The sequence below is a fragment of the Eubalaena glacialis genome, chromosome 18, assembly GCF_028564815.1.
Source record: "Eubalaena glacialis isolate mEubGla1 chromosome 18, mEubGla1.1.hap2.+ XY, whole genome shotgun sequence".
Classification (NCBI taxonomy): Eukaryota; Metazoa; Chordata; class Mammalia; order Artiodactyla; family Balaenidae; genus Eubalaena; species Eubalaena glacialis.
In genome coordinates this window covers 59009914-59154092 of record NC_083733.1, presented here as the reverse complement: position 1 = coordinate 59154092, position 144179 = coordinate 59009914, and the positions used below count along the sequence as shown (strand labels likewise).

At 41.4% G+C, this 144179-nt stretch overlaps 4 protein-coding genes and 1 pseudogene across 7 annotated transcripts; all 5 read right to left on the bottom strand.

Annotated features, from left to right (window-relative positions):
• Positions 1–23881: 23881 nt before the first annotated feature.
• Positions 23882–25418, bottom strand: LOC133078613 (recombining binding protein suppressor of hairless-like; annotated as a pseudogene).
• An 8547-nt stretch (positions 25419–33965) lies between these two features.
• ZNF233 (zinc finger protein 233) lies at positions 33966–48655 on the bottom strand. The gene is given in 6 exon segments (XM_061173709.1): positions 33966–34067; positions 34070–35809; positions 37154–37249; positions 37786–37912; positions 40750–40811; positions 48610–48655. Coding segments are annotated over 5 exon segments (2007 nt in total). The 5' UTR covers positions 40765–40811; positions 48610–48655; the 3' UTR covers positions 33966–34038.
• A 2815-nt stretch (positions 48656–51470) lies between these two features.
• On the bottom strand, positions 51471–65545 carry ZNF227 (zinc finger protein 227). Of its 2 annotated transcripts, XM_061173701.1 has the most exons (6): positions 65414–65545; positions 62585–62658; positions 60091–60138; positions 58596–58722; positions 57550–57672; positions 51471–53928 (listed from the first exon to the last, which is right to left on the bottom strand). In XM_061173701.1, exons 3-6 carry the CDS (start codon positions 60103–60105, stop codon positions 51866–51868), a joined length of 2328 nt encoding a protein of 775 aa, XP_061029684.1. In that variant the 5' UTR covers positions 60106–60138; positions 62585–62658; positions 65414–65545; the 3' UTR covers positions 51471–51865. The 2 variants fall into 2 exon arrangements, with proteins under 2 accessions (XP_061029684.1, XP_061029683.1); XM_061173700.1 differs by lacking the exon at positions 65414–65545 and having other exon boundaries at positions 60091–60368; positions 62585–62661.
• Positions 65546–81616: 16071 nt separating this feature from the next.
• On the bottom strand, positions 81617–106328 carry LOC133078607 (zinc finger protein 226-like). 3 transcript variants are annotated; one of them, XM_061173704.1, is made up of 5 exons: positions 106256–106328; positions 90956–91006; positions 88841–88886; positions 87052–87178; positions 81617–83813 (listed from the first exon to the last, which is right to left on the bottom strand). In XM_061173704.1, the coding sequence occupies exons 3-5, from the start codon at positions 88853–88855 to the stop codon at positions 81625–81627; spliced, it is 2331 nt and encodes a 776-aa protein (XP_061029687.1). In that variant the 5' UTR covers positions 88856–88886; positions 90956–91006; positions 106256–106328; the 3' UTR covers positions 81617–81624. The 3 variants fall into 3 exon arrangements, with proteins under 3 accessions (XP_061029687.1, XP_061029685.1, XP_061029686.1); XM_061173702.1 differs by lacking the exon at positions 106256–106328 and adding an exon at positions 91479–91679; XM_061173703.1 differs by lacking the exon at positions 106256–106328 and adding an exon at positions 91479–91679 and having other exon boundaries at positions 87052–87175.
• Positions 99148–141508, bottom strand: LOC133077702 (uncharacterized). Its single transcript, XM_061172475.1, has 13 exons — positions 141051–141508; positions 130953–131115; positions 130794–130866; positions 129536–129582; positions 126813–126939; positions 126128–126223; positions 121935–123746; positions 117739–117972; positions 114284–114451; positions 113982–114113; positions 110061–110155; positions 106256–106382; positions 99148–101446 (listed from the first exon to the last, which is right to left on the bottom strand). The coding sequence occupies exons 4-13, from the start codon at positions 129548–129550 to the stop codon at positions 99579–99581; spliced, it is 4674 nt and encodes a 1557-aa protein (XP_061028458.1). The 5' UTR covers positions 129551–129582; positions 130794–130866; positions 130953–131115; positions 141051–141508; the 3' UTR covers positions 99148–99578.
• Positions 141509–144179: the final 2671 nt, after the last annotated feature.

Below are 144179 nucleotides of genomic sequence, written 5' to 3'. Positions count from 1 at the left end.
CAGACACTTTGGTGGAAAACAATTTGAAATTTATAACAAAAGTAAAAATACTCTTGAGTACTCTTCTCAGCAGTCTTTCCTAGAGAAATGAGAACTTATGCTTATACTAAAACCTGTACATGAATGTTTATACCAGTGTTATTCATAATTTTCAATACCTGGAAATAACCCAAATGCCCTTCAATGGGAGGATGGATTAATAAACTGCAGTACATCCACACAATGGAATACCACTCAGCAATAAAAAGGAACCAACCATTGACATATACAACAACTCTGATGAATGTTAAAGACAGTATCTTAAATGAAAGAACCCAGTCACATGACGTTAAGTACTATATGATTTCACTTATATGGCATTCTCTAAAAAACAATACCAGGCTTCTCTGGTGGTGCAGTGGCTAAGAATCCACCTGCCGATGAACGGGACACAGCTTCGAGCCCTGGTCTGGGAAGATCCCACATGCCGCAGAGCAACAAAGCCCGTGTGCCACAACTACTGAGCCTGCTCTCTAGAGCCTGCAAGCCACAACTACTGAGCCCACGTGCCACAACTACTGAGCCCACGTGCCACAACTACTGAAGCCCGCACGCCTAGAGCCCGTGCTCCACAACAAGAGAAGCCACCGCAATGAGAAGCCCATGCACCGCAACGAAGAGTAGCCCCCACTTGCCTCAACAAGAGAAAGCCTGCGAGCAGCAACGAAGACCCAACACAGCCAAAAATAAATAAATAAAATTAAAAAACAATACCATGGTGATAGAGAGCATATCATTGGTTTTGAGGGGTTATCAATGTGGTGAGGAGTGGCTATAAAGAGATAGCATAAGGAAGTTTTTGGTGTGAAGGAACCGTTTTGTATCCTGCAGTACAATGATGGTTACACAAATCTATACATGTGTTAAAATTCACAGAATTAAACACCAAAGTTAAAAAGGTCATTTTTATTGTATGATAATTTTTAAGTAAACTTTGAAGAAATGAATTGACTATTTGAAGCACAAATAGTTTTTGAAATTTATTACATATGTAGGGTAAAATGTATAATGATGGCACAAAAGACAGAAGGCAGAAACTATAAGTGTACAGTTGTAATGATCTGACATTGTACTTTAAGCAGTATAGTATTGCTTTAAGGTAGATTATAATGTTGTAAACTGTGTATTGTAAAAAGAAGTATAAAAGCAAAACAAAAGGGTAAAACTAATAAGTCAATAATGGAGATAAAATGGAATCATAAAAATACTCAAGCCAACAGAAAACAGGAAAAAAGGAAAGAAGAACACATGAAATATAAAGCAGGTAGGAAGATGCTAGATTTAAATCCAAACATGTAAATAGTCATATTAAGTGTAAAAGGTCTAAACACCTAATTAAAAGGCAAAGATTCTAATATTGTATTTAAAAACAAAGCAAGCCCCAACTGTATGTTGTATACAAAAACCTATTTTAAATATAAAGATACAGGTAGGAAAAATAAAAGAATAGAAAGAGACATGTCATGCAAATGCTAGGCCAAAAAAGCTAGTGTGTCTATATTATTATAAGAGTAGACTTTAGAACAAGAAATATTAACAGGTATAAATAAAGGTATTCCACAATGATAAAGGAGTAACTTTATCAAGAAGACATGACAATTGCAAATTTGTATACATCTAATAAGGGTGTTTCAAAATACATGAAGAAATAAGGACTTAAACATAAGACATGACACCATAAAATTCCTAGAAGAGAACATAGGCAAAACATTCTCTGACATAAATCGTATCAATGTTTTCTTAGGTCAGTCTTCCAAGGCAATAGAAATAAAAACAAAAATAAACAAATGGGACCTAATCAAACTTACAAGCTTTTACATATCAAAGGAAACCATAAAAAAAAAAAGACAACCTATGGAATGGGAGAAAATATTTGCAAATGATGTGACTGACAAGGGCTTACTCTCCAAAAAATATAAACAACTCACACAAGTCAACAACAAAAAAAACAAACAACCCAATCGAAAAATGAGCAGAAGACCTTAATAGACATTTCTCCAAAGAAGACATACAGATGGACAGTAGGCACATGAAAATATGCTCAACATCAGTAATTATTAGAGAAATGCAAATCAAAACTACAATGAGGTACCACCTCACACGGGTCAGAACGGCCATCACTAAAAAGTCTACAGAGGGGATGGAGTCAAGACAGCAGACTAGGAGGACGTGGAGTTTGCATCTCTGCACAACTAGGGCACCTACCAGGCACTGGTGGGGGACCATGGACACCTAAGGGGATGGGAGGAACCCCCGAGCAACCAGGTAGGACATGACAGGGAGGAAGGAAGAGGAGTGGAGGCAGGACAGGAGTGGCGCCCATGAGGGACGGCTGGGGGAGTGGAGGGGTTCCCATGCCCAGAGGGGCCCACCCATGGTTAGGGGATCAACTGGGACAGGGGAGACCCTCGGGAGAGCAGAGGATGGGAAGGGAACATGGCCAGTGTTTACCCTGCCCACTTGGGCCCTGGGAGCCTGCTGAGGTCCCAGGCAAATCCCCTGCCCTCTGAGGCTCCCTCCGGCTGCGCTGAACCTAAGTCCCGCCCCCACACCCCACCCAGGGCCTTACCTCTAAACTCCACACTCCTGAGGCCCCCCATGGCCATGCTGCCTTACCTGGCCACAGGGGTCCTGAGCCTAAGCCCCGCCCCCTCCTGAGCCCTGTGTAAGCTCCACCCCACCCCACAGCCAAGGCCTTTTCCAGCCTTTTTTTCTTTTAGGTTGTGGTTGTTTTAGCTTGTTGTTGTTTCATTTATGTATTTTTTCTAATAAATTTTTTATTTTTCTAATTTTATTTTATTCTTTATACTTTGTTACTGTTCTGCTCCTTTTGGCTTTTTCCCCCCCACCCCGTTTTTTTCTTTCTTTTTTCTGTTATGGCTCTGTTTTACCTTGCTGTAGTTGTTTCACTTGTATTTTTATTTTTCCTAATACATTTTTTATTTTTCTAATTTTATTTCTTATTCTTTGTTATTGGACTGCTCCTTTTTCTTTCTTTTCTTTTGCTGTGCCACACGGTTTGCAGGATCTTGGTTCCCAGGCTGGGGGTCAGGCCTGAGCTCCTGTGGTGGGAGCACCAAGTCCAAACCGCTGGACCAACAGAGAACCTCAGACCCCAAGGAATGTTAATTGGAGTGAGGTCTCCCGGAGGTCCTCATCTTGGCACCAAGACTTGATTCTACTCAACTGCCTGCAAACTCCAGTGCTGGATGCCTCAGGCCATACAACCAGTAAGACAGGAATACAGCCCCACCCATCAAAAAATGAGACCACAAAAAAATATGTTACAGACGAAGGAGCAAGGTAAAAACCTACGAGACCAAATAAATGAAGAGGAAATAGGCAACCTACCTGAAAAAGAATTCAGAGTAATGATAGTAAAGATGATCCAAAATCTCAGAAATAGAATGGAGGCATGGATCGAGAAAATACAAGACATGTTTAACAAAGACCTAGAAGAACTAAAGAGCAAACAAACAGTGATAAACAACACAATAACTGAAATGAAAAATACACTAGAAGGAATCCATAGTAGAATACCTGAGGCAGAAGAACAAATAAATGAACTGGAAGATAGAATGGTGGAAATTACTGCCGAGGAGCAGAATAAAGACAAAAGAATGAAAAGAATTGAGGATAGTCTCAGAGACATCTGAGACAACAATAAATGCACCAACATTCGAATTATAGGGGTCCCAGAAGAAGAGAAAAAGAAAGGGGCTGAGAAAATATTTGAAGAAATTATATTCAAAAACTTCCCTAACATGGGAAAGGAAGTAACCACCCAAGTCCAGGAAGCACAGAGAGTCCCATACAGGATAAACCCTAGGAGAAACACACCAAGACACATATCAGTCAAACTAACAAAAATTAAATTCAAAGAAAAAAATATTCAAAGCAGCAAGGGAAAAATCAACAAATAACGTACAAGGGAATCCCCATAAGGTTATCAGCTGATTTTTCAGCAGAAACTCTGCAGGCCAGAAGGGAGTGGCAGGATATATTTAAAATGATGAAAGGGGAAAACCTACAACCAAGATTTCTCTACCCAGCAAGGATCTCATTCAGATTTGATAGAGAAATCAAAAGCTTTACAGACAAGCAAAAGCTAAGAGAATTCAGCACCACAAAAGCAGCTTTACAACAAATGCTAAAGGAACTTCTCTAGGTGGGAAACACAAGAGAAGAAAAAGACCCACAAAAACAAACCCAAATCAATTAAGGAAATGGTAACAGGAACATACATTATCAATAATCATCTTAAATGTAAATGGATTAAATGCTTCACCCAAAAGACACAGTATGGCTGAATGGATACAAAAACAAGACCTGTATATATACTGTCTACAAGAGACCCACTTCAGACCTAGGGACACATACAGACTGAAAGTGAGGGGAAGGAAAAATCTATTCCATGCAAATAGAAGTCGCAAGAAAACTGGAGTAGCAATACTTGTATCAGATAAAATAGACTTTAAAATAAAGACTGTTACAAGAGATAAGGAAGGACACTACATAATTATCAAGGTATCAATCCAAGAAGAAAACATAAAAATTATAAATATTTATGCACCCAACATAGGAGCACCTCAATACATAAGGCAAATGCTAACAGCTACAAAAGGGGAAATCGACAGTAACACAGTAATAGTGGGGGACTTTAACACCCCACTTACACCAATGGACAGATCATCCAGACATAAAATAAATAAGGAAACACAAGCTTTAAATGACACAATAGACCAGATAGACTTAATTGATATTTATAGGACATTCTACCTGAAAGTGGAAGAATACATTTTCTTTTCAAGTGCACGTGGAACATCCTCCAGGATAGATCACATCTTGGGTCACAAATCAAGCCTCGGAAAATTTAAGAAAATTGAAATCATATCCAACATCTCTTCCAACCACAACACTATGAGATTAGAAATCAATCACAGGCAAAAAACTGTAAAAAACACAAACACATGGAGGCTAAACAGTGCTCTGCTAAATAACCAAGAGATCACTGAGGAAATCAAAGAAGAAATTTTTTTTAAAAATACCTAGAAACAAATGACAATGAAAACATGATGATCCAAAACCTATGGGACACAGCAAAAGCAGTTCTAAGAGGGAAGTTTATAGCAATTCAATCTCACCCTAAGAAACAAGAAAAATCTCAATCTAACCTTACACCTAAAACAACTAGAAAAAGAACAAAGAAAACCCAAAGTTAGTAGAAGGAAAGAAATCATGAAGATCAGAGCAGAAATAGAAAAGAAGAAAACAATAGCAAAGATCAATAAAACTAAAAGCTGGTTCTTTGAGAAGATAAACAAAATTGATAAACCTTTAGCCAGACTCATAAGAAAAAAAAAGGAGAAGACTCAAATCAATAAAATTAGAAATGACAAAGGAGAAATTACAACTGACACCACAGAAATACAAAGGATCATAAGAGACTACTACAAGCAACTATATGCCAATACAATGGACAACCTGGAAGAAACGGACAAATTCTTGGAAAGGTACAACTTTCCAAGACTGAACCAGGAAGAATTAGAAAATATAAACAGACCAATGAAATTGAAACTGTAATTAAAAATCTTCCAACAAACAAAAGTCCAGGACCAGATGGCTTCACATGTGAATTCTATCAAACATTTAGAGAAGAGTTAATACCTATCTTTCTCAAAATCTTGCAAAAAAGTGCAGAGGGAGGAACACTCCCAAACTTGTTCTGTGAGGCCACCATCACCCTGATACAAAAACCAGACAAAAATATCACAAAAAAAGAAAATTACAGACCAATATCACTGATGAACATAGACACAAAGATCCTCAACAAAATACTAGCAAACTGAATCCAACAACACATTAAAAAGATCATACAGGGACTTCCCTGGTGGCACAGTGGTTAAGAATCTGTCTACCAGGGGCTTCCCTGGTGGCGCAGCGGTTGGGAATCCGCCTGCCAATGCAGAGGACACGGGTTCGTGCCCCGGTCTGGGAGGATCCCACATGCCGCGGAGCGGCTAGGCCCGTGAGCCACAACTACTGAGCCTGCGCGTCTGGAGCCTGTGCTCCGCAACAAGGGAGGCCGCGATGAGAGGCCCGCGCACCGCGATGAAGAGTGGCCCCCGCTTGCCACAATTAGAGAAAGCCCTCGCACAGAAACGAAGACCCAACACAGGCAAAAATAAATAAATAAATTTAAAAAAAAAAAAAAAAAAAAAAAAAAAGAATCTGTCTACCAATGCAGGGGACACAGGTTCAATCCCTGGTCCGGGAAGATCCCACATGCCGTGGAGCAACTAAGCCCGTGAGCCACAACTACTGAGCCCATGCTCTAGAGCTCGCGAGCCACAACTACTGAGCCCACGTGCTCCAACTACTGAAGGCTGCACACCTAGCTAGACCCTGTGCTCTGCAACAAGAGAAACCACCGCAATGAGAAGCCCATGCACCACAAGGAAGAGTAGTCTCAGCTCACTGCAACTAGAGAAGCCTGCGTGCAGCAACAAAGACCAACACAGCCAAAAATAAAATTATTTAATTAAAAAGAAATTTAGTAACCATTTCTCTCTTTAAAATAATTCACCATGTTAATAAGAGACTAAAAAAAATGACCATATGGCCATTTCAATTGCTATATGAAAAGTATTTGACAAAACTGAACACCCATTCATGATTAACACTCTCAATAAACTACGAATAGAAAGGCAACTTCCTCAAACTGATAAACGATACCTATAAGAACGCTGCAGCTAACATCATATTTAATATTGAAAGAATGAATGATTTTATGATGTCCAATCTCACTACTTCTATTCAATATTGGACTGAAGGTCCAAGTTAGTGCAAAAACTAATAGGTGTACAAATTGGAAAGAAAGAAAACTACTTACAGATGACATGATCATGTTTTAAAATACAGTGTGTTAATAGAAAAGTTGAAGTACAGTAAGGCCAACAGATCAGGAGAAAATTGCCATTGAAAAAATATAGACAATTAACATCTTGGTGTGTTTCTTGGGTCAAGGTGGTAGGTATGGCAGTTGTGCTCTTGGAGGATAGTTGGGTAAAGTATATGTAAAGATTCGTGATTTTTGTGTGTAACTGAGGAGAAGGTTTGTGTGCAACCTATTTCTGTTACAAATAGGTTTTAAACCATGTGGCCTGATTTGAGTGTATGTCGTTAACACATTATTGACCGGGGGATTTTTGCAGAAACTAATGCCTGTGGCCGTAATACGTCTCTGGTCAAAAATGTGTTAATAGGGTGTCAGGTCATTTGCCAATTGAAATATCCAGCATTAGCCTGTAGGCAGGTCCTCTAATTTGACCAATTACTGTGGTCCCTTGACCTTAAGGATTTGTTGGTGGTAGGCAAGCTGGCAAGGTCTTTGGATCATAGGGCCTGTATCAACAAAACTTGATGGCATGCAGGCCTCAGCATTTGTCATGTGTGGTTGAAACAATGGCTTCCTTGGAGGGTTTGAGTCTCTTGACTGCAAACCAATGAAAGCACCCAAACCCACAGTAACCAGACTAACAGTCAACAGTAGGGTGTGCAGCTGCACTTGAGAGGCTTTGTCGTATGATGCTGAGTTTCCTTGGCACATGTAACTGTCAAGGAAGGTTTGTCTGGCTTCATCATTATCTGATACGGTGTTGTTATGGGTGGAATTGTGTTCACCCCCTTCCCAACAAATTCATATGTTGAAGTCCTAACATCCAGTACCTCAGAATGTGACCCTCTTTGGAGAGAAGGTCTTTAAAGAGGTGATTATGTTAAAATGAGGTCTTTGGGGGGGGGGGTCTGAATACAATATGACTGGTATCCTTATAAGGGGAGGAAATTTAGACACACACAGAGACACCAGGTATGCATCACACAAAGAAAAGGCCATGTGAGGACAGAGCAAGAAGGGGCCATCTGCAAGGCAGAGGGAAACGTCCCAGAAGAAAACAGACCTGCTGATACCTTGATCTTGGACTTCCAGCGCCCGGAACTGGGATAAGATAAATCTGTTGTTTAAGCCACCCAGTTTATGGTATTTTGTTAATGACAGCCACAGTAAATTAATAGTGTTGAATAAATTATGTCCAAATGTGATTTTTTTTTTTTAATGTACTAAGTGAAGTTTTCTATCTCCCTTTTTTGGTAGTCCACCCTGTCTGTGGGGATGGCCCTGGAATACTAATTTAATTTCCTGAAGAGGATCAGAGGAAGAACACAAATTATCAACCCCTTATAACTGGAACATTTAGCAAAGTTTTGGGGTGGTGGAATTTTAGGCTCAAATGGGTCCCAGGAGAGTATGCACCCTCAATCTGGTTTCCAGCCATTATTGGGTGGGGGGGGCAAGATAAAACATTTATAAAGACGGGGGTGATATTATTAAAGGGCCTCATATATAATGAGTCTTTATATACATGGAGGTCAGACATAACCCACTTTTTTTTTTTTGCCACACCACACAGCGTGCAGGATCTTAGTTCCCGGACCACAGATTGAACCCATGCCCCCTGCAGTGGAAGCGTGGAGTCTTAACCACTGGACTTCCAGGGAAGTCCCCATAACCCACTTTAAATATGGGAAAGGGTGCTGAGAAAGGTTTTTAATGTTGGTGTGAATCAGCCAAGGAACTCTGAATTAAGATAAAGTACGGTCTGGGACAAGACAGAGACCCATTTATGAATCCATTTGCTGAACTGGAATTTGAAAAGGAGTTGTTTGAGGTGACCTTTCTGTCTTTTAATTAAATGGGCTATCTGGGACCCATCAGGGACATGAGTTCCATTGAATGCCTTTTCCAAGAGCTAGCAATGTGTATTTTGGAAAGTGAAATGTGTGTCTTGGTTACTATCAGTAAGTTCTATAATTCTGAAGATAAGGAGTGCCCTGGCAAGGCCCTGTATCGTGGCTTTAGTGTACGTAGAGACACGTGTGATTCGATTTGTGTCCTGGGCATCTGTAAGGCAAGAGATTCTCAGAGCCCTTTACCCTAGAGCAAACAATTTTTAGGCAGTGGTCCAGCAGTTTGATAAATGTGAAGATGGTTCCATTTGTTGGCCAGGGCATCCAGCACTGAGAAGACTGCCTGAAGTTTGACCAAGTGTGTTGATGCTTGGGTCCCATCCTTCATCAGGGACTTCCTGGTTAAGGGATGGAAAGCAACAGCATGGCCCTGAGCTCCATCACATGGGTGGTGGCAGCACCCTCACATAGTCCACCATCTCCCACTGCTGTCCACTCAGTTCATCCCAAGGCAGCCAAGGGATCTGGCAGGTGATGGAGGATAGGGTAGGTCACCCCCTCCTGTAGGTGCAATATGACAGAAGACTATGATTTGTATCCTATGTAATACACTAACAGAACTTAAAGGAGACTAGACCTATGTAAATGGAGAGATGTCATTTTTCTTGGATAAGACAGATTGTTAAAATGTCAATTCTCCCTAGATTGATCTATAGCTGTGACACAGTCACCTTCAAAATCTCCTCAGGCTTTCCTGTAGATATTGACAAATGGATTCTAGAATTCACATGGAAAAATTGGGACTTCCCCGGTGGTCCAGTGGTTAAGACTCTGCCCTTCTACTGCAGGGGGCACCAGCTCCATCCCTGTTCAGGGAACTAAGATCTCACATGCCGCGGGGTGTGGCCCAAAAAAAAAAAGGCCGTTGATTGTTGATTCATAAACACGCAAGCCCAAGCTATGTAGAGGGCAATTTTGGGTGGCCCATTTATAGAAAAGACCACATCATTTACTAAATAAATAAATAGGGCTTCCATGGTGGCACAGTGGATAAGAAACCACCTGCCAATGCAGGGGAAACGGGTTCGAGCCCTGGTCCAGGAAGATCCCACATGCCGCAGAGCAACTGAGCCCGTGCGCCACAACTACTGAGCCTGCGCTCTAGAGCCTGCAAGCCACAACTACCGAGCCCGCGTGCCACAACTACTGAAACCCGCACACCTAGAGCCTGTGCTCCTCAACGAGAAGCCACCGCAATGAGAAGCCCGTGCACCACAACAAAGAGTAGCCCCTGCTTGCCGCAACTAGAGAAAAGCCCCCGCGCAGCAACGAAGACCCAACGCAGCCAAAAATAAATAAAAATAAAAATAAAAATTTTTTTAAATAAATAAAAATTTATATGGAAAAATCATAGGATTTAGAACATCTCTAACAATTTTTAAAAAGAAAATTAGAAGACACACTGCTTAATTTCAGGGCTTACTTTAAAGCTATGGCAATCAAGACAGGTTGATATTAGGATGGAAATAGACATATAGCTCAATAAAACAGAGTAGAAAATCCGTAACTAGTATCACATATATACTGTCAGTTAATTTTTGACAAAAGTACCAAGGTAATTCAATGGAGAAAGTTGTTTTTCAATAAATGTTACTGGAATAATTGAACAACCTTATGTTAAAATATATGAGCCTTGATCCTTTGTACCATATTTACAAATTTACTCAGAATGTATCATAGACCTACATGTAAAATGGGCGCTATAAACCTTATAACATAGAAGAAAACCTTGATGAACATGGGTTAGTCAGATTTCTTATATTGGACACAGAAAGGATGAAATCAAAAGACACTCAATAAGCTTAATAAATTCTATTTCATTAAAGATACTATTTCAAAGTTTAAAAGTTAAGATGCATAATGACAGAAAATATTTATAAGACATAAATCTGATGAAGGACTTGTACCCAGAATATACAAGGAACTCTTGCAATTCAATGAAGACAAATAATCCAATTTTTTTTAATGGAAAAAATATTTGAACATTTTCAAAAGACACAGGAATGGCCAATAAGCACATGAATGTGCTCAACATCATTAGTCAATAAGAAAATGCAAATTAAAACCACAGTAGTATACTACTACACACCTATTAGAATGGACCAAATTGGAAGGGAGGGAGGGAGGCAGGGAGGCAGGAAGGAAGGACAGTTTATTATCGAGTTGACTAAAAAGTACCCTAAAACCCAAACAAGCTCACTCCTAGGTAGTTACCCAAAAGAAATGAAAACACACATCCAAAAATCTGTATGCAATGTTTATAGCAGCTTTATTCTTAAGTGCCAACTGAAAGCTCCATCAGCTGGTTAATAAACAAATTGAGATAAATCCATACCATAAATTTAATCCATACCATACTATGAAATAGAATTTTAAGAGGAATGAATATTAATGAAATATTGATGAATATCATTTATGTTAAATGTAGTAAGTCATACTTGAAAGGATAATTCAATTATGACATTTCAATTGTATGATTCAGTTCATGTGACATTATAAAGATATGAATCATTTGGAAACGTCAAATGTTTGTATTGTAAGTGGTACAACTTTGGGGGGAAAAGGTCTGGCCGTTTTTTAAAAACCTTAATATACTATCTCTCCCGTTGCCCAGTGATTACCCTCCTGGGTGTTGACCTAGGACAAATGAAAACACAAATCCACGAAAATACTTATACAGAAACATTCGGCAAACATGGTAGAGTTAAGGACCTCTGAAAGTTCACTCTACGTAAAAGTAATGAAAAAATTGGCAGATACAGAATTGACTTTTTTCCCAGAACTCTGGAAATTAACTAAAGGCTTGCAGCAGCCCAGGTGTATTTAGTCAAGAAAAAACAGCTGAATCTCAGTAAGAAGAGCAAGGTCTGTGGTTTTAACTTAGCTTAGGCCCATCTCCCATTCCCCAGCTCAGCAGTAGCCTTGGAAGCTGAGAGGCTGCATTTTCCATTACTGGAGGAAGCAGAGTAGACCTAGGGCTCTTTCAAAGCCTCCTTCCCAAAGAATTATCATTGGGTCAATTGGTTGATTCCCTGGAAGGCCCACCCCATGCAATGTTTTCACATCATGGTGGTCTGAGGCAGTTCAGCTGGGACAGATAATAAACCAATCACAAAGCTTAAAAGGAAAAGCTGAGGAGTGAGATATCCCTTAGGTGCTCCTGTCAACCAAAAAATAATGCAGGAATCTGCAAATAAGTAAAGAGTTTATTTGGTGTCTTTAAGAACTGCAATACGGGAGACACAGATTCAGGCAACCATGAAAGAGTGTTCCAAGGAAGAGAAAGAGTCATGGGCTTATAAAGACAAAAAGCTACGAAGCTTGTTAACAAGTTGCTGGGTGACTTGCAGCAATATGGATGCAAGTAGAGATGATCATACGAAGTGAAGTAAGTCAGAAAGAGAAAGACAAATACCATATGATATCACTTCTATGTGGAATCTAAAATATGACACAAATGAACTTATCTACAAAACAGAAACAGACTCATAGACATAGAGAACAGACTTGTGGTTGCCAAGGGGGACTTGGTTGAGGGAAGAAAAGATTGGGAGTTTGGGATTAGCACATGCAAACGATTATATATAGGATGGATAAACAACAAGGTCCTACTGTATAGCACAGAGAACTATTTTCAATATCCTATGATAAACCATAATGGAAATGAATATGAAAAAGAATATATATATATATGTATAGCTGATTCACTTTGCTGTAGAGCAGAAACTAATGCAACTTTGTAAATCAACTATACTTCAGTTTAAAAAAAAATGGAGGAAAACACGTTGCTGGGTGAGAACTGCAGTGGATTCTGACGTGAGTCAGAAAATATTTGTTCTTAGGAATCATGAGGGTTTTTTTTTTAGTGTAAACGTTGGAAAGTCGACAGGCATGAATTTCTGGCAGAGGTTCTAGATAGCTGCATCAGATCAAAAGGTCAGATTCCAACCAGGCTGAGATGTGCTTATGACTTATGTCACTTCCTCAATGGCCTCCTGGCTCTATTTTAGCGAGTGCTCATAGCAATACCAACTCCATTTTTTTTTTTTTTTTTTTCTGGCTGCGTTGGGTCTTCGTTGCTGTACACAAGCTTTCTCTAGTTGAGGCGAGTGGGGGCTACTCTTCGTTGCGGTGCGCGGGCTTCTCATTGCAGTGGCTTCTCTTGTTGTGGAGCACGGACTCTAGACTCACAGGCTTCAGTAGTTGTGGCACATGGGCTCAGTAGTTGTGGCTAACGGGCTCTAGAGCACAGGCTCAGTAGTTGTGGTGCACGGGCTTAGTTGCTCCGTGGCATGTGGGGTCTTCCCGGACCAGGGCTCAAACCCGTGTCCCCTGCATTGGCAGGCGGATTCTTAACCACTGTGCCACCAGGGAAGTCCCGAAGTCGCTGTTTTCTGATATTAGTAATGAACACTCCAGCTCTCAGTTATTGTTTGCACGATGTCTTTTCCCATCCTTTCACTTTCAGCCTATTTGTGTCTTTTGAAGTGTGAAAGGAAAATTAAAATGGAGTTGGGGGACTTCCCTGGTGGTGCAGTGGGTAAGAATCCGCCTGCCAATGCAGGGGACACGGGTTTGAGCCCTGGTCCGGGAAGATCCCACATGCCGCGGAGCAACTAAGCCCGTGCACCACAACTACTGAGCCTGTGCTCTAGAGCCCGTGAGCCACAACTACTGAGCCCATGTGCCACAACTACTGAAGCTCACGCACCTAGAACCGTGCTCCGCAATAAGAGAAGCCACAACAATGAGAAGCCTGCACACCTCAACGAAGAGTAGCCCCCGCTCACCGCAACTAGAGAAAGCCGGCGCACAGCAATGACCCAATGCAGCCAAATTAATTAATTTTTTTAAAAAAAGAAAACACCGGCTTTGACAAAAATTGTTACCAGACACAGAGAAGGATATTTTATAATGATAAAAGGGTCAATCCAACAGATTTTTCAACTTTACTGTTTGCAAACTGTAGTAAAATGAAAAAGGGAGACCCAAGAGACATAGAAAATAATAACGAAATCAAAGAGACATCACATCTAACTACAACAGCAAAAAATCAGAATAGGCAAATCTATTTTATGATGAATAATACATCAGAACAGTGTTTAGTCTGGTTATGCAGGAAAGGAGCATGAGGGAAGAGCCTGGGAAGGGGCATTACAAACTCCCCGGGATAATTCTTTATCCTGCTAGGGGCTCCAATTAATTGCACACATATTCAGATTTTGGAACTCAATGAATAGTTCACTTAAGATATGTGCATTTTGATGTATGTAAGTTTTACCTCAAAAGAAAAAATATCCATCCACAAATATTGAACTCTTGTTAATGATACAGATACTGAAATACTTGGGAGGAAATATCTTCAACTTACTTTGAAATGCATCAACATAAGATGTTTGAAGGTTAGAAGACTCACACTTTCTGATCAAAACTTCAAAGCAACAGCAGTCAAGATAATGTGGTACTGGCATAAGGATGGATATATAGATCAATGGGATGGAATTTAGAGTCCAGAGATAAAACCTTATGTCTGTGGTCAACTGGTTTTCAAACAAGGGCGCCACAATCATTCAATGGGGAAAGAAAAATCTTTTCAACAAATAGTGCTGGACAACTGGATAGCCACGTGTAAAAGAATGAAACTAGATACTTCTGATTTTATACAAAATTAGCTCAAAATTGACCTAAGACCTACATGTGAGAGTTAAAGCTAGAAATATTTCCAAAGAAAACAGGTGAATACGCATGACCTCGGATTTGGGAATGGATTCTTAGAACATGAGCAACAACGAAAAAGGATACCTTGGATTTCATCAGAATTAAACATTTTTGTGCAAAAGACATTATGAAGAAAATGGAAAGACAACATACAGAATGGGAGAAAATATTTGCAAATCATGTATCTGATAAGGGACTAGTATCTAGAACATATGAGGTACTCTTACAACTCAATAATACAAAGTCAAATAACTCAGTTTTAAAATGAGCAGATTAGTTGTTAGGAAAAGGCAGATCAAAACCACAAATACCACTTCACACCCACTAGGATAGCTAGAATGAAAAAAAAGGTCAAGTAATAACCAGTGTTGGCAAAGATGTGGAGAAATTGGAAACATGGCTTGCAGGATTGTAAAATGGTGCAGCCACTTTGGAAAAGAGTCTGGCAGCTTCTCAAACATTTAGACATAGTTACTACAATGTCAGGGACTATTTATGTCTAGTCACTGTTCTATTCTCAGCCCCTAGCAGTATTCTGGAAAATAGAGTAGGCAAATAATAAATATCTGTGGATGAGATAGCTAAAGGAATGAATCTCTCCATATTTCCATATTCTCATTTTCTAAAACTTTGGTTATCTTTGATCACCTTTTCATATGACAATGGTTTTATTATATTATTTTCTATATAGAGAATGAAAAAGTACTTTTTCTTTTCCGTAATCTAGTTATTCAATTTATTTTTCCTATTGCTAGTTTATAAAAAGTTTATTTGGGCTCCACAACTTGTTTTAGTAATGTCATATAAACTTTTAGGATAGTTGTCAAATTCAGGAAGTCCCCTACCAAGTTTCTTTCATGTATGACACGCAAGATTACAAGACATCTGAAGATCTCTTGTTCAGCGACAAACCTTAAAAACTGCATTGTCAACATTCATTAACAGTTTGCAGAGGGAGAGTTCCTGGAAACCATTCCTACACTGAGACAACAGGCAATAACTTAATTATATATAAAAGTGATTGCAAACCACATAAATACATTTCACTAAATCCAAAAATAAATAAATAAACATAGAGTTACTAGATGATGCAGCAACTCTACTTCTACCCAAGAGACATGTCCAAGACAAACAAAAACATATGCACGCAAAAACTTGTATACAGAGGTTTACAGTAGCATTATACATAGCAGCCAGAAGGTGGAAACAATCCAAACCAATGAATTAAGCAAAATGTGCTACATCCATAAACGGAATATTATTCAGTCATAAAAAGGGACGGAGTAGTGATACATGCCACACATGGATAAACCTTGAAAACATTACACCAAATCACAGAGGCCAGTCATAAAAAGACTACATATTATATGATTCCATTTTTATGAGGGATGGAGGGGTGTAGTAGCTAAAAGGTATAGTGTTAATTTGAGGTGATGAAAATGTTCTAAGATTAACTGTGGTGATAGCTGCACATACCTGTGCTTACATTAAAAACTTTTGAATTTTACACTTTAAGTGGGTTTATTATACAGTATGTGAATTGTATCTCAATCAAGCAGTTATAAAAAGTAAGTAAAGAAAGCACTATTCAAAATCATTTTCTATTATTGCAAATATAGTTAGGAATGCCTATTTTAAGAAGAGCATTGAAAACAACTGGTTTGGGAGAGGGATAAATTGGGAGTATGCGATTAACAGATGCACTCTACCATATATAAAATAGCTGAACAACAAGGATTTACTGTATAGCACAGGGAACTATATTCAATATCTTGCAATAAACTATAATGAAAAAGAATTGAAAAAAGAATATAGATATATACATATGTATAACTGAGTCATTTTGCTGTACACCTGAAACACAATATCGTATCTCAACTATACTTCAATAACAAATAAATAAATAAAAATTCAAGTCAGAAAACAACTGGTTTGTAAGGCAAGTAGTAAACATAGAAATTTTTAAATTCACGTCTACACTATTATCTGGGAAACAAAAATGAGAACAAACAAAACGAACAAATGAAATTGCATCATAAAAGGCAAATGCCTGGTACATCACAAATACTAAATATTTGGTATCGTCTTTCACTCTCCAAGAAATCAGAAAAGACGCGGCCACTCACTGCAAAACAAGATACGAAAACGCAACTCACCTGGAACTTGGTGGTTTTCTCCTTTCCCTGGGGAAGGGCAGAGTCAGGTGAAGACAGAGCTGGAGAAAGGAAATGAAGTCATAAGAAAAAAGGCAGGAATCCCCTAGCCTGCTTGGCATCTTTGTGAAAATTACAGGAAGTTTCCCCTTCCACCGAGCAGACACAGCCTCTGGTGAGCAGAGTGTGGGCTGGGGTCCTGCTGCCTCTAGCTCACCTTCGACAAGCACCATCAGTGCCAACAGCTGGTCCTCAGAGCGCCCAGGCCAGCCGTCCCACCCCAGGAAATGTGGGGCAGGGGAGGCAATAGAATATATTTTGCGGCTGGGGCCAAAATGCTCATGTTCAGAGGACTTCCCTGGTGGTCCAGTGGTTAAAACTTCACCTTCCAGTGCAGGGGGTATGGGTTCGATCCCTGGTCAGGGAGCTAAGATCCCACATGCCTCATGGGCAAAAAAATCAAAACATAAAACAGAAGCAATATTGTAACAAATTCAATAAAGACTTTAAAAATGGTCCACATCTTCAAAAAAAAAAAACAAAACAAGAAACAAAAACAAAACAAAAAACCAAAAAAACCCCAAAATGCCCGAGTTCAAATCATGGCCGTGCTCACTGGGCAAGTAACTGGTTTATGTTAATTCGTCATCTGCGAGTTGAGGATTCCAACAGAGCCTACCTCTCAGGATAGTTGTGAGGATTAACGTGGGGGCAGGTGCAAAGCTCTTCTAACTCTACTCGGGGGACCCCCTTTCCTGGTAGCTTCATAGAAGCAGATGCTATTCTGCATGGTAAAGCCGTCTTTGCCAATGTGCTTGTCAGACACCCTAACATCAGACTGTAATCTTTGAAAAGTGTGAAATTCTGGCTGGCAGCTTTACTTATTTGTTGCTTAGTAATTTTTTTGTTGTTCATATTTGTTTTATAAAAAGGAATCATTGTGGGAATTCCCTGGCGGTCCAGTGGTTAGGGCTCTGAGCTTTCACTGCCGAGGGCCTGGGTTTGACCCCTGCTCGGTGCAAAGAAAAAAAAAGAATCATTGCTGGTGAATTTTCTTCCTGAAGCCAGAAAAGACTCAATGACACGTCCCGCTCCTATGTTCATGGACTAATGGACCTCTGACATATCTTAATTTGTCGTGTTAAAACAAAAACACTGTGAGTCTCTGTTTCATTTAATGGTACTTGAGTAGTGATGACAAAACCCAACCCACATAGTTGTTTTGGAGATTTTGTGAGCTTATCTATGTGAGGCTCAGTGCCTGGCACATTAGATAAATTCTCAATAACTAATGAGGATCAGGATGACTTTTGCTCCCATTTAATAGATAGGAAGGCTGAGGTTCAATGGGAATAAGGCACCCGGGTCACAGAGTTGACAATAGGCAGTGGCTGGGCCTGAATCCAGCTCTGACTCAAAAGCCCGTGCTCTTTACCATGTCACCGTGCTGCTCTAAAGACAAACACAAGACAAGAAGCGGGGAATTCTCATGGAATCAGGAAAGGACAGTCGAGGAGTGGATTCATTTCCTATAGGCTGCTGTGGAAAATTAGCACAAACTTAGCTTCAAACAACACAAATGTATTCTCTTACAGTTCTGGAGGTCAGAGATCCAGAGCGAGTATAGCTAAAATCAAGGTGTGGGCAGGGCTGATTCTGGGGGCTCACAGGGAAGGATCCGTTCATTCCTTGCCTCTTCCAGCTTCTAGAGGCGGCTTGTGGCCCCTCCCACCATCCTCAAAGCCAGCTGCATGGAATGTTCTCTCTGACAGGCTGCCTTCCTCTTATAAGCCTCTTGTGATGACATTGGGTCCACCTGGATCATCCAAGATCATCTCCCCATCTCAAGACATTGATTACATCTGCAAAGTCCCTCTTGCCGTATAAGGGAACATATGCATAGGTTCTGGGGATCAGGACGTGGGTGTCTTTGCCGGGGGCACTACTCAGCCATCCCCAGGGAGTGAAGGACAGACCCACGGAAGAGGGAGAAAGCTCCTGCTGACATAAGATCTGCCTGCCGGATAGTATAATGCAGGGAGGAGCGTGGTTTCTGGAGACACATCGCTGAGGGTTTAACACGGACTCGTTACCTCTCTGTGCCTCATCTGTGTAAAAGGAAGATCGTAACCTCCTCGCAGGGTCATCAGGAGGCACAACGCAGTGAATACACATAAAACACAGCACCGGGCCACGCACAGTGTAAGCATTTGAGACACGTTCCCTATTCTCGTTAGCGTCTCCCCTTACTGGGAGAAGCGTCCCCTCACAACTCCTAACTTCTTCTCTGTGCCTCAACGATCATCAGAAGCCGTCCTCCCAGTAACGGGGAGTTGCACGGAGATCTGACAATTCTGGGGGTTTAGTGGGAAAACCTCACTGGACCAAATAAGGGTTTGGTTCACCTGGCTCGGTTTTGTCCGTGACATCCAGCAGGGTCTCTTTTCTAGACCCGACTTTCCAGACTTGGCCTTTCCTGAGTCCGCAAGTCCTCACACCCCTTTATGTGGGCCATTGTTTCCACCTGGAAGACCCTCTTTCCCTTTATTTTCCTGGAAAACTTTCATGTGCCCTTAAAAACCTACTCAGCTGTTGCCTTCAGGAAGCCCTCCATCACCCTCCAGGGATATCTTATTTTATTTATTTATTTTTAAATTTATTATCATTATTATTTTTTTGGCTGTGCCCCGAGGCATGCGGGATCTTAGTTCCCCGGCCAGGGATCCGACCCCCGTCCCCTGCAGTGGAAGCGCGGAGTCTTAACCACTGAACCGCCAGGGAAGTCCCATCCAGGGATAATTGATTAATTAACCTCCTGTGTTGCCTGAGAGGCGATCAGTTCTTACTCAGCTTCCTATCGCCAGTCCCCCAGATAAAAGGGTGGAATCCACAATGAATGGACGAGTGAATGAACCCACAAGTGGACAGGGGAGCTGTGGCCTGGGTGAGAGTTGAGGTTCCCCGGTCAGAGGATTTGGAGAACCGCAGTTTTATTTTCTGGGTTTCTTACCGTATCTACTGTTCTCAAGCATCTCGAGGACATCTGTGGGATGTCTTTGAAGACAATAAACATTTCTCGTTGAAGCCCTGATTTGGCCACCGGCTCCTCCCCAACAAAGTTCCTGCCAGCCTTTCTTACCCCGCCTTAGAAAAGCCCTTTTCTGTTTAAATTTGAGACACTTGCAGATTTCTGAAATCGGAGTGTTCTCCCTACGACAAGTCCTTCTTTTTTTTTTAAACATCTTTATTGGAGTATAATTGCTTTACGTTGTTGTGTTAGTTTCTGCTGTATAACAAAGTGAATCAGCTCTACGTATACATATATCCCCATATCTCTTCCCTCTTGCGTCTCCCTCCCAGCCTCCCTATCCCACCCCTCTAGGTGGTCACAAAGCACCGAGCTGATCTCCCTGTGCTATGCGGCTGCTTCCCACTAGCTACCTATTTTACGTTTGGTAGTCTATATATACAAGTCCTTTTGAATGAAGTCTGTCCTTATTGAGGTTCAGATGTGTTTTGATTTGACAGGCAGGGCTCAAAAGTGACGAATGCTTCAGAGTGTGGATAAGCAGCTTAGTTTCAGATGGTCTCATCTGGCAATAAGCCTTTCCTGTGGGTGTTTCCATGTGACCCAGTGGGTCCAGCAGCTTCCATGATATTTTTTTCACTTTCTTTTTAAAAAAAAATAAGATATATTTGACTTACAACACTGTGTAGATTTAAGGTGTATAACAGATTGATTGGATACACTTATATTGCAAAATGATTGCCCTTGTGGTGTTAGTTAATACCTATATCACGTCACATAATTATTTCTTCTAGTGGTGGGAACAGTTAATGTTTATAATACAGTTTTGTTGTCTATAATCACTATATCATGTATTAGGTCTCCAGGACTTATTTATTACTAGTTATATGTACCCTTAAACAATATCTCTCCCATATCCTCCACCCCCAGCCCCTGGTAACCACCATTTTACTCTGTTTTTATAATTTGGTTTTTTTTTTATTTTTAATTTTTTTTAAGGTGGGGGGGGTCAGGGTCTTATTTAAACTTATCTGAACTTTTTAATGACCTGTCTAATCAATTCTTTTTTCCATTTTCCTTTTTTTAATTTAATTTAAATAATTTTTATTGCAGTATAGTTGATTTACAATATTATATTAGTTTCAGGTGTACAACATAGTGATTCAAAATTTTTATACATTATACTTCATCTATAGTTATTATAAAATATTGGCTATATTCCCTATGCTGTACAATATATCCTTGTGGCATGTTTATTTTATACATAATCGTTTGAACCTCTTAATGCCCTACCCCTATTTGGCCTCTCCCCCTTCCCTCTCCCCACTGGTAACCACTAGTTTGTTCTCTATATCTGTGAGTCTGTTTCTTTTTTGTTATATTCACTACTTTGTTTTATTTGTTAGATTCCACATATACATGACAACATAACAGTATTTGTCTTTCTCTGTCTGACTTATCTCGCTTAGCATAATGCACCCCAAGTCCATCCATGTTGTCCCAAATGGAAGAATTTCCTTTTTTCTCATGACTGAATAATATTCCATTGTATACATAACACCACATCATCTTTATCCATTCATTCACTGACAGACACTTAGGTTGTTTCCATATCTTGGCTATTGTGAATAATGCTGCAATGAACATGGAAGTACACGTGTCTCTTCAGTAACCTGTTTTCATTTCTTTTGGATCTGTGCCCAGAAGTGGGAGCATCCATGCTGTTTTGTCACAGTTCAGGGTCCCCCTAGAGGGGTGTCCTAAGTCTGCCACAGTTGCATAGTCTGAGCCAGTTTTTTGAGTGAAGAAATTCCATCCCATTTCAATTAAGCACAGCACGTGCTGGGGCTGAAACACTCAGGTAGGCAGTCTCAGGTTTCAGCTCAGAGGCAGGTCCAGGCAGATAGCATCTGTGATTTCAGGATTCCCAAAAAAGCCAGCTGCTTTTCTTTGGCAGCAGCAAAGCCGAGACTCAGTAGGGCCAGACAGCTATGTTCTAAGTCCAAGTAAGGCTTTCCTGAACCCCTTCCTCTTCGTCGTTCTTAGAGTCCAAACTGACCCTCTAGAAAACATGCACACCAGTGTGGAGACGCATCAGCCTCTCAGGGGCAGACATCTGATTTCCCAAGAGCCCAGTAGCAACTGAAAATGGCTTTTGAAATCTCCGAAAGTGTATCTCCATCTGGAGATTGCCTCCCTTTTCATGTTATCTCCTTTTTTCCCCAGAGGTTCCTATAGGCAAGACACATCTCTGTTCTTCAGACTCCGAGATTAAGTTTCAACCTGCCCACTGGCAGCAGAAATCCAGGGCGCTGTGGCCCCTGACACTTTTTCTTTGCAGCTTTCCCTGACTGAGATGATCCCACATCGAGGTGTAAGAGCCACAAAATACAAACCCATGCTTTTAAAAGTTTCCCTCTTTCCCCCTCAAACCCCTGAGCAATAAATTCAGCACTTACAAGGTTAACATTACAGTTGGGGGTTGAAGGGAGGGGCGCTGTGCCAACTCTGTGAAGCTATCAAGGAAGCTAAGCATTTTCCTCCTAGGCCCTCTTTTTTTCTCTGGTTTATCTAAAGTTTTGTTCTTTGGGGTGAAGTCTGGAGAAAACCAGTCTGACACAGTTAATTCCCTAGCAACAACTGTGACAACACGTGTGAAGTGTGTCTACCAGGAAAGCCCATCAGACACACATTGCCCAAGCTTCCCACTGCAGGCTGGTCACGTAGTCACGCTCTGCCAAGCACGAACTCAAATTCCCGGCGCCCAGAAGGAAAGCAGGTGTTCAGCATAAGCCACATTGTTTGTACAAACAGTCAAGGCACAGTGAATCCCCATTAGCAGGAAATGGTGAGGGAACCCTACCAAAATCCAAGTTCCCAGATGTCGTTCATGACCTCGAAACAGGCTTTTCTACAGACAGTGGTCTCAGACCTGCTATTAACTCTTTTCGGGATAGGAGCTCTTTGCTGGGAAGGGAGAAAACAGAATGCACCTGTGGTTTGGGATTAACGTTGGAGGTACTGGTGTCAATTTATGCTTTTCAATATATACAGTTGACCCTTGAACAACTTGGGGGTTAGGAGCGCTGACCCTCTACTCAGTCAAAAATCTGAGTATAACTTATAGCTGGCCCTCCATATCCAAGGGCCCTCCATATCCACGGGCCCTCCATATCGGAAGTTCCCCATCTGTGGATTCAACCAACTGTGGATTGTGTATTACTGTACTATTTACTATTTTTTTCATTAATGACTAAATGGCCACATTTAATTCCAGGTAAGTGTTAGAACCTCTTGGATTACAACTATAAATACATTTTTTTATAAAAAGGAACACACAGAAATAACTATCAACGGTGTCTGAGAACAGAAACTAAGTCAATGTACGTTGCATGTATTGCAGGCAAGGCAGAGGCATTTTTTTTAAAGCTTTTGCACAGACTTCAAACAATCTTAAAAGAAATATGTAGGCCTTTACAAGATTTGACTTGCTGAAATCAAAACACCTTCCACTCATGAGAAGTCATAAGACTTCAGCTTTTAAAGAAAATAATAAAAAGAACAGTTCCAGCCTTAGACCAAAAAGACCTGGAGGAGTATGGTAATTAGATTAAACAAGCATGGTTAGGCTTGACACCTGAATGTACTTAAGAGCAAACGCTCAAAGGGGGTGGGGAGGAGAACGACCTATTTGGTAACAAAGGTGTATTATATATACTGTGATATAAAAAAAGTATGGTGAAAATATACCTTTTACTAAAGCTTATACAAGTTCCTTGGTCCATAAAAACTATGTTAGATTTTCATCTTCTAGTTTGATTACCTTTTACTCCAGCCACATCTCTATTTCTTGCCCATTTAAACAAAACCAAACACAAACCAACCAAACAAAAATAACAGCTGAAAAAAATCAATTTCCAAAAGTTTGTACATTTTGATGGTTTTTTTTGTTTGCTTTACTGTGGCTTCTGCACTTCAAATCAGCACTTGCAAGTAATGGGCTTTTTGAATAGTATCACTGAGTATGAAAAGTTTTCCCAAGAAACCACAAAAGATTGTTCATTTTTTTCTTTCTTTCTTTTGTCAACATTTTGCTGCACTCAAGTCAGTGTACGTCCTAGCAAAAAGACGGTATTTAGGACACAACTGTTGCTGTAGATGATGTGACATTGGTTGAATTTGTGCTGACATTTGTGTAATTCCCCTCGCTGTTTGTGTTTGACTCATTAGGGGGCACTTGGCTGGAGTTGGCTCGAAGGATTGCTCCCGCTGCACTGCAATGTGGCCATGGCGCCAGTTCTGGGGTGTAGGGCCCCGGTTCTGGGGTGTTGGTGGAATAAATGATTTCATCATTACGGACCAAAGTCATTGGAACCTGGACTGGCTGCCGGACCCCTCTCCAGACTGCTCGGAATGCAGAAATGTCTGGGACAACACAGAGCATACTCTCTCCACATCTGTACATAGTTTCAGCTTCTACATCCCTAAACCACACTCGTAAATTTGGAGTGAAATTCTGTCCTGTAAGTTCAAGCATTGCTACGTCCCCACCGCCATTCAACTGAAGACTGTCTACAACAGGCATGGGTATGACTGGGGCAAGGACAGGGCCCATCGCCTCGTAAAATGTATACTCTGCCTTATTCGTACTAATGATTGTCCAGGAAGCGCCATCATTTATCATCTCTTTATTTGGTTCTTTTGGGCATGGAGTGGCCTGAAACTGAATTATTCTTTCTTGAGAAAGGCACAAGTACATTCTTTCTGTATCCTTAAGGTAAAATGCACATTTATGGAGCTGTGACACAGGATCATCTGCATCCAGTAATGCGGTCTGCTTATCAACTTTCCTAATTATCAGTCTTGGGAGTGCCATGCCAGTAACTGAACACACAAGTTTGACTGTTTGTCCATAACGGATGTATCCATCGCGGTCTGTGAATTCTTCTCCTTCTGATTCATCATCATCTAAGAGATGAATGTAAAATGCTCCCCACTGCTGAGAACTGGCATGGAAATTACCTCCTTCTACATGCAAGTATCTGGTACTAACTGTCTGGGATCGAAGTCAGTTAAACAGAGCCACCTTTGTTCCTGAGGCAATGTATAAGTCAGCATTTTCAATGACTGCTTCTTTTTGGAAGGTTTGGAGATGACTTTTATCCGCTTGCTGAGGAACACACCAAAGTCATCACTATTGCCATAGAACATCTTTACAGACAGCATGAAGTGCTTCCTCTTGTCTGAATCAGATATATACAATGTTTTGGCCATGCAATAGTTCTTTCCTTCCAAGTTCAGCTGCTGCATTTCTTGGTCACTATTTCCTATTCCAATAAATGCACATGGTTGAGACTCTTGTTCAGGACAACCATCGCGTTCCATTTGTTCTTTTTTTTTTCTTCCATCCACTGCCCATAAGATACACATAAGGAGGAGGGCAAAAAAACCTTTTTTCATTTCCATATAACTTCTGTGCAACTATTGCATGAAGAATAAGTAGTTTGATCCCCTCGCTCTTTTAAATAATTTCGCATAGCTTCCCTAGTAAGTCGTTTAGATGGAGGCCGCTCACCAAATTTTCTTTTAATCCACGCCATGGTACTTCAAGAACATGTTAAGGTAAGCCACAGGCTGGAACACTTCGATGCCCCTCAAAACACCTCAGCCAGTGTATCTGTATCATTCTTCTTTCCTTTTGGGATAATAATGGTTCCAAAGAACTATAATGCTTCCATGTGAATGATAGTTTCATAATTCCAATGACTCATTAACATAACAAAAGACACCTTTATCACTCAGGAAATTCCATGGGTTTTAGGAGCTGTGAGCCAGGAACCTGCCACAACAGGCGCCATCTTCCACAAACTCTCGCCACAACTCCAACCCTCCTGTGTTATTTACTATTGAAAAAAATCCACGTGTAAGTGGACCCATGCAGTCCAAACCCAAGTTCAAGGGTCAACTGTATGAAGAAATATAGGGAAAAAAATGTGTATTGGGACTTCCCTGGCGGCCCAGTGGTTAAGACTCCTTGCTTCCACTGCAGGGGGCACAGGTTTGACCCCTGGTTGGGGAACTAAGATCCTGCATGCGTGCAGCATGGCCAAAAACAAACAAACAAACAAAAATGTGTATAAACACAATCACACACTCATCCCCTGCCAGTTCTGGGTATGAGAGAGCCCGGGAGCTGTGACTCTACAGTAATGAGTACACCTAGTACCCATATTTTGGCCTCTAATCACCATACCCCACTACATGGAAGAAGCCCTCCTTGTTAAAAGGAGGGGCTAAGTTGGAGAAGGTCATTTCGAGGATGTGACCACTGGTTGACCCATGAGCTGGACTTGGGCAATTGGAGGCTCCTTGCCCCCTCCCCTGTCTTTGGAATATGCAGTCCACGTGCCCCCTCCCCACTAGAAGCTGCCTCCAGGACACAGCCTTGAGACAGTAAGATGTTGTTAAGACCATCTGGATCTAATACATGACTGAACCCAGTTACGGCCTCTATATAAACTTTTAAGATTCTGGCAGGCGGGTGCAGAGATCTATTTGTCTTGCAGTCACCAAAGATAAGTCTAGTATGTGAGTTCCCTTATTAAACCTGCCACCTCCCAACCTGAAGTGATCTGCCTCTTTCTTCGGTCTCTCCCTGCCCTCTGTGTCTGGGGCTCCTGTTTCAAATTTCACCTAGGAGACTCCCGAGGGTGCAAATCAACATGCTGGGAAAGTACAAGGTAAGCCTCACATGTCTTGTGCCAGAAAGTAAGGGGGTGATTAAAGAATGATGGGGACATATCAAAAGTACACAGAAGCCAGCCTAAAGGGATCTGATGGCCAAATCTGGGTTAATTTAAGGATCAAAATAAGTGACAGTAACTGATCATAACACATTGAATAGATTAGAAATCCAGAAGTCTAGATTATATTAATAAATCAGTTAATGAGAGTTTAATGAAAAGCAGATATTTTCATGAACTCAAAGTACCACTCCACACACTACTTCCTGATTATAATGGAAAAAACTAGTAACTTTACAGTGAAAGGTCTAGCAGACATCATATGGGTCCAGCAATCAAAATTAACATCACCACAAATGGGATAAATAAAATTGTATGCCAAAAGAGCACATTATCACTTCTGTGATATTCTGGCCAAAGATGCATAAGCTGAATCTAATCACGAGGAAATATCAGACAAGTCCAAATTAAGGGATGTTCTACACAAGAACAAAAATAACTAGCATGTAATCTTCTAAAGTGTCAAGCTCATGGAAGTCTGAGAAACTATTCCATACTGAAGGAGCCTAAGGTGCTATGATGACTAAACGCATTGTGTGATCCTAGATTGGATAATTTTGCTATAAAGGACATTGTTGAGGCAATTGATGAAATGTGAATGGAATATGTGGATTAGATGGTAGTAATGTACAAATATTAATCTCCTGATTTTGGTTGTTCTAAAATGATTGTGTAGAAAAATATCCATATTTGTAATAATATACACAGAAGTATCCAGGGGTGATGGGGCATCATGCTAGTCTCAGAGTTCAGGGAAGGAAAATCCTTTGTTGCTGTACTTGTAACTTTTATGTAAGTTTGAAAATAATTGTTTTAAAAATTTAAGGGGGGGATTGTAGAGTTACCTTCCTGTGTAATTATGAAATTAGCTGCTACTAAGACTTTTGTTCTGGTTAGGATAGACTTATCTTAATACTTCAGATAATCCCTGAAATCTCAGTGGCTTAGTGCAAAAAAGATTTCTCACTCAAGTGATATCTAACAGAGGTCAGGCAGTCCTTCATCTTGTAGCTACATAATGTGGAACAGGTGGCACCCATAATTCATGGCTAGAGATCACTGTGGAAGAGGAAGGAATCACTTGGAATATTTTTATGGGCAATGCCAGGAAGTGGTGCACATAATTTTTGTCCTCACTCCATTGGCCAGAATTCAATCATATGGCTCCAATCCATATTGGAGGATGTGAACGTAGTATTCTTGTGTGCCCATAAAGAGAAAACAGTGTGTTGACAATATAGCAGTGTTTCTGTGATACTCTTAAAACATCACTTCGATAAACTTTCTCTCATGTGGTGGAGGCTAATGAATTTAAGGGCCTACACATTGATTAAAGTTCTCACCACATTTTATTTATTTTATGAATACACTCTCTGATAACTTGTATGACCTGACATTAGAAAAAGAACATTAGGTTATTTTTCTAATACGGTCTTTTTAATAAATCTGAAGACTCACCCCAATTACAATTTTCTTCCTGTGTAGAAGGTATGATAGCAGTTTGAGCATTGACGATAGCCATGGCTACAACCATCACATTTATGGATTTTGTTCTGCATTGATGTTTAATGATTGGGGAGACCAGAGGTATCTCTGGAATCCTTGCCATGCATGATACCAATAGAGTCCATCAACAGTGTAGGAAAACTGATGTCTTCCAAGAGTGGAGTGCTAACTGTAGCCCTTCCTGTAGCACGACCTACATGGATTGGACATAAATAAGTGTGCATGCTGTTTACTAAGACTTGAGGTGCAAATGAGGCCCCTACAACACTGTGCTATATTGTCTGTTGGTCACATGGCATCATCACTTCTTTTTACGACTGAATCTGTTAAGGGCGCCTGTATTAAAAGAGAAGACAGGAACAGCATAGCTCAGAATCCCCTTCCCCAGATGTTTCTTGGTTATAGTTGGTCATTGAAAAGGCACTCACATGAGACTTAGGAAGCATAGGAAGAAAAGGCATTATTCTCCGGAGGCAATTGCAGGAGGAATCGTGGACAGGCATGAGCTTCCAAGCATCCAAGTGAGCTTCTTAAGAATCATCCAGGGAATTCCCTGGTGGTTCAGTGGTTAGGAGTCTGTGCTTTCACTGTTGAGGGCCCGGGTTCAATCCCTAGTCGGGGAGCTAAGATCCCACAAGCCTCGCGGTGTGGCCAAAAAAAAAAAAAAAAAAAAAAAAGGAATCATCCATATTGATGCTGCTGTGAGTGCAACTGCTGTGTATGCTGAGCCACAGCTGTCATGCCAGCCAGGTGCAAAGCCAGCTTAGCTACTGAGGCTATTCTAGACGACAGCTTAGTTCCTTTTTCAGGCGCATTTGCTTTTGCTTTTTGTTGAATGATTCCAATCATAAATAAAGCTTTTAATACTTAAAAAAATATATCACCCATATTGGTACTATAGACTGAGATAGCTTGTGGGGCTTTCCACATCTTCAGCAGCTTCAGAGAAAACCCCTGAGTATCACTCATGTTGCTGCTGTAGACTGAGATTATTGAGATTGGCAGCAGCTTCTAAGAAAGCTCTTGAGAACCCAGTTTGGCGCTGCAGACTGGTGTTGGCTTCCCTGATCAACGTTCCCTTAGCTCTTCCAAACGTGTGCGTGCCTCTTATTGCCTGTATTAAAAGCATTCATGCCTGCAGAAACTAACACAACGTTGTAAGTCCACTATACTCCAATAAGAATTATTACTCCATGGGAATTCCCTGGTGGTCCAGTGGTCAGGGTTCCGTGCTTCCACTGCAGGGGGCACGAGTTTGATCCCCGGCTGGGGAACTAAGATCTAGCATGCCATGCGGCAGGGCAAAAAAAAAAAAACTATTACTCCCCGCCCCTCTCCCCCCCCCCCAAAAAAAAGCATTCATGCCTAGAATATACAGAGTGGCATCTGGTTCTCTACTAAACCCTGACAGGTCAATTACTGACCATATGTATAGAATTTCTGTCCTCTTGTGCAGACTCTGATGAGTAAGAAGGTCTGAACTATTATTCAAAATAATAAACTCTTCACATGTATATGGTTTTCTTTTCCTCATGCACCTCTGATGAATAAGATGAGCTTCACATGAAGTCCTTAATATCTTTTTCCTGTGTATGGAAGCTTCTCTCCCATGTGGGTTCTGAGATGGACATGAAGATCTGAACTCCAAATAAGCCCTTACTCCACTCATCCCATTCATGGCTGTTTTCATTCTTATCACATTCATTATATTTACAGGATTCATCCCCTGAGAGAACTCAGATGAGTGTGAAAACTCAGCTATATGCAAAAATCCTTTCCACACACATAGCACTTGTAGGGCTTCTCCTCCTTATGGACTCCAGTGAATATGAAGGTATTTGCTCTCCCTGAAGCTCTTTCCACTGCTATTCACAGTAAGTCCGCCCTCCTGAGTGAAAACTAAGTGGACTTGAGGAATATCACTTGAACTGAACTTGAAGAAACACTTTGCAGTCTCACCTCATTTTAGGATTTCTCTCCAATGTTCACCCTCTAGTGGACACGATGGGAGTTCTGGGCAAATCCCTCTCCACATTCCTCACTTGTTTAGAATTTCTTTCCTATACCCCTAAAACACAAATAAGTGACCTAAAGCCAAACCTCTTACCATGCACACTATACCTGTAAAACTATTATTCCCGTGTGAATTCAATGATGGCTGTAAGAGATGACTCCCTCCTAAAGCCCTTACCACATTTATACTGTTTTCTCCCTGAGAGAACAAATTGATGTCTGGGAATATATGAGCTGATCAAAATCATACCAACTATGTTATCTGATCATAATGGAATCAAGCTAGAAATTAAACTAAGAAACAAAACAGAAAACTCTCCAAACATTTGGAAATGGAATGAAAATAAAAATACAACATATTCAAATCTAAGGGTGCTGAAAGGGAAATTCATGCCACTAAATGTTTACCTTAGTAAAGAGGAAAGGTCTCAAAACAATAGTCAAAATCCCACTCACATAACTCGGAAAAGAGCAAAATAAATCAAAAGTAAGCACAAGAAAGGAAATAATAAAGAGCAGAAATAAGTACAATTAAAAACAGAAAAATAACGGAAAATCAATGAAACAGAAAGCCAATTCTTTGAAAAGATCCATAAAATTGATAAGCTTCTAGCAAGACAAAGACATTACCAATATCAAGGATAAAATGGGGGATATAATTACAGATGTTGCAGCCAATAAAAACTTAATAAAGGACTTCTATGAACAACTCTATCCAGGTAAATTCAACAACTTAAGAGAAATAGACCAACTCTTTGAAAACCAAACTACCCAAATTCACCCAATATGAAATAATCTCAATAGTCCTATAACTATTGAAGAAATGTAATCCATAATTTTAAAACTTCCAAAAAAAGAAATCTCTAAGCCCAGATAGTTTCACTGGAGAATTCTACTAAACATTTGAAGAAGCATCAGCACCAATTATACACAATCTCTTCCAGAAAATAGAAGCCAATATTATCCTGATACCAAAATTAGAGACAGTACAAAAGAAAGGAAGAAAGAACGAAAGGAAGGAAGGAAGAAAGAAAGAAAGAAAAGAGTTTATTTAGTCTGTAGCTAAGTGAAAACTTGAAGCAATCATAGAAATGTGACTGTTAATTATGTTAGGTGTGATGATAGCTTTCTGATTTTGTAAAAAATAGTCTATATTTAAGAGATGCCTATAGGTGTAAGAGATGCCATCAGGGATTTGCTTTAAATTATTTCAGCATGTAAGATAAAAAGGAAAAAGGGATAGATTAAGCAAATGTGGCAAAATCTTGACCATTGTTAAATTTGGGTGATGAATATATGGGGTCCATTGTATTTTCTCTTTTTGATTATTTTGGACGTTTTTCATAATTAAGAATTAAAATCTTGAATTTTTAAAGCCTGAATTTTACCAATACTGCTACTTGTGTGAACTAGGGCAATGGTTTAACCCTTCCTCATGTTACAATGGGAATAATATCACTTACCTCACTGAGGCTTCAACCTAGTAGGAATGGTGATCTTGAAGTATCCCTCAATGGATGTTAAGCTCTCTTTGTAAGAGTCATATCCCTTCTGAGAATGGACAAGATGTTTAACCAAGAAAGGAAATACTACTTCCTGGAATTTACTGAACTATCCTCCTTCTGGAAAAGGAGAAGGCAAATATGACAGAAGAGCCCATAATACTAGGTCAGTGGGGCTGAATGGAGAGCTGAATTCCCACTCCCCACCTCCCCACCTCACTCCCACCACCCACAGAGGTGAGGCAGTCCTAGGCAGTGCTCTAGGCTGAACGGGGACAGCTGAACTTTCAGCAGCAAGGAGGTAGAGGCAGTTGGCCCTCTGCCACCCCCCACCAGCTCCCCCGCTCCCACACACACAGTGTCAAAAGGGCCCAGAGGGAAGGTGAACTTCCATTCCCATTTGGACCTGTGTACTACACCTAAACAGGTGACTTCCTGCCAAAAAAGATCAAATGGGATCCAAAGTCTTGCAACATTGTACCCCAAATATCCAGGATACAATAAAAAAAAAAAATTACCCATCATACCAAGAATCAGAACAATCAGAACTTGAATGAGAAAAAACAATCAACAGACATCAATACCAAGACAATTTAGATGTTGGGATTATCTGAAAAGGGTTTTGAAGTAATTACATAATCCTCCTTTTTGTCTCAGCTAGTTTGAGTTGGGTTTTCTATTTCTTACAACTGAGAACATCCTAACGGTTATAAACATCCATGAGCTCCGGTAGCCCACCCCAGTGCCTGGTGTTGGCCCTGGATTTCTGATGGTAACATGAAACTTGAGATACCATAGAACTTAAGTAACCAGTGTCCTGGAAGGTAAGGTCCAGAAGAAAAAAAAAAATGTGGGAACAACAAGGTCCTACAGTATATAGCACAGGGAACTCTACTCAATATTCTGTAATAACCTATAATGGAAAAGAATCTGAAAAAGAATATATATATATATATATATATATATATGAATTACTTTGCTGTGCAGTTGAAACTAACACATTGCAAATCAGCTATACTCCAAAAAAACAAAGCAAAACAGCTGTGGGAAACTGTCCACTACCTCCAGTAAATATACACCTGAGTAAACCGTTCAACCAAGCAAACTTGAAAAATACAGAAGCATCTGAGAAGCATGGGGTGCTGTCCAAAATGCTCTGTGCCTTAACAGCTTAGTTCAACATCCAAAATGCATATTATATGTTCCCCCTTCTTTGTAGACCCCTTGCCAGGAAGCTTTATGGAATGAAAACCAAGTTTCTCTTTTTCCATTCAGTCTGTTCCTGTCACCAAAGACCCAACAAAAGAAAAATAGTGAAACTTACACCATACACAACTGATGGTACACTGTCCAGAGAAACTCTTAAATGATGTGATAAAAAATCGAGCCCTGGGCTTCCCTGGTGGCACAGTGGTTGAGAATCTGCCTGCCAATGCAGGGGACACGGGTTCGAGCCCTGGTCTGGGAAGATCCCACGTGTCGCGGAGCAACTAGGCCCGTGAGCCACAACTACTGAGCCTGCGCGTCTGAAGCCTGTGCTCCGCAACGAGAGAGGCCGCGATAGTGAGAAGCCCACGCACCGCAATGAAGAGTGGCCCCCGCTTGCCGCAACTAGAGAAAGCCCTCGCACAGAAACGAAGACCAAACACAGCCAAAAATAAATAAATAAATAAATAAAAATTTAAAAAAAAAAACAAGGAAGACGAGTATTACTGAGTTTAAAAAAAAAAAAAAATCAAGCCCTTTACTGCTTGAAAAGTGAAGCTGAGGAGGACAGGAGCCAATGGCAAAAATCTAACACTCAAATTGTAGACTGCATGATTTAACATATTTTTATTAACTTATCATTTCCTTGAATTAATTTTTAAGGCTTCTTCCAAGAATCCTTTTCCTAGTACAATTTATCGTGACTACTTGGGATTGAGCTCACTAACATTTTCAAATGTTTGTCCTATTCCTCTCCTTCAAGTGAGACAAAGTCCAGGGCACCTGCTCTGTTTGGCACTGGTTCCAGGTCACGGTCATACAAGCAGTAAACAGACTTCCTGCCCCCATGGAGCTTACATTCTAGTGGACATGGATTTTGTCATGTCCATCATTACACTTTTCCTAAAGTCCTGACGGTACTTCTCATTTTTAAAGCTTCTCCCCCATGTAGATTCTATTGAATGTAAAGGTTCTGACTGAAACCTACTGCACCATCCTTACAAGGTTTCTCTGCTGTGCATTCTCTTGAGAATTGTGACATTTTTGGCTCTGCTGGACACATTGGCCATACTCATACAACAAACAGGTCTCCTCCAATGGAATTCGGATGACTGTAAAAAAAAAGCAGCTCCCTCTTGAATGCTTAAAATACAACATTTTATAAATAGCCCCTGTTGTGGGCGTTTTCTGATGAAAATGAGAAGTCTACATTCTGAAGAACACTTTTATCACACTCTCTGCATGTACTGGATTGATCACCACTATGGACTCTCTGATGAACCTGAAGACATGAACTCTTGCTAAAGCCCTTACCACAGACAAAACATTTGTAGGGTTTCTCTCCTGTATGGACCCTCCGATGGGCTTGAAGATGGGAGGTCTGACTGAAGCTCTTCCCACACGTGCCACACTTATAGGGTTTCTCTCCCGTGTGGATCCTCTGATGAACGTGAAGGTACGAGTTCCAGATGAAGCCTTTCCCACATTCTTCACACTTGTAGGGTTTCTCCCCTGTATGGACTCTCTGATGGGCTTGAAGATGGGAGCTCCAACTGAAACCCTTCCCACACACATTGCACGTGTAGGGTTTCTCTCCGGTGTGGACCCGCTGGTGGTCTTGAAGATGTGAGCTCTGACTGAAGCCTTTCCCACATGTGTCACATCTGTAGGGCTTCTCTCCTGTGTGGACTCTCTGATGGGCCTGAAGATGGGAAATCTGACTGAAGTCCTTCCCACATGTGTCACATCTGTAGGGTTTTTCTCCCGTGTGGACTCTCTGATGGGCCTGAAGATGGGAATTCCGGCTGAAGTTCTTACCACACACATCACATTTGTAGGGTTTCTCGCCGGTGTGGATTCTCTGATGGGCTTGAAGGTTGGAGGCCTTACTGAAGTCTTTCCCACATACCTCGCATTTATATGGTTTCTCTCCAGTGTGAACTCTCTGAAGAGGATCAGAGCTCTGACTGAATATCCTGTCACATGCCTTCCATTTGGACGTTTTGTCTTGAGGGTAGGCTGTCTGATGGGCTTGAATTTGTGATGTCTCATTGAAGCCTTTACCACACAGCTCACATTTCCAGGATTTCTCGCCAGTGTTGTCTACACAGTGACTGTTGAGGTCCAAGCTATGACTGGAGCCCTTCCCACACCTGCCACCCCTACACAGATTCTCCCCTGGGTGAATGGGCTCATGAGTGGGAAGGGAGGAGTTCTGATTGAAGCTCTCAGCAGCACACACCCCACATCTGTAGGGTTTCTCCCCTGGCTTGGCTCTCTGACGGGTCTGCGGATGTGAGCTCTGACCCAAGTCCACCCCACACTCATCATTCCCACTGCGTTTCCCTCCTCTGTGAACACTGTAATGAATGTGAAACACTGAGTTATACGTGGTGCCCTTCCCACACTCACTACACACATGGGGCTTCTCTCCTACACGCAACTGCTGATGAAGTTCCACATCATAGCCAAGGCTGACACCTTTTCCAGTCTCATCAGAGGTCTCCTCTCCTGAGTGGATGATGCTATGCTGGGATGTGTTCTTCACAAAGTCTTTTCCATGATTATTGTGGCCACAAGCCTTCTCGCTTTTGTGTACTTCCTGATTGCCATGGTGATGAGAGATCCTTCTCATGACACAGTGATCACACTGACACAGTTTATCTTTTATGTCAATTTGCTGACACCTACTCTGATAATTCTGTGACTCTCTCAGATACATTTTCCTGCAGAAATCCCAGGAGGTCTGAGTTGGAGACTCTTGATTTTTGATACTTGTGGAACTCTCCCCTTGAAGCTTTCCTACATAGTTCTCATCTTCAGGAACCTGAGTAGAATCTCCTGACCACGCCTCACAGGAGGAATCATCTTGTTTTGGCAACTTCTTGCCTTGCAGCTTTATCATTGAGTCCTGAGTTCTGGTTAATTTACTTGTAAACTGTTCCCATATCTGCCAGCACATAAGGCCTTCATGTAAAAGCTGTCTTAATCCTGCTTCTTGAAGAGTCTCTATCTCATTTTGGTTCCCGTGTCCTGGAAGGATAAAGAGAATTCAGAGATGAAAGTGAGGACAAGTTCAGGGACAAAAAAAAATTTCACAGGTCGACCGTGCTGGGAGACCCTATTCAACCAGTGGAGAGTTCAGCTGGACTCTTAGTTTTTTCATGCTTATGGAAACAAAGAGCTGATAAGTAGCCTCCTATTCACTACGTGTTAATGAAACTCATTTAGAACTAACATACTGAGACTTATGTACGAGGTCAAAATTAGAAATACAGTGTTACAGAGCAGGGGACGTGCTCAGCAAAAGTGAAAAGAAAAGATTTGCAAAGGGAAACATCTCCTCTGTCCTGATAATGAACCCATGAGATGATAACTTTATTTCCTTAATTTAGCCATTATATGCACATGTTAATACATAAGCTAGATATGAGAGAATTCCTCTTTATTTCAATGATGTCCTAATATAAAATATTCAACTTGTGAACATTATAACTGGGAATAAAAACTAGAAAACTTATTCCCTTAACTGACACATCCTATGGGAGTAAAAAATCCTATGATAATTATTGCCACTTAATTTGGCTGAATTTTCTGATAAGCCTGAATAGCTAATATTATCTTCCAGGTTTTGTAGATATGAATCTGCAAATACCAAAAGTTGCTGTGGTAGCCAGCATCCAAGACAGTCCCCAGAAGGTATCCACACCCTATTGAAGTCCCCTCCACAACCTTTCAGGATTGGCCTGCGAAGCCAACAGGATATGGCAGATGGGATGGTATGTCACTTCCAAGGTTATGTCATAAAAGACACTGTGATTTCTGCCTTCTACTCCCTTGGGTGTAATTATCTTGGGGAAACCAGCTGCCACGTTTTGAGGACATTCAGGCAGCCCTAGGGAGAGGCCTGTTTGGCAAAGAACTGAGGCCTCCTGCCAACAGCCAGGGAAGAACTGAGGCCTCCTGTCAACAACCCTGTGAATGAGCCCATCTTGGAAGCACATCCCTTGAGGCCCATCAAGCCTTCAGAGGATTGCAGCTCATGCAGACTCCTTGAGATCTTATGAGATCATGAGCCAGAACTACCCTGCTAAGCTGCCCCCAGATTCCTGACTCACAGAAACTATAATGCCTGTAGTTCTAAGCGGCAAAGTTTAAGAGCAATTTGTTATACAGCAATTGATGGCTAATACAAGTACCATAGAAATCAAAATTAGATTAGACATTCATCAGAAGATTAACAGTGTTCTGAAATAATCCTTTCATCATACTGATATATTCTCCACTCATGAGCTGTCTGCAGGAGGAGTGGACAGTGAGATCCACTTAGCACCATTCTCTGTGAGCTGCAAGGACTCAGACCTGCATGGTTCTCACCTGAACACCCAGCTCCTTGGGTTTCTGGCTCCATCACCCAAAGCTTCTCTTTTCTCCCCAGCTGTAGTATCATATCTAATTTGAAAGGTTGATATCCTGTGAAAAAGAAATGGCACATATGTAAGGTGAGTACACTAAAGGCAAAATTTTTAATTCCAATGCTACAATCTTTATGCACTGTAAGTAGTATTTTTCCAAATTCTGATCGTGACTTGGTGTAATAAATACCTCTTATGCTGTGATCTGGTAGACAAATACACAGATGTACATCACCAAATCGAGGGATCGATGACTCGATCCTAACCACTATCTACTTTTATCACATCTCCTTTCCTGCCTTAACTCACAATTTCTGTTGCACTATATGCAGTTCCTGACAAGAAGCTATGCTATTCTGTCCTATTTCATTAAATGAAATAATGACGCAATTTGCTAATTGACTTTAAAACCCCACCAAGATGTCGCAACTACAGTTTGAGAAAATAGACAAGGTAGAGACGAGATGTCCCACTGGGATGAGGAAATTCAGGCCCCCAGATTCAGGGAAGCATTTCAAGAGCCCCAAGTCTTAAATGTTTGAAACCAAGGCACTCCTGAGGGTTGACACTGAGTCACAGGGTGCCCGTCCTCACCCACTGAGACCAGGTTCCAGAAGTTCTCCAGCATCACGTCTCGGTACAGCTTCCTCTGGGTGGAGTCCAGCAGCCCCAGCTCCTCCTTGGTGAAGGTCACAGCCACGTCCTTGAAGGACACTGGCTCCTACGACATCAAGCACACACGTAGCCTCAATCTTATGATCAGTGGCCACTGGGAGAGGGACGGCACTTAGTGGGTGGAGAGGGTGGGTGGGAAGTTGTTCTAGATCCTGGGGACCTTGAGTCTACCTTATGTAGTTTCCTCCTCTTCTCCATCCCACATGTCAATGCCACATGCTAAATATTGAAATATATTTAAGATCATTGACTTTTTTTTTTTTTTTTGGCCGTGCCTCGCGGCATGCAGGATGTGGGATCTTAGTTCCCTGACCAGGGATGGAACCTGTGCCCCCTGCAGTAGAAGTAAGGAGTCCTAACCACTGGACCGCTGGGGAATTCCCTTATGATAGTTGCTTTAAAATCCTGATCAGATGGATGAAACTTGAAGACATTATGCTAAGTGAAGCCAGCCAGTCACAAAAGGATTATGTGCATGATTCCACTTATATGAGATACCCAGAGTAGTCAAATATATAGAGACAGGAAGTAAAGTGATGTTTGCAAGAGATTGGGGGGTGTGGGGGGATAGGGAATTACTGTTTAATGGGTATGAAATTTCACTTTGAGAAGATGAAAAAAGTTCTGGAGATGTGTGGTGGTGATGGTTGCACAACAGTGTGAATGTACTTAATACCACTGAACTGTACACTTAAAAATAGCTTGAATGGTAAATTTTATGTTATGTATATATATATTTTGAAATTATTTTATTTTTGGCTGCACTGGGTCTTAGTTGTGGCACACGGGATCTTTAGTTGCGGCATGCAGGCTCTTAGTTGCAGCATGCAGGCAGGATCTGGTTCCCCGACCAGGGATTGAACCCGGGCCCCCTGCATTGGGAGCGTGGAGTCTTACTCACTGGACCACCAGGGAAGTCCCTGTTATGTATATTTTACCACAATAAAAAATGTCCATCAAGAGGTGAATGAATAACCAAATTGTGGTATATCCATACAATGAAATACTATGCAGCAATAAAAAGGAACAAACTGTTGACCTGTATTCAAAAACATTCTGATGAACAAATGAAGCCAGACACAAAAAGAGCATATACTGTATAATTCCATTAAGGTGAAACTCAAGAAACGATGAATCTGATCTGTAGTGACATAAAGTAAATCAGTTATTGCCTACAGTCAGGGATGTGGGATTGGGATTAACTGGGGCACCAGGTAACCTTTTTGGTGATGGAAATGGTCTACATCTAGATTGTGGCAGTGGTCACGTGGGTATGTATATTTGTCAAAATTGATCAAATACATTTATTATATGTATATTACATGTAAATTTCACCTCAAAAATGATTTTAAAAGACACAATTAAGAAAACAAATTGACAAATCACAGAATGGGAAAAAATTACAGTACGTATATCTAACAAAGGACTTGAACTCACAAAACATAAAGAACCCCTCAATAATAAAAAGTAGAAGCCACATTTTTAAATGGGCAAATGACTTTAACAAACTTTTCATAAAGGATATGCCAATTGCAAAAACCCATGAAAAAGTATTCAACGTCATGTATCACGAGGGAAATACAAATTACAGTCATGGTGAGATGTCATTTCATTAGAATGGCTAAAATAAAAAAGATCTACAACACCAAATGATGGCAAAGAGGTAGAACAAACTGGAACTTTCATGCACCATTGATGAGTTGTTAAATGGTACAAGCACTGTGGAAAACAGTTTATATTCACCTACCACTTCTAGATGTTTACCCAAGAGATATGAAAACATATGTCCTCAAGACCTGCGCAGAATGCTCATGGGAGCTTTATGCATTAACAATTAAAAGCTGCAAACAACTCAAAGGTCCTTCAAAAGGATAAGCAAACTGATATATTCATAAAATGGAATATAATAAAAAGGAATGAATTATTGACACCTGCAACAGCACAGATGAATCTCAATAACTTTATGCAGGGTGAAAGAAGCCAGACACAAGAGTACACACACTATGATTTCACTGATTATATTTAATTTGAAAACAAGTAAATCTAGTGATATGATGACAGATCAGAACAGTAGATGCCTCCCAGGGGTAAGAAACTGTCTTGAAAGAGACATGAGAGAACTTTTTGGGGTAATGTAGGTAATGTAAATGTTCTATTTCTTGTTTTGTGTAGTGGGCTAATGCAATTATACAACTTGCAAAATGGGGTATACAACTGTCATTGACCTGTAATTTTTGTAAGTAAATTATATTCCATTTTTAAAAGCCCTATGCAAAAGTGTTATGAATCAAAGCAAAACTTATTCAGAGGTACAGCAGTCTGTATGCTTAACTGTAGCTTCTAAAATGTTAGACAAAAAATAGAACCCTTCTCAGACAATACATAGAAGAATGCTGAGTCATAAAAACTCAAGTGTTAACATTAAGTGAAAAAATAAAATTGAAAATTATAAATATACTGTGATTATAATTATATTAAGTATAACTGATTTACAAGCAGTGTAGTAGTTTGGTTTTTTAAAATTTCTTGATATCTATGGATTTCTGTACTCTTATTTGCGAAATGAAGATGATAAAATAAAACAAACCAAAACCAAAAATAAAAACTAGAACCAATAAAAAAGCGAGTACCTGGGAATTCCCTGGTGGTCCAGTGGTTAGAACTCAGCATTTTTACTGCAGTGGGCTCGGGTTCGATCCTTGGTCAGGGAACTAAAATCTCGCAAGCCACGCATGGCACGGCCAAAAAAAAAACCAAAAAGGCAAGTACCTGGCATGTAACGAACATATGTTTTCTTCCTTTATCCTTCCCATGGAAGAGAAAAAGGATGTGTCTAATCTTTGAGAAAAGAGATGTAATTTTAAGAGATAAAACTCAACTCACCTGGAACTTGGTCATTTTCTCCAGCCCCTTCTGGGGTAGGGCAGAGTCCTGGGAAGACACAACTGACAAAAGAGAAGGAAGCCATGAGACGTAGGTCCAAGCCCAAGTGGTGGCTCTGTGTGAATCACCAGCCCCCCAGCCAGGGGCTCCTGTGCAGTGAACAATCTGCTCAAGTCTAAGCAGCGAGGCTCACACAAGAGTCCCTTGTGGTGGCTCCCAGGGTTCAGGGTCATCATTCTTGCCCTGGGTATCAGGGGAAATGAAAGGCAGTGGAATGTACTGGTATGAGAGTGCACTCTGGGGCCAACAGGTCTGGGGTCAATCCTGGTACTGCTACTGTGACATAATATACTGGTTTCCGCCCCCAGCTCCTGACACGGGGCTCCTGAAATCCTTGTAATTTCCTGGATGCTAGGAGTGTCTTTTGTTCTAATGAGGTGACTCTTGGGGGGCTCCTGTATGGGGACTGGTCAGCAGAAAGACCAAAGCTTGATTAGATGGCTTGGAATGTTCAGCCGCACCCCCTACTGTCCAGGGAGGGGAGAGGGGCTGGAAATGGAGCTAAGAGTTCATCATGCCCAAGTGAGGAAGCCTCCATAAAATCCCAATAGTATGGGATTCGCCTTATGTCATATCCTTTATCATATCCTTTAACAAACTAGCAAATGTTAAGCGTTTCTCTGAGTTCTGTGAGCCGCACCAGCAAATAACTGACTCCAAAGTGGAAGAGTCTTGCAAACCTCTGATTTGCAGCCAAGTCAGACAGAAGTTGTGGGTAACCTGGGGGCCTTCTACTTGCAAACGGCATCTGAGGTGGGGGAGGGTGATCTCGTGGGACTGAGCCCTTAACCTGTGGGATCTGAAGCTATCTCCAGGAAAAGAGTGTACGAATTGAGCTTAAGTTGTAGGGCACCCAGCTAGTAAAGTAGAATTGCTCAGCGTGGGGAAAAACCCACCCACATCTGGTGTCAGAAATGTTGTGAAGGTGCTAGGAGTGTGAGAATAGAGAGGAACACAGGAGGAAGAGTGAATTGTTCTTACAGAGCTACTAACGCTGCTTAAATTAATTAACCTCCCTCTGCCTCAAATCTGTCACCTGCAAAATGAGAACAGTTCTTCCTTACAGGATTGCTCAAATGTGCGAGTCAAACGTGTGAATAGATGGAAACTTATAACTGATTCCACTTCAGAAAAGCAGGTAAATATTATACATCATAAAACTGCTCTTGCAAATGTCCTCTGCCATCAGTTCCAATAAAGGGGTCTTTTTTTTTTTTTTTTTTGGCTGCGTTGGGTCTTCATTGTGGTGCGCGGGCTTCTCATTGCAGTGGCTTCTCTTGTTGGGGAGCACGGGCTCTAGGAACGGGGGCTCAGTAGGTGTGGCTCGCAGGCTCTAGAGCGCAGGCTTAGTTGCTCCGCGGCATGTGGGATCTTCCCGGACCAGGGCTTGAACCCGTGTCCCCTGCATCGGCAGGCGGATTCTTAACCACTGAGCCACCAGGGAAGCCCCAAGGGGTCTTTTTTAACATCCAGATTTCAGAGGCTGTACAATGCTTTGTCTTAAGAAATTCACCTTTATCTCTGACAAGTCCATAGTTCTGATTGGCTATATTACTTAATAATTTCTGGCCCTGTAATGATGGTTCATTGATACCAGTATCTGGTTTTGTAAAAGGTATAAATACTAGCAAATTTTCTTCATGCAGCCAGAAGAGTCTCAATGGCACATCCCCCTCTGCCATGCTGACTGTAGTAAAGAAAAACTATTTTAAAATATGACTGCTAGTTTTTTTTTCATTTTAAACAAAAGTCCGACAGAATGTCTCAATGAACAATATTGTAGTGGCCATAACAGATCCTAATTTATAAGGGTGCTTTGGGGATTAAGTGAGCAAGTCCAATAGCCCCGAATAGGCAAGTCCATCCAGACAGAAAGTAAATTAGTGGCTGCCAGGGGCTGGGAGGGCAGCAAGTGAGAAGTGACAGCTCAGGGGCACGGGGTTTCTTTTGGGGATGAGGAAGATGTTCTGGAATTAGCTGGTGGTGATGGCTGTACAACCTTGTGAATATACTAAAAACCAGTGAGTTGTATACTTTAAGGGTGACTAAAGCAGACTTTAGTATACTAAAGGGTGACTCTTATGATATGTGAATTACATCTCAAGTTAAAAAATAGGGGGAAAAAAAAAGCCTTGGCTCAGTGCCTGGCACATAATACAAGCTCTCAGTAAGTGATGGTATGATGATTATTGCTCCCATTTAATGGATGAGGAAGCTGAGGATTCATGAGATTAAGTTACTGATAATCACAGAGCTGGTGAGACCTGACTAACCTGAAATCCAACTCTGACTCCGGAAACCGTGCTCTTAATCCAGTCACTGTGTCTCTAATCACAAACACACAGAAGAGATGGGAGGGGTGTCCTTGGGGAGGAGAGAAAGGGGAGTTGGAAGGTACACACTCTGCTGAAAGTGACCTGCTGAGCACTCTTCTGACAGCTCTTTGCATCTATTTCCACATCTGTACAACGGGGATAAGGAGACTATCGAGCTCATAGGGGTGACAAGAGGTTTCAGTGAATACATGCAAATAAGCGTTAAATGTATGATAGCGTCTCATGTTCGTGGGTCCTGCTGCTTTAGGCAAAAGCACTCCCGTAGGGATGAGAGCAATGTATCCGCTCCCCAAAGCTTGGAAGATAGATCATTCATAACCCCCAACTCCCTTGCACTGGCCCTATACTTGCTGCACCCTCCTGCTCTGCTCTGCTCAGCAACACGGTTTTGCAAGCAGACCTGACATTTCGCCGTATTTAGGAGGAGAGAGCAAGTGGGGTCTGGGGTGCCTGGCTCAGCTCTGCTCGCCTCTCACCCTTCAAATCCCAGTCCCCAGAAGTCGTCTATCGCCTGGGGGAGGTTGAGAGGATGGTGAGCCGTGAAGCATCTGTTTTGCTTCTGAGATGATTAACACACTTTTTTAATCCCAGCGCCTAGAATATAATGAGTGCTCAAAACACATGGAATCAAAGGATGACCGAAGACACACTTTGTCGGGCAAGGATCAGACTGGTCCATCTCAGAGGTTCCTCTGAGCCGTAAAATTCTGCGGCTGTTCCTGATTGGGAGGAGGAGAGGATGAATTGTATCTTCCAATTTTTTCCTCTGGGTTTCTTTTTTTGTTTTTTGGCCATGCCGCACGCCTTGCAGGATCTTAGTTCCCCACCAGGGATTGAACCCGTGCCCCGTGCAAGTGGAAGCGCGGAGACCTAATCACTGGTTTTGCTCAAGCAACACTAAGGTCATCCTTAAAAGTAAAATACTCAGGGACTTCCCTGGTGGTCCAGCGGTTAAGACTCTGCGCTCTCAATGCAGGGGGCCCAGGTTCGATCCCTGGTCAGGGAACTAGATCCCATGTGCCGCAACTAAGACCCGGTGCAGCCAAATAAATAAAAAGTAAAATATTGATAAAAGGAATAATTATGGGCTCTGGATAAGGCAACCCCTATTTATTTATTTTAAAACATTCATTCATTCAACATGATCAGGTATTTACTCAAATGTCATCGTCCTCAGAGTTCTTCCATGGACATGCTTTATATACTCTAAATCCCCTGCTCCACCGCTTCCCTTCTTCTCCAGTTCACTGCCCTTTTATATTTAGGGTCATCCCTCTCTATCTTATTAATGTACCTCTTATTTTTTTGTTTTTTTTTGGTCCATGCCTCGCAGCATGTGGGATCTTAGTTCCCTGACCAGGGATCGAAACTGGGCTCCCTGCAGCAGAAGCACAGAGTCTTAACCACTGGACCGACAGGAAAGTCCCTAATGTACATTTTAGTTATTCATCTTGCTTATATCAATCCACGTTTTTGCAGTGTAGGCCGCATTGTTTTAGTCTCCTTCTCCAGTGCCCAGAACAGTTCATGGCATGAAGCAGGCACTCAACACAGATTTGTTTAAAAAAAAAAAAAAAAAAAGGTGAATGACTGAGGGGACTTCCCTGGTGGTCCAGGGGTTAGGACTCCGTGCTTCCATTGCAGGAGGCGCGAGTTCGATCCCTGGTCAGGGAACTAAGATTCTGTCTGCCACGAGGGGTGGCCAAAAAAAAAAAAAAAAGGTGAATGACTGAATGAGTAGTTGATAAAGATACATCCTGTATTATATTAGCTGAGTACTTCATTACTATTCACCAGGATCTTTCACTCATTCATTCATTCAACGAATACTTACTGATTATCTAGCATGTACCAGGCACAATTCTATATATTAAAGATACAGCAGTGGATAAAATCCCTGCTGTCATGAAGCTGATATTATAGTAGAGGATAGGTAATAAGCCAACCAACAGATAAGTATATAATGTGCTAGCCAGTGGTAGACACTGCTAAGAAAAATATGGCAGGGAAAACGGGGATGGAGAGAGATGGGGAGGTGCTATTTTAGGAAGGACGGTTTCAATTCTAGTGCTATAGTTCCTGGGTGAGTGACGTTGTGCAGATCAATTATCCTCTTGTGCCTCATTTGTAATAACATGGGGATAATAACAGGGACGTTTTGAGGAATAAATGAGTTAATACATGAAAAGCACTGGAAACTCTGCCTGAGTCGTAATAAGCTCCCAATAAACTCCACCAGGATATTGTTATGACCTGGTGATGAATACAGAAATGGTGCATTACTCCTGGTTTGTTCTAAGTAAATTTGTTTTAGGACATGAAAAGCATTACCAATAACTGTATATCAACTTGTAAATACTCTGAAAAGCTGTGGCTTCTGAGTATAGCCAAGAGTGAGTGAGATAAAGGAGAAGTAATAACTACGTGGATCGTTTTTATTGTTTTGTCACTTAATCCATTTTCAGGAATTCAAAAAACCATCTCTCAGAGCTGCAGGCCCCTGTAGCCATCTACCAACTGAAAACCTGTACCAGCCACAAACACTTAACTGAATAACTTCTCTCTGTAAACCTTGTCACAGTGCTGGGCACACTGGAAAGAATACAACACAGTCCCCACAATGTAGGAATCAAGACCAATTGGAAACCATGAGCAAATTAAATTCCAAATGAGAAACAAAATCCATAACCTTCTTTAACTGCAACTCTTTCAGGGGGGCCCCTAGCTTTCTCACTAGCCACCATTCTCCTAGTTACTATGTGAAAACTTTGGAACTGTTAATGTCCTCTCTTTCTCTTGACCTCTATATATTTATGATAATCTAGTATAAATCCTCTTCACTCAAGGTCTGGATTTTGTATTAAAATACTCAAGCAAAAAAAAAAGGAGGGTGGATTATGTAAGATTGACAAACGGTATACAACCGTTGAAGGTTGACAAGGGTTGATGGCTATGTGAGAATTCATTATATTATTTCCTGTATGTTTGTGCTAGAAAATGTTCATAATTACAAGTTACCAAATATAAAAGTACTACAAGTATGATAAAATTTTTGAGAAGCATAGAAAAATATATATACAAAGAAATAACTAAAGAGAAATACATTAACATGTTATAGTTATCTCTACATTCTGGTTAATTATGGATAATTATTGGCTTTCTTCATCTATTTCTCGTATTTTCTATGAAGAGCACAAATTACTTCTATAATCAGAATATGAATGTGACATCATATAAAATTACAAGAAATTAATTAGGACTTCCCTGGTGGCGGAGTGGTTAAGAATCCGCCTGCCAATGCAGGAGACACAGGTTCGAGCCCTGGTCCGGGAAGATCCCACATGCCACGGAGCAACTAGGCCCATGAGCCACAACTACTGAGCCTGCGCTATAGAGCCTGCAAGCCACAACTACTGAGCCCAAGTGCCATAACTACTGAAGCCCGTGCGCCTAGAGCCCGTGCTCTGCAACAAGAGAAGCCACTGCAGTGAGAAGCCCGCGCACCACAAGAGTAGCCCCTGCTCGCTGCAACTAGGGAAAGTCTGCGCACAGCAACAAAGACCCAACACAGCCAAAAATAAATAAATTAATTAATTAAATAAATTTTAAAAAAAGAAATTAATTAAATGAGCACAGCCTTCAGGTCCTCTAAGGTCCTAAATTATTACCAAACGACCCTCCCTCCTTCATTCACAGGGGTTATTTACCATGTTAGGGCTGAAGGAGAGTGTTACCCAACCGACACGCAGCAAAGCCAGTCTACTGACACCAGGTAGTGGTGAAGGAAAGTACAGCATTTACTGCAGGACGCCAAGCAAGGAGAACAGGCAGCTCATGTTCAAAAGACCCAAACTCTCTGATAGATTTCAGTGAAGGGTTTTTAAAGACAGTGTGAGGGAGGGGGTCACAGGTGTGTGATCAGCTCATGCACAATTCTCTGACTGGCTGATGGTGAGGTAACAGGGTGTTGTTTTGGGAATCTCAATCATCAACCTGGTTCCAACACATCTGGGATCTACCTGCTGGTGGTCAGCATGCAGTTAACTTCCTCCACCTGGTGGGGGGTTTAGTATCCACAAAACAACTCAAGGATGTGGCTCAGGATATTATCTCTAGCCCTTGAGGAGGAACTAAAGGTCCTCCCTGACTTTGTTTTATGGCTAAACTATTATTTTTGTCTTGCTTGACTGTTTTCCTTTGTTTCTGCGTTTTCTTGCTTATCTGACTAAATTTGCTCTTTGGAACTCAGGGAAGGCCTAGGAGACTAAAGCTTTTTTATAAACAAGAGGTGAGGGATACACGGTGGGTAGGGGAGGTCTGTCCCCAGGAAGGCCCCAGAGTGTCCCGCTCAGTTTCAAGAGTATGGCTTAAAGGTCAAGAACGCAGGCTGCTTGGGTTCAAATTCCCAGTTCTGTCTCTTCTCTGTTGTTTGACTTTGAGAAAATTACTTAAATTCTTCACCTATCAATGTTCTCATCTGTAAAATACAGATAATGACCACATCTTTGTTATAAAGATTAAGCTAATTAATGCATATAAAGGCTGTAGAAGAGTACCTGGCATTCACTATGTTAACAAATTATTATTACTCATTCATCAACACGTCTCATCCAACCTCCCATTTATTCTATAAACATTCGACATTTGCCCAGGAGTAAAAATCTGCTAATGAATGAAGGAAATCTGTTGCCCAACTGAGAGTAGAAATGACACAGCACGATAAATTCTCTCACTTTGGGACAATGTTGCCAGGAGTCATGGGTCATTCCCTCCTCTCTGCAACCTCTTTGAGAAATCAGGGTCGGGAAAGGAAAGATATCATAATCGTGTCTCAGGTCCAGGATAAATCACAGCGGACATCCCCAGGCACCAGCTGGGGGTGAGACCCACTCCTTCCTTTAAAAAAGGTGGTGGGGTCATTAGGAATCCACGAAAAACCCCTCTTCCCGCAGGGGTCAGAGAAGAGCCAGTGGCTCTGCAGCTGGAGCTCAGAACCCACCACGGGCTCACAGAGGCTTTCAAGGACTGAGCGCTTCTCGAAAGAAATAAGACTGAGAACGACCGACCGCCTTTTCACAGGTGCCAGCGACCGGTTCTAAGCATTTTCACATCACGTAAATCTCACCACATGCTTACTAGGGAGGCACTACTATTAACTCCACTTTGCAGAAGAGAAATGGAAAAGTGAAATAACTCTACGAAGAGTACATCCCGAAGAGACCGCAGAGCGTGCAGAAAGTAGGGGAGGCGAGGGAAACCGAGCGTCCGGAGACTCTCAAACCCGGAGACCGCGACCCTTGCCCGCCTACAACTCGGGTACGCGCGAACCGCCCCAAACACCGAGGTGACGAAAACCGTCGCCCCTGCCCTCCACGGCTTCCATTCCCCAAGGGCGAGGGTGGCACCTGCGGATTCCACGCCCAGGCAGGCTCGGAAGAGACTTGGGTTCTAGGTACTGACTCACCTCACAGCAGGTACTGATGACCGCGGCCTCTCACTCCTGTAGCGGAAGGGCCCGGACTACACGCCGCTCCTGGACCACACTTCCCAGAATCCTTCAGCGGAACAAGGGCTACACCTCCTCCCTTCCAGAGCGGAAGTGGCTCTGACTACCCGGCGCTGCTGGACTACACTCCCCAGAATCCTCGGCAAAGTAATGCCACGTTTTTTTTTTGTTTGCTTTGTTTTGTTTTTAAATATAAGCCGGTTCAGTTCAGTCAGTTTGGAGGCGCTATTAGCGCTTGATCTTTTTCTTTTCCTTCCTTCCTTCTATTCTGGAGGGGTTTTTTTTGTTGTTGTTAATTACATTACTAATAAGTGCGACTGAAAAGTAAATGTGGCTGTATAGCAAAGAAAGGCGAAGAGAGGCTCTCAAACTCGGTTTATTGCCTTCTTTACTCTCCTTGTGCCTGGATGCATGTAGACCCCTGACAATGTTTACCTGGCATGAGCTATTCATTCCAAGATGCTAAAGACTCACGAGAAGGAAAAGTAACCTTTGATCAAGCCACAAAATAAATAACGACTTTCCCACTTTTGTTGGTTTTAATTGCTCATTTTGAAATCTGGAGTTTTCCGGCAAACGAAAGAAGATGCATTAGCAAGAAGTGAAGGAAATACTGTACTTTGAAAAAGAAAAGTCTAGAATACAGGCATACCTCGGAGATTTTTGGTGTTAGATTCCAGACCATTGCAATAAAGCAAATATCGAAATAAACTGAGTTATATGAATTTTTCAGTTTCCCACTGCATATAAGTTATGTTTACACTATAATATAATCTAAGTGTGCAATTACATTATGTTAAACAATAATGTACACAACTTAATATAAAAATAATGCTGTTGGAAAAATGGCACCAGTAGACTTGCTTGACACAGGTTTGCCACAAACCTCCAATTTGTTAAATTACCATAATAAATAAAATCACCATAAATACAATAGGAAAATAAGTAAATACAATAGAATGTTTTATTTTTCTTCAGGATGGTCAATCAATGAGCCACGATTATTCAAAAAGTAGGTGCGGAAGTGGGGTATCCTGCTCAGATAACGGTAACAAATTCAACTTTTTTCAGCTTTATGAGGTATAATTGACAAAATTGTAATATATTTAAAGTATATGTGATGAATTGATATACATATACATTGTGAAAGGACTCCCACAAGTGAATTAATTAACACATTCATCACTTCACATAGCTAACTCTTTTGGGGGGAGAGGAGTGAGAACCTGTAATATCTACTCTCTTAGCAAATTTAAACTATACAATACTGCATCATCAACTGTAGTCACCATAGATTAGATCCTCAGACCTTATTCATCTTAAAGCTGAAAGTTTGTACCCTTTTTATAACCAACCTCTCCCCATTCCCCAGGCAACCACCACCATCACACTAAATGTTTCTAAGTTTGACCTTTTTTTCCCCTTAGATTCCACATATAACTGATACCATGCATTATTTTTCTCTTATTTCATTTAGCATATGCCCTACAGTTTTATTCATGTTGTCACAAATATTTCTCCATATGTATTTCCTGTGTACCAGTGGTTAGAATTAGAGGTTCAAATTGATTCAGGTTTATTTTTTTTTGGAAAGCATACTTCATGGGTGGTTCTGTTTGTATCTCCTATTACCCTAACTGGAAGCTGCCAAGACACCTAAAAAGAGAGCAAGATGAGAAAATGTTTTCTATCAAATATCAAGACTTGTTGCAAAGCTATGGTAACTGAAGCAGTGTGGTATTGGTAAAATTATTGAAAAGTAGACCAATCAAAGGGAATTGAGAGTCAAGACATCCATCTAATATATAGATTACTGATTTTCTTCAAAAGTGGCACTGCAAAGTAGTGGGGAATAAGGGAAATGTTCAGTAACTGGTATAGGAACAACTGGATATTCATATGGTGAATAATCAAATTATGTGGAAGACAAATATAGACCTTTCTTTGAAGATTTGTTGATAAGCTGATTTTAATTCTGTCACCTACCAAAAAAATAAAGAAATAGGAAAGAGAGAGAGAGGGAGGGAGGAGGGGGAGAGGGAGAGAAAGAGAGAGAGACAACTGCTAAAATTTGAATAAGGTCTGGAGGTTAGACGTTATGTATCAATATTCAATTTTCCTGAATGCTATGCTTGTGCTGTAGATATGTAAGTAAATACCCTTGTTCTTACAGTATCACTTAAGTATTCAGATGCAAAGGCTAAGAGGTCTGGAACATACTCATGGTTAAAAAAAAAGCATATGTCAATATGTGTGTGCATATATACACGTTCACATACATTAAGAGAATAATGACTCAAACATGTTAACTGGTGAATCTGAGTACAGGGTACATGAGAGATTTTATATAATTTTTACAATATTTGGAAAGTTTTAAATTATTTCAAAACAAGAAGTTTAAAGAAATGTAAAAATTTATGTCAAGGAAAATCCCATCATTTAGAGATAAGTAAAAATAAATATTTTTTTTTTTCTTTTTTAATGAGATCACACAAAAATCCCATGCTTTGTGTTTTTCCAGGTTAATGTATTCTGGACATCTTCCAACATCCATAGCAACAATTTGCACTGGATAAGTAAATCATAAAATACTTTGGCAACCCAACTGATTATTTCTATGTTTGCTATTATAAACAATAATGCAATGAACATTCCTTTATATACATCTGCGGCAGATAGGTATTTACTTCTGAAGATCAAAGGTTCATCTCTGGGGATCTATTCCTTAATTTTAATCCAATATATCATATGAAATAAAGCAATCATATTACAAATTCTTGGCTACAGGAAATTTTTAGTAATTTTATTTATTTCACTTTTCATAGTTTTACAGCTTTAGTAAAAATAACAGTCACTGTAAACAAGTATAAAATGGAAGTTGATGGAAAAATAACCCCAAAGCCCTCCTTGACATCCCCCCTCAAAAAAAACTAGTTAGTATACGGCAAATATCCTTTTCACACACTGTCTTTAGGCATATATTCACTTTGAGAGATCATTTATATCAAGTGGATCTTACCAAGAGGGTTACAACCTATTTCTCCCGTTACTGTGTATGGTTCTATGTCACCATTTTAATGGATTTGCTGGGAAGATTCCATCTGAAGGAATCCCTTTCCACTCTCAATACTTCATAGAGTTTATCAGCAGCATTGACTCTCCAAAACCTTGAAGATGTGCATCCTGACTGAAGTCATTAACAGACTTCTCACTTTTAAAGACTCTTGCCAGTGTGGACTTTCTGATGGTATGTAAGCCGTGAACGGTGACTGAAGTCCTTACCACATATGTCACACTTGTATGGTTTTTCTCCTGTGTGGACCCTCTGGTGGGCTTGAAGCCGAGAACTCTGACTGAAGCCCTTCCCACACTCCTCACATTTAAACAGTTTCTCCCGAGTGTGAACACTCAGATGGACTCTAAGATTGGAGGGGAGACTGAAGGCCTTCCCACACTCCTCACACTTGTGGGGTTTCTCTCCTGTGTGGACCCTCTGGTGATGGCGAAGATTCAGGCTCCGCCCAAAGGCTTTCCCACACTCCTCACATTTGTAAGGCTTTTCACCAGTGTGGCCCCTCTGGTGGTATATAAACTGTGAACTGTAACGAAAGCCCTTTCCACACACGTCGCATCTGTAGGGCTTCTCCCCAGTGTGGACCCTCTGATGGGACTGAAGACCAGAGGACTGGCTGAAGCCCTTCCCACAGACACCACACTTGTAGGGTTTCTCGCCCGTGTGGACTCTCTGATGGACCCGGAAATCTATGGCCTGACTGAAGCTCTTATCACACGCCTCACATTTGTAGGGTTTCTCTCCTGAGTGGACTCTCTGATGAGCATGAAGGTTTGATCTCCAACTGAAGCCCTTCCCGCACTCCTCACATTTATACGGTTTTTCTCCAGTGTGAATGACTTGGTGCAGTTTAAGATTTGAACTGTAACTGAAGTCCTTACCGCACATGTCACATCTGTAGGGCTTTTCCCCTGTGTGGACTCTCTGGTGGGTCTGCAGCTTTGATGACTGACTGAAGCCCTTCCCACACGTCTCGCATTTGAATCGTTTCTCCCCGGTGTGGACGTTCTGGTGGACTTGCAGATTGGAAGCCTGACTGAAGCCCTTCCCGCACTCCTTGCATTTGTAGGGTTTCTCTCCCGTGTGGACACGGAAGTGGATGTGAAGATCTGTGTTACGGGTGAAGCCCTTCCCGCACGCCTCACATCTGTACGGTTTCTCGCCAGTGTGGACCCTCCGGTGGCATATCAAAGGGGAATTGTGACTGAACCCCTTGCCGCAGACATCGCATTTGTAGGGTTTCTCCCCGGTGTGGACCCTCTGATGTATGTGATAATGCGCGGCCTGCGTGAAGCCCTTCCCACACTCCTCACACTTATAGGGTTTCTCACCCCTGTGGACCCTCTGGTGAACACGAAGGTTAACGCTCCAGCCGAAGCCCTTCCCGCACTCGTTGCACTTGTACGGTTTCTCTTCGGTGTGGACTCTCTGATGGCACTGAAAATTTGAACTTTGGCTAAAGCATTTACCGCACTCCTCGCATTTGTAAGGCTTCTCCCCTGTGTGTGTCCTGTAGTGGATGATAAGGCCTGTGCTGCTACTGAATCCCTTGCCACAACTGTCGCACCTATAGGACTTCTCTCCCGTGTGATTAGATTGACGGGGACGAAAGGAGTTCCTATTGAAACCATCGCTGGATTCACGACATTTATCGACTTTCCCTCGCGGGTGAATTCTTTGATGACTTTGCAGATGGGAGCATTTCTCTCCCAGGCGAACCCTCGGATGAACTGGGAGCACTTCGCTATCACTGAAGCTTTTCCCACACTCTCTACAGGGATACGGTGTCTCTCCTTTGCAGGGTTTCTGTTCTGTGTCAGTTTTAACAGGATCACTCAGGGGTGATTTCTTCATGAAGGTTTCACATATACGTGGGTTGTTTTTCCCGTTCGTTTGCTTACCTCTACTCTGATTCCCTGACTCACTCACATACGTATTCCCACAGGAATCCTGGGTTCTCAAAATCAAAAACTCTTGATTTTCAAGGTAACTGGAACTATCGCCTTTGTGGTTCATCATATGGTTCTCATTTTCAGAAACCTGAAGAGAATCACCTTGTAGGAAATGGGAAGTCCTCCTCTGAAGACAGCACGTTGAATCACTTGCGACCTGTTTCCAGATTTGCCAGCAAGACGGCTCTTCACATGAAAGGTATTTTAATGCGACTTTTCCAAGAGTCTCCACCTCATCGGGATTCTTGCTGCCTAAAAGAAAAAGCGATATTCAGAGGTGAGGACAAGTAAATGCTTTGTTCAGAAACATCGGGATTTCACACTCAGGGATAAGGCCTTAAAAAACCAGGGAAAGGGTCATGTCTGTACCACACCACTTATCCTTTTGTTATGCTTTTTCGTGTAAGTGGAAGCGAAGAACAGGGTCAAGAGACTCTTCTGTAAATGTGACCCATTTAGAACCACAGGTCTAACAGTTTAATAGAAGAGCTGTAGGTTTGAAATCGGATGGCTGCAGGGCAACAAAGACAACCCACCTTCCAACCTACAGCAACGTCAATTAAAAGCCTAATCACCTGTTCCTTAGCAGGCTTATGACAAGTGGGCTTCTACTGAATTAGGTTAGGAAAGCACAGACTGTAGGCATTAAACAGTATTTTAGGTCCTGGTAGAAATGATCTTCTAAGAGTAAATTTGGGAAGCGGTTGGGATAATAACATTCATTGTTCTAAGCCTGGGAGTGATTCTGGTCTCTGTAAAAAGAAGGGGGAAAGGGAAAACTAACCTTGGACAGCTGAGAAAGAACTTGGGAGGAGAAGAAAGAGAGCAGATTCTCAAAGGCAACCCTGAACGGAGGAGAGGGAGAGTTACGTTCAGCTTGGAAATCTTTTGCCCAGGAAGCTGCGAACCTTGCTTTTTCTCTCATTCCCTTCGGGTCTCTCTGCTCAAATGTCACTCAACTGGGTGAGGCCTTCCTATCACCCAGTATAAAATAATTCCTCCCACCCCAACACACCTTCCACTCTTCCCATCTGCCTTACTCTGCTTTCTTTTCCCCCATGGCGCTTATTATTTGATTTACTACATATTTCCTAATTTTTTCCTGCCCATTTAGACGAACTAGGATGTAACAATCATGAGAAAAACAAGCACTTTGATTTCTTCATTGCTTCATCCCCACTGTAACAGAATTTCTCAAATTGCTGGCATATACTCGTGAACTGTGAAATCCATTCCATACATTGTGACATTTCAAAGAAAAAGAAGTGGGAATTCCCTGGCACTCCAGTGACAAGGACTCAGCGCTTTCACTGCCAGGGCCGGGTTCGATCCCTAGTTGGGGAACTAAGATCCCACAAGCTGCGTGGTGCAGCCAAGGGGGGGAAAAAAACCCTCAATATTCTGTAATAACCTATATGGGAAAAGAAATCTGAAAAAGAATGGATATGTGTATATGTATAACTGAACCACTTTGCTATACACATGAAACTAACACAACATTGTATATCAACTATATCCAATATAAAATAAAAATTAAATTTAAAACAATAAATAAAAATAAAAGAAATTATGTGGGAAAAAAAATAATAACATGAAAAGCATATCACAAGCAGTAAGGGTACCACTATATAAAATGTTTGTTTCAGCTGTAGACATACACATAAATATGCACATATGTTACATTTATACTTGGTCGAGATGTAAAATATTTCTTATTGAGGGTCATAGTTAAAAACGTATGGAAGCCACTGGCTTAAAATGTTTAAAGTGGGTACCAAGTCCTGAATGATTAATTTGCTTAAATAGAAAACTACATTCAAATAATATAAACTGAACAAGTCCCAACAGGTATGTGCACATTTCAGGGTATGGTAGGCTAATTGAACATCCTAAAGATGTCCATGCCCTAATCCCTGGAACCTGCGAACATGTTAATGTACACAGCAAAAGGGACTTCAGATTTGATTAAATTAAGGATCTTGAGATGAGCCCAAAGAAGTCACAAGGGTCCATATAAAAAGGAGACGGGGGACTTCCCTGGTGGCGCAGTGGTTAAGAATCCACCTGCCAATGCAGGGGACATGGATTCGAGCCCTGGTCTGGGAAGATACCACATGCCGTGGAGCAACTAAGCCTGTGCGCCGCAACTACTGAGCCCACGTGCCACAACTACTGAAGCCCGCGCGCCTATAGCCTGTGCTCTGCAACAGGAGAAGCTACGGCGATGAGAAGCATGCGCACTGCAACAAAGAGTAGCCCCCGCTCGCCGCAACTAGAGAAAGCCCATGCGCAGCAACGAAGACCCAATGCGGCCAAAAATAAATAAATACATTAAAAAAAAAAAAAAAAAGAATCCCTACAAAAACAAGCCCTTTATTTTGCACTCCAGTGACCTATAAACAACATTTTAGGTAGTATTTGTACATGGAGCATGGTTGCAAAATCCTGAAACATGCGGATGCTGAAGAGGTCAAAAAAACCTTTGAGAAAGGGTGGCAGAAAATGCTACCAGATTTGTTAAAAAAGAGACTTGGTCTATGACACAAAACTGAAGTGTAACAATACGTAGGATCATCATTCCTGAGGTTCAGTTTGCATATAAAAATGAACCCCAGTGAAACTAACACAACATTGTAAGTCATCTACACTTCAATTTAAAAAAAGAAAAAGAAAAAGAGAATGAGACCCTTTCCAGTAATATTCCTGAATGCATCAAACGTGAAGCAACATGTAGACATGAGAAGGGAGATGGACAAAAGCAGATGGTTATATCCATTAACCACTCTCAGAATTCAGGGCCTAATCTATCATGTTTGCAGATAAGCTTCTCTCCTTCGTTTTTCAGGCAGAGGGAGAGTATATACATTTACATTCCCTAGGAATATCTGATGTTTTTAAATGGGTAGGACTGAGGACTATGCAAATTAAAGAGAAGGGAAGGAAGGGGAGAGAAAGGAAAAGGAGTTCAAAAAGTGAAGTAAACAGTGAGGATCTGAGCGAAGGCAGGAGAACAGAGGGCCTTGAAAGGCTGGGGAGAAAAGTGAAACAATGGCTGGGGATCCAGAGGATGAGGTGGTCTTCACAGATGAAGAAGGCTGGGGTCATAGGTCAGGAGGAGCTGTGAGGAGAGCTTCCTCACTTTTACTCAAAAGAATAGTAATTTTTAAAGTAATATCTTCATTCAACAATTATGTACTGAGCATCTACTATGCAGAAGGCTCATCGGAGGCTTTGGGTAGAGACGGGAAATACAATTGCCCAAATTCCTACTTTCAAGGGGAGACGGATGATGAACAAGTAAATAAAGACAAGTTACGAGGTCAGGAGGTTATCAGTGCTTAGACACAAAATAACGCAGGGTGAGGGCACGGAGAATGGAGAGAGGATGGCACTGTAAATGGGGCAGACACACAAGGTCTGTCTGATGAGACGAAATTTGAGCAAAGACCTGAGTGAGTAAGGGAGTGGCTGGGGGCCTCTACACTGAGGCAGAGAGCTAGTCGAAGGTTGGGAAACAGAAGAGAACACTCCAAAGGGGCCAGGATGGCATGAATGATCTAAGAAAGGGTAAAAGGATGGGTGATCAAAGAGGAACTCGGTGAGGAGGCCAGATAAGGTAGGGCCCTGCAGTCCACTGCAAGTACTCAGAGTGAAAGGGGAAGCCTTGGGAGGGTTTTGGACAGAGAAATGGTATGATCTTACTTGCTTTCTAAAGAACCAGTCTGGCTTCCATGTGGAGAAGAGGTTACAGGAGTGCAAGGGCGGAAGCATGGAGACCAGTTTGGAGGAAGCTGTCACAGTCCAGGCAAGAGATGACAGCACGGGGACAAGAGCGGTCGTTACGGACGTGGAGAGAAGCAGATTAGCTGGTACCTGAAATAACAGCTTTGCGGTTCTCACTGGAATGCCCGTTTCTTTGGGTTTCTCTCTCCATCATCCAAAGCTTTTCTTCTGTCTCCAACTGGGACACCATATCTGGCTTGAAGGGAAGATGTCCTGTGAAAAGGCAGATATATATATTTAAGATGAACACACAGCTAAAATAGATCTTTGTCCAAGTTCTATAACCCTCAAGTGATCACAAACTGTAATAAGAAATAAATTCAGGGAACTATATTCAATATTCTGTAACAACCTATAAGGGAAAAGAATCTGAAAAAGAATATATATATAACTGAATCATTTTGCTGTACACCTGAAACTAACACAACATTGTAAATCAACTATACTTCAATCAAAAAAAGAAAAACAAATTGAGGTCACAACCTAGTTCATGTCTATATATAGATAAAATGAGATTTAGCCAATGTCTGTTTTTATCATATTTCTCACACTCTCATACCACTTACTGCAAACGGTCACAGTTTTTGCTACAATGTGAGGGGGTCTTGATAAGGAACTCTGACAGTTTCTATTCTTATTCCATTTTATTCTATTTCACTGGAAAAAGAAAAAAAATGCCAGTACAATGAACTAAGTTGACTCCATGATCCACCAAAGTATCTGAAAGACAAAGTATAGAAGCTAAGCTGCCCGTTTATAGTTCATCTAAAACAGGGTTTCTCAGCTGAGGCACTACTGATATTCTGGACTGGTTAATTCTGTGTGGTGGGGGGAGGTGGTCCTGTGCATCGTAGGACGTTTAACAGCACCGCTAGCCACTAGATGCCAGTAGCGCCCCTCCCTCAGCTGTGACAATCAAAACTGTCTCCAGACATTGCCAAATGTCCCCAAGGAGGCAAAATCACCCCGGACGGAATTTTGCCTGAGCAGAGAGGGACCAGAAAAACCTATGGATTGGAAAAACTTGTGTCTTCAAGGTCAGGGAACCATTTCACAAGGTCCAAAGCTTTGAACAACTGAGGACCAGACACTCTCAAGAGAGTTGAGGTTCAGGGTCAGAGAGTGCCCGTCCTCACCCACTGAGACCAGGTTCCGGAAGTTCTCCACCATCACATCCTGGTACAGCTTCCTCTGGGCAGAGTCCAGCAGCCCCAGCTCCTCCTCGGTGAAGGTCACGGCCACGTCCTTGAAGGTCACCGCCTCCTACGACATCAAACACATGTCACCTCAATCTCACAACCTCCACTGGAAGAAGGGCAGCATCGAGAAGGATGAAGAAGATTAACCCAAAAAAATGGTTACCGATTTGGAGGGACTCCAGGCAGTTTTCAGTCCCAACACTTGCCCCTCTCAGTGACAGTGATGTCACCTCCCCGCTGTCCCACTCTATCTCTGCTTTTAATATTCGCAAAGTTCACAGGCCTTCCGCAACCCTCCAGGACAGGTACACAGCTCCTCACCCGTGCTTTCAAGGCACAAGCCGCGTCCACCTGCTGCCGCACGCACAGCTGGTGGAGGCACAGGGTGAGTTCAAATTTCAAGGTTTTAATGACAGGACCCTGGGCAAATTCCTTTACCTCTCACTATCTCAATTTCCTCTTTTCTATAATGGTGTCTAAATCACAAGGTGTTTGAAAGGACTAGACGAGTGAATATGTGTAAAGCACTTACAAAGGCGCCTGGCACATAAGAAATGCTCAATAAATTTGAGCAAGCAGTATCATTAAAATCTCTTTCATTCCATTTTGTGACTGCATAGTATAGTATTCCTTAGAACTGATGATGTAGCTTTAATCAATCCAAATAAAGCACAATTAGTTACAGATTTTTACTTATCATCATCTGCTGTAAAGATCCTTTTACAGAGATCTCAACCAAGAAGTAGCAACTGCACTTTAAAATTTTTGAAAGCATAATGGCAGATTTCCCTCTCAAAAGGTTTTCCCAATTCACCTTTCATATGAGGGAGTACAAATGTTCCTGAATCTCTAGACTGGCCAAATAAGACATAATTCCTTTTTTTAAAAAAAGAGAAAATCTTCAACAATCTAAGTGAAATAAATAAATAGAAAGCTTTTATTAACGTTTGTACACATTTAGTTATTAAATTATTTTCTTCATAAATTTACTTTCCATTATTGTGACGCTCCTATTCTTTCTTTTACTCATATTCCAGTTGGGTCTTACTTTATTTTACTAATTTTAATAAGAATTAGAGATATTAAACCTTTATCTAATGTTTATAAGTATAGCCCATCAATTCAAATATTGCAAATATATAGCTGTGAATGCCTGAGGAAAAAGGAATATGAGAAAGCGAAAAGAGGTAGTTTGTAAACAGGGTAGTAGGGTAAATTATCTTTCTCTATTTCAAATTTCCACAATTTTTCAAAGATTGCTTTGTGAAATAATAAAGATGATAAAATAAACCAAACAAAATGCACAGTCTGGCACACAACATGCACTCAAGGTGTGTCGTGTTCATTAACCTTTCCAAGAAAGAGAAAAAAGGTGTGTCCAATCTTTGAGAAATAAAATCCCTTAGGAGACAGAAAGCAATGCCTTACTTACCTGAAACTCGGTCATTTTCTCCCACTCCTTCCGGGGAAGGTCAGAGTCCTGAGAAGCCAGAATTGGGGAAGGACAAAGAAGCCATGAGATGCAGGCCAGGGCTGTCAGGAGCCCATGTGGATCTTTGCAGAAATTACACATGAGCACTCATACTCCCAGGCAGAGGTGCTCACATACAGCTTGGTAAGCAGAGCTTGGAGTAGACTGCAGCTACTAGCAGGACTGTCAGCCAGCGGCCACTGGACAGTCAGCAACCGGCACAACCAAACACAGTCTCCCTACCATAAACAAAATGAAAAGACAATCTATGGACTGGGAGAAAATATTTGCAAATTATGCTACTGAAGGGATTAATTTCCAAAACATACAAACAGCTCATACAGCTTAATATCAAAAAAGCAAACAACCCAATCAAAAAATGGGCAGAAGACCTAAATAGGCATCTCGAAAGAAGACATACAGATGGCCAAAAGGCACATGAAGAGATGCTCAACACTGCTAATTATTAGAGAAATGCAAATCAAAACTACAATGAGGTATCACCTCACATCAGTCAGAATGGCCATCATTAAAGTCTACAAATAATAAATGGGGGAGAGAGTGTGGAGAAAAGGGAACCCTCCTCCACTGTTGGTGTCAATGTAAACTGGTACAGCCACTATGGACAACAGTATGGAAGTTCCTTAAAAAACTAAAAATAGAGCTACCATAGGATCCAGCAATCTTCCTCCTGGGCATATATCCAGAGAAAACTCTAATTCAAAAAGACACACGCACAATGCTCATAAGTTATTTTTGTAATAAGAAAAAACGGCCTAATAAAAATTACATAAAACATGGGACTTCACTGGTGGCACAGTGGATAAGACTCCGTGCTCCTAATGCAGGGGGCCCAGGTTTGATCCCTGGTCAGGGAACTAGATCCCACACGCATGCTGCAACTAAGAGTTATTAGCATGCCACAACTAAGGAACCCACGTGCTGCAACTAAGGTGCCGGCGAGCCACAACTAAGGAGTCTGTGTGCTGCAACTAAGGAGCCGGCGAGCCGCAACTAAGGAGCCTGCCTGCTGCAACTAAGACCCCATGCAAGCAAATAAATAAATAAATATTTTTTAAAAAAATGTACATCAACATAGGAATGGATAAAGAAGATGTGGTACGTGTATACAATGGAATATTACTCTGCCATAAAAAGGCATGAAATAGTGCCATTTGCAAAGATGTGGATAAATCTAGAGACTGTCATACAGAGTGAAGTAAGTCAGAAAGAGAAAAACAAATATTGTATAGTATCGCTTCTATGTGGAATCTAGAAAAATGGTACAGATGAACTTATTTGCAAAGCAGAAATAGAGACACATGTTGAGAACAAACTTATGGATACCAAGGGGGGAAGGGGGAGGTGGGATGAATTGGGAGATTCAGATTGACACATATACACTATTATGTATAAAAGAGATAACTAATGAGAACCTACTGTACAGCACAGGAAACTCTACTCAATGACCTGTGGTGACCTAAATGGGAAGGAAATCTAAAAAAGAGGGGATATATGTATACGTATGGCTGATTCACTTTGCTGTACAGCAGAAACTAACAACATTGTAAAGCAACTATACTCCACTAAAAATTTTTTAAAAAAATGATACATGCACCCCAATGTTCATAGCACTATTTACAACAGCTAAGACATGGAAGCAACTTAAATGTCCATCGACAGATGAATGAATAAAGAAGTTGTGGTATGGAATGGAATATTACTCAGCTATTAAAAAGAATGAAATAATGCCATTTTCAGCAACATGGATGGACTTAGAGATTATCATACTAAGTGAAGTAAGCCAGACAAAGACAAATATCACATAATATCATTTATATGTGGAATCTAAAAAAAAATGATACAAATGAACTTATTTACAAAACAGAAATAGACTCACAGACACAGAAAACAAACATGGTTATCAAAGGGGATAGCGGGTGGGGAAAAGGGAGGGGGGAGGAAGGCGGAATAAATTTGGAGTTTCAGATTAGCATACAGACACTACTATATATAAAATAGATAAACAACAAGGACCTACTGTATAGCACAGGGAACTATACACAGTACTTTATAACAACCTATGATGGAAAAGAATCTGAAAAAGAATATATATATATATAAAAAACTGAATCACTTTACTGTACACTTGAAACTAACACAACATTGTAAATTACCTATAATTCAATAACAAAAAAGAATAATAATGAAAATAAAACCTAAAGAAAAAAAAAAGATTTCTGATCCTGGGGGTGGCAGGAAATGAAAGGCAACGTAACAACAATGTGGGTTTAAAAAAAAGAGTTCTGGAGTCAAAGCCGTAGGTTTAAATCCTGGAAAAGATACTACGCATCCATGTAATGTAGGAGTATTACAAAAAACCTCTCTGTGCCTCTCTTCAGTCATCTGCACAATGAGGATATGAACCTGGCCACTCCTCGTAAATCATACCCACCTCATAGAGTTGTTCCAAGGATTCAAGGAGTAGATGGAAAGTTCTAAAAATACAGGAGTCCCTTTTTCTTGCAGCTGCAAAAAAGCAGATGATCCTTTGCATCATAAACTGTATTTGCAAATGTCTTTTCTAACAATAACAACAAAAGAGACACGAAAGGCATCTGGATTTTGTGTATGATTGCTCTCCTATGAAAGTCACCTGTATTTTCTGAAAGCCCTGATTCTGACTTAAAATTTCTCCTTACTTAATAATTTGTTGCCCAGTTAATAATGTTTTATTCACACTTTTATTAGTTTTCTAAAAAAGTATCATTTCGGGTCAAGTTATTTCACTGAAGCCAGAAAAGGCCTATTGGTAAAAGCCTTTCATCCTACGTGCATGGAGGTAAAAGAAAAACACACAGAAAAGAAAAAGAGACAAAATAAAAATCAAGAAACATGGAAGATAGATTGAGAGACTCCAACATTTGTCTAATAGGAGTGTAAGAAGGGAATGGAAGCAACTACAGAGAGATTTTATTTCAAGAGATTACTGCTGAGTTCACACAGAGAAATTCTGAACAGTATAAATAAAAATACATATACTCCTAAACAAATAATAGTGAAACTCAGGAAGGCAAAGGATAAATAAATAACTAAAAACAACAACAAAAATCCTTAAAACTCCCAGAAAGAAAATATAATTTACCTAATAAAAATGAAAATTAGATTGACAGAAACAGGGAAGCAGAATAGAGATCTAAAATATATGAATGATATTTCCAAAATGAAGAAAAAAAATCGTGAATCTTGATTTCTATGCCCAACTAAATGGTTATTTATATGAGAGAGGAAGAAAGACGTTATAGCTGATTAAAAAAAAGAAGAAAATTTACAACTAAATGAACCCTGAAAGAATCGACGGTAAGGAAACATGTAAATATGTTGGTAATATCTTTGTTAAAAGAAAAAAAAAACCTAGAACGATATGACAAATTTTGAGGGTGGTTTTAATAAAAAGTAAACCTATAACCTAGCCTGCAGTGGGGAAAAAAAAAAAAGGTGGTACGAGGGAGCCATCATCAAATTTCAAGTGTATTTTTATTTAGTCTCTATATTTTTCAGAATGAGAATACATGCTGATTAAATTTAGTATTTGTTGAGACAAATATCATTTTTAAAAGTTAAAATACAAGAGCACACAATTTTCAAATGAGTTGAGGGTAAATAAAAAGAATAAACTGAACTGAAGACAATAAAAGAGAATAAAAGGAAGAAATGTAAAGCATGGTGATTTAAAAATAAATATATATTTTAAAAATATTTTACATAAATCAATGAAGTTAGAACACACCCTCACACCATACACAGAAATAAACTCAAAATGGATTAAAAACTTAAATATAAGACAAGACACCATAAAACTCTTTTAAAAGAGAACATAGGCAAAACATTCTCTGACATAAATCATACCAATGTTTTCCTAGGTCAGTCTCTCAAGGCAAGAGAAATAAAAGAAAAAAATAAACAAATGGGACCTAATCAAGTTTATAAGCTTTTGCACAGCAAGGGAAACCATAAACAAAATGAAAAGAACCTACGGACTGGGAGAAAATATTTGCTAATGATGGGACTTGATAAGGGCTTAATTTCCAAAATATACGAACAGCTCGTACAACTCAAACAACCCAATCGAAAAAGAGGTGGAAGACCCAAATAAACATTTCTCCAAAGGAGACATACAGATGGCCAATAGGCATGTGAAAAGATGCTCATCATCGCTAATTATTAGAGAAATGCAAATCAAAACTACAATGAGGTACTACCTCACATTGGTCAGAATGGCCATCATTAAAAAGTCTACAAATAAATGCTGGACAGGGTGTGGAGAAGAGGGAACCCTCTTACATTGTTGGGGGGAATGTAATTTAGTGCAGCCACTATGGAAAACAGTATGGAGGTTCCTCGAAAAACTAAAAGTAGAGTTGCCATATGATCCAGTAATTCCACTCCTGGGCATATACACAGACAAAACTATAATTTGAAAAGATACATGCACCCTAGTGTTAGTGGCAGCACTATTTACAATAGCCAAGCTTATAGAAACAACCTAAATGTCCACTGACAGATGAATGGATAAAGAAGATGTGGTATATATATACAATGGAATATTACTCAGCCATTAAAAAGAATGAAATAATGCCATTTGCAGCAACATGGATGGACCTAGAGATTATCATACTAAGCAAAGTCAGAAAGACAAATACCATACGATATCACTTATATGTGGAATCTAAAACATGACACACATGAACTTATCTATGAAACAGAAACAGACTCACAGACATAGAGAACAACTTGTGGTTGCCAAGGGGAAAGGGGCTGAGGGAGGGAAGTATTGGGAGTTTGGGATTAACTGAGGCAAATTATTATATATAGGATGGATAAACAACAAGGTCCTCCTGTATAGCACAGGAAACTATATTCAATATCCTGTGATAAACATAATGGAAACGAATATGAAAAAGAATATAACTGAGTCACGTTGCTGTACAGCAGAAATTAACACAACATTGTAAGTCAACTATACTTCAATAAAAATTTTTTAAAATATTTTAAAATATATTTTAAAGTAAATAAAACATTTTATATTTTTAAAAATATTTATTTTAAAAACACATGTACGTGTGGTAGAAAAACACATGTACACATTAACAAGCAATTAAACATTCTCAGGTGTAGTCAACAGACAACTGATCTTTTTCCTAGTGGTAATTTACTAAGTGAAGGAAACCTGATTAACTGAAAACAGATGACGGACCAAGAAAGACCTTTCAGTAGTATGTACCTGGGGCTATGCTGTGAGGAGCCAAGAGGTCCTTCCTTCCTCCCGTTTCCGAATTCAGGACTGGCGAAGAAAAGGATGTGGTGGAAGAGCACGACTGTATCCGTCTGCCGGATACACTGCCGCGGGACGTCCCCAGGCACTAGCGCGGGGTGACTCGGTGCTTCCTAAAAAACGAGATCAGTAAAAGCTCGGGAAAAGCTCGGGAAGGGCTGTCTCCCGACGGATGACAGAAAGGCCGTGCCATCGCTCCTCGCTCTCTCCCTTCACTGGGGAGTCCAGTCAAAAGGGCGCTCGTGAGAAAATTAACTGCATCAATAGCAAGAGCCAACCCGTTATGTGCCACCAGCGTTCGAAGCTGTTGACACGTATGGCCTCACTCGATTCTAATCACAACCCTACCCAGTAGTGACCGTCTCTCCCGCTATCTTACAGAGGAGGAAAGTAGGACGCACGGATAATCAACAACTCGCCATATATTGTACCGATAGAAGTAGCAGCTCTGCTTGGTAAGCGGGGGAGGAGAACAGAAGGATGACGCACTTCCGCCCTCCACCTCTCAGCCTCCGCCGGCGGCCGCGACTTCTCCATCCTAAGACAGCCGGCTAGGTAGCGACTAGTCCCACGCTCAGGCCGAAAAGGCTCGCAGGGGTCTTGGGTGTGCAGGGCCGACTCACCTCCCGGATCGAAAAAAATGGTGGCTGCTTCTCTTTCCCGGAGCGGAAGTGCCTCTGACTACACAGCGCTCGGAACTACACTTCCCAGAAGCCCCGGAGACAGGCCGCTGCCCCTCGTTTCCGGATAGAGTCCGGGGGAATACACTTCCCAGAGCCCCAAGAGGAGGAAGGGCCGTGTCCTCCCCGTTGGAGCTTTAAAACAAAACAAAACAACCCCAAACTCTTGGGAGTTCCCGGCCAACGACTTCCAGGATCCCCTTCCTGTGAAGCAGTTCTATGACGCCGGCAGAGCTTAACTTTATCTCACTGACAAACAAAACATGATTAAACAAATATTTGAAGAGTCAGAATCTTAAAAGACTGTTAAGAAACAGATCAGTGTAATAGAACTGTACCCCCTCTACCAGAGGAAAAAAAAGGGGGGAGAGGGGAAATGATAGGCTTAAAATGCAGTTTTAGACGATTTTTAGATGAGTGAAAGACCCAAAAAATGCAACAGGGGCAGATTGTATTGTCTATTTCCACTACTGTTAACAGAACAGTCAGATAATTCAGAACTTGGCTGCTGAGGACAACAACACATGGAGTGAGAAGACAAGCTTCAGCATGGACTGTGTGATCAATTTCTCAATGCAATCAGGGCCATTGTAATCAATCCACAGGGAGTTTCTTAATTTGAAAGACAAACACGTTGTTAATTAGGTGTTTATACAATAGTCACTACAAAGACTGTTGTTTGTTCAAATATATTGATGGAAGAAATTTGCACATACTGAGGTATGGGGAAGTCATTCTGGCTTTTACGTAATTTAACTTTAAACTTTATGCTAACTAAAACAGCCTGTTTTGTGGCCTAGTAAACATACATCTGCTTTAACCATTAAAGAAAAGGGTGCAGGAGTTCCCTGGTGGTCCAGTGGTTAAGAATCCGCCTGCCAATGCAGGGGACATAGGTTCGAGACCTGGTCCAGGGAGATCCCACAGGCCGCGGAGCAACTAAGCCCGTGTGCCACAACTACTGAGCCTGTGCTCTAGAGCCCGCGAGCCACAACTACTGAGCCCGCACGCCACAACTACTGAAGCCTGAGTGCCTAGAGTCCGTGCTCTGCAACGAGAAGCCACCGCAGTGAGAAGCCCACGCACCGCAATGTAGAGTAGCCCCCGCTCGCCACAACTAGAGAAAGCCTGTGTGCAGCAACAAAGACCCAATGCAGCCAAAAATAAATAAATAAATAATAAAAATATATTTTTAAAAATTAAAAAAAAAATGTGTGCAGTGTCTAGAAGTAAAGAATGCCCATTTTGAAGAGAGAAAAATGCCTCCCTTCCTGGGATGTCAATGCTAGCGTTCCTTCAATGATAAGGCTCCCTGGAGCTGAGGCCACGCTGACTTGTAATGTGAGTGCTAATGTCTTTTTTGAAACCTTGAAGGAATATACCCCTGTCATGTTTGATGTTCTTTGTTCTGACAAGATATAAAACTGTGCTGAAAACTATGCTTCTTTGGAACAGTTCCTCACAGCTATCTGAGAGGCTGTCTCCCAAGCTACAGTCTTCAGTTTGGCTCAAATAAAACTCTCTTCTATTCTTATTATAGGTTGATTATTGATTATTTCCATTAACAGTATGACAGAATTGATGTTTCAAAGAAATGAAACTGGAGAGAAGAGAGGAATACCTAAAACTATCCATATATCCATGACAATATATTTTTGCATTTCTCATTTCTGAACATATATTCCTTTTTCTGTTATCCTTAGCAGCTATCTCTTATGCAGCACTTAGTGTGGGCCAGGGACTACTCCCACCTCTTTAGACTCTGGGATCTCACTTCATCTTCACAACTTTTTTTAGGTAAATACTATTATTTCCTCTATTTTACAGTTTACAATGGAGCCAGAGGCAGAGAGAGTTAAGTAATTTGCCCATGTTACTAAATTAGTAAGTACTAGAGCCAGGTTTCAAAATTTGGCATTTGACAACCAGAGCCTGAGAGGTAACCGTTACACTAACCACATCTTGTATAATCAACATGAACAGAATGTTTAACTTCAATCAATTTTTTTTCCTTCCTGATGCCAGAAAGCTGTAGCCTAACATGGAAATTCAATCCTTTTCACATGCATGTCTATCCAGTGCCCTTAAGGGAAGGTCCAAATACTTTGGCCAGCCTCACAAACAGGAATCTTCCATATGCTTGTTTCCCTCTTCAAATCTGCTTTCCACGCTACATGTCCAGCCATGGTGAATCGCTTGTACTCCTACAAAAAGCTTTTTTGTATCTGCTGTTCCTTCTTGTCATATACTGATGCTCTATTCACTTCTAGGTCATAGCTTAAATATTCCGTGCTCCAGTAAGACTTCTTGTGAGTTCTTGTCTTGCAGACTAATACAAACCGTGTATGATAACCACGATCACAGACTTGGACTCAGGCTGCCTAGGTTAAAATACTTGTTCTGCCACTTACTCTGTGAACTCTGTCCCTTCTTCTTCATTTGTAAAATGGAAATAATAATAGGATTGATATGAGGAAGATACATGTAATAAATACATGTAAAAGCACTGGAAACTCTGCCTGACTCACGACCACCTACAGCAAGTTAGCAAATATTCTCAGATGATAAACACAGGACACGTAAATTAGAGATAGTCGGTTTCTAAATAAGGTTTCTTTAGATCATGAAAATATTATCAATAATTAATGTATATCAACTTTTGAATGCTGTGAAAAAAATTAGGAGATTCTGCAACCCATTGAAAGTGAGATAAAGGATCACTGAAGTTTATATTGTTCTCCTTTACTGTTTCCTAAGTCCATTTCAGGAATTTTGAATAAAATCTAACTGAGCGGCAGGCCTATGTTTCAGGATATTGGGCAGCTACACCGGCCACAAATACTTAAGAATTTCTCCCTGCCAGTCTTTGGTGCTAAGTACACTTTAAAGAATATGACATTCTCCCTGCAACAAAGTAGCACACAGCCAAAGGGAGAAACATATCAGAAACCAAGATTTAGAAGACTGGACTGTTTCAAGTCAAACTTCAAAATAAAGACACCAAATTCATAATTATTCCTCTCCAACTTTCAATGTTTCTATGTCCCAAAACTTTTTTACCTACATAACTACCATCCTCCTGGCTGCCAGGAATGAAAACCGTGAAGTTATTAACAGTTGCTTTCCTTTGCTCTTCATATATAATCAATTTATGTTAATGGATTTTAAATTCTAGTGACTCCATGACTGGGGTTTGTTTTTAGTTTAAATTATTTCATCTTCTCTTCCTCCCAATTTCCGCAAAAGTATTTTGTGTGAGAAGGGGAATGGACACAATTAGATAGGCAAAACTTTGACAAGGGTTGCAGATGACTGATGGGGTGGTGGGCAGGTTTCATTACACTATTTTCTCTGTTTTGTGTATGTTTGGGCCTTTCCTTAATAAAAATTTAGGAAGAAATACCATGCGTAGTAAAGCTCCAATGCAAAATGCATTAAAAATGTTAACAGTGTTATCTCTAAACCTTGAGATTATGGGTAATTTCGTTTCTTTCCTCTTTACAGTTCTGTATTTCCTAATCTCTCTATAATGGGCATACATTCCTTTTATAATGAGGATATAAATTACAAAGCCCCAAACCACTTCCAAACCTGATAGAAAAAAAGACTTCTTTAAACCATTCACATGACTATTTCTAATGATTTAAAAAAAAAAAAAAGTACAGCATAGAGATTAAAAACCCAGATTTGAGGCTTCAACTCCTCGGGTTCAAATGGTAGTTCTGCCTCTTACTAGCTATTAAGTCTTGGGCAAATAAGATAAACTCACAAGAGTAAATTTAAAAAAAAAATTTTTTTTCCTTGTCCAAAGGGTCTGTTTTTCCTGTCCCTTTTCTTAGAGCAACTCCATAAAAAACCCAGTGCTTTTGGATCCTTTCTTTAACCTTGCCATATGCATGAAAATCTTGTTAGAGGCTAAGGAAGCCTCTTACCAAGTTTACAACCCAGAAGCGTTTTTCAAAGTCCTGGGGTTTTTCCCTTTAGAATATAAACATCTTAGAAAATAACCCAGCGTTCCAGTCACTGTGGGAGTTTAATGAAGGTGCCTTTCAGTGAGTTGTAAATCTGCTAGCAGGGGAGATCAGATATATTTTACTATTCCTTCAGAGAAAGTCAATTAACAAAACATTCCCAAGTAAATTTAAGATGAATTTATCAAAGAATTTGCAGTAAATGGGGGCAGTGGCTTCCTCTTATAGGAAAACAAGATACCGTTAATCTTGAGAATGTATGTACCAAGTCGTCAAAAATAGACTAGCACGTAATTGCTTGACTGTATAAATAGTGTTAAATTTCTTTCTCTGTAATCTCTTTCCACAAATTATCTACAACATTGTACTCTGGAAATGCTTATTCAGTAATAAGATTGGTTTCTTTTCGACACTGTGTAGAGAGGACTTTGTGTGTTAGGCGGGTGCTTTATTTCCCCCAAACAATACCTCCCTTTCCTTATCTGTTAAAAAAAAGAAAAAAGAAAAAAAGCCTAATAGCTTTACCTACCTCATAAGGCTGTTGCAGTCATTTAATGAAGTTAATTTGTACAAAATGATAAGGGACTTATCAATGATTAATGACACTACTTTAGTGATGAGGATAATGAGGCCAAGACAGATTAAGTAACTCGCATAAAGTTATACCGCCAGGAAGTGGCAGAGCTGGCTGGTAGGAGAAGGAAGCCGGTTGGAGCGCCGGGAGAACTTCAAACCAGGTGACAAGCGACTCGAGCTGCCCTCAACACAGGGCTGCACGAGCCTCTCCAAACGGCAGGCTCAGCGGAGGGGAGCACAAACTTCCCCCAACCCCATACTCTGCAGCCGGCAGCAGCTTCTCTTACTCTCCCCGAGGACGAGGGCCAGGGCCTCGCTGGCTCCCCGCCCAGGCTTGGAGAGCCCGGGCTTGGAGGGGCCCCGGGGATCGAAGACCCATTTACCTGAGGGGAAGGTGGGCAGTAGCCCGCCCCTCCCACAGCGAAAGCGCCGCCTTCCCACGAGAGGGAGCCCGTTGACCACTTCCCAGAATTCCCTAGCCCTGCCGTCCAGAAGCGGAAGTGCTCTGGGCTGCACGGACCTCAGACTACACTTCCCAGAATGCCCGAGAGAAACGACGGCCACGGTCCCGGCCCCTGAAGAGGAAGTACTTCCGAGTACCCTGAGCTTCTAGGCACTGAATTCTTGTAGGGGGTTCCTGAAACACTCAGGGTAGAGGAATTTTAAGAGCTATTTTTTTTTTTTTTTTTTTGGTTATAAAATTGCTTTAATTCAGTTCTCTCCGCATTGCAAGCCGGCAGTGGCCTGCTATGCTCCTTACAATACTGAGCCTGTAATTGCTGTTATCAAAATATACATCTGTGTCACCATTAAAAAACCCACAATTGCTGCCCCTCACGTCTTACAACAAGAAATGCCAGCGCGGAGTTTGGCAAAGTTGTCCAATTTGGCGCTGCTACTGTCTTTCTTGGTGGCTCCTACCCATTCTGTTATTGAAAGCTAAGCATCACTTTAGCCATGGTCAAGGGGCTTGAGAGGAGGTCAGGGTAGGGAGAAGAGGAGTCCGTAGTAAAACCTTAAAGAGCTGCCTATAGGAATAAGGATAAAATGGTAATGGATCGCCTTTGGGGGAGACTGAAACCAAACTCCAAATTACCTCAATTACTTGAAATTGGATTAGAGTAAAGCTTTTTTGTTAGTATCTTCAATCATCTAATGGAAACAAATGAAAATTCTCTCTAGGGAAGAGAGCATCATCATAGGCTTCAAATTATTTCTATAATTTAAAAACATATTAATATTGGACAAAGTAGTCCTTGAAGAAAAAAGCATTATAAGATATACAAAGAAACAATAAGTTTCAAATTATCATGAATAACAGCTTCACATAATGTAAAAGCAAACTTGAAAAAGCAAAATTGACAGAACCACAAGGAGAAATGCAAAATTCTCAGTTAGAATGGGAGTTTTCAATACATATTTAGGAAGAAATGTGGAACTTTAAAAGCATATACTAAAACAGAAGAGAGGCTGAATCTGAAAATTAAAACATCCCCCTCGGGAATTTAATAAACAAGTGACAAAAAATACACTAAGTATATGGAAGGAAATGAGATTCATGAAATAGAAAACAAAATAAGTGGATTTTTAAAAAAAGGGCCAAAAGAACATTGTGACTAAAACAATAAAATTGACAAAGTCCAGTAACAGTGATCAAGAAAAAAAGACAGAAATGGCATTATTACCAATTTCAGAAGTTAAAAAGGGAGCATCACTAAAGATTTTAAGAGAACATTTTGAGGAATATTATAGTGATAAATTTGAAAATATATGTGAAATGGTTATTCCTAGAACGATCACATTTAAAACTAAAATAAAATTACAGAAAAATTACACATAATACCTAGTGATAAAAATGTTGAAATTTTTACCTCCAAGAATGAAAATCAGGAGCATTCCCTGGCAGTCCAGTGGTTAGGACTCTGTGCTTCCACTGCAGCAGGCCCGGGTTTGATCCCTGGTTGGGGAACTAAGACCCTGCAAGCCACAGCCTACTGATGGTAATGCTCTTAGCTACAAATGCCTGAGGCACTCACCTGGGCTCCGAATTACTCACACAGAGCCCCACAGACATTTCCCCCACTGGGGCCAGTGTTGTGGCTGGGCCAGCCTTTATGGTTCTTATTACTATCACAAGACACACTTCAGCAAAAAACCATTAGGGAAACCATTGGGCTTCCCTGGTGGGGCAGTGGTTAAGAATCCGCCTGCCAATGCAGGGGACACGGGTTCGAACCCTGGTCCAGGAAGATCCCACATGCCACAGAGCAACTAAGCCCATGTGCCACAACTACTGAGCCTGCGAGCCACAACTACTGAAGCCCATGCGCCTAGAGCCTGTGCTCCACAACAAGAGAAGCCACCGCGATGAGAAGCCTGCGCACCGCAACAAAGAGTAGCCCCCACTCACCGCAGCTAGAGAAGGCCCGTGCACAGCAACGAAGACCCAATGCAGCCAAAAATAAAATAAATAAAATAAATAAATTTAAAAAAAACATTAGAGAACTTTGAAAAACAAGATCTATTACTCACAGATACTCTCTACTTTCTATCTTGCTGTGTGGCCTTTAGGCATGCAGAAGTCACTGATCTTATACCATGTTCCTGTTAAAAGTTCCACTTCGGTAGCTGAATATGCCTGGATTCTCAGAATTCCTACTTGGTAGAGAGAGCTCGGCCCTGGGGCCCTGCCTTTATTAGGCTTCAGGGGTGGGGTATGTGGGGTTTCACGTAGGTTCACTCATTATTGGCTAACCTGAAGCATAAGAGTGAGAATTAGGGTGTGGGAGAGTGGAGGCAGGCTCACTCAAGTGGTCAGGTATCTAGATTGCCAGGGGCTTCTGAAATGGGAACTTCATGGGTGTGGGTTGCCTAGTGGTTATCCACTAGTGGTTATCCTTATCTGGTTGCTTTGCTAGGAGCTGTGCCATACAGCTGGCAATATGTTTATATAAAATGGATGTCTTTTCATAAATCGTAGCCATGTTCTCTTAGGTCAGTCTACCAAGGCAATAGAAATAAAAGAAAAAAATAAATAAATGGGACCTAATCAACCTTATAAACTTTTGCACAGAAGAGGAAACCATAAACAAAATGAAAAGACAACCTACAGACAGGGAGAAAATATCTGCAAATAATGCAACTGAAAAGGGCTTAATTTAAAAAATATACAAACAGCTCATATAACTCAATAACAAAAAAAAAAAAAAGAAAAAAAAAAACCCAATCAAAGCATGGGCAGAAGACCTAAATAGACACTTCTCCAAAGAAGACATACAGATGGCCAATAGGCACATGAAAAGATGCTCAACATCACTAATTATTAGAGAAATGCAAATCAAAACTACAATGAGGTATCCCCTCACACCAGTCAGAATGGCCATCATCAAAAAGTCTACAAATAATAAATGTTGGAGAGGGTGTGGAGGAAAGGGCAACTCTCCTACACTGTTGGTGGGAACGTACATCAGTGCAGCCACTGTGTAAAACAGTATGGAGGTCCCTTAAAAAACCTAAAAATAGAGTTACCATACAATCCAGCAATCCCACTCCTGGGCATATATCAGAGAAAACTCTAATTCAAAAAGATACATGCACCACATTGTTCACAGCACTATTTACAGTAGCCAAGACATGGAAGCAATCTAAATGTCCATCGACAGATGAATGGATAAAAAAGATGTGATATATATATATATACATACACACACACACATACACATATACACAATGGAATACTACTCAGCCATAAAAAAGAACGAAATAATGCCATTTGCAGCAACATGGATGCACCTACAGATTATCATATTAAGTGGAGTAAGTCAAAAAGAGAAAGACATATCACAAGATATCACTTATATGTGGTCTCTAAAAAAATGATACAAATGAGCTTATTTACAAAACAGAAACAGACTCACAGACATAGAAAACAAACTTACAGTTACCAAAGGGGAAAGGGGGGGAGGGATAAATTAAGAGTTTGGGATTAACAGATACAAACTACCATATATAAAAGAAATAAACAACAAGGTCCTACTTTATAGCACAGGGAACTATATTTACCTTGTAATAAACTATAATGGAAAAGAATATGAAAAAGGATATATACATGTATAACTGAATAACCTTGCTGTACACCAGAAACTAACACAACATTGTATATCAACTATACTTCAATTAAAAAACAGAAAAGAAAAAAATAGATGTCTTTTTAAATGGATGCCTTGGCAATCAAAAGCTTAATGTCAGGCACTTACACTACAGGGTTCAATACCAGTCAGGGTTCAATTAGGAAAGCCACGTCACTATGATTTTAGAGATAAGGGAATTTTTAAATAGGAATTAGGCCTTACACAAATGTGGAAGGAGAAATCAGAGCTTGTCGGAATTCTGAGAATCCAGGCATATCTAAGCAGAAGCATGGTACGAGATCAGTGAATTCTGTGAACACAAGCCCAATTGCCACAATTCGTTTTTTGTAAAATGACTTCCCGGGTCACAAGCAATGATGGATGGAATACAATGACAGAGAATAAAGCATTGTGTGAGGTCCACAGATGGTACTTTTATCAGACGCACTGGAAGAGGAAAGGCAGTTCCATATCTACAGCAACTGGTTTTTCCAGTGAAAAGAAAGTGCTGTCCCTTCCATGATGGAAGTGGTCTCATGTAATCAAATTCCCGGCTGGAGGTTGGGGAATCTCCTTTGGAGAACAGCACCCAAATCTTCCTCCTCATTCAACTGATCACACAGAACTCCTCATGAGGTCACAGGCATGGGCTGTGAGATGGGAGTCGCTGTAGAAGGAACTGGAGCTCTGGGAATTTGAGCCACTTGCTGTGCAACTCACTTGTGACTTCGAGCCCAGTCTCATACGTATCACTTCCACTAGATGATGAAGTGCTGCTGGTATGCCCAAATTTATGACTTCATTGCATAACTTTCTGGCTCATGGCCATGTATTTAGTTTTAACTAGGGACCAATAAAGCCAGAAGCTGCTTTCACAGAAGGAGTCATGTCACATGCAGAGGATGACATAACTCTGCCCCCAAATCCTAAATATTTGTGTTGAGGATGACATAACTCTGCCCCCCAATCCTAAATATTTGTGTTGTCATCTCCATGCAGCATCCCTATCTGTCACAGACACTGCCTACATTACCAGGTACAGACAACACAGACATTATCAGGGATCATAAAATTATTTTGGTAAAGAGCCATGTAGTAAATGGTTTAGGCTTTGCAGACCACTCAATCTCGGTCACAACTACTCAACTCTGCCATTTTAGCACGAAAGCACCCGTAGGCAATATATAAGAGTGGTCATGGTTGTTTCAATAAAATCTTATTTACAGAAACAAGTGGCAGCCAGATTTGACCCATGGATTGTAGTTTGCCAATCCTTGAACTACACTGTGAAACAAGATTGTACAGTGATGTAGCCCGGAGCTGGGTCAATAAAAACGTATTGATAGCCCTACCAGATGAAACTGAACTTCAGTGGATGATATTTGCTAATAGGTATAGAGAAAAAAAAGCACATGTCAGTTCAGTAGCTGCATATGAGGTGCCAGCAGATGTGTTCTCTAGCAATAAAGCCACATCTGGAGCTGCAAATGGCATTAACTCCTAATTAAGTTTACAATAATCCCATGTCATTCTTCAAGATTCACCTGTCTTCTGCACAGGTCAAATGAGTGAACTGAATGGGAATATGATGGAAATCATGACCCCTGCAGCTTTCAGGATACTGCTAGTTGCACTAATCTCTTCAATCCTTCCAGTAATATAATACTGCTTTTGGTTCTCTGTTTTGGTACGTACAAGGCAGTTATCGTGTTCACTTGTCCTTTCTTATCAAAATTGCCCTTGTACCATGGGCTAGAGAACCAAGGTGAGGATTCTGCCAGTTGGTTATTCCAACTGCAACTCTGCATTCTGGAACTTGGTAAATAACCAGAGGATGAGTGCAGGGATCCATTTAGACCAGCTCATGTGGATGGACCCAAGCAAAAACATCCCTTAATTATTTGTCATTTATAAGTCCCCGTACTAACCAGTAGACCACAATGCCATTTTGGGGTCCAGGAGTTAATGTCAGCTCCAGCGTCTAGTGCTTCCTTCATCTTCTGGTGATTTCCACTAACCTAATGCACAACCTCCATAAAATGTGGCTGGAAGTCATGCTGAAGGAGTCTAGGGATGATTTACGGTATTGGTAGTATACCAGGGTATATCCTCCCTCAAGGGGACCCGGCCTGCCCTTCATTCAAGATGCTCTGGAAATGGGAACTGACTCATGTTATGGAATTAGCTGAGGGACCACAACTCTCATGTTGATTCAGGTCAGACATGTTCATCAGACCTAGAGCTTTTCTCCTGATTCAAATCAAGTAGGGTATTAGTAGACTTCCCATTTATTTCAGCCCTAGAGATACCACATGAGCAAATGTAGAAAATCTCTGTGTATCAAACCATTCTTATGATCCCTTTCAGTTTGCTGTTCATTGTGAAAAACACGCTCACTTTATCTCTGCCAATGAAGTGTTTCCACTTGACCAATGATGCCCCACGATCCCATTAGCCTCACTGAATTTAGGGAGCCCATTATGAGGACATAATTTCCCTCTCTCATTCCTGGCCTGCAGAGAAGAGTAGCTACAGAGCATTCCAAGACTGCTAACGCTCCCCTCACCAATACGTTTCTTAAACCTCTGGCAAAGGAAGTGTCCTCTGAGCCCTCCCAGGGCACACAGGGGGTTTGGGTAAGCGGATCTTATGTGATAAATCCACTCCAGTGGTCTGGCATTCCTATGCCTTTGTAAACCTTCTACAGCGGTGGTTCTCAGCTGGGGAAACTTTTGGTCCCCCCTCCCAGGAAACATATGGCAGTGTCTTGAGACTTTTTTCTTTAAGGAGCTGTGTTACGAATGAGCCCCACGTGGCTGGTGCACACGGAGGTATCAAGGCACTTTTTATTGTTACAACTAGGGTGGCAGGGAAGAGTATGTGGCACTGGGCCATCTTACATTGCACAGGACAGCTCCCAACAACAAAGAGCTACCCAGTTCAAAACGTCAGTCACGCCAAGGTCAAGAAATTTTGCTACAACGTACTTAGAAAGTTCTGGCATTTTGACTTTAGCATACGCTAGCTTTGGGTGCAGGTTTCAGTCATTTGAGCAAACTGTTGAAGGCATTCCCAGGTACCCAAGCTAACGTGCTGAGTCTGGAATGGGTGTTGAATGCACTCGTATCAACAAATCCAGCCTAATCCAATATTACATTACTTCCACCTGCTTCAATACCTACAAAATCCACAAACACACATTATTTCTCAGGTTCCTATTGATATAAATTATAAAATTTCTTATTTTAGCAGATAGAGTGTCTCCTCATGGTCATACTTTATACCCGGTGGGTACCCACCCCTTCCCTGCTCCCTTCCCCATGTCAAGGACTCTAGTCTGATTACTAGGTCTAGAAAAACGAGAGGTAGTGGAGGCAAGTCTTGAGGATCTACAGTCCCCTGCAAGGAAACTATCTCAGAGTAGAGGAAGACTTCCTTCTAATAGCACAGGAGGCTCAGCTAAGAGGTCACAGGTCAGAGGTCACAGGCCTCAGCTTTGTTGGAATCTGCCCATGTATTTCCACCTCAAGTTTCCAGGATTCTACTCCTTCCCACTGATGCCCTATGACATAAGAGAATCTACAAGGTTGTGAATCACTGTGTTGTCATTCAGCCACTGACTGAATTTGACTTTGGATCCCCTTAAAAAAAAAAAAAAGGAAGGAAAGAAAGAAAGAAATGCTGATTATAACAAGTCCCCCAAAGCGTTGCTATGTAGCCAAGCTCAAAGCTAAGACAGAAAATCCCCAGAGGTAAAAACAGATTTTGAGCTCATGGTATCAAGTGGGAGTGGAAACTGAAGGTCCTACAAAGGCCAATGGAACTGGATAAAAAGCTAAAGATTTAGTCTTTAGCATAGATGGGAGTCAAGGTTAGAGGAAGCTATGCACTGGGAGTGAGTAGTGAACTACTCAACACCAAGAATGGAAGAGCAGCTCTTTCACTGAATGTGAAGAAAGAAACAGGTAGTCCCTAGTTGCTACCACTGTCTTTGAACCAAACTAAAGAACAAGGTCAACCAGAAGGGCAGATATGAGAATCAAAAAGGAAACCTCTCTGGAATCCTCACTGAACCAAGTCTAAGTTCTGCTCTACTTGTGGTCTTTCACTTACAGAGACAAACCTTTTGGGCTTACCACAGGGATCAACAGACTTTTTCTCTGAAGGGTCAGAAAGTAAATATTTTAGGTTTTGTGGGCCACAGCGCTCGTCACAACCACTAAACACGGTCAGCACAATGGGAAACATTCAAAGATGGTAAATAAATGGATGGGCCAATAAAGAGCTTTTATGTTCCAATGAAGCTTTAAAGGCAATGAGCCAGATTGGGCTCACAGGAGGTAGTTTTCCAGCCCTTGACTTAACTCACTAAACTACAAATTACCTTGAGAGTTGGTGGGCTATCCTGATATCTACCAAACAAAACAAAACAGAACATGAGAGGCCTAGGATTTCTGACATCTAATGCAATGCAATTTGAGGTAGCATGGACTTTATATACACATGTGAAGGCGTGGTCTAGGAAACCAATTTTGGAAACCTGCCTCTCACATTAAATACATCTTTTGCTGAGTAAAGCCCTTTAACCAAGTAAGTGTTAAACATCAGTGAAATGACTAAGAAGTAGGAAATGGTATGCAAACCTCCTCCTTAACAACTTGTTCCCATCATTCTAGGTTTCTTCCCTATGCACATTTTTCCTTAGGGAATCGTTGATAAATTTTACCTCTAAAACTTACCTATTTCCACTCTCTATCTTCAGGATTTGCCCAATCACTGTTACTTTGTAAACAATTAAAAAAAATTTTTTTTTGGTAAATTCCTTTTGTCCCACAGCTAATGGTTCTCTGTGTCATAGTGTCTGGAATGACTCAGCTACTTCCGCAGTCAGACCAAGCACGTGAAAGGACAAGCCGGTACCCCGGGCTATCCATCCATTCACCCAGTAAGGAAGTCTGATGAGGAGAACTAGAAAGTGTAAATTTCTACTGTTGGAATTAAAACAGAATATTCTGGGCTACATGGATTTATCCTAAACTTCAAATGCATTAATTATAAATATATAGTTACAATGACTAATATTCTGTATCTTTGAATAACCATATAAATTTTTTCTTTTTATAACTGATTTCCAGAGGACTATTCCTTAATTTTGGCCATATATATATATATATACACCTCATGATGATAGGATTTCTTACTGTGAGGGATTAATATGTTCTTAGTAATTTTTAATATTACATTTTACATTATTTTACTACCTATGTTACTATAAAAATAACAGTATTTTACTGGAAAATTGATGCTCAATGAAAAATTTAAAATATGGAAGTTAAATGTGGAAAAAATCCCTGAAAATCTTGCCACTTATGTAAATAAGGGTGAATATCCCTTTACAGATGATAGAATGCATTCACACACACACATACATGTTTGATTAAGGTATGTGATGTACCTAAAATACATTAAACTGTTACATGCTTCTGTCATAAGTCTAAGCTATCATTTTAACAGATCTGTTATTACATAAGTATCTCAAAATATAAAGAAATTCCTACTGAATATTTCACTTTTACAAAATTTAGTAGCATTGACGTACTACTCACCTTTTCTATTTGAATTTCCTAATTATAAGGTCCTATTCTATGATTTCTACATCAAAGGGACGCACGTTCTATATTTTGATATGTACTCACCAACTTCACTTTGAAAAGCAATTTTTCAATCTACTGCTAGGAAAAAGTGTGCAAGTCAGTCATTGAATAAATATGTTTGATGAAATTACCAAATTTCAACAAATAATTTTTTTCCTTTTATCTCAAGCCAGAGAGAAGGAGTAAGGAGATAGAGAACTTGACAAAAGTAGTCTACTTCAAACAGCCTCTTTTCTCTACTTAAGAAGTCTTGATGAAAGTAATGCTAAAACCCTTGGAAGACAATCACATCAAAACCTAGATGGAAATGTGATGAATAAGAAACCAACGATCAGTTCATTTACTAAGAAATGTTTGTCCTCTGTCACTGTCATTAGTAACTCTTTCTGACACTTAAACCTCTGCCTTGACATTCTTGAAAAGAGGGTCAACAGTATGTTTTCTGTACTGCAAGATGAACAATCCGTTTTCAGTAAGTCTATACTGTCACAAAAGATAACTGAATTTGTACTGTATAAAATTGACAGAATATTAGACAAAGTCCAACTTGAAGCGAGGCTGGGGGGACAAGAGGAGCTAATCCTAACAGGACGATGCCACATTAATATTACAAATTGCAGTACTGAGTGGTTTTCTAACACTTCAACTCTTTGTCTCCCTGAATTACTTTTAAGGCCACACTTAGGTTAACTGCTCTGAATACAAATTTTTATGAAATTTTGGAGGGGATTGCAACATAATTTTCAAAAAGTTTCTCCTCATTCATTAATTTAACAAATATCGAGCACCTACGAAGTAGTTGGCAATGTTCAGACTGTAGATTCAGAACAAAGGTCTCTGCATTCGTGGAGCTTACGTTGTAATGGGCATAAATTTTGGCATGTCCATCATACTTTTGTACAAGGCCTGCTAAAACTCATACTAAGGCTTCTCCCCTGAGTAATATTTAATAGAGGTCAAAGTTCAAACCGAAGCCCTTACTACACTATTTACCAGGGTTCTCTGCTGTGTGGCCTCCTGACTACTGGGACATGCTGAGCTATGGCTGAAACACTGACTTTAATGAAACAAGTGATTTTTTATTTTTTTGAACTTGATGATTGGAAGAATTCACATGACACCTGAGTTTTGTTTTGTTTTGTTTTTTAATCATTTTATGGAACTTTTTTCCTGTGTGGGCTCTCTGATAGTCTTACCACTCCTATCACTTTTATAGGATTTATCAGTAGCATGGATTCTGTGATGAATTGTTAGATTGGAGCGCCAACTGAAGCTCTTACCACAGGTCTCACACTTGTAAGGCTTCTCCCCTGTGTGCACTCTCTGATGAGACTGTAACTGTGAAGACCGACTGAAGACCTTACTGCATCTGTCACATCTGTACGGCTTCTCTCCAGTGTGGACACTCTGATGAAGCTGAAGACTTGAGGCCTGACTGAAGTGCTTCCCACACTCCCCACACTTATATGGTTTCTCTCCTGTGTGGACCCTCTGATGCATGTCGAGGTTCAGGCTCCACTTGAAGCCCTTCCCACACTCCTCACATTTGTATGGCTTTTCTCCAGTGTGGACTTTTTGATGGGCTTGAAGGTGTGAACTCCGACCAAAGCTCTTCCCACACTCTTCACATTTGAATGGTTTTTCTCCACTGTGGACTCTCTGATGGGCCAGAAGATTTGAGGCCTGCCTGAAGACTTTCCCACACTCCTCACAATTATACGGTTTCTCTCCGGTGTGGATTCTGCAGTGAATTTTAAGATCTGCTCTTCGACTGAATCCCTTCCCACACTCTTCACATTTGTATGGTTTCTCACCGGTATGGATCAGCTGGTGAATCTGAAGTCGTGAACTCTGATTGAAGCCTTGCCCACACTCCTCACACTTGTAAGGTTTCTCTATGCTGTGGGCCTTCTGATGGATTTGAAGATATGAACTCTGACTGAAGCCCTTCCCACATACCTCACATTTATAGGGCTTCTCCCCTGTGTGGACAACCAGATGAACTTGATAATGGGAGTTCCTCCTGAAGCTCTTCCCACACTCATCACATTTGTATGGTTTCTCTCCTGTATGGACTCTTTGATGTGCCTGAAGGTTTGAACTCAGAGTAAAGCCTTTACCACACACATTACATATGTATGATTTCTCTCCAGTGTGGACTCCCTGATGGGCCTGAAGACTTGAAGGCCGACTAAAGCCTTTCCCACATTGCTCACATTTGTAGGGTTTTTCTCCTGTGTGGACCCTCTGATGAATGTATAGATTTGAGCTACAAATGAAGCCCTTCCCACACTCCTCACATTTGTATGGTTTCTCTCCCGTATGGACTCTCTGATGGGACTGAAGGTGTGAATTCCGACTGAAGCTCTTATCACACATGTCACATTTGAATGGTTTCTCCCCAGTGTGGACTCTCTGATGGTCCTGAAGGTGAGAGGCCTGACTGAAGGCCCTCCCGCACTCCTCACAATTATAAGGTTTCTCTCCCGTGTGGACTTTACAATGAACAGTAAGTGCTGACCTACGACTGAAGCCTTTCCCACATTCCCCACATTTGAACGGTTTCTCTACAGTGTGGACTTTCTGAGGAGTCTGCAGCTGTGAGCTCTGACTGAACTCCTTGCCACACTCATCACACTCACTGCATTTTCCTCCCACGTGAACGCTCTGATGAATATGAAGAACTGAGCTGTAACGGAAGCCTTTTCCACACTCACTGCACACGTGAGACTTCTCTTTTGAGTGTAATTGCTGGTGAAGATCAAAGGTGGAGAGATCGGTGAAGGTTTTTTTATATTCGTTACACTGGTAAGGTTTTTGTCCTGTGTGAATCATAGTTTTCTGATCCAGTGTTGAAACCCTCGTGCTATCTTTTCTATAATCACTGTAGCTGTAAGATTTTTGACCCTTGTGTACTCCATGAGCATCAAGGTGATGTGAAATCCAACTGATGGTGTCAACATCCTCTTTACCCTGACACAGTTTATTTTTCATGGAAATTTGCTGGTGTCTATTCTGATAATTCTGCAACTCAGTCAATGAAGTTTTCCTCCAGGAATCCTGGGCTCTCAAGGTTGCAAACCTTGGATTTCCAGTACTACTGGGATCACCCGCTTTATCATTTAATATATGGTTCTCATCTTCAGAAATTTGAATAGAGAGTCCTGCCCCACCCTGGCAGGGGGAATCACCTTGTTTGTGGAACTGACAACTATTTATCGTGGAGTCTTGGCATCTGGTTAAGTCATTTGCAATTTGTTGCCAGATTTGCCGGCAGGAAAGGTCTTCACGTGATCCTCTGTCTTGAACGGCCCTCAACTCACTTTGATTGTTTTCTTCTATAAGGACAGAGAATTCAGAGATGTGGACACGTGAAAGCTTTGTTCAAAGATTCAAGATTTTACACTTAAGACACAGTATGAGACTTTAATAAACCTCAGGATGGTTCAGCTTATCTTTCGCACCTCAAATGAAGTTCTCTGGTTTATATACTGACAGAAACCAAGAGATGGTCCATTAAACTCCCACGTACTTAGCATTAAAGAAACCCATTTAAAACAAAATGACTACCATCTGACATACTATTTAAATCATCTTTCAAAAATTACATGTCATTCCTACCACAATACAGTATCAATAAAGACAAGCATTTTGCTGTGCTCACAGCTTTAACAGTGCCTGGCAGTTAGTCAGGACTCAAGAAATGCATGTACAGGTGAACCCCAGTTTGATTTCCAGGATTCTCTACAATTCTGAATCCCAGGTTAAGTTTGAACCAAGTCAGAGAAGCAAAAGAGCTTTCACAAGTCAGGTATCAGATATAGGAAAAGGATTGGAAAGTACAGTTTTGCTGAAAAGTTGAAAGGCTGCACCAGAGGCAGCAGTACACCAAGGGGGTTAGTGCTGAGGAGAATATCAAAGGTGCTAAGAATCGGGACTTCCCTGGTGGTGCAGTGGTTAATAATCTGCCTACCAGTGCAGGGGACATGGGTTCGAGCCTTGGTCCGGAAAGATCCCACATGTCGCAGAGCAACTAAGCCCGTGAGCCACAACTACTGAGCCCGCGTGCCACAACTACTGAAGCCCGCGCGCCTAGAGCCCGTGCTCCGAAACAAGAGAAGCCACCGCAATGAGAAGCCTGCGCACTGCAATGAAGAGCTGCTCCCACTCGCCACAACTAGAGAAAAGGCCGTGTGCAACAACGAAGACCCAATGCAGCCAAAAATAAATTAATTAATTAAAAAAAAGGTTCTAAGAATCAGTGGGGGTAAAAAAAAGCATGAAGACCTATGCACTGGATCCTTCTGAGGCATCTGTGCTGCCTAATACGTCCCCCCGCTCCCCCTGCCAAGTAGGAGTCAAAATTTAGAGGCTAGGGAAGAATGCTGTCTCTTTAAAAACAGCCTGGAAAAATTTTGGACACAGATACATTGGTCTTTAACAAGAATGAGTTCCAAAGTGAAGAATGGGGTTTATGAGTGAGCTGGGAATAAATTCCATAGCTTGTGATAAGTATTGAGAAGAAACAGACTAGAAACTATTAAAGAATCATCAAAGCACTCAAGGTGACATTATCTAAAATGCCTTCTACAGGATACATACGAATCCCCCCCCCAAACACACAAAACGTTTGTAGAGCTAACAAAGATCGATTTCTTATTAGTGAGGTGGGCTTTGGAGGAAGCAAATGGGACGCAGCGGGGCAAATCTTTTAAGGGAAAGGCTAACTCACCAGCTGGCTGTTTTCTGAGACCTGTTCTCCCCTGGTATAAGGGATAAGGAAATAGAATTTTTTTTCCTTCTATAGGAGAGCTACCTAAGAAGTAGACATGAATATGCTCTGCTACTAAGCGCTCAAGGGAAGTCACAGGGAAAGCATTTTACTCAGTTTGGTTATAATTACAGGTTCTATACATGTTTTTTGTGCAAGTTGATGAGGGCCAACTTGTACAGAAAGGCAAACACACACATACACATCATGGGCACCTGAGAAGTTAGAATTAGGCTAGGAATTCATTTGAAGACAAAAAAACATTTGGCAATATCCCTTATTCACTTGGATTTGTTCACTGCCTACTAGCTATTTTCATGGAAGGCTAATTTCTCTATCCATTAACTTATTCGTTTATTCAAGAAATATTTAAGAGTCCCTGTCATGTACCAAGACTATGCTAAGCACTGAGGCTAGTGAGCAATAAACATAACAGACCAAATTCCTCCTCCACTCCTGGATTACCCTCCAGTGGAAGAAAGAGAGGTGAGAAACAGGTGAACAAAAATGTACAAGAGTGAAATGCTTAGAGACAAAACAAGGCAGGGCAGAGAGAGTAAGAAAGAGGACTGTATTTTCCATAGGGTGGTCAGAGGGCAGCCCTCTCATCATCTTAAAGGTGAATGACTGAAAGAAGTAAAGAGGCCTAAAAGATTACAGGTGAAAGAGTATTCCAAGCAGAGAGAAGAACAAGGAAAAGGCTCTGTGGCAGAAGCATCCTTTGCAGGTCTGGAAAAGATAGGGTAAGAGGGAGGAGAGGAGATGTATTCAGGGAGGTGGCGGGGAACGAACAGCAGCCCACAGAAGACTCTAGAAGCCACTTTAAGTGGTTTTTATTCTAAGTAAAAGAAGCCACAAGAGAATTTTGAAACAAGAACATAACCTGACTTAAAGTTACAAAAGATCACTTTGCCACTTAAAGAACAAACTGTGGGAGGAGAAAGATGGGAACAGGTGACCAGTACAAAGACTATGCAATAATCCGGGAAAGAGATTTCCAACTGGGACCAGGTGATGGACAGCACAGGGCTGGTGAGAAGCAAAACAGATGGAGAGCTAACCACAAGAACTCAGGATTGCTTGGTTCTTACCTAAATTTCTATCTGGGTTGCTGAATTCATCAACCAAAGCCTCTCTGCTCTTTCTATATGTTTTGTATCTCGTTTGAAGAGGAGAACATGCAAAGTCACAAGTTAACATGAACGGGCTAGAGCTAAAGTTTACTAGAAATTTGAGTTCCAACTGCATATTCAAGATATTGAAAGCCGTATTTTTCAAACTTTGTATCACGACCCAATGAAGAAACAGCATTTATTTCACAACCTAGATACACGTGTAGAAGTACACATTACTAAAACGAAGCTTGAATGACCTATTTCTAACCAATGTCTATTTTCATGAAATCTGTTCCCACTGGCTCTCACACCACTCATGCCGTCGGCCAGAGTTTTTGCTGCAATGTGTTGTACTCTTCCTAAGAAACTCTGATATTTTCTATACTATTTTATTTCATTAAAAAATCGCACGTAGGGCTCAATAAATTGGCTTTATAATCCACTAATGGCAGGGAGGAAAATCTGAAAAAGAATACACAAGGTACAGCAAGATACCATTGATTTACAGTTCTTTTACAAAACAAATGAAAAGGACCTGAAACACACTGTTTAGAAAGACCAGAGACATCCTCTCGTGTCCCACAGGAATTGCAAAAGTCTGGTCCCTAAACTCAGGGAACCATCTCAAGGGGCCCAAAGCCTTGAAACACCAAGGTCACAAAGACACTCGCAGAGAAAGGCTGTCCTCACCCACTGAGACCAGGTTCCGGAAGTTTTCTACCATCACATCCTGGTACAGCTTCCTCTGGGCTGAGTCCAGCAGCCCCAGCTCCTCCTCGGTGAAGGCCACGGCCACGTCCTTGAAGGTCACCGCCTCCTACGACAAACAACACCAACTCAATCTTATACCCAGTGGCCAGTGGAAGAGGGGCAGCCCTGAGGACAGGAGGAGGATGGGAAGTTGCTCCGGCTCCTGTGCGGTGTGCAGACTTCCCAGCGCCCCCTCCTTCCATCCTGCCAATGCCACACACTGACTTTCCTCAGCCTCACCGGACGTGCGGCTATGAAAGAGAAAGCTTTGTGTATTTACCTGGGGCTCTCAGACAACTCATAAGTAAACTCCTTAGAATTCTAACCGCTGGATCCTGAACTAAAAAGCTTTCACTTTTTAATTATTATTGCCAAGAGCCCCAGAAACAGTTACCAATTTAGTCCCGGCAGTATTTGATGGCACCTGCTTTCTCATTGAGGTGGGAACCAGCTGAGGAGGAGTGTTATATGTGGAAATTCACCAAAAGGCCATGCCAGGTCTCTGAATGAAAACTCTCTCTTTCCCCGTTTCTGTCTTTCGCTCGAATGCAATACTCTGACTCCAGACCCTTGGTTTTCTGGGTGAGTCTGAGTTGGTTCCTCATTTTTTCACAACCCCTATTCTTTACATTTAAAACAAAGATGAAACCAAGCACCTCTTTATACAATTGTTCTGAGATGTCTATGCAGTGACAAGTGCTTTAAGTACCACTAGACTTTTTAAACTAAGGTTATGTATTACTTGATTAGAAAAATATATAAGATGGAAAAAGAAACAAACCAGTAAATAAAATACACAAAGGGTCTGACTCAAGCATGGGGAAGACTGAATCTAACTCTGGTCGTGAGAAAACTTCTAACAATACATTATGTTTTCTGCGTGAAGCAGCAGTTTGATCCTGCTCTGCTGTGCCGTATTTGGATATTATACCAAAAAACATCCAAGGCACCACATATAAAACATACCTCTTCAACTCTGAATACCTAAACCTAGTATGTTAAGGGCAAAAAGGGGCAATATTCTTCAGAACAGATATTTTGAGAAAAAGGTTAAATCAGGAACACTGTCACTGTAGTGTTCCTAAAACAGTAAAAGTCTTTAAACTAAATGTCTATGAATAAAGAATAGTTTAAAAAATAGGTGCATAAGTTTGTGGGAACATGATAAAGCAATTAAAAGTGAACGTTAGCTAGTATTAAGTGAAAAAAAACAATTTAAAATTGTATCTATGTTACAAATACAACTACACAGCTATGAATACATATAATGAAAAGATTACAGAAGTATAAAAGCAGCTCATTTGTAAGCAGGTAAGCAGTAAAGTGAAAGATATTCTTCATTTCCCTTAATTTTTCTTTTACTTGTGAAATAAAAAAATGATGAAATAAAACAAAAATTAAAACCGAAACCAATTAAATGTAACAGGAATTTTAAAAAAAGCACACATGGCACACTCAGGTCCTCATATGCTTAGACTCTCCTTGAAAGAGAAAAACCCATATGGAACTATACTCAATATTTTGTAATAACCTATAAGGGAAAAGAATCTGAAAATATATGTATATATATGTAAAACTGAATCAGTTTGCTGTACACCTGAAATTAACACAATATTGTAAATCAACTATACTCCAATCAAAAAAAAAAAAAAAAAAAAGAGGAAAACCTGTGTCCAATCTGAGTACAAAAATGGTGTTTTTAACAGCAAGAAAGGCAAGCTCTACTCACCTGGAATGTGCTCATTTTCTCTCTCCTTCTGGGGAAGTGCAGAGTCCTAGGAAGACAGACAGGGAAAGAAGAAAGAAGTCAATGGAAACTGGTTAAAAAAAAAAAAAGTCACTAACCCACGCGGTGCTCATTGTGAATTACCAAGGCTCCCAGTCCTCGGGGTGGCTGCAGCCTAGCATGCTTGATGAGCAGAGCCCCACACGGATACCAGATGCCCCCGTGACCCCTCTCAGTGGCTGTGTGAGGAATGACCTGCCCATCCACACACAGTGGTCCCCTCACAGTGTGCCTGCAGCTTCCATAGTGGTCATTCTTATTCTGGGTATGATGTAAACACAGACCATGTAAGTAAGAGTAGGTTTTGGAGTCAATATGCATGGGCTGTGATCAGGCTACGCCATTCACTAGCAGTGTCATCCTGGGCAAATTATTAACATCTCTTCGCCTCAGTTCTGTCATTTGCAAGTGGGGGAGAACAATGGTATCCACCTCGTGAGATCATTGTAAGGTAGAAAGCTCTCAGAACACCATCATCAGGGTTTCTTATTTCTTAGCAACTGTGGTAAAGCAGATGATATTTTAGTTAGAAATTATCCTTAGAGATGTGATTTCTACCAACAGAACACTGTCAGACATGTGGAGGTCATAGGTTGTTGCCCTGTTATGTGAGAGTCTTTAGACTTCCGAAATCTCTGCTCGTCTTCCTAAGGATTTTGTTACTGCAACAATAATATTTAAATTGACATGAACAACTTTTTACAAAAGGTATAAAAATACATTAAGTTTCTTTTTAAACAGGAAGTACCGTTTTGACAATTATGCACAGAGGTAAAGAGAACTAATAAAAGCCAGGATTCTGCAACAACAATAAAAAATAGTTTGACAGTCCATACCTAATTTAAATTTAAAAAGACAGGAATCTGAATTGTAATTATATCGTTATAAATATAGGAAAATTTAAGAAATAAATGGGAGACTTCCCTGGTGGTGCAGTGGATAAGACTCCACACTCCCAGTGCAGCGGGCCCGGGTTCGATCTAGTACAAAAGATGGCAAGGATTCCACTCCCCAAAGCCTGGGAGAGATATATCTTCACAACTTCTAACGACCTCCATTTTGACTCTACACTTGCTAGCTGTCTTCTGCTCAAGTCAGGACTTTGAAGGGGCCCTGACAGTTGACAATAATTAGTGGGGGAATAAAATCATTGGACTGAGTAGGGCTTTGGTGAATCCAGCTCGACAAAAAGGCACTAAAACATTAACAACTGTTATATTTACATCCTAAAGTTACAGATAATTAAAATTTTTCTTTATGTATATATCTGCATTTTTCCATAATGATTATGCTACTTCTATGATATACACATTATCTGAAATAAAATAAATGACCCAGTTGAGAAAACCATCTTAAAAACTCATACAATATGGGCTTCCCTGGTGGCGCAGTGGTTGAGAATCTGCCTGCCAATGCAGGGGACACAGGTACGAGCCCTGGTCTGGGAAGATCCCACATGCTGCAGAGCAACTAGGCCCATGAGCCACAATTACTGAGCCTGCGCGTCTGGAGCCTGTGCTCCGCAACAAGAGAGGCCGCGATAGTGAGAGGCCCCCGCTTGCCGCAACTAGAGAAAGCCCTCGCACAGAAATGAAGACCCAACACAGCCAAAAATAAAAAATAAAAAAAAAAAAAAAACAAAACCTCATACAATAGCCTAAACCTTGCTCTCAAGGTCCCTACAATTAAGTCCCAACCTACTTTCATGATATGATTCTAGCCAGTACCCTATGCTCAAGGAGAATATACCAAAGGGATTAGCAAACTCAGGTGCTGGACTCAAACTGCCTGGGTCCCAACCCCAGCTCTGCCTCCTACCATCTGGGTGAGGATGGGCCAACAGGGTTGTGTTCCCTGCCCCCATCTCCTCATCATTAAAGTAGAGAAAACAGCAGTACCAATTCACGGAGCCACTGCCTGATGGAAATGTGTTCATTTGCATAAAGTTTTTAGAATGGAAATTAGTGACCAAGGCTCAGTTATAATCGTTACCCATGTCCCATACGTTCTACAATTTATATGAATATCTTAAGTAGAAGAATGCCAAGTCCTACTCACGTGGGGCTCTGTTGTCTCTTCCTCCGTGCAGTGCTTTCTGAGAAGTGAGGGCTGGGGAAGGAAAGGAGACTATGAAATACCAGGGCGTTTCCATCCCCAATAATTCATACCGCACCCCCTCCCGCCCCCGTACCAGCTAGAAGTCCTCTCCTTCCAAAACAGGCCAGGAGTCCAGGACAATTCAGCTTCCTGGGCTCACAGAATCCCGCTGCGAAATGGGTGCCTCCCGCATTAGAGTAGTATTAATAACAACAATGTATCAGACAATTGTAGACCTTTTACTTGTGCTATCTCGTTTTTTCTCACAACACTATATTAAGAAGGCATTCCTTTTTTACCCCTTTTACCGAACAGCAACGGAGGCACAGAGGAGTTAAGCAACTCACCCAGTGTGACGCCGTATATAGTGGTAGGGCTAGCTCATAGGTGGGGGGGCGGGGTCAGGTTAGGGGTGAAGAAAACCGGGTAGACCCTCAAACCCCAGGAGGCACGACCTGAGCCCACCCCATCCCGGGTACGTTACCAAACGCAAAGAAACTCCGCCCGGGGGACGTACATCACCACTCTAGGCCCTCAAACCTCCGCTTTTAGCCGCTCCTCCTCTTTCTCCCCAAATGAAAGGTCTGGAAATGTTGGCCCCAGGCGCATGTCGGGGAAGCTTGAATGGGTCGTGAAGAGCGGACCTCAAACACCATAATCAGGCAAAAGATGGCTGCTACGTTGTCCTCCTGGGGCGGAAGTGCCTGCGACTAACCCGGAGCTCCTGGACCACATTTCCCAGAATTCCGCGGGGAAACGTTTACAGAGCGGCATTACGGTAGCTGCAGTATATGGGACTACACGAGTTTACGAGCTCTGGACTACATGTCCCAGAATGCAAGGGGTGGGTGCGGGTGCGTCTACCGGCACGAGCTCTGGACTACATGTCCCACAAGGGCGGGCGTGTGTGTGTGTGTGTGTGTGTGTGTGTGTGCGCGCGCGCGCGCGCGCGCGCCGGCTACAGTATCGCCCTCCTACACTACACTTCCCCCGAAGGTTCGAGCGGAAAACGGAAAAAGCCTCGCCCCCCTGATGCGGAAGTGCCCAACTTCCCTGGTTTTCACTTTCCGGACTCCCTGAGGAGGTCTCAGGCAGTCTTGCCGTTCTACTGTGTCGGCCTCAGAAGAGTGTAGATTCTGTTCATTGAAAGGCGTACAAGCTCAGAACTTTGGACGTCTTCAAGAGGCTAAGCGACATAAAGGCATTACCAGCCACAGAGGCTTCCTGGTAAACCCCAAAGAGTTTCACCATTGGAATAAGAGGAGAAGGAAACTGGGCTTTCTTTGGCAGGGACTGAAGCCAAACGCCAAAACACCACGTTCCCTGAAATTGTGTAAAGGTGAACGTGTTTTGTTAGCATCTTACAACCCGTGCAGAAGCAAGTGAAAAATCCTTTCTAGAGACAGACATCAACATCCTAGGTCTGAAGTTATTTCTGTAATTATAAAATATCTGTGACATTGATATTTGACCAAGTGAACTGTAAGGGGGAAAAAAAGTATTACTTGACATACGGAGGGACACTTCACAGGCATAAAACTTTCAAGTTATCAGAAACTAATAACTTCAGCTCATACTTTATATAGCGAAAATTGACAGAACCATGAAGAGAAACATTCAAATTCATAATTGGATCTGGAGATTTTAACACATATATAGAGGGAAATGTTGAGCCTTAAATGCATATATTAAAGTAGAAAGGAAGTTGAAAATTGATTCGGAAAACATCTCAGGAAGTTAATAAATGAATAATAAAACTGAAGAAGGCAGATGGGAAAAAATAAGAGATTAATGAAATACAAAACAAAATAAAGATCTCACACACACACACAAAACAAAAACCAAAAAAAAAACCAAAAAAAAAAAAAAAAACCCAAAAAGATCATCCATGGTATAAACAAAGATTTTTCCAAAAATTTGTTCCAAATTCTTTCAGGAAAATATCCTCCAAGAACTATTCTTGACTTAACGCAACATAGCACACAGGATTTCTTTCCACTACAAGTAAACTGAAATCTTGGATATAGTATGATGAAATACGGTAACATAATTAAAAGTTTTATTTATTCACCTCCTGTTCCCTATGGCACCCTCCACTCCCTTCTCTACCCCGTCAGCTACCATTCTAATTTGTTTGATGTGTTTTCTTTTGGGTGTGTTCTTGTGCAAAATGTGCGCTTGTGTATATTTTCAATTTATATAAATAATATTGTGTCATAAAATTCATTCTGATGTTTATTTCCTTCATTCAGGAGTGTATTTTTAAGATTCACCCATCCATCTAATTTGTTTCACAGAATTCCATTTTCTGCACCCACATTTTACCTATACTCTTCCAACTGCCATGCCAATAACAATAAACATCTTCTTACATTTCTGTTTATAGATGTATCTGAGAATTTCTTTGGAATACATACCCAAGAGTGAAATTATTTCATAGCAAATGTGTATACTTCAATAATATAGCCAGATTGACCTCCTGAATGGCTACACCAGCCCGGATTACCAAGAGTTGCGCGTCAGGTTTTTGTGCAACCACTTACCTTCATTTGGATGACTCATCACCCTGTTTTGCTAGTGTATTAAATGTATAGTAGTATCTTGTTTTAGTTAAATTTCTCTGATTTCTAATAAGTTTGATCTTTTTTTCAAATGCTTGGTAGCTTCATCTATAAATGTCTACTTAAACCTGTTGCCCCATTTTCTAATGTGGATGCTATCTTTTTCTTCCTCATTTCTATTACATATTCTGATTATTAATACCTTTTCAGTTTTACCAATTACAAGTATCCTTTCCTAATTGGGCACGTGTTTCTAAAATTTTTCTATTGTGTTCTTCATGGAATAGAAATCTTTAATTATAAAAGATAATAAAACAATAATTTCTTAATATCTGTGCTTCTGAAACTCCTCAGGTGAAAAAACATATTTCTACCTTTTAAAAATTAACTTTCTAGACTTATCTTTCACATGTAGGTCCTTTAAATATTTTGGAGTCTATTTATGTACATTTTATTACATGGGATCCACTTTTATTTTTCTCCAAGATAAATTCTTAAAAATAATGATATTCATGGCTTGAAGATTCAATATTACAAAGATATCAGTAATCCCCAAAATGACCTATAGGCTCAATCAAACCCCAATAAAAATATCAGTATTTTTTCCCTTGGAAATTGATGAGATGTTTATAAATATTATGTGGAAAAGCAAAGAGCTAAAAGAAGAGCTGGGACAATCTGAAAGAAGAATGAAAAGAAAGATATTAGTCACATTAAATCTTACTATAAATCTACAATATAAGATAGTCTGGTGTTTAATCAAGGATAGACAAGATAATAGACATCAAAATCCATGTTGAAACAGACATTATAACAACACGTAAAAAGAAAACACTGCAAGGAGTTCCCTGGTGGTCTAGTGGTTAGGATTCGGCGCTTTCACTGTGGTGACCCTGGTTCAATCCCTGGTCGGGGAACTGAGATCCTGCAAGCCACACAGCACGGCCAAAAGAAAAAAGAAAGAAAAGAAAACACTGCAGCAGAGAGGGAAAAGAAGTCTTGTTAATACAGTTGATCCTTGAACTAGGGTTCAAGGGGGTTAGGGGTGCCAACCCTCTGCTAAGTTGAAAATCCAAGTATGACTTATAGTCAGTCCTCTGTACGTACATGGTTTCTCCATAATCGGCAATTCTGCATCTGAGGATTCAACCAACCTTGGATTGTGTAGTAGTGCAGTATTTACTATTGAAAAAAAATCCTCGTATAAGTGCACTTGTGTAGTTTAAACCCATGTTGTCCAAGGGTCAACTATTGGTTCTCAGTCGGCTGGATATCCATATGGAAAAAATGTTAATCATTACTGCATAGGATACAAAAATATAAATTCCAGAAGATCTGCAGACTTAAATTTGAAAAGTAAACAATGATGCTTTAGGAAAGAAACGTAAGAGAACAGCCTTTTTTGCCTTGGAGTAGGAAGAATTTCTTACACAAGACCAAAAAAATCACAAACTGTGAAAGAAAAAATTGAAAAATTGGACTATTTTAAAGTTAAGAAACACTGTAAATCCAAACGCACCACTAATGGGCCAAAAGTGAGAGATATTTTTAAAACATCTATGGAATCAAAGACTCAGATGCATCCCTAATGCCCATGCATTCTTCAAGGGTCAACTGTATCTACCAAAGTTGAACATATACCCTATAACCCTTTGGTTCCACCCATAGAAATATCCCTCAAACAAGTGCACAAGGCACGTTCTAGATTGCTCACATCACCACTAACTGTGATAGCCAAGAATGGGAAAGTACCCAATACCTACCAATAATGGGATTAATAAATAGATTTTGATATGTTTACACACTGCAATAATATCCACCAGTGAAAATGAATCAAAGTTATCCACTCCCAACAATATGGATAAATGTCATGGATATAATGCTGAGCAAATGAAGCCAACACAAAATAGTACCTATTACATGACTCCATTTATATAAAGTACAAAATAGGCTAAGTGAATCTACACCATTACACATTAGTGGCTACCATATGGAAAGGAAGGTTACTAGAAAGAGCCAAAAAGGGATGTTTCTAGGGTTTGGGGTTTGTCCTGGTCCTCCAAGAACTAGATGGCAAAGTGCTGAGAAAGACTTTAATGAACAAATATTTTATTAGGGAAAACATCTGAGAGAAAATGGCAGGGAGCTCTGGAAGGCTGGCAGAACTATCAGCTCATAGTGCAAGTCTGTCCCTGAGTGAAGATTTGGAAGAAAGATTTGGTAAATCATCCTGGACTGCCTTGTAATCTAAGTAAAATCCTTCAAGGCTGTCAGGGAGTCCTTGAAAAAAGGTCACTGGACAGAGGAATCCTGGTCTCCAAGAAATGGCCTGCCTTAGGATCCCTGCTGTGTTGACTAGGAGCAATCAGGGGAAAGACTGGCCTCCATGCAAACGTGGTGACAGATTTAAGAGCAGCAGCTGGGACCTTTGGTCAGTTATGCTCCCTGTGGTCATAACTGTGAAATAGGAGACTCTCAACTTGGATGCTTCCTTGTGATAAGAGTTGGTTTATTTCTGTCAGTAATAATACTGAAGCAACGTTGCATCCTTCTCAGTACATCATATCCCAGAGATCTAAAATGTTGGTTTGTTCTGTTATTGATAATGTTCATCTCTTGCCTAAGGTAGTGTTCACCAAATTTATACCTACTGTATTTCCTTTTGTGATTAATACTACTTTGTGGAGAGATATTTTGGGTTTTGTAGCATCCTGTTCCTCATAAACTTTCAACCAGTAGTTTTATAATTCATTGATTATTCTTGCCAGAACCTATAATTACTATGATGGTTGTAAATAATGATTTTTACATCATTCCTTCTATATATTTATGGCTTGGCATTCTATTATGAGAGCCCTTCCTTCCCTCCCTTCCTCTTTATTCATATTCTGTATGATAATTATTTATTTTATGGTCAAATTGCTCAGATTTACCCAGTGTGAGTCTCTTCAAGCTGGATTTTTTACATGTCCCACCACTCTTTCCTACTTTCTGGCACAGCAAATTTTCTCCAGGATCATTCTGTACTTTCCTTGCTCCCGCCCTGAAATAGAAACGTGGATGTACATGCTTATATACACCACATACACGTGTGTGTTTGTATATCCTCACACTTCCATATCTACTTCTGTAAATACCTAGCATGTGCACTCCCTCCCTCTCTCTCTATAGATGGATGGACGGATGGATCTATATAAATAACTTATGGTCAGACTTCCATATCCGTGGTTCCTCTGTATCTGCAATTCTGCAACCATGGGTTCAACCAACCACAGATCATGTAGTACTGTAGTAATGACTATTAAAAAAACCCCTGCATATAAGTGGACCTGCCCATTTCAAACCCATATTGTTCAAGAGTCAACTGTAACTTGCTAAATAAAGCCTTTAACCAACTATACTAAAAATACCACCATTGGTCTGAGTATGGAATGGCATCCAAACCTGCTTTGTCCTTACGGGTTCCACATCCAGAGGGTCCTCTGCTATTACGCTGAGTTCTCTCCTCATGCACATCTTTTCAACAAGAGAAACTTTATTTTTTTAAACCTCCACAATATAGGTATATCCACTTCTGTTTCTAGCTCCAGGATTTTCCCTCTCCCTATAACGGATCTGTAGTTAAAGCACAGCATAAATAATAAAGCTTCGATTGTTGAAACTCATCAATTTTTCTGTGTACGCAAAATAATCTGAGAATTGTTTTGTTTTTGAAATTGGCTTCCAGAGTTCATACCGTAATTTTGATCTTATATGCCTTATGACAATATAGAACAATCATATTATGAGGTCTTAACTGCAAGGGATAATTATTTAGTACTTTTTCAAATTCTATTATAATAATTTCCTGCTTTGGCAATATTCACTATTCAATGAAAAAAATATAACATGAAGTTATAAAATGGAAAAATACCACAAAATGCTCCTTGCCTAGGAAAACCACTCTGGAAGAGTACCCCTTTACACATGATCTTATGCATGTACACATACATGTGTGCACACGCACACATACACAAACACTAACAAAGATTTATGGTTGATTATACTATGAAGGCTACAATCTGTGACCTCTCAAAGCCCATATTGTGTATCTCCTGCCATTATGATATCTGTCATAATTTTCTTTTTTTTAATAAATTTATTTTATTTATTTATTTATTTTTGGCTGCGTTGGGTCTTCGTTGTTGCGTGTGGGCTTTCTCTAGTTGCAGTGAGTGTGGGCTACTCTTCGTTGCAGTGCGCGGGATTCTCATTGCAGTGGCTTCTCTTGTTGCAGAGCACAGGCTCTAAGCACGTAGGCTTCAGTAGTTGTGGCACACAGCCTCAGTAGTTGTGGCCCACGGGCTTAGTTGCTCCGCGGCATGTGGGATCTTCCTGGATCAGGGCTCGAACCTGTGTCCCCTGCATTGGCAGGCGAATTCTTAGCCACTGCACCACCAGGGAAGTCCCTGTCATCATTTTAATGGCTTCAGATTAATATAGGAATATATCAAAACTCAAATTCTTACAGCTGTACACTAATTTCCATTAAAAAATTCAGTGACATCATTGATGTGGTGCTCATCTTTCTGGTATTTTAATCTCATAATCAATAACTTCCAATTATATGATTTCTAGATCAAAGAGATGTACAATCTAATATATTCTGATATACACTCCTTTCCGGAAACCGTGCTTTACTGCTACCAATAGGGAAAAGCACATAAATGTCAGTCTTGTCTCAATAATACATTAGATAATTTTATCAAAGCCCTACAAGTTTTCTGGGTATTTGCCTCATGGATGTGGGGGAAGAATATGGCATAGCCCTTACCTGAGAAGTTTTGATAGAAGAAATGCTACAATAATTAGAAGGCAAACACTTCAAAGTCTGGATGAAAATGCAGAGAATTAGAAATCAGTAAGTTCAAGGTCAACTAAAATATTTTTTTCTAGGGACAAACGATTTTTGTGACACTTTTGAAGTGTTACAGTAAACCCTGCCTTAACATTGACAGACAAAAAAATCAATTGTATACTAGGCAGTTACTGTTGTTGCAAAGTTAATGTTTTTTCAGTCTGTACCATCAGAAAAGAAAAAAACATCACAAGATAGTTCAATTTCTACTGAACACAGTCCTTGGAAAACTAGACGGGGCCTCAAATAACCACCCAACTTGAGAACAGAGGCTGCGGGAGGCAAGGAGCCAGTTGCAATAGGCTAATAGCATATTAATATTGAAGATTGGTGGGCTTCCCTGGTGGCGCAGTGGTTAAGAATCTGCCTGCCAATGCAGGGGACACGGGTTTGAGCCCTGGTCTGGAAAGATCCCACATGCCGCGGAGCAACTCAGCCGCGTGCCACAACTACTGAAGCCTGCACGCCTAGAGCCCGTGCTCCACAACAAGAGAAGCCACCGCAATGAGAAGCCCACGCACCGCAATGAAGAGTAACCCCCGCTCACCGCAACTAGAGAAAGCCTGTGTGCAGCAATGAAGACCCAACGCAACCAAAAATAAATTTTAAAAAAATATATTGCAGATTGGTTTTCTGCAGTGGTTTTCAGTATTTCAACAAATGTTCATGTCCTGAATTAATTTTATTTTGCAGGTTTCCTCCTCTGGATACAACTTTCATATATTATACATTTCCCCCTTTTGGTTTATTAAAAACACAAGTACTGAGCACACCTAAAAGCGCTACTCAATGTTAACGTTGTGTAGATTCAGCAGCCAAGTCCCTGCCCTCATGGAGCGCACATTCTCATGGACATCAATTTTGACTAGCTCATCCTTACACTTTTGTTAAAGGCCAGACCAAACTCTTTTCCTTTCTAAGTGCTATCTCCTAAGTGACATCTGATAAATGTCAAAGTTCTGAATGCAGCCCTTACTGCACCACTCAGAAGGGGTCCCTGCTGTGTGGTCTGGTGAACATTAGGATCTGTTTAGCTACTGCTTCAACACCAACTAACCTAAAATACTTTCTCTCCTATGAGACCTGATGCTTGCAAGAATTCACGTTGCACATGTTTTTGAAAACATCATTTTGTAGAACTTCTTTCCTCTGACAGTTCCTTGATGCTCTTACCACTCTCGCTGCTTTCATAAAATGTATCCCCAGTATGCATTTTGTGATGACTTACAAGATTGGAGCGCCAACTGAAGCTTTTACCACACATCTCACACTGGTAAGGTTTCTCCCCTGTGTGAACTCGCCTGTGATACTGAAGCTGTGAAGACCGACTAAAGACTTTACCACACACATCACATCTGTACGGCTTCTCTCCAGTGTGGACACTCTGATGAAGCTGAAGACTTGATGCCTGACTGAAGTGCTTCCCACACTCCCCACACTTATATGGTTTCTCTCCTGTGTGGACCCTCTGATGCATGTCGAGGTTCAGGCTCCACTTGAAGCCCTTCCCACACTCCTCACATTTGTATGGCTTTTCTCCAGTGTGGACTTTTTGATGGGCTTGAAGGTGTGAACTCCGACTGAAGCTCTTCCCACACTCTTCACATTTGAATGGTTTTTCTCCACTGTGGACTCTCTGATGGGTCAGAAGATGAGACGCCTGACTAAAAACCTTCCCACACTCCTCACAATTATACGGTTTCTCTCCGGTGTGGATTCTGCAGTGAATTTTAAGATCTGCTCTACGACTGAATCCCTTCCCACACTCTTCACATTTGTATGGTTTCTCACCGGTATGGATCAGCTGGTGGATCTGAAGTCGTGAACTCTGATTGAAGCCCTGCCCACACGCCTCACACTTGTAAGGTTTTTCTATGCTGTGCGCCTTCTGATGGATTTTAAGATATGAACTCTGACGGAAGCCTTTCCCACATACCTCACATTTATAAGGTTTCTCTCCCGTGTGGATGACCAGATGAACTTGATAATGGATTTTCATCCTGAAGTTCTTCCCACACTCACTGCATCTGTATGGTTTCTCTCCTGTGTGGACTCCCTGATGGGCTTGAAAACTTGAACTGTAAATGAAGCCCTTACCACACACTTTACAGACATACGGTTTCTCTCCCGTGTGGATTCTCCGATGGGCCTGAAATTGTGAAGGCTGAATGAAGCACTTACCGCACTCCTCACATTTATAAGGTTTCTCTCCCGTGTGGACCCTCTGATGGATATGAAGATTTGAGCTACAAGTGAAACACTTCCCACACTCCTCACATTTGTATGGCTTCTCTCCAGTGTGGACCATACAATGACTGTTAAGGGCTGATCTACGGCGGAAGTTCTTACCGCATATATCACATTTGAACGGTTTCTCCCCAGTGTGGATTCTCTGATGTTCCTGAAGATGTGAAGCATGAATGAAGGCCCTTCCACATTGGTCACAATTATAAGGTTTCTCTCCCATGTGTAACTTACAATGAACAGTAAGTGTTGACCTACGACTGAAGCCTTTCCCGCACTGCTCACATCTGAATGGCTTCTCTACGGTGTGGACTTTCTGATGTGCTTGCAGCTGTGAGCTCTGACTGAACTCCTTGCCACACTCATCACACTTATAGCGTTTCTCTCCCGAGTGAACTCTCTGATGAATGCGAAGTGCTGAGCTGTAACAGAAGCTTTTTCCACACTCACCACATGTATGAGACTTCTCTCCTGGGTGTATTTGTTGATGAAGATCAAAGTTGGAGACATCACTGAAAGATTTTGTACATTCATTACACTGATAAGGTTTCTGGCCTGTGTGAGTTTCAGAGAATCCTGCCCCAACCTGGCCGGATGAGTCACCTTGTTGGTGGAATTCAGAACTTTTTATCATGGAGCCTTGACACCTGGTTAAGTCACTTGCAATATGTTGCCAGATCTGCCAGGAGAAAAGCTCTTCATGTGGTCCTGCTTCTGAAACAGTCTCCATCTCACTTTGGATCTTTCCTTCTGCAAAGACAAAATTCAGAGATGTGGACAACTGAAGGCTCTGCTCAGTGCTGTCAAGATTTCACATTTAGGAGAGAGTATGAGACTTGAATGAATCCAGAGAATGTTCAGTTCGTCTCTTCCATTGTGTGTCGTGTGCTCTGGTTTGCGTGCCAAAGGAAACCAAGAGGTGGCCCAGCTGTCTCCTATCCACTAAGCATAACAAAACCCATTGGTGCAAATTTCCTATGTGAGGCGCAAGTTAGACATCAAAAACTTAACTTAAAAAATTGATAATTAGATTCAAATTGTTCACCTATGGCCATTTCTATTGAATTTCAAAGGCGGCATAGAATCTTGGATAGTAAATTATATAGTTAATAAATGATGTAGACAAAAAAGTTATACAGATAATAAAATCTGAATCAACTAGAACTTTAAGGAAAAGCAATAACTTTTCTGTAAACAATATTTGGAAGCAACCAAGATGTCCTTCGATAGGTGAATGGATAAATAAATTGTGGTACCTCCACACTGTGGAATATTATTCAGTGCTAAAATGAAATGTGCTATCAAGCCAGGAAAAGATGTGGAGGAAATGTAAATGCATATTATTAAATAAGAAGAAAGAAAGAAGCCAATCTGAAAAGCCTACATACTGTATGATTCCAACTATATGATGTTCTGGAAAAGGCAAAAGTATGGAGACAGTAAAAAGGTCAGTGGCTGCCAAGGGTTAGGGGGAAGGAGGGATGAATAAGCAAAGCAGAGAAGATTTTTAGGGCAGTGGAAATACTCTGTATGACACTAATAATGGTGGATACATGGCGTTAAACATTTGTCCAAATCCATAAAATGTACAACACCAAGAATGAACCCTAATGTAAAGTATAGACTCTGGATGATAACGATGTGTCAATGTAGGCTCATCAGTTGTATCTGGTAGGACATGTCAATGATGTTAAAGGCTGTGAGTGCGGGGAGGGCAAGGGATATATGAGATATCTCTGTACCTTCCTCTCAATTTTGCTGTGAGCCTAAAACTGCTCTAAAAACAAAACAGGCTTTTTTTTTTTTTGCTGTGAGATCTCAGTTCTCCAACCAGGGATCGAACCCAGGCCCTCAGCAGTGAAAGCACAGAGTCCTAACCCCTGGATCGCCAGGGAATCCCCATCCAAAAAAAAAAAAAAAGAAGAAGGAGGAGGAGGAGGAGGGAGAAGAGGAGGAAGAGGAAGAGGAAGAGGAAGAAGAAGAAGAAGAAGAGGAAGAAGAAGAAGAAGAAGAAGAAGACGATGAAGAAGAAGAAAGAAAATACTTGTGAAGAAATTTTGACAAGTTTCAAAGGAGAAATTCACTCCCCTCCCTTTAAGCTGCCTCCTCTTTGATTCAGTAGACATATGATAAACAGCCTCTCTATAACTCTGCCTTGGGTCATTTTACTGGAAAGTTACTTCAGCGTTGAGGTGACTGGAATGGTTAGAATGACTTGCAGGTTTGGGAGCAAATATCTAATCACACACCGACTAAAACACAGTGAAAGCAGAGGATGGAACTTCAGCTCCTACTGGCAGGTTTTCTCCATTAGGACAAAAGGGAAACCAAGTTGAACAGATAACATACACTGTCCTAAACCTGATATTAATTCAAACCTCTAGGAAAAAAAGTAAAAAAGTGGAAGGTAATCTTTTATTCAGAGACAGAGACTGAGAAAGGGAAAAGGTGAGGTCACGGTATAAACTCTGAAAGCCAATCCTAAAACGGGAGTTAAATTCTGCCAGGAAGTCTTCTCAGACAGACACCTGGGTGACTCCTCATGTCTTTTAGGCCTCTGCTCAATGTCAACCCACCACCGAGGCCTCTTTACCACCTAATGTAAAATAACCAATCCTGCCCTCACTCAGTCTACCTCTGGCAATGTCCATCCTCCTTGAATCTGTTTATGCTCTACACAGCACTTTTCACCACATGACTCACTAAACCACTTGCTGTTTAATATGTCTCTTTCCCACTGCAATGCAGCTTCAAAGCGGGAAGCATTTCACACTTTGTACATGGAACACATTTTTACACTTCCCTACTTTATAATCACTGTCGAGAATCATGCCTGGAGTACAGTGAGTACCCTACAAATGCATGTTGAATGAATAAATGAATCTCGGTTTGACTTTTTTATGAGAGCTTAAGCCAAGTCCTACAAAGAAAACATCTTTTCCAAGTAAGTTATTTGAAACATCAAAGGGACAGAGAACTCAGTTTTGCTGAAAAGCTGTCCCAGAGACCAGGGTACACTAAGCATGCTGCTAATAAAGAAAATCAAAGGTGGCAAGAATCCCTTGGGGTGAAAAGAAAGCAAGAGGGCCCATCACTAGTTCCTTCTGAATCTTTTGGACTGTCTCTTTGAAAACAGAATGTGGGGGACTTCCCTGGTGGCGCAGTGGTTAAGAATTCGCTTGCCAGTGCAGGGGACAGGGGTTCAAGTCCTGGTCCGGGAAGATCCCACATGCTGCAGAGCAACTAAGCCCGTGCACCACAACTACTGAGCCTGCGTGCCACAACTACTGAAGCTCATGAGCCTAGAGCCTGTGCTCCTCAACAAGAGAAGCCACCGCAAGGACAGCCCGCGCACTGCAACAAAGAGTAGCTCCCGCTCGCCGCAACTAGAGAAAGCCCGCGCGCAGCAACGAAGACCTAACTCAGCCAAAAACAAGTAAATGAAATAAATAAATTTATAAAAAAAGAAATTAGCACAACATTGTAAATCAACTATACTTCAATTAAAAAAAAAAGAAAGTAATTGAAACAAAGTAATTGGAAAAATAAAATAAATAAATAAAATTAAAAATGAAATTAAAAAACGAATAAGAAAAAAAATGAAAGTAATCGGATAGACATTCATCAAAAGACCAAAATGCTCTGCAACCTCCTTCCTTCACTCTGGTTTGCACATGAATAATAGTTATCTCCATGACCCTCGGAGACATGGGGGTCTCCTGTCCCATCCATCAACACGCTCACTAAGTCAACAAATATTTACAGACGCCTGCCACATACCAGGCTGCTCTGGGCACTGAGGACAGAGCACTAAACAGGACAGACAAAACTCACTCCTGGGGATCACACTTCAGTGCAGAGAGAGAAGTGATAAGCAAGTAAACCAAAGTCTGTGAGACCCAATAAAAGGCAGAACGAGGAGAGTACAGGGAGGATGGGATTTTAGAGAGGGTGGTCACAGGAGGCCTTTCGCGTGCTGTTAGAACGGAGCGGAGACCTGAAGGCAGTAAGGGAGGGAGCAGGAGGATCTGAGGTAAAAGGAAGAGAGAGAGCAAGTTGAGGGCTCAGAGGCAGAAGTACCGGCAGTGGGCAGAGTAACTGTCCCCCAAGGAACTCACATCCTGATTTTTGGAACCTAGGATATGTTAGGTTATGTGGCAAAGGGGAATTAAGGTTGCAGACGGGATTGAGGCTGCTGATCAGCTGACTTTAAAAGGGAAGCTGATCCTCTACTATGGGGTGGGGTCTCAATGCAGTCAAAAGGGCCCTTCAAAGCGGAAGTGGGACGCAGGAGGAGAGCGGGAGAGGGGCGTGCAAATACACAGCAAGGGGCAGAGAGAAGCGATGTCGCTGGCTGTGAAGATGCAGGAAGGCAGCCACAGGCTAAGAGATTTGGATGACCACTAGCAGCTGGAAAGGCAGGTTCTCCCCTAGAGCCCCCAAGGAGAAACGCAATGGTGCTGACACCTTGATTTCAGCCCCGTGAGAACCACGTTACAGCTCTGACCTCTGGAAGTGTAAGATGATCAACATGTGTTGTGTTAAGCCATGAAGTTTGTGGTGATTTATTAGGGCAGCCACAGGCGATACAGTGTCCCCGGCAGGTCTGAGAACACTGAGGAGGCCGGCAGGGGTGGGAGGGATGGAGCGAGAGAGGAGAGCAGAGGAGAGGAATTGGAGAGGCAGCAGGGGCCCATGAGCGGACCCTGGAGGACTCCAGAAGCCACTTGAAGAGGTTTTAACTTTAAGAAAAATAAGCCATAAAAGGTTTGGAATAGAGGAATGGCAATCTTTCCTAAGCATCACTTTTGGCTGTGACGTGGAGAATAGACTATAGGAGGGGAAGGGTAGGAGCAGGGCAACCAGTACAAAGGTGTGTGAAAGAAGGGGTCTGGCAGTTTGGACCAGATGACAGCAAAGGATTGGAGAAAAGTAAAAACACATAGAAGAGCATCTCCAAGGACTCTTATCTGCCTGGTTCTTAGCTGATGTCCCTTCTCTCTGGGTTGCTGTCTTCACCACCCAAAGCCTTTTTCCCTTTTCTAAGTGGAATATATCATGTTTGAAGGGGTGACACCCTGTGAACATGCAGAGTCACATACTTAAAAGAAACACACTAAAGGTACAATTTACTGGAAATTTAGATTCCTGAATTAAATGTTGATCAATGAATCAAAACCAGTGTATTTAAAAAAAAACAAAAAACAAAAAACATGACCTATTTGAAGAAATACCAGTATTTCAAGACCCAGACACATATGCGTAATAAGTATTACAGAAACCGATTTATTGCCAATGTCTATTTTCATTAAATCTCCTCCCATCGGTTCTTACATCACTCATGCAATTGGCAAGAGTTTTTGCTGCAATGTATTCCATTCTTCCCGACAAATCCTGGTATTTTTCTACCTTATTTTATTTCGTTAAAAAATTGTTGGTACAACAGTGAGGTCCCCAAATGCAGGTGACCATTTCAAGACCCCCAAAGCCTTCAACACCTGAGGACACAAAACCAAACCGGGGAGCTGCCATTAGGTTAGAGAGGGTGCCTGTCCTCACCTATTGAGACCAGGTTCCAGAAGTTCTCCAGCATCACCTCCTGGTACAGCTTCCTCTGGGTGGAGTCCAGCAGCCCCAGCTCTTCCTCCGTGAAGGTCACAGCCACATCCTTGAAGGTCACCACCTCCTACGACACCAAACACATGTAGCCTCGATCTTACAATCAATGGCCACTTGAAAAGGGACAGCTGGGGCTTCCCTGGTAGCACAGTGGTTAAGACTCCGCGCTCCCAATGCAGGGGACCCGGGTTCGATCCCTGGTCCGGGAACTAGATCCCACATGCATGCCATAACTAAGAGTTCGCATGCCACAACTAAGGAGCCGGTGAGCCACAACTAAGGAGCTCGCCTGCCACAACTAAGACCCAATGCAACCAAATAAATAAATAAATATTTAAAAAACAAAAAAGAAAGAAAGAAAAGGGACAGTGCTGAGAAGGTGGAGAGGATGGGAGGGAAGTGAGCCCAGATTCTGAGGGACTTCAGTCAAATCTGTAGACTTCCCAGACCTTCTCCTTTCATCCTGCCAATGTCACACACTGATTTTCCTCAGCCTCACCGAAAGTGTGGCAGTGACAACCGTCCTTGTATTTATTTTGTGCCCTCATTGGGTCTACTTACAAGTAAGCCTCCCAAAACCCTAAATATATATCCTGGACTACATGCATTTTACATTTTGTTGAATATTGCCAATTGTACCCAGAAGAATTTCACAATTTAGTCCAAACATATTTGACAGCAATGGCCTTCTTCCTCTCACACACACGAACCCTGTTGTGATAGAAAAGCTACCACTTTTCTTTATTGTCTGCCAAGCTAACAAGCTTTTAGTAACCTGTGTGGGACATCGATGTAGTTCACCCTATGTAACCTCAAGGTACACTTTTTTCTTTTTTTTTTTTTTTGAGAAAAAGCTTTATGGCGAGGTCAACCAACAAGGAGACAGGAGGCAAGGCTCTCAAGTCTGTTTCCTCGATCCAGGGTCTGGGGCAAAATTTAAGGTGTCAGGGGAATTTCAAACTTGGAAGCTGACTGGCAAGACTTGAATTAGAGTGCATATAAGCTACTCATGCTGCTGGAAGCCAGATTTTCCTATTGAAGGACTTCTTGCTTGGTAAAGGGCTCTGGTAGCAACATTTCTATTCTCTGAGTTCCACAGACTGAAGAGTGTTGGTTCCAGGATCTTCCTAGAGACATGGGGTCCCATCTTGCACACACTATGTCTCTTAATTGCAGCATTCAGTGTCACGCTCTGGATCCAGCATGCCTTGACATGATTCCCAAAGGTCTGCGTGGCCCTTACCCTTACTAGCTGCGTGACTTTGGACAAGCTTGCCTATGTGCCTGAGTTTCCTCTCTGTATAATGGTCCTTACATGACAGAGTTCTTTCAAGGATTAAACAGGGAATATCTATGGCATTTGGAAGAGTATGTGGCACAGAGTAAGTGTCTGATAAACATTTGCTATTACTCTTATTATTCCTTCATATTATCATTATCAACACCTATTTCATCCCATTTCGTGGCTGCGTATTATTCCAGAGAACTGATGATCTACATTTACCTGTTCTAAATAAAGCGTATTTAATTTTACATATTTTTCTCTTTATAATCCATCCTGCAAAGAACATCATTTTTGTAGATCTTATTTCCCTCATTATTTAAAAATAATTGCAGGACTTCCCTGGTGGTGCAGTGGTTAAGAATCTACCTGCCAATGCAGGGGACATGGGTTCGATCCCTGGTCTGGGAAGATCCCACATGCCGGAAAGCAACTAAGCCCGTGCGCCACAACTACTCAGCCTGTGCTCTAGAGCCCATGAGCCACAACTACTGAGCCCGTGTGCCACAACTACTGAAGCCCGTGCGCCTAGAACCCGTGCTCCGCAGCAAGAGAAGCCACTGCAATGAGAAGCCTGCGTACTGCAACAAAGAGTAGCCCCCACTCACCACAACTAGAGAAAGCTCGCACGCAGCAACGAAGACCCAACGTGGTCAAAAATAAATAAATAAATAAATAAATAAATAAATAATTTCAAATGAAAATTAAAATGTCAAAATAGGCATATTTAAAATTATATTTTTAATTATATATTAAAAATATAAATTATAAAATCATATAATGGCAGATTTTCTTCCCAATTTTTTTCCTACTTCCCTAATCTTTGAAGAGAGTACAAGTACCCTGAATCTCCATATATTGGCCAAGAGCAGGTTATAAATTTTCCCACAGTTTTTGTAATCTGATTTGGAAGAACAATTTGCTTTAGTATTCCCACTTATCTGATTATAAATTAATACTAATACCTTTCCAGATGTTTATTAACCATCTGTATCTGTCTTCTTTAACATACCTGTTCATGTCCTCATTCATATTCCACTGGATTTTTTCCTTTGTCCTATGTATAAGATTCTTTATTCTGGATTTTGCTTTTTTTTGGAATCCGTTTGGTAAATACTTTTGCCCCAGGTTGCTATTTTTTCTGGTAATACCATGTAAGGTATCTTTTTGCCACAGAGGAATTTAAATATTTTATACAACGACTGTGCTAACTGCTGTCTTTGTGTGCCTGGAGCGCTGAGCATCTCAGAGTACCTGCGGCGGTACTCAGGTAGAGGAGAGATTCAGGAAGAGAAGAGATGCAACCCAAGAAAGGGGTCGGGGAAGAGCAGCGCCACCTACTGACTGTGGAAATCATCACTCAAAAGGCCCTCCAGACAACAACACTACAAGACACAGGTCTCAAATGAACTTTCTTTCTTCTTGTTTATCTTTCACTTAAGCAGACTGCTTAGCATTCCCGACCCTTGGTTTCCTGTGTCAACGTGAGTAGGTGTCTCATATTTCAAGTGTTTAAGAAGAAAATGAGACAAAATCTCCTCATGCAGCTGCTCTAAAGAGTAAATGCAGAAACAGAACACAAGTTACTGGCAAATCTAGTATCACTGGACATTTTAAGCTAAGGTTACATACTACTTTAGTCAAACTGGTTAATACATAAAAGAACAAAAAAGGACCAATAAGTAAAATATACACAAGCCACGACTCAGGCCTGGGGAAGACAGAATCCAGCTCTTCCTGTGTGAAAACCTCCAAATATGTTTGTGCAAAGCAAGTTAGGGCTGTGCCATGCTTGTATTTGGATATTCTACCTAGAAAACAGCCAACATGACACATATCAAATGTACTCTTTCTATACTGAGCTCACAGTACAGTAAGGAGAAAAAACTGACAGACTGTTTTCAGAACTGATTTGGGGGGGCGAAGGTTTAATGTAGGAAAGCTGTCACTGCAGGGTTGCTTAGAACAGTCAAATTCCTAAACCATCTAAATGTCTACAGGTGGGAAGCAGTTATAAATAAAAGAGTACAAAAAAATAAAATAAAAACATACATCAATTCAATGACAAATATGTGCTATCCATTAAAAAAATGAACGTTATCTAATATTAAAGGAAGGAAGTTACAATTTAAAATTAAATGTACACCATAAATACAAAAGAGTTATGAATGCACACGAGAAAAAAAGAGAAAATAAGAACAGCTAGTTTGTCAGGAGGGAAGTAGTGAAGTGAGAGAGTTGTTCATTTGTAGTCATTTTTCTACTCTATAAAATAAATAATAATAACACAAAATAAACAATAAAAACAAACGCAATGAAAACTCAAAAGGGACAACCTAAGAGCTGGGAGGAGAACATGTCCTCCCATGTCTCTTGTTCTGCTTGAGTCATCCCAAGACAAACGTGCAACAGTCTGAGTAATGAGATGGAACTTTAAAAGTGAGAAAGGCGGGCCCTACTCACCTTGAACATGGTCATGTTTCCTCCTGTGTCTGGGGATGGGCACAGTCCTGAGTTACACAGATCCTGGGAGGTCAGAACTGCACCTGGCAGAGTGTCTGGGAAGGCAGAAAAAAGACATGAAAGAGTGACCTGGGTCGCCGCTCACCCATGCAGATGCTTCTTGTGAATGAGCATATGAATGTTCACAGCAGCATTATTCATAATAACCTAAATCTGGAAACAACCAAAATGTTGGCCTATGTGTGAAAGAACAGACAAATTGTGGCATATCCATACGATGGAATATTATGCACCAATGAAAAGGAATGAAGTCCTGATTATGCTACAATGTGGATGAACCCTTGTAAATGTGTGGGAAAGCAAAAGAAGACTGACACAAGAGTCTATATATTGTATGATTCCATTTATATGAAATGTCCAGAATAGGCAAATCTATGGAGACAGAAAGTAGGTTAGTGGTAGCCTGGGTATCTGGGGAGAGAATGGGGGTTAACTAAGGAATCCAACTGGGGAAATGAAAATGTTCCAAATTATTACGGCAATGGTTGCACCACTCAGCAAAGTTACTAAAAATCATTGATTGGTACATCTCAAGTGGGTGAATTCTATGATATGTACAATATACCTCAAGCTGGTAAAAATAAATGTTTATTAATCTACATGTGATTTAGAATACTAATTTATGGATCCTGAAGCCATACTAATATTTATATTTAAATGAATAAATAAATAAGTGGGAGAGAAGAAGTTTCTCTTTATAGTAGAATGCCCACTAATAAGTGTATCTCCCCATAAGAAAACTTTATTAATTCCGAAAAACAAGAGTAACTTTACAATGGAGAAATCTGACAGACATTACCTTAGCCTAGTAAACAAAGCTGAGTTTACCAATATAGGGACAAACTGATATCCTTTGGCTCCTGCTATGTTGCAGTGACGAGGACACTTCACCACTTCTGTGGAATCCCTGCCAACAATGTGTAATCTGAAGCTAAACATGGAATATATCAGATGAACCTCAAATGGTCCTCCAAAATAACTTGCCTCTACACTCCCTAAAAGCATCAAGAACAAAAAAGACAAAGGCTGTGGAATCATTCCATGTCAAAGAAGAACATTATGAAAAGTATGAGAAAAATTTTGTAAAATGTTTGTAAACAAATATACACCTTAAGGCAAGGCATAAAATTGGACTTTTTTTTTAATGATCAAGTGCATGAGCTTTATTATTGTTTTTTAAATTGAGGTATAATTGGCTTATAATATTAATTTCAGGTGTACGACATAATCATTCTAGTTTTGTATATGTTGTGAAATGATTACCACAATAAATCTAGTCAACATACATCACCATACATAATTACAAATTTATGTTTTGTGTGTGATGAGAAATTTTAGGATCTACTCTTCTAGAAACTTTCAAATGAGCAATACAGTATTATTAACTAGAGTCATAATGATGTACACTATATTTCCATGATTTATTTACTCTATAATTCCAAGTTTGAACCTTTTAACCACTTTCATCCATTTCACCCACCCCCGCCACACCCTGTCTCTGGCAACCACCAATCTGTTCTCTGTATCTGTGAGCTGGGTATAAAATTGGACTTTGAACTGAGGGAAAAACCAGTTATGAAGACTTCCAATGAAAAACAGAACAAAATACAGGACGTAGACTATATAACAGTATGTTACTTAATATGCTATCTGGCATTACCTACCGTTACCTATTAACTATGATCAGAAATAACTTAATAGATATCTAATATATAAACACTATTCTCTAGTATAATATCTAGTATAGGGGCTTCCCTGGTGGCGCAGTGGTTTAAGAATCCGCCTGCCAATGCAGGGGACACGGGTTTGAGCCCTGGTCCGGGAAGACCCCACATGCCGCGGAGCAACTTAGCCCATGCACCACAACTACTGAGCCTGCGTTCTAGAGCCTGCGAGCTACAACTACTGAGCCCACGTGCCGCAACTACTGAAGCCGCGTGCCTAGAGCCCGTGCCCTGCAATGAGAAGCCACCGCAGTGAGAAGCCCGCGCACCGCAACGAAGAGTAGCCCCCGCTTGACATAACTAAAAGCCCACGTGCAGCAACAAAGACCCAACGCAGCCAAAAATAAATAAATAAATTAATTAATTAAAAAAATATATATAGTATAATAGTCTAATATTACCAAGTATGTGATGCTAAAATCCTATAGTCAGCCTTTCCTAAATCCCTCTTACCAAGACACCTCCTGATTACTCATGGTATGTGGGCTTCCTTCATGCAGAAAGCTAAGATGAGCTGTCAGTGAATATAGGTACATTCCTGATGGAGGAACAGAGCAGATAAGCAAAATGTAAACAATTGGTGAATTTAGGTAACAAGTATAGGAGAGTCCCTTATACTATTTTGCAACTTTGCTATAGGTTTAAAATTATATAAAAATAAAACTTTCTTAAAAATCAGGAAACAGTCACAGGAATAACAATAATAATGAAAATAGTAAGACTAATCATTAAATTACTTGGAAGTTCATTAGTTTATTCTTTCTTGTCAGTGTTTGGCAATTTCTATAGTTAAAACACATAAGGGAAAAATCACTGAGAAAGGTAGGATAAAAAAATCTGTAAAATGTTTATAAACAAATACACAAAAAGAATCACTAAACAGAAATACATTAGAAGCTTAACTGTTGCTATCTTTACCCTGGATTAAGAAGTAATTAAAAAAAATTTTTCTCTCAAATTTCTTTAATTTCTGAATGTTCCACAATGATACAGTTCTATGAGAATAAGAAATATTATTTGTAACAAGTGAAACAAAATAGTTGATGATATTTTTTAAAACTCATAGAAAAGTCCAAGCCCATTTTATTTGATTTTAAGGTCCCTCACAATCAAGTCCTGACTAAACTGCTTGATTCCACCTAGTTCCTAAAGCTCAAGGAGAATTACATCCAAAAGATTATGAACTCAAGCTCTGGACTCAGACTGCCTGAATTCCAACCCCAGCTCAGCCTCTTACTTGGTGGGTGACTATGGGCAAATAACTTTCAGCTCCCTAGGTCTCAAGCTCATTTTTCAGAACAGGAAAAAAGCAGTATTTCTTCACGGAGCCACGGTGTGACATAATGTATTTATTTGTGTAAAGCCCTCATCACTTAAGTTAACAGTTAAGGATTAATTATTATCAATACTCATGTCCAATTACACATCCTACACATTCTCTGACTGATGTGAAGATCATTGTAAAACAAAACTGTCAAGTCCCACTCACGTGGAGTTTTGCTATCAGTAGCTCAGGAGTCACTCCCTCTACCTCCGTGTGGTCCTTTTTGAGAAATCACGCTGGAGAAAGAAAGAATGCTATGAAGTGCCACGATTGAGTCCCCGTCCCCGATAAAAGTTAAAGCTTCCCCTCCCTCTGAGCAATCTAGAAGCAATCCCGAGCAATCCGGAAGCTTCCCCTCCAAAAAAGTCAGAAGGGGTCCGGGATTATCCAGCATCACGCAGAGATAGAGAGAAGGGCAAGGGTCCTTGAAGCTGGATTTCTGACCCTAACCTGGGAACCTGACCTCTCCTCGAGAAATTAACACCAAGGAGAGATCACCATTCACTACGTGCCAGGAACTAAGACTTCTATTTGTACCACCTTTTTCAATTCCCAAAACAATTCTACTAGGAAGGGCCTAATATTTTAAAGAAAAGCAACGGGAGGCACGGGGAGATTAACTCCCCACGCGAGGAAGTGGAAGCGCACGTGGAAGGTGGAGGGAGGCGGACTGGGCGAGGTGAGAGCCGCGGAAACTCCCAATCCAGGGGATACGCGAGCGGAGCCATTCCCCTCTTGGGGTTTCGAGAACGCCCCAAACGCACAGAGGCTCCACCGAGGGGCACGCACACGGCCGCCCTCGCCCCTCCGCACCTGCGTTCTCCGCCGAGGATTCTTTTCCCTTAAATCGATTGCCAGGTGGTTGCGCGACCCAAGCAGAGACCCAGGAAGCTCGCAAGGGCCAGCGAGACGCGGAACAGACGCACGGGCCCACAGAAAACACACCTGCAACCCGCCCACTCCGGGAACGGAAGTGCCTACGAGTCCACCGGGCTTCTGGACTACACTTCCCAGAATTCGTCAGATCCGCCTTCCTGAGCGGAAGTGCAAGCGACTACACAGAGTGCCTGGACTACATTTCCCAGAATGCCGAGGAAAACAATCCAGAGTCTCACTTTCCAGGAAGACTACGGGAAGCTCCTTGACTACGGTTCCCAAAATGCCAGAGAGAAAAGAATCCCGGAAGTCCCGACTTCCGGGGTGGTAAGGCAGAGTCCTACACTGACAGTCAGCCTTACGTTTCCCCGAGTCCTCCAGCGAAAATGTTCCATAGACACGACTTTCTGAAGTCGAAATGCCTCCAATTATGACAGGAGTATTGTTGGAAAGGGAACAAGTGAGGAGATGCAATCTTCAAGAAATTAACAGGGTGGGGGACTTCCTTGGCCGTCCAGTGGCTAGGACTGGACGTTCCCACTCCAGGGCCTTGACAAGGGTTTGATCCCTGGTTGGGAATAAGATCCCGTATGCCGCAGGGCGCAGCCAAAAATTTTTTAAAAATAAAAAAGAAAAGTTAAGGGGGGATGACTGTTTAGGGAACACTAGATGATTGAAAGTAGTTTAATTTGAATATAATCTGACAATATGAGGCTAAAACTGAGAGGTCAAAGAATAGGCGAGGTAGAATGATTTGGGAGGGGCCAGGAGGAGCAAAGAAGGTACCAGACCCTGTGGTACCACTGGTTTGGCAGGAAAAACAACTTGAGAGGGCCAAAGTGGAAGCTTGTCCTCATGGAAAAGTGCTCTTCCCTCATTTAAACTTTTCATTGAAGTTATGATCGCTACTTTGGAGGTGAAAACACCAAATTTCAGAGAAGTTAAGAAACTGTCCGCTATCTCAAAGCAAGCATAATGAAGGCTGAAGAGCTTGGCATTGGAGTCATTCTGAGTCCTAAAGCCAAAATGCCAGAGCACTGAGGAGGATTCTATTGGTGAAGGAGGATGTTTTATATTGAGATTTTTCCTTTATATATTCTGGTTAAAATATCTTTATTATAGTTAACAATTTACAAACACATATGTTGGGACTTCCCTGGTGGCACAGTGGTTAAGAATCCGCCTGCCAATGCAGGGGACACAGGTCCGAGCCCTGGTCCCGGAAGATCCCACATGCTACGGAGCAACTAAGCCCGTGAGCCACAACTACTGAAGCCGGTGCACCTAGAGCCCGTGCTCCGCAACAAGAGAAGCCACCGCAATGAGGAGCCCGTGCACCGAAATGAAGAGTAGCCCCCGCTCGATGCAACTAGAGAAAGCCTGCGTACAGCAACGAAGACCCAACGCAGCCAAAGATAAATAAAATAAATTTAAATAAAAATAAAAACACGTTATTGGAAGCTAATTAAAAATAGTATAAAGCAAAATGGGGGAAAGGGGGATGCATTAGACTCCTTTCCCTTGAAGATAACCAGATTTTTTTTCTCTCCGTAAACACGTCAATACATACGCCTATCAACATACATCTTCGTTTTTTAAAATGAAATCTTGTGTTCTGTTATCTATTTTTCTAAACTCAATATAAGCTAGTCATTTTCTAATGTCAGTCACTGAAAATTTAACTCCTTCCAAAAGATGGCTGTATAATGGTGCGTTGAATGTAATGAGAACTAAAAACAAAATACTCCTGACATCTGGAAGCTGGCACGGCACTCACAGGCCAATAGTATTCTCCTTTGGGACATAAATCACAGACTACCATCCTCAAATGAGGTTTCTCTGAGACCACGGTAAAGTGAGACAAAAGAAAGCCACTTCGTAATTTTTAGACAGACAAAAACAAGGTCACTGTGCCACCCACACAATGCCAGACATCCTCCTCTTGGCTAAAAGAGTGATGCTATTTCTTTACCACTTAGAGCTTTATCTTTGTTCTAGTCTGCTCTCCCAAAATATAACATTTATTGAGATACTAAATCTTAAAATTGCTCCTGCTTTCTGGCAGCATCCAATCCGGAGTGAACCCTGCGTCCTTAGGCCCTCTCCCAAAACACTTAAATGAAGCCCAAATCCTGTAATAGATTTTTTTCTGACACCCTCTTACCCTCGTGGCACCTCATGGTTCCCCATGGTGGGCGTAATCTCTCACTGCAACGAATAAACCCGATTTATCAAACCACTGCTGTGTTCCTGGATGAATTAAATACGCATTTTGGCACAATCCCTGATGAGTACTAGATTTGTCATTGTATAGGAAGCTGCAATGAACACGGTTTTATGTTCTTCTGGGAAAGATACTCAGGTAGAGGAGAGATGCAGGAAGATGCCACAGGAAGGGAGTTATTTATCCTTATCTTTGAGATGGATAGTCTTTACCTCAATGTGCTGTGTGTGTTTGACAGGCCATGAGTCAGGCTGCTTTGGCTCACACAGAGTTCAGGCCGAACCACGTATAAGCTAAAATGACTGCCCCATACCTCGATATGTGAACATTTTCTCCATCAAGACTTTTATTCATACCATCCCGTTTAATTCTCAAATCACTGTATTAGGAAGGTAGTGTTAAAAAGGAAAGAACAGGCCCGGTACTTCCCTGGTGGTCCAGTGGTTAAGACTCCGTGCTTCCACTGCAGGGGGCAAGGGTTTGATGTCTGGTGGGGGGAATTAAGATCCCACATGCCCAGAGGCGGCTAAAAAAAAAAAGGCCCAAAATGGAGTCATTTGCTACACCCCGCCCCATGACAGCAAACCAAGACTTAACTGCAGTTTCCACCTTACATAGAAATATAATGTTAATCAACCAGGCTGGTATTTTATGGCCAGCACTAACGAGGTAATCTATTACAAAGCCCATTTCCATCCCCCAGAGAAGAGGCAATCTTCACGATAAAGCCCTTGCCATTCCCTTCCCCACAAAAAGAAATCCTGACCTAAAAATAATCCTTTCTTTTCTTTTACTAATAATTCCTTTGCCCTACTCTTCTGCCTGAAAAAAAAACAAAAACAACTTTCCATTTTGTACAACCCTTCTATTTACTAGATGGGATGCTGCTCAATTCACCAACTGTTACATAAAGCCAATTAGATCTTCAAATTTACACAGTTGAATTTTGTTTGATTTTGCCTTTTTTGTTTTGTTTTTGGCCCCGCCATGCGGCTTGTGGGATCTTACCTCGCCCACCAGGGATTGAACCCCGGCCCTCGACAGTGAAAGCACGGAGTCCTAACCACTGGACCTTCGGAGTATTCCCTGAATTTTGTTTTTTAAGAGTAGTAATGTCATCCCAATTTTACAAGAAACCATCAGACACAGAAATTTAAGTAATTCACCCAATGTTCTACTGCGGGAAATGACAGAGCAGGGTGTTAGGTGCACGGCCTAGGGGATGGGTCCTCAAGGCAAGAGCCCTGGAGACCCTCCAACCAGGCCAGGAACGATCCCATCCACCGCACCAAACGCAGAGGACTCCGCCCAAAGGAGCCACCGCCCACGCCCCAGCCCTCAAACCATTGCTCTCTGAAGCAGCTCTTTCCCCCAAATTGATGGCTGGGTTGGACAGGTTCCCAGGGAAATTCCCACGGGTCGCAAAACGCGGAAGCAACTCACCAGCGAGAGGGAAGAGAGGGAGACTACCTGACCGCCCAGAGCGGCAGGGCCTGAAACCCCGCCCCCAGGCTGCGCTGGGGATACACTTCCCACAATTCCCCTGTCCCAGCGACGCCTGTGCGGAAGCGTCCGAGTCTCTACAGAACTTGTAGACTACACTTCCCAGAAAGCCAGAGGAGAACACAGCCCGAGTTCCCACCCTCTTCCGCCGGAAGTACTTGAGCCACTTCGGAGCTGTTGGACTACAGTTCCCACAAGTCCCTTGGGGACAAAGTTCATATTGCCGAGTTCCTGGGCAGTAAGGTGGTTTCCTACTGGGGGCTAGTGTTACCCTCACCTGAATCCGTGAGCGAAAACTATTGTATGTTGTTTAAACTGCTGTTCGTTTTGTCTCTGTTAGAACAGCAAACCTAGATAATATATCATTGGAAAGTTTAGTTCAAACTCCAGTGGTGAACTTCAGATCCTCTGAAGAATGCACAAGATGAAGGCTCAAGAAGCTGCGCATTTGGAGATCTACATTGCAGAACTGTTGATAAAATATTTTAATTTAAAACTGTATTACAAGGAGTTCCCTGGTGGGCTAGTGGTTAGAATTCTGGCCTTTCACTGCTGTGGCTGGGGTTTAATCCCTGGTCGAGGAACAGAGATCCCGCAAGCCATGCGGCACGGCAAAAACAAAACAAAACAGAAAAACTGTATTACAACCTTCATGGGCCCAAGAGAGGTAGAGTAATTTGATTGATTCTTTATTGTGTCTCCTACATGAGTCTGAGTCACCCAAAATCAGTGAGCTCCATTCTGGCAGCGCACTATCAGGCCATGGCCTGCAACATTTGGTTGCAACAATTCATTTACAATAGTCTTTTTAAAATCTATTGACAAAAGTCACCAAAGAAATCATTTCAATTTGAATGGGGGCACCCCAACAGCAGGCCCACGTAAAAAAACCATCCAACAAGCGATGCCACATCTGCCTGGTGACCCCTTTATGGTGGAAGTCCTAGCAACTGTCTTGTGCCCCTTGGAGTCTTTGAACCACACATGATAGCCAACAACTCCCTATGTGTTTCAGATACAAACTACCCTCGGCGGCTGAGGTAGATTTCTCTTAGAAGACAAATCTTAGTGCTGATTGGGCCCTACTTGAGAAAAAAGCCATCATAGGCCCTGAGCCCATGACCCTTAAGTGCAACTGCCTATTCTACCATAGGTTATGGAAACAACACCCCACAGGCTTGGAACAGGCAGTGAAGCATCCTTATTAAATGGAAATGGTACCTACAGGATACAGCTTGAACCCTCAGGCATATCCAAACTACAGGCGAATGTGGCTTTTCCCACCCTCTGTCCTTTGCCCAAGTCCACAAGTCCAGGAGAGATTGCCCCCTCCTGGCCCCATTGGCCATCCATGGGGCCTCTTGGGATAAACCAAGTCCCAGTGGAAAGGGAGTCCAATTATTTCAGACAGCAGCACCACATCATTCGTGATGGAGCCCAATGGAGAGTTACCACTTTCCATCCCACGACTGAGACATCCCGAATGAAAGATGACAAAATTCACAAAGCTAATTGTAGTCACTTTGGCACTGGAGGACACCATCAAAAAATTTTGTCATTTTTTTCATATTTTTACAGACTCCTAGACTGTTTGATTCAGTTGATGGGCTCAAAATAGATTTCACATTCAGGCTTATCCCCTATGACAGGGCCTTCCACATTGTCAATATATTACCTCTCAGACCTCATGTATTACAATGAAAATTTCCCATCTCAGCTCCTACCATGACTCCCAGAGGTGGCTCATTAAAATGTCGTATCTGTCCAATTTGCTCCCATTTCTCAAATAAACTCAAGTATTACCCTCATCTTGGGCCCCAGATGCTTATATTTGGGGCCAAAATTCATGGCATCTCCATGTCACTGGCCCTAACCCAAACCCTACCCTCCCAACATGATTATTGGTGGCACAGCCCATGAAGGTCTATACCAAAGGGTGAATGACCCTTCTCTCACCATCAAATTGATTTTATTGGGCCATTGTGCCAATGTGCTGACACAAATCATTTTGTCCTCACAATGACTGATACGTATACAGGTCTACTCTTGGCTTATCCTTTCCAGGGTGCTAACCTCACCACTATAGCCCTCATTAGAACTTGGTTTCCTCTGGGCCCCCAGATATCATGAACTCTGATCAGGATACACATTTTAATGCTCATTCAGTTCAGGCACAGACCTTACAAGAAAGCAACACTTGCAACTTTCATTTGTCCTATCATCTACAGATAAACAATGATCTACTAAAGGATGCCCTATTAAAATTACAAAATGGATAATGGCTTCCAAATAGCTCTTTTGCACACTGCCTTATTTACTCTGAACTTTCAACCTGTAGGTCCCAAGACACCCTGTCAAAATGCAATTAAGGGACCCACCCCTCCTCTTTCTAGTCTCTCTAAAATACCCAGACAGAACTCCCTTTCCCAATTAATGACACCTCTCCGCTCGCCTAATCTAAAATAAAGAGGAGAACTGAAAAGATTCTGGCAAAGTGTGTGCCAGATTGGCACTCAGTTCTAAGGCAGGTAATAGAATGAGACCCATTGAGAATTGAAGACCCATGACCCCCCAAAAGGCTATTCTATAGGCTACAAGAAAGCCCTCTGCCAAACCTTCTGTCCTTCCCCAACAGAGTTTTTAAAAAATATTTATTTATTTGGTTGTGTCGGGTCTTAGTTGCGGCTCACAGTCTCCTTAGTGGCAGCTCGCCGGCTTCATAGTTGTGGCATGTGGGTTCCTTAGTTGCGGCAGGCGGGCTCCTTAGTTGTTGCTTGAGGGCTCCTTAGTTGTGGCTCGCCAGCTCCTTAGTTGTGGCATGCGAACTCTTAGAGCCCACGAGCCACAACTAGTGAGCCCGCACGCCACAACTACTGAAGCCCGCGCGACTAGAGCCTATGCTCCGCCACGAGACACCACTGCAATGAGAAGCCCGCGCACCGCAACGAAGACCCAATACAGCCAAAAACAAATAAATAAATAAAAATAAAGTTATGAAAAAAAAAAGAGTAGAAAGGCGGGGCTGGTGGAACTGTTAAATGTCTTGATTGTGGTGATGTAATATGATAGTAAGCATTTGCCAAAACACAGAATGAGCCACCAGTCTATTTTACTGTATATAAATTATTCCTTAATAATAAAAGAAGAACATGAACATATAGGATCCTCATAGATGCCTTTTATCTCACTGAAGAATTTTTATCATGGATACTGAGTTCTGTCAATTGCCTTCTGTGAACCTAGGATGATCATATATTTGATGAAAAGAATCCAGACATAAAGAATACATACCGAACACATAGGAAGCTCAAGGACAGACCTAATTAATACACAGTATAGAAATCATAATACTTGTTGCCCCTGGAGGTGGGAATGACAAGAATAGTACACAAGGAAACATTCTGGTTTAATAGAAATATGGTATATATTGATCTTCGTGATGATTACACAAGTAGATACATTTGTCAAAATTCATGAAACTGTAAACTTATTTATGCATGTGGCTGCATGCGAATCACATCTCCATAAAGAACTGTTAGCACAGAAAAGTGCTGGCCACAACCTGGTGAACTGACTTCTGGACCCACTAATGGGTTACAACCTTCAGCTTGATAAGCACTAGTTCACAGGACCTGCAGGGTCGGGGAAATGAGCCCAAGTGTCTTATTTAATCCTCCAAGCCTTGAAGAATTCCTCCTTCTACAATTTTATAGAAATTTTTAGAGAGGAACTGAAAGAAAATTTCAAAAGTGACTGTTCTCCTTTTTACTCATTTAACATTAGTGGACACCTGCAGTGTGTTAGGTGCTGAAGAGGCAGAGTGGACTTGGCCGTCAACAAAGTCCCAGCCCTCCGAGAGCTTCTATTCTGGTGGAAGAGACTTGGGCATTTCCATCTTAGTACTTTTGGTTACCTTCAGCTCAGACTCACCCTTCTTAAGCCTCTCTTCTCTGTCGTATCTGCTAAATGTCAAGGTTCTGAATGAAGTTCTTATGTCTCCACTCTTATGAGGCTTCTCTGCTGTGTGGTCGCCCAACCACACAGACATGTCGAGCTCTGGCAGAAATACTCTTTTATCAAACAGATGTTTTGTCTTCTACGACAGGACTATTTCAGCACCCGTTTGAGGTATTAAACCGTGTAATTTTATAGAGCTTCTTTGCTGTACGTATTCTCTGATGAGGGACAGTCCTTGTCACCCTCATCCCCAGCATGGACTCGCTGATGAATTATAAGACTTGAGCTCCAACTGAAGCCTTTCCCACACTCCTCACATTTGTATGGTTTTTCCCCAGTGTGGACTCTCTGATGGGCTTGAAGGTATGAGCTCCAACTGAAGACCTTACCACATTCCTCACACTTATATGGTTTCTCTCCAGTGTGGACCCTCTGGTGGGCTTGAAGGTATGATCTCTGTCTGAAGCGCTTACCGCACACATCGCATCGGTATGGCTTCTCTCCTGTGTGGACTCCACGGTGAGCCAGAAAATTTGAGGCCCGACAGAAGCCCTTCCCACACTCCTCACACTGGTAGGGTTTCTCTCCAGTGTGACACCTCTGATGGGCCTGAAGCTGTGAGCCCACACTGAAGCCTTTCCCACACTCTGCACACTGGTATGGTTTCTCGCCGGTATGGACTCTTTGATGCACTTGAAGGCTTGAGAACTGACTGAAGGCCTTCCCGCACTTCTCACATTTATAGGGTTTCTCTCCCGTGTGGATTCGACAATGAACGTTAAGATCTGAACTCCGGCTGAAGCCCTTCCCACATGTACCACATTTGTATGGTTTTTCTCCAGTGTGGCCTCTTTGATGGGCCAGAAGATTTGAGGCCTGACTGAAACCTTTCCCACACTCCTCGCACTTATAGGGTTTTTCTCCTGTATGGACTCTAAAATGAATGTTAAAATCTGAGCTACGACTAAAGCCCTTTCCACATGCATCGCACTGATATGGTTTCTCACCACTATGGCCTCTCTGATGGTCCAGAAGATTTGAGGCCCGACAGAAGCCCTTGCCACACTCCTCACATTTGTATGGTTTCTCTCCCGTGTGGCTTATCTGGTGGGCTTGAAGGTGGGAACCCACACTGAAGCCTTTCCCACACTCTTCACACTTAAAGGGTTTCTCGCCTGTGTGGATTCTACAATGGATGTTCAGGTGTGAGCTGTAACTAAAGCCCTTGCCACATGCCTCACATTTGTAGGGTTTCTCCCCAGTGTGGATTCGCTGATGAGCCTGTAGGCGTGAACGCCAACTGAAGCCCTTCCCACACTCTTCACATTTATAAGGTTTCTTTCCCGTGTGGGCTCTCTGATGGATGTGAAGATAGGAGCGCTGACTGAAGCCCAGTCCACACTCCTCACATTTATAGGGTTTCTCCAACGTGTGGGCTATGGGAGGAGCTTGACAATGTGAGCTTTTCCCGACGTTCCTCCCACACTCCTCAAATCTGTGTGGATCCTCTCCAGTGGGGACTCTCTGATGATGATGAAGATATGACCTCTGACTGAAACCCTTACACGACATATCATGTTTGTTCAATCTTGTTCTACTGTGGACTCTCTGATGGGCTTGAAGACTTGAAAGCCGACGGAAGGCATTTTCACATTTTTCACACTTGTAGGGCTTCTCTCCTACGTGGGCTGTCTGGTTCATTTGAAGGTGAGAGTCCCGTATGAAACCTTTCTCACACTCCACACCTCTGTAGGGTTTTTCTCCAGTGTGGTCTCTGTGGTGAACTTGAAGATGTGAAGTCTGGTGGAAGTCTTTACCAAACTCCTCATCTTTATTGAGTGTGCCACCTTGTTTTTCCATCTGAGAGCCAGTTCCTTGAATATTTCCCATGGAATCTTGACACCCGGTTAATTCCTTTGTAACCTGTTGCCAGATTTGTGAGCAGAAAAGTTCTTCATGTGGCAGATACCTTAATCCAACTTCTTGAAGAGTCTCCATGCCATTTAGATTCTTGTCTCCTAAATGGATAAAGAGAATTTAGAGATGGGGCATGTGAGTGCTTTGCTCAGAGATGTCAAGGTTATAAACTTAGGCCCACACCCTAAGGCTTTACTGAACCTCGAAAAGCTTCCATTTTTCTTTAACATCACGTATCATGTTCTCTGATTTACATGCCTCCAGACACCAAGACATGTGTAGTGTCATTCACTACACATTAGTGGAATCCATTTAGAATCATAGTAAGTTTCATAGGTGAGATATAAATTAGAAATCTGATGGCTACAGAGCAAGAAAAATACCTCCTAGGGAATGTTTACAAAGACAAAGCTGTACCTTACTCAAAGCCTCCAGACACCAGACATGTGTCTGATTTACATGCCTCCAGACACCAGACATGTGTAGTGTCAGCCTCCAGACACCAGACATGTGTCTGATTTACATGCCTCCAGACACCAGACATGTGTAGTGTCATTCACTACACATTAGTGGAATCCATTTAGAATCATATAAGTTTCATAGGTGAGATATAAATGAGAAATCTGATGGCTACAGAGCAAGAAAAATACCTCCTAGGGAATGTTTACAAAGACAAAGCTGTACCTTACTGAAAGCCTTATCTTCTTTGCTGTAGCAGGTGGCTAATAAACAGCTTCCACATAATTCTGCCTACTGCATGCACATCTGACCAAAATGCTCAAAATGTCTAGTAAGACCCTTAGACAGATTATCAGAGGATGTCCCCAGGCAACGTTGAAAAACCTCTGCTTTATTTTAATGGAAGTTTACTCCAATGGAAGGAGACTTTGAGGCAATGAATAAGTTGGAAAGATACATGTCTGGGAGAAATACCTTATCACCTAAGGCCCTAAAGTTCAGAGTATAAGCAGAGAGTGGTTCTTTGCCTCCTGCTGGGAAATATCCTTCAGGAAGACAAATGGGCTGTAAACTTTACTTTCCCTGGCCACAGAGCCAGGTCTTTCCCAACACTGAAAGGGTTAGCTGGGAAAAAAATCAAAGCCAAGTTTTGAAATTAGTATGTTACTGTAATAACATACATTATTCTAAAACCTCGTAACAGTAAAGTTCCTACAACCACCAGGGGTAAAAAAAAAGAGTGAAAAATTAGAAGGTTATCTTTTACAACAGAGCAAGAACTTGCGAGGAGGAAATAAATAGGGCATAATACAGAGTCTCGAAATCAACATTGGACCGGAAGAGTTACGTTCTCCTTGGAACTCTATTCCACCGATTAGCCATATAGCTTGCTACTAACTTCTTTTCAGGTGTCTCTTCAAATAACACCTTATCAGTGAGGCCTCTTTTACCATACAATATCATATAGTAAATTCTCCCTATCCATTCTACACGCCTGGCAATCTCCATTTGCCTTACCCTGTTTTGTTTTTACACAGCACATATTTCTATCCGACATACTATGTATGTCCTTAATCTTTTTCATTTTATGTCATCTCCCACTTGAATGCGATACCCATGAGGACAAGCATTTTGTATTATTCACTGGTTTATCACCACTCCCAGAACCCTGTCTGATACAGTGTTCAATAAGTACATGTTGAATGGATAAAGAAATCCCAGTTTGACATCTCTGTGAGAGTTAGAGCCATGTTACAAAAGTAAAAGAGCTTTTTCAAGTAAGTTACCCGTAACAGGAAAGAAAGTGGAAACAGTCATGTTGTTGGGAAGCTGAAAGGCTTCACTAGATGCAGGGCTAACCTACGTGGATGTTGCTGATGAGAAAATCATGATGATCACAAAATCAGGGAACTCCCTGGCGGTCCAGTGGTTAGGACACCACACTCTCACTGCCAAGGGCCCAGGCTTGATCCCTGATCGGGGAACTAAGATCTCACAAGCCACGCAGTGTGGCCAAAAAAAAAAAAAAAAAAAAAAAATCATGGCAAAAATCACTCAGAAGGCCAAAAAAACCAGCACAGGGTATAAAGATGGCCATGGGGCCTATGGATTGCCTGCTTCTGAAATGTTTATACTCTCTTTCTGTATGTGTAAAATTTTTCCTTTTTCAAGTAGGAGTCAATATTTAAACTGCTCCCCCCCACCCCACGGCCAAGGGAAAAAGTTGTTTTTGAAACCAGACTATAAAATTGATGGGCATATGGGATATCATAAGCCACTTTCAATAATGGGATTTTATTCTGAATCAGTAAGAAGCTATAAGATGTTCTGAGCAGAGAAATGACAAGATTTGAATTTAAAAGAGTCACTCTGAGTGGAGAATTAACTGTGAATGAGCAAAGCAGAAGAGAGAGCATTACAAAGACTGAGGCAGTAATCCACAGTCTAGGTGCTGACTTGGACCAGAGTCACAGCTGTGGAGGCAACAAGAAGCAGGACAGACTCAGGGTCACACGGCTCTCACCCGAGGAGCGACAGCTCTGGGTTGCTATCTTTATCATCCAAAGCTTTTCTTCTCTCTTTAACTGGGATATTACATCTGGTGTGAACGATTGATGCCCTGCAAAAAAAGCAAGGACAAACATTTAAAATCAGTATGTTAGAGGCCCAAACTAAGAAAAACTGTGGTTCCCACTGCACTGTCTTCAGGACATCAAAATCAGTGTTTTCCAAACTTTTAATTATGACCCATGGGAGGAAATACATTTTATGCAAAAACCCAGGATAGGCAGACATAAGTATAAATTACAGGAAAACATTATTTTCATCGCACCCTTTTCACCATTTCTCACACTATTCTTGGCAACGGGCCACAGTTTTTACTGCAACGTGCAGTTATTGCCAAGGGCTCTGATATCTTCTACCCTATTTTATTTCGATTCCCTAAAGAGTGTCATGACCTACTCATTGGAGATGACCACAATTTGAAAAGCCAGAAAACATACAGCAGTCATGCAGTCAATTAACAGTTCGTTTACAAACACACTTTGGCCTGGGGAGAAAGACTAGAAAACGCCATCTCTGTGTCTCATGCTGATTAGAAAACCGGAAACCAGTTCAAGAGCTCCAAAGCCCTGCCCATTCAAGGACACGTAAATAAATACCACAGGGGCTGATGCGATGTTCAGTCCCAGAGTGCCCTTCCTCACCCACTGAGACCAGGTTCCGGAAGTTCTCCAGCATCACTTCCTGGTACAGCTGCTTCTGGGCAGAGTCGAGCAGCCCCAGCTCCTCCTCCGTGAAGACCACGGCCACGTCCTTGAAGGTCACCGCCTCCTAAGACATCAAACACACTCCACCTGAACCTTGCAACGCAGGTCCCCTGGAGAAAGGGCAGCACTGAGAAAAGTGGGGAGGATGTGTACGAAGTGGTTCCAGATTCTGAGAGACCAGAGTCAATTTTACCGTAACATAGTTAAACATTCCCCATAACGCATTTACGTTTTAGATTTTCTTCTTTTCACAGTAAATGCGGAGAAGAACAACTTTTTACATAGATTTTTGCTTCCCATCCAATTATTTTCTTAGGGTAAGTTCCAAAGAGTGAAAACTGCAATGTCGAAGAATAGGCAACTTCAAAATAATTATGCACAACAGCAGATTTTCTTTTCAACTTTTCCCCTATTTTATCCTCCTCCAAGAGTATATAAGTATCCCTGATTCTCTAAACCATACACATTGAATATAACCATATTTTTAAATTCTAGGCAATCTTATCAGTCAAAAACAACTTATTTGGATTATCTGTACTTATTTGATAATTAATAAGCTCATCATATTTTCACATATTTACTAGCCATCTTCATTTTTTTCTTCAGAACCTTGCCTGTTAATGTTCTTTGCTCATACTCCAATTGGGGTTTTATCTTAGGATTCTGTAAAATTCCTATTCGAGATTTTAAGCTTTTTTTTTTTTAGGGTGTGTATTATAAATATTTTCACCCACATTCTGCTATTGTTCTTGTACAGCTTTGGGTACAGCATGCTTTCTCATCCTTGGCACTCCTGACATTTGAGGACAGATGACTCTTTGTTGGGGGTGGGGCAGGGGGCTGCTGAGTTCACTGTAGGATGTTTAGCAGCATCCCTGGCTTCTACACACTAGATATCAGTAGCACTCCCAAGCTGTGACACTAGAAATGTTTCCAGATGTTACCTGAGGGTAAGATCGCCCATAATTAAGAATCACTCATACACAGCATTGTTTTAATTTTTCGTACAAAGACTGTGTTCAGTGCCAGAGCCCTGCACATCCAGTGCCCTATATGAGCAACAGAGGTCATGGAGAAGAAGGGGCCACTGAGAGTGATCTATGGTAGGGACAGTATCATCTATGGAGTCTTCCACCCACCAGGACAACTAGGCACCCCACAGAATAGGCTAAGTCCCAGGTGGAGAATTCTTTTCCCTTGTCCCACTCTCTTTATCCAAGTAAAAATCCTAGGAGTCATTTTTGGATCAGTTGGATCTTTGGTTTCCTATGTGAACTTGAGCAGTTTTCTGAAATTCTACAATCCTGTTTCTTTGTCATTAAAATGCAGAGGAGACCAAGTTCGGCCTCATAAGGTTGGTCTGAGACTGACTAAATGCAGTTAAGAAATGCAAAGTCTCTGTACAGGTCCTTTTGTACTTTTAAAATTAAGTACATTAGTACTTTGAAAAAATTCATTAATATGTGAATAAAAAATATAAATCAATAAATAAAACATGCATATGATATGATTCAGACATGGGTAAGAAACAATCTAGCTTCCTTACATGAAAATATCTAATAATATTTTCTCTGTGTGAAGCGTTAGTTAGATCCTGGTGCACTCTGCCATTTTGGAATATTCTACATACAAAATACCCGAGGTACTGCATAGCAAATGTACTTTGTCAATTTAGAGTACCCAGAACATTAAGACCAAAGAATGGCAAATTCTTCCAAATTCCCTTTTGAGGAAATTGGTTGTATTAGGAAAACTGTTATTACAGTATTTTGTTTTGTTTTTAAAATTTATTTTTATTTATTTATTTTTGGCTGTGTTGGGTCTTCATTGCTGCATGCGGGCTTTCTCTAGTTGCAGCGAGCAGGGGCTACTCTTTGTTGCGGTGCACGGGCTTCTCACTGCGATGGCTTCTTATTGCGGAGCACAGGCTCTAGGTGTGCGGGCTTCAGTAGTTGTGGCACGCGGGCTCAGCAGTTGTGGCTCACGGGCTCTAGAGCACAGGCTCAGTAGTTGCGGCGCATGTGCTTAGTTGCTCCGCGGCATGTGGGATCTTCCCAGACCAGGGATCGAACCCGCGTCCTCTGCACTGGCAGGTGGATTCTTAACCACTATGCCACCAGGGAAGCCCCTACAGTGTTCTTTAAAACGGTAAAAATTCTAAACTACCTACATGTCCATGAATGGGGAAAAGTTATGAGACATACACACCCCGCCACACACACACAATGTACACAAATTCAAGGGAATATGATGTTGCCATTAAAGATGTGGGATATATAATATCAATTAGAAAAGGTATAATTTGAGAAGTTTATACTACAGGAATTACAAATATACAGTTATGAACGCATATGAGGAAAAGAACATGGGAAAATGAAGACAGTTGTTTTGTAAGGGAAACAGTAATAACGTGAGATTTTTTTCGTTGCTATTGACTTTTTCTGTTCTACTCTTATTTGTGAAATTAGAAAAGGTGATAAAACAACAAAAATAAATCAAACAAAAATAAAAAGTAGGGATCATTCGGCCCTCTTCTTGGGAAGAGTTTCCCAAATGCCTACTGTTCTCTTTAATCTTTCCCAAGAAAGAGAAATAGGATGTGTCTTATCACTGAGAAATGAGGTGACAAGTTAACACCTAGAAGGGCAAGCCCAACTCACCTTGAACTTGGTCATTTTGTCCTCCTCCTTCTGGGGAAGCGCTGAGTCTTGGGCAAGCACAACGGGGGAAGGAGAAAAAAGCCGTCAGAGTCTGCCCAAGGGTGTCACTGACCCATATGGCTGCCTACTGTGAAGCAGCAACAGTGCCGCTTCCTCAGGGTGGCCTGATGCACAAAGCCTGGGCTGGATTCCAGATGCTACTCACCCCTTCAGCCAAGAGCCCCTGAGCAGTGAACGAGCCACCCAACCACACACAGTGGCCCTCATACAAGTTTGTGTAGCTCTCAGGGTATGATTCTGATTCTGGGGAGGGGGGAAATTGAGAGTAAAGTACCCAGGTTAAAAGAGTAATTTCTGGGGCCAAATGTCTAGGTTCATGAAACTGTGACGTATTAGCTGTGACATCTTAGACAAATTATTAGTATCTCTGTGCTTCAATTCTTCCATCTGTAAAAACAGAGGGATTAACAACGGCTATCTCATAGGATTGTTGTAAGAATTAAATAAGTAGGCAGAAAGTTCAAAGAACACTTTCAGGGCACCTTATTTCTCAGTAGCAGCAGAAAGCAGGTAATATTCAGTAACATAAAACCTGTCCTCACCAATAGCTTCAATGGAGCCTTAAAAGGCTGTTGCTTTGTTGTATGAAAATCACCTTTAACCTCTGCAATATATGTTATTCTCTCTTGGTTTGTCATATTTAATTTGATGCCTTTGCAGTAATATTTAAGATTACATTGATTATTTTTTTTCCTGTGTAAAATATACATCACATAAAATTTTCCATTTTAACCATTTTTTAGGTGTAGAGTTCGTTAGGTGTGTTCATATTGTTGTGAATCATCACCACTAACCATCTCCACAACTTTTTCACCATCCGAAACTGAAACTCTGTACCTATTAAACACTAACTCTCCATTCCCTTTCCCCTCGGTCCCGGGTAACCACTATTCTACTTTCTCTATGAATCTGATATTGTGGATGACGGCTTTTTCAAAGATGTAAGACCTTGACAATTTGACTTTGTTAACAGTAGGGCCTTAAGAACACTCTTATCATGGAGATGAAGAAAAATTAATAGAATCCTGTGATTTAACAGTAAATTAGTCAACATGCCACTTAAATGAACAAGCTAATCATAGTAATGATGAAAACAACAAAAACGGCAATGTTTAACATTACATAAGCACTAAGTACGTGTTAGGGACCTTGAGAAGCACTTGGCACGCATTGTTCCACTAAGGTACCTCCCACACACCTGTGAAGAAGCTAGGGGTGTACTAGCCGTGTGACTCCAGTCTGATCACCTCCACCTCTATGCCTCTCCTCAACTATAACAAGGAGAGAAAAAACAAAAGAATGTCAGTCCTAGGGTTACTGTGGTGGATGAATGAGTTAAATGCCCTTGGCATTGTACCTGGCATTTTACCAAGTTCTCAATAAATGATGACAATGACGACTGTTGTTCCCATGTAACAGATGAGGAAGCCGAGGCTTGGTGAGGTCAAGGGGCAGGGGCGGAACCTGAATCCAGCTCTCACAAAGAAGCCAGTCTTCTAGATCTTGTCTCTCTGCTGCTTCTAAAGAAAAAAAGAAACAGATGGGAGTCTGAGGTCTCATGCAGAGAGAAACGAGAGCTTGAGAGCTAGGGATAAAAGACTGACATAGAAACAGGGAGAGGACTCTGAAGCCAGAGGATCTGCTTGAAGGAGATGAGAACAGGGTTGGGAAGGGTGTAGGCTCTGGAATCAGACCCCCAGTATTTGAATCCTGGCACCTCCAACTTGCTACTACTTAGTCCCAAGGTCTGATCTGTAAATTAGGGATGGTTATAATAATAATAATTATTATAATTATATAATTATAATACAATATATTATAATTATATAGATATATAGTATAATATATTTATATAATAATATAATTATATATAATATAGTAATATAATTATAATACCACCAACCTTATAGGAAGGTTAGTCAGTCTAAGTGACTCTACATAAAACATGTGGAACAGTATCTGGCAGCTTAAACATTCACTAGGGCTGCTTTACATGAAACAGTCAAGGAAGCTCTGCCTTGGGGTGGCTGCAACCGCACACGGCTTGATGAGCAGACGTGGGCAGGATTCCAGACGCCACTTACGCCTTCAACCGAGAGCCCCGGTGCAGTGAACAACCTGCCCAACCACACACAGTGGCCCTAATACAAGTTCTCGTAGCTGTCAGAGTATGATTCTGATTCTGGGGAGTGTGCAAATTGAGAGTAAAATATCCAGATTAAGAGATTAGTATTAGTTAATTATTGGTTCATTAATTACTTATTAGTTTATTATTATTAGCTAGTCCTACTCCAGATAGAAGAACCCTGTATGGAAAAGGGCAGTGTAAAACTTCCCAATCTTAGAAGAGATACCCTTTCAGGATTTGTAATTCACCTTGTTCTGACTCTATATTTGTCCAGTGACTTCTGCTCAGTAAGAAGTGTTTTACAGGGAGATCTTTCCACTACCTCTGTGGAAAGGGGATCATCAGTAAATCACTGTCTGTTTGGGGATTAATACTAACTCAGCTTTACATCCCAAGCACCTGAAGCAGTGCCTGTAACACAGTGATCACTTAGCAGTCAGTGTCAATGTCAGTGTCCTGACACATGAGCCCCCCCTTACAGGTTCATTCCAGCAGAGGCACATAAAAAGACTAGACTGGTTGGTCAAAGGTCTCTTTGAGAGGCAAAATTCTGAGGCTGGTCCCACTTTGGAGGATTTGGAGGGCGAGGGTTTTATTTCCAAGTTTTTCTTCTAGGTCTTCCACAATATTTGCAAGATCAAGGTCATCTTTGGAAGGAAAAGGGCCTCTGGATTTTTAATACTATCTTAGGAAGGTGCTTCCCACTCTTCAAAGTCAATGTCTAAAGAGACTCCTGTTACAAAATCCACAGTGTGTGTCCATCAAAACACTGAGAATGACAACTATTTAATTGCCTGCGTGATTAGCACTAGACAGGATAACTTGTTAACTCTTCATTAAAAAATAAGTGTATTAATTCAATGAACATTTATGGAAATCAAACTAAAAGATACAACTACTCAAGTTCACAGTCTAGTGATTAGGAAACCAGCAATCACCCTGCACATCGCTAAGTACCAGGGTAGTGAACTGGGTACTTTAGAAGCACAAGTTATGGGCCTTGGGGTCCACACTTGTTTGGAGCAGGTTCTACATCAATGTGGCTTGATCTGAGCCCTGGAGGATGACTGAGTTCTATTAGCCAGAGAGAAGCAGAATCTCTGAAAAACCTCAAGAGAACAGATGTTACAACTGTAAGTGAACACAAACAAGAGGCAGAAAAAGCTGGGCAGGAAGGCAGGATTCAAACCATAATGACGGGGTCCCAGTTTACCGGCAAGTTAGCAGGAAAGCAGCAAAGGAAGGGAGAGTCAGAAGATTCCTTTGGTGTTGGAAACAGATCACTCTCCCAGCAAATGGGAGATCTGAGGGGGAAGGGGCTGGAGCCAGAGAGACTGTTACCAGGGCCACACCAAGAATCACGTCCTTCTTTATTTGAATGTCACCTCCTCAGACAGTTCCTCCCTACAGAGAATTTCAATCTCCTAATGACATCCCAACACTTCTGACCCCCCATCCCTGCTTAATTCTTTTCTCTTTAGCACGTATCACTCTTTAACATCCTACTAGGTATTTTGCTCATTTACATTCATCACATCTGTCCCGCAGGGAGTTTTGTTTCTTGCTGTGTCCCCAACACCTAGGATGCTGCCGCAGGCACTTGCCAGGAACTCAACAAAGATTCACAGAATGACTGCTGGAATGAAGAACTGAAAGACGCACCATGTAGATCAGGGCCTCGTGATTTATCTCCCGAATCATTCATTCAAAATATACTTACTGAGAGCCTGCTCTGTGCCAGCCAAGGAGCCTAGATCTGAAAGATACAGCAGTGAACAAAGCAGGCAAAGACCTTGATCTCATGGAGCTGATAGTATAATGGGGTACAAGGGCAGTAACACACCGATATTATAGTGAGAGATGCTTTTGAGAAGAATAAGGCAGGGTAAAGGTATAGGACGAGATGGAAGGAGGGGCTGGTACAGAATAAGTTTTTGTCATGGAAGGCTTCTCTCACCTTTGAGCAGAGATCTGAACTAAGGCAGACAGAGCCATGCAGGTATATGATATCTGAAGGACGAGTAATTTAGCCAGAGGGAAACAGAAAATATTTTTTGTTAAAAAGTCCTGAGTCAGTTCTCACTACCAATGCATCTCAAATTTTAATGTTCCATGAATCAACCGGGGACCCTGCCAAGATAGAGGGTCCTCTGTCTCACCCCCAGAAATTCTAAATCAGGAGATCAAGGATGGGGACGAAGAATCTACATTTCTACTAAGATGCCAGGTGATGATACTGTTGGTCCCTGGATCACAATTTGAGTAGCATCAGTCAAAAACAGCCCTCTTGGGACTACCCTGGTGGCGCAGTGGTTAAGAATCCGCCTGCCAATGCAGGGGACACAGGTTCGAGCCCTGGTCCGGGAAGATCCCACATGCCGAGGAGCAACTAAGCCCGCGTGCCACAACTACTGAGCCTGCGTGCCACAACTACTGAGCCCACGCGCCTAGAGCCCGTGCTGCACAACACGAGAAGCCACCGCAATGAGAAGCCCGCGCACCGCAACGAAGAGTAGCCCCTGCTCGCCACAACTAGAGAAAGCCCGTGCGCAGCAACGAAGACCCAACACAGCCATAAATAAATAAATAAATTCATTAAAAAAAAAAAAAAAAAAAGCTCAGACCTTATCCAAAACTAATTAAATCAGAATCTGTGGAGGTGGGTTGCTGATATCTGCATTTTTGCCCCCCTCCCACCATCTCAGGCTATGATTTCATTGTCCAGTCAGGACACTGCACCAGGCAATGAACCCCAGGCAAAATGACACCGAGGCCCATGCCCTTGACCAATATGCAGTGGTTCTCAAACTCTGGTGTGCATCTCTATTGTAAGGCCTAAATTCCAAGTGCTACCATGACACCTCTGAGCCTCACAGGGCCCAGAAGGCCTAGCCGTGAATTCCTCTGCTCTCTCCAGATATGGCCCTTTCCCCTGGGAAGAGGTGCCCCATCCAGCTAGTTCCCCTATGGATTACCCATGTTTTTAGATTCTGTATTAGCTGTTTGACATCTGTGATTACCAACCTCTTCCTAAGTCTGTTGAATCACAAGGCCAGACTGTCGACCACAGTTATTTACACATTCCCTGCAAGCCAGTTTTCGAGGGCATAAGAGGGTCATAATATAATCTGCCCAATCACTGCCCTCTGACCTGCCTGTTCTCACTTAGTGCCCAACAGGGGATGTCTCCACCTAGTTCCTTCCCGCCACTATAGTCACAAAGGCACGGTCCTCTCTCCCTGCTCCCCGACCCCTGCATGTGACAGGATTCGTGTGGCCCTTGGTGGCATGCTGTGTCTCTTGTTCCTGGGGGACTTGTAAGTACTAAAAAACCTTCTTTCTCAATCACCTCTCCATGTTGTCATTCAGTCACCTTTATAAATGAAGACCTGACACAATTCACTCCATCAGCTGGACCAGCCTCACCCACTGAGTCCTCAGCCTAACAGGTTTCATCTCTGTGCCAGCTGCGAAATTGTTCAAAGAAGCCTATCACGTCCTCCTGCCGGAAGCAAGGTCAGCCTACCCTCTGTTCACTACCGAGCCTGCCTCCCGGAGCCCCCGCTGCTTCATTCTAGTCCCGGGTGCAGCCCTGGGTGGCCCGGCGTAGCAGGCAGCGTCCTCCTCCCGCAGGCTGTGAGTATGTGACAAATAAACTGCTGCCAATCTCAGCTGGCCGGTGTGGCCATCTCATACTGTTTAGGACAAGGATTTCTCCTTCCTAAACCAGGTGAAAAGGAAGTGATTGGAACAGCATCAGAATCATCCTGAGAGCTAGGAAAGAACACAGAAGCCTAGACTCATTGAAATAGTAAAAGGACTGGGTCTTTAGAGTGTTTACCAGGTTCCCCAGGTGATTCTAATATGACCAAAGTCTGGGAACCACTGCACTATTCTATTCTGCCTCTCAAGGAGTTATCCGAGCTGCCCAAGAACAGCCGGGAAGCCCAGGGTAGGGCTAGGCCTGGCACTCAGGCCTCCTGATGACCAGCTCCCTGCTCCCCTCCATTGTAAGATGCCCTTGGAGGTCTAAGAGGCAAGAGTAACTTGTAAATGCCCCCTGGACGCAAATCCTCCGAGGGAATAGGGAGGCTTCCATTTAAACCAGTGCTGTCCAACAGAAATATAATGGAAGCTACATGGGTAATTTAAATGTTTCTAGCAGCTACATTAAAAAATGTAAAAAGAAGTGAGCTTAATTTTAACAATATATTTTATTTAACCCAACATATCCAAAATATTACTACTTCAACCTGCAATCAATATAAAAATTATTGAGATCTTTTACATTCCTTTTCAGTGCTTGAAATCCCTTGTGTGTCTGACACTTACAGTACATCTCAGCACCAGCCACATCTCAAGAGCTCAATAGTCTCATGTGGCCAATGGCTACGATACTGGCTGGTGCAGACTTAGACCTTTTTAAAGCAATAGAGACAATATAATCATCCCCCAGGGACTCACTAGGTTCAAAAGACAGCCAATTATGTTAGTTGTAAGTTTCAACAATGGTTATTACTGAAACTATTCATTTTTGTTCAACTGTATGGTAGAATTGAAGTATTAAAAGAATAAGGTAGGGGAGAAAAGAATACCCTAAAATATGCTTTGCCCTTTTAATAACTCACTGCATTTTTCATATTGCATACTCCCCTGTAACAAATAAAGGACAACTCTAGTCTGTAATACATAGAGGAGGTACTATGTGCCAGGCACTATTTCAAGAACTTTCCGTATCATATCCCCTTTAATCTTCACAAAAACTTTAGGAGGTAGGCATTAATTTTGTGGTAGGTATTAATATTGTGACGTAAGAAAACTTAGGCACAGACAAGTTAAGTAAGTTGCCCAAGGTCATCCAGTCACAAAGTGCTGGAGCCATGTTTCAAACCCAGCGGCTGAGGTTTGATCCTGGCTCTGCCCCTTGCTGATTGTGCAACCAGGTCATTTATTCAATTGTCTGCAACCGTTTCTTCCCTTTATTTATTTATTTGGCCATGCCGCGCAGCTTGCAGGATCTTAGTTCCCCGACCAGGGATCGAATCCACACCCTCAGCAGTGAAAGTGTGGAGTCCTAACCCCTAGACTGCCAGGGACTTCCCTGCTTCTTCCTTTTAAAAATGAGAATAATGATAGCATTGTGATGAAAGAAAAATGAGTCAGTGCACATACAGCATTGGAAATTCACTGAGTCACAAAAGGTGCCCAACATATGTCAGCTATTCTCATCATCTCCATCATGTTCCCTACGTATTAAACAAAAAATTGAACATTAACATCGATTGGAAAACAAATTTATGGTTACCAAAAGGGAAGGGGGGGAAAAATTAGGAGTTTGGGATAAATATATTCATGCTACTATGTATAAAATATATCACCAACAAGGACATACTGTACAGCTCAGGGAACTATACTCAGTTTCTAATAATAACCTATAATGGAAAAGAATATGAAAAAGAATATATACATATATGTATAACTGAATAACCTTGCTGTACACCAGAAACTAACACTATATTGTATATCAACTCTACTTCAATTAAAAAAAGAAAAAAAAAAGGATGGATTCTTTTTAAATGTATATATATACACATGTATAACTGAATCACTGTGCTGTATACCTGAAACTAACATGACACTGTAAATCGACTATACTTCAATTTTTTAAAAGAATTCATTTGTTTCCAAGGAAATTTGTTTTAGAGCATGACGATACTAGGCATGATCATACATTAACTTTTTTTTTTTTAATGGAAATGTGATTTTAATTTATTTATTTTTATTTTTGGCTGTGTGGGGTCTTCGTTTCTTTGTGAGGGCTGTCTCTAGTTGCGGCAAGCGGGGGCCACTCTTCATCGCGGTGCGCCGGCCTCTCACTGTCGCGGCCTCTCCCGTTGCGGAGCACAGGCTCCAGACGCGCAGGCTCAGTAGTTGTGGCTCATGGGCTTAGTTGCTCCGCGGCATGTGGGATCTTCCCAGACCAGGGCTCGAACCCGTGTCCCCTGCATTGGCAGGCAGATTCTTAACCACTGCGCCACCAGGGAAGTCCCCATACATTAATTTTTGAATGCTCCGAAAATGTTGGTGGATTCTACATCTCCCCAAAAATAAGTGAGGTATCAGACAAGGCATATGGTTATAGACTGTCGTTCTATTTTTGTTCTCTAATCACAGGCTGTAGCCCTTTTGGGCAGCTGCATGAATCACACTTACTGAACAACTCCTCTCTGCCGACCCCGTGCTGGGCACTCCGAGAAGAATATGACCAGATCCATGAATCAGAGGACCCTGTAGCCTAACAGGAGAGAGAGATGAAACTGAGAGTTACATGCCCTGTGGCAAGTGCAACTCCAAAGGAGCAAAGGAAATTCATCATCTTCCTTCCATAACTGCAACTCTTTCTAACTTTCTCATATAAATAACATTCTCCTAGTTGCCATGTGTGAAAACCTTAGAGTTGCTGTTAATACCTGTTATGGGCTGAACTGTGACCACCCCCGCAGCCCCAAACTCATACATTAAACTCCTAATCTCCAGGACCTCAGAATGTGATTGTATTTGGAGATGGGCATTTAAAGAGGTGACTAAATTAAAATGAGGTCATTAGGGTGGGCCCTAAATCAATCTGACTGGTGTCCTTCTAAGAGGAAATTTGGACACAAACAGGGACAGCAGGGACATGCACACACACACAAAGGAAAGACTGGGAGGACACAGCAAGAAGGCGGCCATCTACAAGCCAAGGAGAGAGGCCTCAGAAGAAACGAAACCTGCTGATACCTTGATCTTGGACTCCCAGCTCCAGAACTGTAAGAAAATTAATTTCTGTTGTTTAAGCCACTCAGGCTGTAATAGTTTGTTCCAGCAGCCTTAGCAAACTAATACAATCTCCCTTCCCTTGGTCTTCATATATAAACAACTTATAATAATTAATTTTTAAGTCCTACTAACTCAACATCTGGGTTTGCTTTGAAATACTCGGTGGGAAAAATGTGTGCATGGGGAGAGGGAGATGCAACAAGATTAGTAAGGACTGAAGCAGGGTGACTGTTACACAGGAATTCATTACATTGATATTATACTTAGGGTTGTCTGGAAATTTCCAGAATTAAGAGTAAAAGATATGGGGCTTCCCTGGTGGCACAGTGGTTAAGAATCTGCCTGCCAATGTAGGGGACACGGGTTCGAGCCCTGGTCCACGAAGATCGCACATGCCGCGGAGAAACTAAGCCCATGAGCCACAACTACTGAGTCTGCGCTCTAGAGCCCACGAGCCACAACTACTGAGCCCGTGTGCCACAACTACTGAAGCCCGTGCGCCTAGAGCCCGTGCTCCACAACAAGAGAAGCCACCGCAATGGGAAGCCCGCGAACCACAACTAGAGAAAGCCTGCGCGCAGCAACGAAGACCCAACACAGCCAAAAATAAAAGTTAAGGATATGAATAATCTGATAACAATTTTGTATAACACAAATACACACTGAAAAAATGATAAACAGAAATGCACTGAAATGTTAATAATCATCTATATCCTATATATCTATGTCCTATATATGTCACACATATCCTATACGTTATAACATATACATCTATATTGGTAATTCTTAATGTTTTTCATTACATCATATCTCTACATTTTCTGAATTCTCTACAATGAATGTGCATTTATTCTATAATCGGAATATAAACTATAAATATTATTTAAAATAAGATTAAATGAGAATGCTTTCAATTTTTTTAAAACATATTTACTTTTATTATTTATTTTATTCTCAGCTGCGTTGGGTCTTCGTTGCTGCGCGTGGGCTTTCTCTAGTTGTGGCGAGCGGGGGCTACTCTTCATTGCGGTGTGCGGGCTTCTCATTGTGGTGGCTTCTCCTGTTGCACAGCACGGGCTCCAGGCACGCGGGCTCAGTAGTTGTGGCTCGCGGGCTCTAGAGAGCAGGTTCAGTAGTCGTGGCGCATGGGTTTAGTTGTTCCGCGGCATGTGGGATCCTCCCGGACCAGGGCTCAAACCCCTGTCCTCTGCATTGGTAGGCGGATTCGTAACCACTGCGCCACCAGGGAAACCCTCAAATTTTTATAAAAACACCCAAACTCACTAACCCTGCTTTCAAATCCTCTACAATAAAATTCCAACCTACCTCCACAACTTGATGCCAAATGCCTCCTCTGCAGCCAGTTTTCTATGGTTGAATATTTCGATAGACTGTTTTTCTATTTTGTTTCCTAATTCCAATTTTGGGATTTTAAACTAGGGGACCAAGGATATCCAAAAATATAAGGAACGCAAGCCCTAGACTCAAATCCCACTGCTCTTAAGTAACTTATGCTCTCTCTATCTCCATTTCCTCATCTGTAAAATAGAGATAATAAAAGTATTCACTTCATAGGGCCTTGTGAAGGTTAAATGTACTAATTTTTATAATGCCCTTAGGATGAGACTTAGGACTCAATGTTTAACTATTTTGATTACCACTCATGCCCTGTACACGATCTACATATTTTCACAATTATTTAACAGTAACTGAACGCTTCTGTAGCAGAAATATTTACTAATGAATAAAATACCTTCTACCACCGGAACAGAAAAGGAAGATGCTAAGTCCTGCCACGGTGGGGCTCTGCTACCAGAAGCCCTGGGCTCACTCCTCTCTTTTCTACAGCCCCCCTTTTCAGATGCCAGGGCAGGAGAAGGAAAGGAGGCTGGGAGATACGACTTTGTGGTCCTGGGAAAACTACAGCGGGTTATCTGTGGGTGACCCACTTTTTCTTTAAAAACGGGTCAGAAGTCCAGGCACAGCCTCCTTTCCGGCAGGGATCAGAAAGAAGAGCCAGTGGCACTTCGAGGAGCTCCCACCGAAAGCGATGCTTTTCTGATTATATCATTAACATTAACAGCTGACACCTTGCCACACGCCTGATCTGTCCCAAACATTTCTCTTGTATAAGGCAGGTACTCGTAATATCCCTTTTTACAGAAAAGGAAACCAAGGCACAGAAAGATTAAATTCTCATCCAACCTTATGTCGATACGAAGTACCAGAGCATGTGGAAGTAAGGTGCTGGGGGGAGGCGGGTTGGACGGCAAAGGGCCCGGGAGACAAACTGCCGATTTCGGTCCGCCTACAATCCGAGGACTTGCAAACCGCCGCAAACGCAGAGAATCGGGCCAGGGGAAAGCAAGCGGCCGCCCCCGCCCCTCCACCCCGCCCTCTGCCGCAGGTCGAGGCTTTTCTGCCCTGTGACCGAGTACCGAGGCCGGCTGATCCCAGGACCAGATCCGAAAAGTTAAAAGAAATCGCAGGCTCCCAAAGATCACTCACCTCCCTGAGAGAACCGAAGGCCGCAATCGCTATCTCCTGAGGCGGAAATACCTCCGACTACGCGGAGCTCCTGGACTACATTTCCCAGCATCCCCGAAAGGAACAAGAGCCGCTGCCCCGCCCCCCGGGGCGAAAGTGCCGACTCCAACATCGACGGCCTGAATCGAATTTCCCAGAATCCACGAAAGGAGCGGCTTCGTATTCTCGCCCTCCGGTATCCGAAATGCCTCCAAACACGCACAGCACTGGATTGTACTCTCCTATTTCCCCAGCGGCGCGATTAATACATCCGCGCTTTCCTGGAGCGGAAGTGCCCCAATCACAGGGAGCGTCGAGACTACACATCCCAGAATCCTCTGTAGGGCTGAGCTTCCCGCCTGTCTGCAATTTTATTTTTGAATCAGCAGGTGGAGTCTTGGGGCGCTCGTAGAATTTGGCTTGCGTTTTCTTTTTCTCATTGTTCCCTGACAGAAAATAAATGGAAAAGTAAATGGAAAATAATTATAAAGGCGTGCTATGCGTGAGGTAAAAATAGAGATCGTAAAAGGGACGGGCTGAGCTATAATGAACAATCTTCTTTACTACCTGAACCTGGAGTCACCTTTGACCAAGAACCCATACAAAGGAGGTGCAACCAATGGGACATGAAAGAGAAGCAGCAAAATTCTCCGCTTTTCCTTTGCTTTGGTTTTCTTGCATTGTTAGGGAATTGGAGAAAATATTACAGTATTTAATACCACCCTACATAATATTTCGAAAAAGTTATTCTTTGAGCTCCAATTAAGAAATCACACCATGTAATTCTTATTCCTTTTTAACGGAAATATAATTGATATATAACATTGTGTAAGTTTAAGGTATATAACATGTTGATTTGATACATTTATTTATTGCAATATGATTACCATCTTAGTGTTAGCTAACACGTCTATCACCTCACCTAATTTTCATGTCTTTTTTGTGGTCAGAACAATTAGGGTCTAGTCCCTTAGCAACTTTGAAGTTTATAATACAGTAGTATTGACTATAATCACTATGCTGTCCATTAGCTCTCCAGAACTTATTTATCTCCTAGTTCCAAATCTGTACCCTTAAACAACGTATCCCATTTCCCCAACCCCCAACGTGTAATATCCATCATTCTACTCTCTGTATTTATGAGCTCACCTTAAGATTCCACATATAAGTGATATCATACAGTATCCCTCTTTGTCTGAATTAATCTCACTTAGCATAATCCCCTCAAGGTCCACCTAAATTGTTGCAAATATCAGCGTTTCCTTCTTTCTCATGGCTGAATAAATTCCATTGTATATAAAAAAGAAATTCCATTGTATATATGCCACAACTTCCTTATCCAGTCATCTGTTGACAAACACTCAGGTTGTTTCCATACTGTGAATAATGCTGAAATAAACATGGGAGTGCATATACCTCTTCACATTCCTATTTTCATTTACTTTGAATATATACCCAGAAGTAGAACTGCTGTATCATATGGTAATTCTATTTTTAATTTTTCGAGGAAACTCTATACTGTTTTCCATAATGGATACACCAATTTACATTCCCACCAATGGTGTACAAGGGTTCCCTTATCTCCACATCTTCACCAACACTTATCTCTTGTCTTCTTGATGATAGTCATTCTAACAGGTGTGAGGTGATATATTATTGAGATTTTGATTTGTATTTCCATGCTGATTAGTGATGTTGAGCATCTTTTATGTACCTGTTAGCCATTTGTATTTCTTCTCTGGAAAAATGTCTATTTAATTCTTATGCCCTTTTTTAAAAAAATGGACTGTTTGGGATTTTTGGCTATTGAGTTGTATGAGTTCTTTACATATTTTGGATGTTAACCCCTTATCTGATATATGCTTTGAAAATATTTTCTCCCATTCCATAAGTTGCCTTTTCATTTTTTAAATTATTTCTTTTCCTGTACAGAAGCTTTTCAGTTTGATGTAGTCCCACTTGTTGATTTTTGCTTTTGTTGCTTGTGCTTTTTGTGTCATATCCAAAAAATAATTGCCTGGTCCAATGTCAAAGAATTTTCTCCCTGTGTTTTCTTTTAGAAGTTTTATGGCATCAGGTCTTACATTTAAGTCTTTAATCCATTTCAAGATAACTTTTGTGAGTGGTTTAAGATAGAGGTCAAATTTCATTTTTCTGCATGTGGTTATCCGTTTTTTGAAGAGGCTATACTTTTCCTATTGAGTGTTCTTGATTCCCTTGTCAAGTATTAGTTGACCATATATGCAGGGGCTTATTTCTGGGCTCTTGATTCTGTTCCACTGGTCTATGTGTCTAACTTTATGTCAGGACCACACTGTTTTAATTACTATATCTTTGTAGTATAGTTTGAAATTAGGACGTGTGATGCTTCTGGCTTTGTTCTTTCTTCTGATAGATTTGGCTATTAGGGGTCTTTTGTGGTTCCACACAAAGTTTTAGAATTTTTTTTTCTATTTCTGTGAAATATACCATTGGAATTTTGATAGGGATTGCACTGAATCTATAGATGGCTTTGGGTAGTAGGAACATTCTAATGATATTAATTCTTCTGGTCCAAGTACACAGGATATTTTTCTGTTTATTTGTGTCTTCAATTTCTTCCATCAAAGTCTTATCATTTTCAGTATACAAGTCTTTCATCTCATTTAAATTTATTCCTAAGTATTTTATTGTTTTGATGATATTGTGAATGGAATTATTTTATTTCTTTTTTAGACACTTTGTTGTTACTGTATAAAAAAGCAACTGATTTTTGCATGTTAATTTTGTATTGTTCAACTTTACAGAATTCGTTGATCGGTTCCAACAGTTTTGGGGTGTAGTCTTTAGGATTTTCGATATATATAAGAGCATATCATCTGCAAACAAAGGCAATTTTATTTTTTCCTCTCTGATTTGGATGCCTTTTAATTTCTTTATACTTTCTGATTGTTCTGCTGGGACTTCCGGTACTATGTTGAGTAGGAGTGGTGAGAGAGGGCACCCTTGTTTTGTTCCTGTTCATAGAGGAAAAGCTTTCAACCTTTCACCATTGAGTATGATGTTAGCTCTGGGTATGATGTATATGGCTTCTATTATGTTGAGATATGTTCCATCTATACCAATTTGTTG

Coding starts and splice junctions, on each gene's coding strand:
- ZNF227 (XM_061173700.1), bottom strand. CDS start 60,231: ATGTGTAATTTCTGCAAAGATCCACATGGGCTCCTGACAGCCCTGGCC. Junction 58,723..60,090: donor AGAAAATGACCGAGTTTCAG/GTAAGTAAGGCA, acceptor TTGATGTCGTAG/GAGGCGGTGACCTTCAAGGA. Junction 57,673..58,595: donor CCGGAACCTGGTCTCAGTGG/GTGAGGACGGGC, acceptor GCCTTTTCACAG/GACATCTTCCCTTCAAGCCA.
- LOC133078607 (XM_061173702.1), bottom strand. CDS start 91,513: ATGTACGTCCCCCGGGCGGAGTTTCTTTGCGTTTG. Junction 91,007..91,478: donor GCGGAGTTTCTTTGCGTTTG/GTAACGTACCCG, acceptor TTCCTTCCCCAG/CCCTCACTTCTCAGAAAGCA. Junction 88,887..90,955: donor AAGAGACAACAGAGCCCCAC/GTGAGTAGGACT, acceptor CTGTCTTCCTAG/GACTCTGCACTTCCCCAGAA.
- LOC133077702 (XM_061172475.1), bottom strand. Junction 117,973..121,934: donor CTCATCAGAGAATACGTACA/GCAAAGAAGCTC, acceptor TTTGTCCCCAAG/GGACTTGTGGGAACTGTAGT. Junction 101,447..106,255: donor CTGGAACCTGGTCTCAATAG/GTGAGGACAGGC, acceptor TTGTCTTTGCAG/AAGGAAAGATCCAAAGTGAG.